The 144179-nt window shown below is 47.7% G+C and overlaps 1 protein-coding gene across 1 annotated transcript; it reads right to left on the bottom strand.

The window, feature by feature from the left end:
* Positions 1-30420: 30420 nt before the first annotated feature.
* On the bottom strand, positions 30421-107250 carry LOC140403404 (hepatic lectin-like). The gene is made up of 6 exons (XM_072491330.1): positions 107154-107250; positions 106386-106505; positions 90739-90813; positions 59468-59619; positions 53025-53137; positions 30421-30621 (listed from the first exon to the last, which is right to left on the bottom strand). Exons 1-6 carry the CDS (start codon positions 107227-107229, stop codon positions 30474-30476), a joined length of 684 nt encoding a protein of 227 aa, XP_072347431.1. The 5' UTR covers positions 107230-107250; the 3' UTR covers positions 30421-30473.
* Between the last annotated feature and the right edge of the window lie 36929 nt (positions 107251-144179).

Genomic DNA, 144179 nt, shown 5'->3' with positions numbered 1-144179 from the left:
AAAAGGTGAAGTCACACGGGATCAGGGGTGAGCTGGCAAGGTGGATACAGAACTGGCTAGGCCATAGAAGGCAGAGAGTAGCAATGGAGGGATGCTTTTCTAATTGGAGGGCTGTGACCAGTGGTGTTCCACAGGGATCAGTGCTGGGACCTTTGCTCTTTGTAGTATATATAAATGATTTGGAGGAAAATGTAACTGGTCTGATTAGTAAGTTTGCAGACGACACAAAGGTTGGTGGAATTGCGGATAGCGATGAGGACTGTCGGAGGATACAGCAGGATTTAGATTGTCTGGAGACTTGGGCGGAGTGATGGCAGATGGAGTTTAATCCGGACAAATGTGAGGTAATGCATTTTGGAAGGTCTAATGCAGGTAGGGACTATACAGTGAATGGTAGAACCCTCAAGAGTATTGAAAGTCAAAGAGATCTAGGAGTACAGGTCCACAGGTCATTGAAAGGGGCAACACAGGTGGAGAAGGTAGTCAAGAAGGCATACGGCATGCTTGCCTTCATTGGCCGGGGCATTGAGTATAAGAATTGGCAAGACATGTTGCAGCTGTATAGAACCTTAGTTAGGCCACACTTGGAGTATAGTGTTCAATTCTGGTCGCCACACTACCAGAAGGATGTGGAGGCTTCAGAGAGGGTGCAGAAGAGATTTACCAGAATGTTGCCTGGTATGGAGGGCATTAGCTATGAGGAGCGATTGAATAAACTCGGTTTGTTCTCACTGGAACGAAGGAGGTTGAGGGGAGACCTGATAGAGGTATACAAAATTATGAGGGGCATAGACAGAGTGGATAGTCAGAGGCTTTTCCCCAGGTTAGAGGGGTCAATTACTAGGGGGCATAGGTTTAAGGTGAGAGGGGCAAGGTTTAGAGTAGATGTACGAGGCAAGTTTTTTACGCGGAGGGTAGTGGGTGCCTGGAACTCGCTACCGGAGGACGTAGTGGAAGCAGGGACGATAGGAACATTTAAGGGGCATCTTGACAAATATATGAATAGGATGGGAATAGAAGGTTACGGACCCAGGAAGTGTAGAAGATTGTAGTTTAGTCGGGCAGCATGGTCGGCACGGGCTTGGAGGGCCGAAGGGCCTGTTCCTGTGCTGTACATTTCTTTGTTCTTTGTTCTTTGTTCAATGTTGTTAAAATCCCTGGCCAAAGGTAGGGTTACTATCGGTCGTGCTGGTGTCCTTTGTATTTCCTACAAACTTCACAGCGGCCACTAACCTGTTCTATCAGTTTAGTATCGTCGTCATCCCTTACCCCTGCATCCTTTAATAAAAATTTTCATCCTCTGAGGAGACGGATGTGCAAATTGCCTATGCAGTTTCAATACCACAAGCTTTTTATCAGCTAAAGTCCCATTTTCAACTGCCATTAACACATCCTTAACCACTCTACTTGAAAAATTATTTGTCAGTAATGGAATACAATCGTGTCCCGACAGTGTAAATTGTAAGTCCACAATCTTTTCAAAAACTGTTGCCGTATCCTGTTCCATATCCAGTTTCATGTGTGCTTTCTTCATCGATGGTCTGCTCAGAAGCAAAGGTATCTCCCTTGATACAACATCCGTGCGAATGAAATGATTCACTCCGGCAATATTGCAAGGGATCACCACTCTTTTCAGCGACTTCAGAGTATTATCATCCCCAAACCTGAAACTTGTGGAAATTTCAAATTCCTGAACCTTGTTACGATTTTCAGCATTCAAAGAGTCCAGGTAACATTTTAACCAGTCAATTCCACACACAGTAGATGTGCAGCCACTGTCCAATACAGCACAGTTGAAGGATTCTGCAACCAACACCCTCATTATCGGTGTAAAACTGCTTGTCAATCGGACAATGCCTTCTTTCTGGTCACTATCTTTTTCCTCTTCTGACTCTTCCGTGTCATGTGTCGCTTCAAACACTCTATCATTACGAGTTGGACATTTGAAAGCATAATGGTATTGATAGTCACATCGAAAACATCGATTTATCATGCCCCGTGCATTTCTGGGGTTCATCTTCCGATTGTAGGTTCCAACTAGGTTTCTGTCGTCATAATTTTTCGGTCTCCATCTATAGTCTTGAGCCTGTTCGTAGCCATACGATTTCGCCATCCTGTTACGAGTGTATCTTCCATATTCTGCCTTATTGCAGGCTGACCTATTTGGGTCATCAGAGCCATCGGAATCGAATGTTTCCCCAGAAACTTTTGTAAAGCTTTTGTCATCTGTTCGAATAAGGTATCCTTATCAGTAAACTGAACTCCTGTCAAAACCAGGAGCCTATCGATGTTGCTCACTCAAGCACAGTCAAGTAATTTAAAGGCCAACACAGACTGTGGAAATTCCAGATTGTGTTTCTGCAGCCTTTTATATCGTCTGCCAAATTCCATTATATAGTCTTCCATGGAGATATCCTCCATTTTCCGGAACTTATCAAAATCCGACCATGCTTCATACGCACTTAACAAGTCATCTTTCTTATAAATCTTATCCATATAATGTAATAAAGTCTCCAGACCTTCTTCTGAGTCTAACTCTTCCAATTCCAGCTCAGAAAGCACTTTGTTTCGGATTTTACTGCCATATGGTAGAGAAAGAGCCAATGCCATACCTTGTTTTCTCTTTCCCAAAGCAGTAACTTTAGTCCACATAACTACTGCACTTCTCCATTGGTCGTACGATTCCCTTTCAGAAATTAAGGGAGGATAGTCATATCCAGCCATCTTTATCCTGGGTTCAGCCATGTATCTTTTTTTTTTCCTTCTCACTCACTCCTTGGTTTGATCAGGAAAAGTTGCATCTTTCAAACCTTCCCATTTGCACAGGAACCATCCTCTGCTCCCATTGTTAGACGTTTTAGTTGCTGTGAAATGAAGAGTCTAAAGTTCTTGTTCCTTTTCACCAAACACCATTTATTTCACTTCCACAGCCTCTGCACAAAACTCTTAACAACACACCACCTGATAGAGTGTTTGAAGTGACACAGAGGCCACCTGAAGCCCCTTTACGTATCAGTGTCAATTAGTGGATACTTAACATAAATGAGACAACTAATTGCAATGTCTCTTAACCCATTACTTAACATTTGGCTTGATCTTTAAGTCACCTTTGTCTACAGGAATAGTGCCAGAAGATTGGAGAATCGCAAATGTTGTCCCCTTGTTCAAGAAGGGGAGTAGAGACAACCCCGGTAACTATAGACCAGTGAGCCGTACTTCTGTTGTGGGCAAAATCTTGGAAAGGTTTATAAGAGATAGGGTTATAATCATCTGGAAAGGAATAATTTTATTAGAGATAGTCAACACGGTTTTGTGAAGGGTAGGTCGTGCCTCACAAACCTTGTAGAGTTCTTTGAGAAGGTGACCAAACAGGTGGATGAGGGTAAAGCAGTTGATGTGGTGTATATGGATTTCAGTAAAGCGTTTGATAAGGTTCCCCACGGTAGACTACTGCAGAAAATACGGAATCATGGGATTCAGGGAGATTTAGCAGTTTGGATCAGAAATTGGCTCGCTGGAAGAAGACAAAGGGTGGTGGTTGATGGAAAGTGTTCAGACTGGAGACCAGTTACTAGTGGTGTACCACAAGGATCTGCTTTGGGGCCACTGCTGTTTGTCATTTTTATAAATGACCTGGAGGAGGGCGTAGAAGGATGGGTGAGTAAATTTGCAGATGACACGAAAGTCGGTGGAGTTGTGGACAGTGCGGAAGGATGTTACAAGTTACAGAGGGACATAGATAAGCTGCAGCGCTGGGCTGAGAGGTGGCAAATGGAGTTTAACGCAGAAAAGTGTGAGGTGATTCATTTTGGAAGGAATAACAGGAAGACAGTACTGGGCTAATGGTAAGATTCTTGGCAGTGTGGATGAGCAGAGAGATCTCGGTGTCCATGTACATAGATCCCTGAAAGTTGCCACCCAGGTTGAGAGGGTTGTTAAGAAGACGTACGGTGTTTTAGCTTTTATTGGTAGAGGGATTGAGTTCCGGAGTCGGGAGGTCATGTTGCAGCTGTACAAAACTCTGGTGCAGCCGCATTTGGAGTATTGCATTCAATTCTGGTCACCGCATTATATGGAGGATGTGGAAGCATTGGAAAGGTTGCAGAGGAGATTTACCAGAATGTTGCCTGGTATGGAGGGACGATCTTATGAGGAAAGGCTGAGGGACGTGAAGCTGTTTTCGTTAGAGGGAAGAAGGTTAAGTGGTGACTTAATTGAGGCATGCAAGATGATCAGAGGATTGGATAGGGTGGACAGTGAAAGCCTTTTTCCTCGGATGGTGATGTCTAGCACGAGGGGACATAGCTTTAAATTGAGGGGAGATAGATATAGGACAGATGTCAGAGGTAGGTTCTTTACTCAGAGAGTAGTAAGGGCGTGGAATGCCCTGTCTGCAACAGTAGTGGACTCGCCAACACTAAGGGCATTCAAATGGTCATTGGATAGACATATGGACGATAAGGGAATAGTGTAGATGGGCTTTAGAGTGGTTTCACAGGTCGGCGCAACATCGAGGGCCGAAGGGCCTGTACTGCGCTGTAATGTTCTATGTTCTATGTTCTATATAGGCGGCCGGGGAATGTTTGTGTGGGTGTTGAGGGTCAGGGGCGCGGCCGATCGGGGGTGGTCACTTTTTTGGGTCTACCTCCGCGGTCCGAGTTCGCCATGGTGCACAGCGCGACCACTGGTGGCCGCCATCGTGCAAATGCGGGGCCTACAACCTGCAAGTACGAGGGCCCGTATCTGCAGCAAAAGCTGCGAGATCTATTCCGGGTCACCGCTAGCCCCCTGCAGGGCTGGGAACTGGTGTCCCTGTAATGCCAGTTTTTCTGGCGTAAAACGCTACCGTTTTGACGCCAGCATGGGGACATTGTCCTAATAATGGAGAATCCAGCCCAATATCCCATTCCCACTTTCTCTCCAAGTCCCTTGAACCTTTTAGCCACAAGGGCCATGCCCAGCTCCCTGTTGAATACATCCAGTGAACTGGTCTAACAGCTTTCTGTGGCAGAGAATTCCATAAGTTCAAAACTCTCTGAGAGAAGAAGTTCTTCCTCATCTCAGTCCTGAATGGACAACCTTATTCTCAGGCTGTGACCCCTAATTCTGAACATCCCCAACATCGGGAACATTCCTCCCGCATCCAGCCTGTCCAATCCCATCAGGATTTTATATGTTTCTATGAGATCCCCTCTCCTTCTTCTAAACTCCAGAGAGTACAAGCCCAATCAATCCAGTCTTTCTTCTTATGTCAGTCCTGCCATCCCGGGAATTAGTCTGGTGAACCTTCGCTGGACACCCTCAACAGCAAGAATGTCCTTCCTCAAACTAGGAGACCAAAACTGCCACAATACTCAAGGTGTGGCCTCACCAAGGCCCTAGATAACTGCAGCAAGACATCCCTACTCCTACATTCAAATCCTCTCACTATGAAACTTTCCTCACTGCCTGCTGTACCTGCATACCAACCTTCAGCGACTGTTCCACCATCACACCCAGGTCTCGTTGCACTTCCCCTTTTCATAAACTGCCACTATTCAGATAATAATCAGCCTTCCTGTTTTTTTGCCACCAGAGTGGACAACCTCACATTTACCCACATCATATTGCATTTGCCAAGTATTTGCCCACTCAGCCAGCCTATCCAAGTCACCCTGCAGCCTAGATTCATAGATTCATAGAATTTACAGTGTAGAAGGAAGCCATACGGCCATCGAGTCTGCACCGGCTCTTAGAAAGAGCACCCTACACAAGTCTCCACCCTATCCCCATAACCCAGTAACCCCACCCAACACTTTGGACACTAAGGGCAATTTATCATGGCCAATCCACCTAACCTGCCCATCTTTAGACTGTGGGAGGAAACCGGAGCACCCGGAGGAAACCCACGCAGACACGGGGAGAACGTGCAAACTCCGCACAGACAGTGACCCAAGCCGGGAATCGAACCTGGGCCCCTGAAGCTGTGAAGCAATTGCACTAACCACTAGGCTACCATGCTGCCCTCTTTGTATCCTCCTCACAGCATTGCCACCCAGCTTAGTGTTATCTGCAAATTTGTAGATATTGAATGCAACTCCTTCTTCCAAATCATTAATGTATATTGTGAACAGCTGGGGTCCCAGCACTGAACACTGTGGTACTCCACTTATCACTGCCTACCACTCTGAAAAGGACCCATTTATTTCAATCTCTGCTTCCTGTCTGCCAACCAGTTCTCTGTCTACGTCAGAAAATTACTCCCAATAGCATGAGCTTTAATTTTGCTCACTAATCTCTTGTGTGGGACCTTGTCAAAAGCCCTTTGAAAGTCCAGATACACAACATCCACTGGTTAACCCTTGTCCACTTTACTGGTCACATCCTCAAAACGTTCCAGCGGATTTGTCAAGCATGATTTCCCGTTAGTGAATCCATGCTGACTTGGACTGATCCTGTCCCCACTTTCCAAATGCTCAGTTATTTTATCTTCAGTAATTGACTGCAGCATTTTCCCCACCACCGACGTCAGGCTAAAGGTCTATAATTCCCCATTTCTCTTTCTCTCCTTTTTTAAAAATTGGGGTTACATTAGCTAATTAATCGCATTAATACCAGTTTGATTAGCCCAAACAATATGTAGGTTGAAGTCACCCATAATAACTGCTGTACCCTTGCTGCACACATCTCTAATTTCCTGTTTGATGCCATCCTCAACCTCACAACTACTGTTAGGTGGTCTGTACACAACTCCCACTAACGTTTTTTGCCCTTTGGTGTTCTGCAACTCCACCCATACAGATTGCACATTGCCCAGGCTAATGTCCTTCCTTACTATTCCGATAATCTCCTCTGTAACCAGCAACGTTACCCCACCTCCCTTTCCTTTCCTTCTAACATTGAATACCCCCGGAGTTTGAGTTCCCATCCTTGGTCATCCTGGAGTCAGATCTCCGTGATCCCAATTACATCACATCCGTTAATGATTGTCAGCACTGTCAATTCATCAACCTTATTACAAATGCTCCTCGCATTAAGACACAGAGCCTTCTGGCTTGTTTTCCACTTTTCCCTTTACTGCCTTTTGTTTCTGCCCCCACCCTGCTTCCCTCTGACTTCCTGCATCATTTACCATCCCCCTGCTATATTAGTTTAAACCCTCCACAACAGTGCGAGCAAACACTCCCTCTCGGACATTGGTTGTGGTCCTGCCCAGGTGCCGATGGTTCGGTTTGTACTGGTCCCACCTCCCCCAGAACTGGTTCCAATATCCTGGAATTTGAATCCCTCCCTCTTGCACTATCCCTCAAGCTAAATATTCACCTTAGCTATCCTGCCATTCCTACTCTGACCAGCACATGGCACCGGTAGCAATCCTGAGATTGAGGTCTTGCTTTTTAGTTTAACTTCTAACTCCGTAAATTCAGCTTGTGTGACCTCACCCCGTTTTTTTTTTACCGATATAGTTGGTGCTGAAATGCTCCACGACAGCTGGCTACTCACCCTCCCCCTCCAAAATTCCCTACAGCCGCTCCAAGACATCCTTGACCCTTGCACCAGGGAGGCAACACACCATCCTGGAGTCTTGTTTGTTGCCGCAGAAACCCCTATCTATTCCCCTTAACAACTGAATCCCCTATCACTATAGCTCTGCCAGCGTTTTTCCCAGCCTCCTGTGCAGCAGAACCAGCCACGGTGCCATAAACCTGGCTGGTGACACCTTCCCCTGGTGAGCCGTCTCCCCCAACAGTGTCCAAAACTGTATATCTGTGTTTAAGGGAGTAATCCAGAGACCCAGACCACTGCTGTGGGGACGCGAGTTTGAATGGTGAATGGTGTTCGGAGACCGGATGTTGGAACTGTGAGAGCAGCAGGGCGGTGGCCCAATTGACTGTGAGTACTGCTTTTGGTTTTGTTTTATTGTTGGGGGGTTGTATGGTTCTTATTTAACTTTTGTTGTGTTTTTTTTTGTGCCCAGTGGCAGGGTGCTCACCGTTTGCAGCCCCACCTGCCTCTGTGCACTGGGGGTTGAGGAGTCCCTCCCGGTGCTAGTGACGGGGAGGGGTGTTATCTGTCTCTCTCCTCAACCGTGCGCTGCCTGTCCTTTTTCGATGGACTGTGCTACTTGCGGGCGCCTCTCCACTGACTTAGGCTGTTGCCGGAGCCGGGGGAGGGAGGGGAGCATCTGCTGGCTTCAGTGCTGGCGGCTTTGCCTTGTACTTAATTGTTTGTTGGGTTTCTTGCGGTTGCTTTGTATTTTGGGTTTTCTTTTTGTGAAGGGCGTTCCCTCTTTCTCTCTCTCTCTCTTTCGCCATTGCCCGTATCGGTGTGTCCTTTTCTGGTGGTCTGTGCTGCTCGTTTGGGCGCCTTTCCATCGATGTGAGGTTCATGTTGCGGGGGGGATTGGGTGGGTGGGTGGTGGGGGGGCAGAGCGGTGGCCGTTAGCTGGCTTTGCAGTTTATGCTTTGTTTGAAGGAACTCTTTTGGGTTTAACTGTGCCTCCTCTTGGGAGGGGAGCGGGTGTTCTCCTCTCTCTCAAACCTGCCCTGCACCGGTGTGTCCTTTTCTGGTGGTCTGTGCTGCTCATTTGGGCGCCTTTCCACTGATGTGGGGCTACAGAGGAACGGGAGGCAGCTGCCCAGGATGGTGAGCTGGCCACCCAACAGGCCAAGGAGGAGGAGGTGCCAGGGAGGGGCCCATACAGCTGGTGTGTACCGGCACTGCCTGCCATTCGAGGAACTGCCGGACTGGGCATGCTTTCAGACCCTCTACCCACACACCCACAAGACAGGCACACAGTGGGGAAGGGAAGGATCAAAATAACGAGGATTAAAATGGGGATGAGAGATGATTATCCTCACTGCTGACATTGTTGTCTTTGTAGTCACCTATCTTCTTGGTACGCTCAGTGTTGAATGTACCGGTTGGATCAGAGCTTCTGATGTGTACCTTCAATCAGAGCCTGCAGGGTTTATAATCTCCTCTGGGGAGTCACTTTCACTTGATTGACTTCCACCAGATTGATCCTCAGTTTCATTGAAGTGATATTAGAATTCTCTCCTCAGAATTTAAAAGAGGGGTGTCCATCCACTCTGCCCCGACCACTGGCCTGCTCTTTCTGCAGATCAGAACCAACTGTAGTGGAGAGAGAGAAAGTAAAAGGATCTTTTCTTCAAGACTTTTAGAAATCTCAGGAGAGATGTCAGACTGGACTTTCCTCAGCCTTTCAATAAGAAACTAAACTTTCACAGGCAGTCTGGAGAGAGTTTTAATAACCAGCCTTAGCTGATAGAGAGAGCCCAAACTTGCGCCCCTGCTCTCTCCTGGTCTCAGCAGAACTAAACTCAAAATGGGATCTGCCCTTCTTCTTCTTCCAGAATCTTCTGGATCTCTCTACCAACCAAAATCAAAAGCCAGGAAGACCTGGGATTTCAAGGGAGTTGATTGGCTGCTAGCCAAGCCTGTCAAAATCACTGATATCATAGCACATCCTGCTGAGTTGATTTTTTTATAAATTAAAGGTGTAGGCCCCAGTATTTGCCCAGTCACAAACATTATAAACCGAAACAAATGAACAAAAATGAAAAGGGAAACAAGGGTCAGACAAGGATTTAAAAGACGTTCCTTACACAAGCCCTTTGCTGCAGGAGTTGTTGCCGTTCCCATGGATCAGATGGGTGGGGGGGTGGGGGGGGCAGCGCAGATCTCTGGAGATTTAGGTAGTTTTCTTTCTTTTCCCACATCCATCGGGTCTACTCCTGGATTAATTTTGTTGTGGTGGGTAGGTCACTGCTCCTTGGGGGGCAATTGTTATATGCCCCACACTATGTGGATCTGTTGTTGGAGCCGGGCCACCCTCAGCGACCCCCATGGAGGTTGGACACGGCATTCCTCACTGTTAAGGGATTTTGCAAGCGGGTATCCCCTGGTATTGGGAAGTATGTGGAGTTTAACAAGAATGAGGCAGTTTTGCCTTCCACAGAAGGCGGTTATTAGGAATGGGATAATTTTGTACAAGACATATAAGGATAAATCTGGGAAGATAGAGAGACAGATTGGTCTATTCCATCCGTGAATTGGACCGCCAGTACTTGAATGCCCCAACATCAGAGCTTCTGGCAGAGAGAAACATTTTGATTTGTTGTCAACGGGGAACGTGGTGTGCCAGCTGCGTCACTCGGGAGGGACATTTTATGAGTATGGGGAGAAGGACAGCTGTCTGTTAGCTCACCAACTGAGGTGGTAGTTGCATGCAGGAGATAGTTCAGGTGAGGGACTCGGGTTGTGGATTGGTTTTGTCCCAGAGAAGGTTATTGAGGGGCTTGAGGCCTTTTACAGTGGGCTGTACAAATCTGGGCCTCGCTAGGAGGCCATTTTGGGAGAGGTTGACCTTCTTGTCGGTGGAATAGGAGAGAAGGCAGGAGCTGGGTGTGCCGGTTGGACAAGAGGAGATCACAAATTGTATTTGTTTAATACAGGTGGGCAAGGCACTGGGTCCAGATGTTGAATTCTATAAACAGTTTGCTGGTGTGTTGGTTCCACTTATGTGGGATATCTTCAATGATTGTCTCTCCTGGGAGGTATTGCCGGCCACGCTAGCACAGGCATCGACTTGTTTGATTCTGAAAAAGGATAAGGAACCCATGGAGTATGAATAGTATCGGCCTATTTCTCTGCTAAATGCTGATGCTAAATTGTTGGTTGAGGTGCTGACAACTTGTTTGGAGCCCTGCCTGCCAGGGTGATCTTGGAGGAGCAGACAGGATTTGTTAAGGGTCAGCAGTTGTCGACTAACATCAGGAGACTATTGAATGTGGTGTTGTTGCCCTAGTGACTTAGCTAGAGAGGTTCATTTTGATGGACGGGGATAAAGTGTTCCATAGGATAAAGTGTTCCATAGGATAAAGTGTTCCATAGGATAAAGTGTTCCATAGGGTTGAGTGGGAGTAACTTGGCGATTTTGCAATGTTTTGACTTTGGGCCAAAATTCATATCTTGGATTAGGCTTTTGTATAGGGCCCCCACTGTGAGTGTCTGAGCTAATGCCCTGAGCTTGGGGTACTTTCAACTGAACAGGGTAAAAGGTAGGGGTGCCCATGATCTCCATTGCTGTTTGCCTTGGGAATTGAGCAGCTACCATTTCATTGAGGTTGTCTACCAGTTGGAGATGGATAGAGTGTGGGGGAAGGGATCATAGGGTTTCCTTACATGCCGATGATTTGCTGTTGTACATCACGGACCTGCTCTCCAATTTGGGGGGGATAATGGAGGTGCTTAGAAAGTTTGACTCTTTTTAAAGGGACAAACTAAATCTGGGCAAGAGTGAGGTTTTTCCGGTAACCTCCCGGGGAGGGGTGCTAATCTGGGGAGGCTACCGTTTTGTCCGGCCAGGACTAGTTTCCAGTATCTGGGTATTCGGGTGGCCCATGATTGGCCTCGCTCCATAAATGTAACTTGGCCAGTCTGTTGGATGGGGTGAAGGCTGATTTAAAGAGATGGGCTGCCCTGCCTCTGACCTTGCCGGGAAGAGTAGGTGGTGAAGATGAATATCCTCCCTGTGTTTTGGTTCCATTGTCTTCCAGTTTTTCTGTCGCAGGATCGATCAGTTAATATCTACTTTTGCGTGGGTGGGGAAGACTCCTCAGGTTCGCAGGGTATTTGTGCAAAGGATTGCGAGTCGGGGAGGGGGGGGTGGTGTTGGCACTACCTTGTCTGTTGTGATATTGCTGGGCAGCAAACATTGAAAAGGTGCAGGTTGGTTTAAGTGGGCTCTTCTCAGAGGTGGGGGACAGGTGTGAGCGGTGCTCTCAGGGGGCAGCGAACCAAACGTCCACGTTTTGGTCCTGCCCCAGACGTATCAATTTTTGACTCTCCTTTTTTGAAAGTTTGTCAGGGACTCTGGGTGTTAAGCTGCAGCTGTGCCTGCTGGATGGCCAATTTTGGAGTATCAGACTCGCCAGTGGTGCAGACAGGGGTGAAGGCAGATGTCTTGATCTTCGCCTCACTAACAACCCGGAAGCGTGACTTTCTTGGGTGGAGGTCTCCAGTGCCGCCTAAGGCTTCTGTTGGGTGCCCGGCACTGGCCACTATTTTCGCCTCACGTGCGATTCTTCGCCCAATCGCCATTCACAATTCCGGGGTCGCTGGATGGAGAATCCCACCCATTATTTTTATATTAATCAGCATTTAGAAAAGATGGTCAGTCTGTGTGTGGGGCTGACTGACAGCACTGAGCACGAGGAGGGTAATGGGGAAGCATAACATCAGTAACACATAATATAGTGTGGCCATTGTGCCAGCTATTTGAAGGAGCAGTTGCCCTCAGCTCCACATCTCCAAGTTTGACTGTAAACCTGTAAGCTGTTAAATCTCAAGTATTTAACTTCCTTTTGAAATTATTCACGGCACAGTTCCAACAACCTTTCAGGTACAGCATTCATTTAACATGGTCACTTGTCACCTCACTTAACAATTGAGTGAAGATAAATCTCCTCATATCCCCTCCGGATATCTGAGAGCTATGAGCTCTAGTTATTTACTCACTTAGCAGGAGGAATGATTTATCTATGTCACAGAATCAAAATTATCAGTTTGAAAACCTCTGATTACATTAACATAGTGTTCAACTTCGGCAAAATTTCCCAATAATAAATCCATGCTGGATTTCCCTAATTCCCTCATGCCATTCTAAATGAGAATTTAGTTGCTCTCAGTGATGAATTACAATAACTTAACATCCCTGGTTATAAGGTTTTTTAGCAGAAACAGCAAGGGTAGAAAAGGAGGAGGTGCTACAGTCTTGGTCAAAGATAGTATCATAGCCTTTGTACGAGATGCAGTTCCTGAATTAGAATCTAGATGGTTAGAGGTGAGAAACAGGAAGTGAGCGGTGACCTTGTCTGGTATTTATTATAGACCTCCAAATAACGGGGAGGTATTGGAAGAGAGCATTTGTAGGCAGTTTACAAGGGAAATTAGAGAAAGTATTAGATTTAAAAAAGAGGCAAACAAATGAACAAGAAAAAGCAATAGATCTGAGGATTGGGAACAGTTTAAAATTCACCAAAGGCAGGTCAAGGGATTGATTAAGAAGGGGAAAGTACAATATGAAAGTAAACTAGTAGGGAACATAAAAGCTGACTGTGAAAGTTTCTACAGGTGTGTAAAGAGAAATTATTGATAAAACCTAATGTTGCCCCTTACAGTCAGAAACAGGGAAATTCATAACGAGGAACAAAGAAATAACTGAGGAACAAAACTTGTGCTTCTGTCTTCACAGAGGAAGACATGAATAAAGTACTGGGAGTTCTGGAAACATAAGTTTCAGTAAGGAGCTGAAGGAAATTAGTACGAATAATGAAATGGGTTAGATTCTCAGCAGCCCAACGCCAAAATCGTGTTCGGCGATTGGGCGGAGAATGGATTTTTGCGCCGAAATCAGGGCCAGCGCGGTATAACGCCGGTCCACCATGCTCTGCCTCTCCAAACTGGGGTCATCATGCTGCGCACCGTGTGCCGTTTCAACGGCACTGCTGCTTCATTTGCCGGCCCACCCATGTGCTCTGCTCCGATGGACCATTGTCTGTTAGCTCACCAACTGAGGTGGTAGTTGCATGCAGGAGATAGTTCAGGTGAGGGACTCAGGTTGTGGATTGGTTTTGTCCCAGAGAAGGTTATTGAGGGGCTTGAGGCCTTTTACAGTGGGCTGTACAAATCTGGGCCTCGCTAGGAGGACGTGATAATGTCAACCATTTTGGGAGAGGTTGACCTTCTTGTCGGTGGAATAGGAGAGAAGGCAGGAGCTGGGTGTGCCAGTTGGACAAGAGGAGATCACAAATTGTATTTGTTTAATACAGGTGGGCAAGGCACTGGGTCCAGATGTTGAATTCTATAAACAGTTTGCTGGTGTGTTGGTTCCACTTATGTGGGATATCTTCAATGATTGTCTCTCCTGGGAGGTATTGCCGGCCACGCTAGCACAGGCATCGACTTGTTTGATTCTGAAAAAGGATAAGGAACCCATGGAGTATGAATAGTATCGGCCTATTTCTCTGCTAAATGCTGATGCTAAATTGTTGGTTGAGGTGCTGACAACTTGTTTGGAGCCCTGCCTGCCAGGGTGATCTTGGAGGAGCAGACAGGATTTGTTAAGGGTCAGCAGTTGTCGACTAACATCAGGAGACTGTTGAATGTGGTGTTGTTGCCCTAGTGACTTAGCTAGAGAGGTTCATTTTGATGGACGGGGATAAAGTGTTCCATAGGATAAAGTGTTCCATAGGATAAAGTGTTCCATAGGGTTGAGTGGGAGTACCTTGGCGATTTTGCAATGTTTTGACTTTGGGCCAAAATTCATATCTTGGATTAGGCTTTTGTATAGGGCCCCCACTGTGAGTGTCTGAGCTAATGCCCTGAGCTTGGGGTACTTTCAACTGAACAGGGTAAAAGGTAGGGGTGCCCATTATCTCCATTGCTGTTTGCCTTGGGAATTGAGCTGCTACCATTTCATTGAGGTTGTCTACCAGTTGGAGATGGATAGAGTGTGGGGGAAGGGATCATAGGGTTTCCTTACATGCCGATGATTTGCTGTTGTACATCACGGACCTGCTCTCCAATTTGGGGGGGGATAATGGAGGTGCTTAGAAAGTTTGACTCTTTTTAAAGGGATAAACTAAATCTGGGCAAGAGTGAGGTTTTTCCGGTAACCTCCCGGGGAGGGGTGCTGATCTGGGGAGGCTACCGTTTTGTCCGGCCAGGACTAGTTTCCAGTATCTGGGTATTCGGGTGGCCCATGATTGGCCTCGCTCCATAAATGTAACTTGGCCAGTCTGTTGGATGGGGTGAAGGCTGATTTAAAGAGATGGGCTGCCCTGCCTCTGACCTTGCCGGGAAGAGTAGGTGGTGAAGATGAATATCCTCCCTATGTTTTGGTTCCATTGTCTTCCAGTGTTTCTTTCGCAGGATCGATCAGTTAATATCTACTTTTGCGTGGGTGGGGAAGACTCCTCAGGTTCGCAGGGTATTTGTGCAAAGGATTGCGAGTCGGGGAGGGGGGGGTGGTGTTGGCACTACCTTGTCTGTTGTGATATTGCTGGGCAGCAAACATTGAAAAGGTGCAGGTTGGTTTAAGTGGGCTCTTCTCAGAGGTGGGGGACAGGTGTGAGCGGTGCTCTCAGGGGGCAGCGAACCAAACGTCCACGTTTTGGTCCTGCCCCAGACGTATCAATTTTTGACTCTCCTTTTCTGAAAGTTTGTCAGGGACTCTGGGTGTTAAGCTGCAGCTGTGCCTGCTGGATGGCCAATTTTGGAGTATCAGACTCGCCAGTGGTGCAGACAGGGGTGAAGGCAGATGTCTTGATCTTCGCCTCACTAACAACCCGGAAGCGTGACTTTCTTGGGTGGAGGTCTCCACTGCCGCCTAAGGCTTCTGTTGGGTGCCCGGCACTGGCCACTATTTTCGCCTCACGTGCGATTCTTCGCCCAATCGCCATTCACAATTCCGGGGTCGCTGGATGGAGAATCCCACCCATTATTTTTATATTAATCAGCATTTAGAAAAGATGGTCAGTCTGTGTGTGGGGCTGACTGACAGCACTGAGCACGAGGAGGGTAATGGGGAAGCATAACATCAGTAACACATAATATAGTGTGGCCATTGTGCCAGCTTTTTGAAGGAGCAGTTGCCCTCAGCTCCACATCTCCAAGTTTGACTGTAAACCTGTAAGCTGTTAAATCTCAAGTATTTAACTTCCTTTTGAAATTATTCACGGCACAGTTCCAACAACCTTTCAGGTACAGCATTCATTTAACATGGTCACTTGTCACCTCACTTAACAATTGAGTGAAGATAAATCTCCTCATATCCCCTCCGGATATCTGAGAGCTATGAGCTCTAGTTATTTACTCATTTAGCAGGAGGAATGATTTATCTATGTCACAGAATCAAAATTATCAGTTTGAAAACCTCTGATTACATTAACATAGTGTTCAACTTCGGCAAAATTTCCCAATAATAAATCCATGCTGGATTTCCCTAATTTCCTCATGCCATTCTAAATGAGAATTTAGTTGCTCTCAGTGATGAATTACAATAACTTAACATCTCTGGTTATAAGGTTTTTTCGCAGAAACAGCAAGGGTAGAAAAGGAGGAGGTGCTACAGTCTTGGTCAAAGATAGTATCATAGCCTTTGTACGAGATGCAGTTCCTGAATTAGAATCTAGATGGTTAGAGGTGAGAAACAGGAAGTGAGCGGTGACCTTGTCTGGTATTTATTATAGACCTCCAAATAACGGGGAGGTATTGGAAGAGAGCATTTGTAGGCAGTTTACAAGGGAAATTAGAGAAAGTATTAGATTTAAAAAAGAGGCAAACAAATGAACAAGAAAAAGCAATAGATCTGAGGATTGGGAACAGTTTAAAATTCACCAAAGGCAGGTCAAGGGATTGATTAAGAAGGGGAAAGTACAATATGAAAGTAAACTAGTAGGGAACATAAAAGCTGACTGTGAAAGTTTCTACAGGTGGGTAAAGAGAAATGATTGATAAAACCTAATGTTGCCCCTTACAGTCAGAAACAGGGAAATTCATAACGAGGAACAAAGAAATAACTGAGGAACTAAATTTGTGCTTCTGTCTTCACAGAGGAAGACATGAATAAAGTACTGGGAGTTCTGGAAACATAAGTTTCAGTAAGGAGCTGAAGGAAATTAGTACGAATAATGAAATGGGTTAGATTCTCAGTAGCCCAACGCCAAAATCGTGTTCGGCGATTGGGCGGAGAATGGATTTTTGCGCCAAAATCAGGGCCAGCGCGGTATAACGCCGGTCCACCATGCTCTGCCTCTCCAAACTGGGCTCATCATGCTGCGCACCGTGTGCCATTTCAACGGCACTGCTGCTTCATTTACCGGCCCACCCATGTGCTCTGCTCCGATGGACCAAGTTCCCGACGGCACGGGACACGTGTGGTCCCAGCGATTGGGAACCCGGCGTGCCGGCTGCGGACTGTGTCCAGCGGCGCCACACTCGGCTGCGTGGGGTGTCAGCGAGGGCTGGGAGGACTGGTGGGAGGGTGGCCAGGGGGTGGACTGAGGGGTCACGGTTTGAGGGTTAGGTTACACACATGTCCACTGTGCGCTGGTGGTAGACAACATGAATGTTTGTGAAAAAGGGTCTGTTATTGAAAATATTGAAAGATGTGTCATTTGAAACATGGAAGTCTGGCAATATCTGGTCTGAGAGAAACATGAGAGGATACAGGGAAAGATCCCACAAAGGGTTAACAGCAGCTGCCAGGGAAGGATTGTAAAATGCAGATAGCATTGGTCAAGCAGGCTTAGCAAACAAGACAAACAGGATTTTGAATGAAGCCAAAAACAATGGCTCACACCTTCATTGAAAGTAACTATCTTAGTGAGCATCTGGAAAAGATGAAAATTTGCTAATACCAGGTAAATTAAAGAAAACTGGAGACTATCAGTCTACGAGAAACATAATTCAAAGCAAAAAACAAAGTCAAAATTATGAGCTGAGGACACAATTGGAAAATAAAACTATAGAAATGACAGGAACCAAACCAAAAGTAACACCTCTTGAAGTCAAAGCATTTTTGAATATCACAAAAGACACAATGTAATCAAATCTATGAGGTGAAGTCATGTCAAAATGAATACTTAGTTGGATTAGAATGTTTAGATCAAAGATACCTTTTACAATCAAAGAAAATAAGAGTTACTTTACAATAAAGTCATAAAAACTTAATAACTGTTAGAAAGAGAATATAAACCTAGAGACCAGAGCAGGAACTGGCAGAACCAGAACTCAGAGGGAGAGAGAGAGAGAGAAGCAGAGAAGGAACAAGCAGCTCAGAGTCAGATTACAGTCAGCTCGGCCATGGGAAAGGTCTAAAATAGCTAATAGATCTAAAGAAGACTAGAATTTAAAGAGTAGGCGGAGTCAGCTCAGAGTCAGTTCAAAGATAGCCAGCAGAGTCAGCTCTCACAGCTCGGTACATGGGAAAGATAGGACACAGCAACCGAGCTAACCAGCGAATACATCTAAAGAAGACCAGACTTTAAAGAAGATTGATTGTCAAGTTGGGCCTGAAGGTCCCTTCAACCAACCAGAAGGATCCAGAAGCAAGATCTTTTTACCTTTCTGTAAAGACAGGAATTGCAGCTTTTATATGAAAAAATATAATAATAAAATAACTTAATTTAACCTGAAATAGTGGTTATTCCAAAGTCGACTTTACTTACTTAGCAAAACAGGACCCAGGATCGATGCTACTAAGTGGTAAGTAGATGACATCTTCGGTGAAGTTATGGGTTATACCGGGGGATAACTTGAAAACATAGTTTGACCTGAATAGCACCCACTGAAATCTGCATCAGAGTCAGGGAGTGAGAATCCCTGTTTCACCATTTAGAATGTCGGCCCTTTTTGGTATAGGGGGACTTCTAAGAATAGTGGCGAGTTTTAAGAAACAGGTCACAATCAAGAAGGTTGCTTTATCCTGGATGGCTTCAAGTTTCTTGAGATGCAGCTGAAGATAGATGTGCCGAGGACATTACCCTGAGGAACTTTGGCAATGGTGTCCTGGGACTGAGCTGATTGATCTCGACCCATCACAACAACCTTCCTTGGTGCCAGGTATTGTCCTAACTAGCGGAGGATTCCCCCCAATTCCTACTGACTTCAGCTTTGCTAGGGTTCCTTGATGTCACACATTGTGCCCTAACGTCAAGAACAGTCACTCTCAAAGAACAAAGAACAAAGAACAAAGAAAAGTACAGCACAGGAACAGGCCCTTCGGCCCTCCAAGCCCGTGCCGACCATGCTGCCCGACTAAACTACAATCTTCTACACTTCCTGGGTCCGTATCCCTCTATTCCCATCCTATTCATGCATTTGTCAAGATGCCCCTTAAATGTCATTATCGTCCCTGCTTCCACCACCTCCTCCGGTAGCGAGTTCCAGGCACCCACTACCCTCTGTGTAAAAAACTTGCCTTGTACATCTACTCTAAACCTTGCCCCTCTCACCTTAAACCTATGCCCCCTAGTAATTGGCCCCTCTACCCTGGGGAAAAGCCTCTAACTATCCACTCTGTCTATGCCCCTCATAATTTTGTAGACCTCTATCATGTCGCCCCTCAACCTCCGTCGTTCCAGTGAGAACAAACCGAGTTTATTCAACCGCTCCTCATAGCTAATGCCCTCCATAACAGGCAACATTCTGGTAAATCTCTTCTGCACCCTCTCTAAAGCCTCCACATCCTTCTGGTAGTGTGGCGACCAGAATTGAACACTATACTCCAAGTGTTGCCTAACTAAGGATCTATACAGCTGCAACATGACTTGCCAATTCTTATACTCAATGCCCCGGCCAATGAACGCAAGCATGCCGTATGCCTTCTTGACTACCTTCTCCACCTGTGTTGCCCCTTTCAGTGACCTGTGGACCTGTACACCTAGATCTCTCTGACTTTCAATACACTTGAGGGTTCTACCATTCACTGTATATTCCCTACCTGCATTAGACCTTCCAAAATGCATTACCTCACATTTGTCCGGATTAAACTCCATCTGCCATCTCTCCGCCCAAGTCTCCAAACAATCTAAATCCTGCTGTATCCTCTGACAGTCCTCATCACTATCCGCAATTCCACTAACCATTGTGTCGTCTGCAAACTTACTAACCAGACCAGTTACATTTTCCTCCAAATCATTTATATATACTACAAACAGCAAAGGTCCCAGCACTGATCCCTGTGGAACATCACTGGTCACAGCCCTCCAATTAGAAAAGCATCCTTCTATTGCTACTCTCTGCCTTCTATGACCTAGCCAGTTCTGTATCCATCTTGCCAGCTCACCCCCGATCCTGTGTGACTTCACCTTTTGTACTAGTCTACCATGAGGGACCTTGTCAAAGGCCTTACTGAAGTCCATATAGACAACATCCACTGCCCTACCTGCATCAATCATCTTTGTGACCTCCTCGAAAAACTCTATCAAGTTAGTGAGACACAACCTCCCCTTCACAAAATCATGCTGCCTCTCACTAATACGTCCATTTGCTTCCAAATGGGAGTAGATCCTGTCTCGAAGAATTCTCTCCAGTAATTTTCCTACCACTGAAGTAAGGCTCACCGGCCTGTAGTTCCCTGGATTATCCTTGCTACCCTTCTTAAAGGGTAAAGAGGCTTAAAGAGGAGCAACATTGGTTTTCTCCAGTCCTCCGGGACATCACCTGAAGACAGTGAGGATCCAAAGATTTCTGTCAAGGCCTCAGCAATTTCCTCTCCAGCCTCCTTCAGTATTCTGGGGTAGATCCCATCAGGCCCTGGGGACTTATCTACCTTAATATATTTTAAGACGCCCAACACCTCGTCTTTTTGGATCTCAATGTGACCCAGGCTATCTACACACCCTTCTCCAGACTTAACATCTACCAATTCCTTCTCTTTGGTGAATACTGATGCAAAGTATTCATTTAGTACCTCGCCCATTTCCTCTGGCTCCACACATAGATTCCCTTGCCTATCCTTCAGTGGGCCAGCCCTTTCCCTGGCTACGCTCTTGCTTTTTATGTACGTGTAAAAAGCCTTGGGATTCACTTCACCTCTGGAATTCAACTGCTTTTTCCATTTTCGGACCAAGGCCGTAATGAGGTAATGAGCTGAATGATCCCAGTGGAACCCAAACAAAACATCAGTGGACAGGATATTGCTAAGCAAATGCTACTTGATCGCACTGTTGGTGACTTCTTCCTTCACTTTACTGATTATTGAGTAGAGTGAAGGGACTATATTTGGCTGGATTGAATTTGTCCTGCTTTTTGTGTCCAGGACACACCTGGGCAATTTTCCGCATTGCCAAGTAAATGCCAGCGCTGGAGCTGTATTGGAACTCTTTGGCTAGGGGTGTAACATTGACACTTGTTCCCGTCCTCCCCTTCCCATAAATTCCCACCACACAAATCTGCTCGACACTCACCCCTAATTGTGACCTTCCCCGTGACACATCTCGATCATATAATCAACCAGAATGACATCAGAACCAAAAAAATAAAATCTATAACAGAATCTCCACCACCCAGGAATATTACAGTACTACTAAGACTCATGAGTTTGGTCAAACAACTCAGGATAAATTCCTATCACAGATAACCCAGGCCAATGAACTTCTCAGAAAACCTTGGCGGCAAAACCGGACATGGAGCAAGACCAAGCATTTTAAAAGTCGGGGGCGTGACCCACAGGTGGGTCACGGGCGGGTGTCGGGAGGGTCGAGGAGCCGTCTGCCGCGCTGCTCCCGATTGTGCAAATTTGCGCGCAACAGCCGCAGCAGCAGCTTTTACTACGCCGGCTACGAGCGGCCTTCACAATGGCGGCTGCGCCCATATAAAATAATGCGGCCGAATTTGTGATATTGCTGAGAATTCAGAAGCCCAGCTTATTTCTCGTTTAAATACAAGTGAATGAAAGTACAGACATTTCAGATTGTGAAACCCTGCTAGTTTACGTTAGGTATGTTTGGCACAATGATTTGCTGTGCTCCCTGACTTTACCAACCCACACGACTGGTGCATACATTTTTGAACCATTGAATAGTTTTGGGGTTGGAAACTGCGGGCTCGACTGGGTTCGTCACAGACAAATCACAAATGATGGAGCAGCCAACGTGCCTGGGAAAAACAGCGGAGTTATAGTCAGGCTTAAGGAGGCAACTGGTCAGGATAATGGTTGGAATCATTTTTTTTTTCTTTTTTTAAAATACATTTCGAGTACCCAATTCATTTTCCCCAATTAAGGGGCAATTTAGCGTGGCCGATCCACCTAGCCAGCACATCTTTGGGTTGTGGGGGCGAAACCCACGCGGACAGGGGGAGAAGGTGCAAACTCCACACGGACAGTGACCCAGAGCTGGGATCGAACCTGGGACCTCGGCGCCGTGAGGCAGCAGGCGGCTGGAACCACTGCGCCACCGTGCTGCTCTTATTGTTTGGAATCATTGTTTTATTGGCCGTGAGGTACTGGCATCGGAAGGAATTCCATCCGATCCTGAAGTATACCAGAGGAGGAGTTTAGCTCAATGGGCTAGACAGCTGGTTTGTGATGCAGAACAAGGTCAGCAGCGCGGGTTCAATTCCCGTGCCAGCTGAGAATTCTGAATTCTCTCTCATAATAGGCGCCGGAATGTGATGAAGGGGCATTTCACAGTCACTCCATTGCAGTGTTAATGTACAGTAAGAAGTCTTACAACACCAGGTTAAAGTCCAACAGTTTTGTTTCAAACACTAGCTTTCGGAGCACTGCTCCTTCCTCAGAAAACTTCCCAGCCTTCAGAACAGCGACCACGACACCACACAACCCTGCCATGGCAATCTCTGCAAGACGTGCCAGATCATCGACATGGATACCACTATTACACGTGAGAACACCACCCACCAGGTACGCGGTACATACTCGTGCGACTCGGCCAATGTTGTCCACCTCATACGCTGCAGGAAAGGATGTCCCGAAGCGTGGTACATTGGCGAGACCATGCAGACGCTGCGACAACGAATGAACGGACATCGTGCAACAATTCCCTTCCAGTCGGGGAACACTTCAGCAGTCAAGGGCATTCAGCCTCTGATCTCCGGGTAAGCGTTCTCCAAGGCGGCCTTCAGGACGCGCGACAACGCAGAATCGCCGAGCAGAAACTTATAGCCAAGTTCCGCACACATGAGTGCGGCCTCAACCGGGACCTGGGATTCATGTCGCATTACATTCATCCCCCACCATCTGGCCTGCGAAATCCTACCAACTGTCCTGGCTTGACACAATTCACACCTCTTTAACCTGGGGTTACCCCATCTCTGGATCTGTAAAGATTTAATCACCTGCTAATGCTCGCATTCCTAGCATTGTTTGGCATCTTTGAATTTGTCTATATATGTGTTTCTGGAACAGACCTCTTCATTCACCTGAGGAAGGAGCTGCGCTCCGAAAGCTAGTGACATCGAAACAAACCTGTTGGACTTTAACCTGGTGTTGTAAGACTTCTTCCTGTGCTCACCCCAGGCCAACGCCGGCACCTCCACACCAATGTTAATGTAAGCCTACTTGTGACAATAAAGATTATTTATTTCATTTTATAGGTGGTGTTGAAAGGAATTGTGAAAATTGTGAATTTCATTAAACGTAGCCCACTCAATACCAGACGTTTTGACACTCCTGTGTTCCGATATGGGGCCTGAGCACACACATTTATTGTTCCACAGAAAAGTACTTTGGCTCGCAAAGGTTCGGGTGCTACTCAGACATTACAAACTGAGGTACGAAATCCACGCTTTCCACCTCAAGAAATTGTCCTCTCTGGCTGATTCGTTTGCTGATGAAACTTGGATGCGAACAATGTCTTACCTTGCGGACATCTTTTCATTTCTATATGAACTGAACCTCAAATTGCGAGGGACGGATGATGATTGCTTTCGGCACTGTGAAGAAATTGAAGCTTTCGAAAAGGCATTGAAAGTCAGGCAATTGCGAGTGCAAAGCCAAAACTATGACATGTTTCCCACACTGCTTCGACACATCGAAGAAAACAGCACGAGTAAGGAATCTCTAAATTAACTGTCACGCCTTATTTAGTTGCATCTGGCTGCGCTGATCAGCAATTTTGGTCGCTACTTTCCAGAGGAGAAGTTTAAGATTTTGAGCGAGACGAGGTGGGTGAAAAATCCCTTTGAGTTTGAGACCCCAGAATCAGTTCTTAACTTGCAGCTGACTCCAAATGAAGAAACTAAGCTTCTGCGCCTCAGCTGTGACAGCACTTGAAAAGCATGGCACAAGTCAATGAGGCACTCAGCATTCTGGAGTAGCGTCTCTGAGGAGCACCCGGAACTGAGTAAAACAAGCATTTTGTTGCTTGTGCCTATCACAACGACCGACATGTGCGAGGTTGGATTTTCCATCCTCAGAAACATGAAGATGCACAAAGGAACTGGCTGAATCCTGCACCCGGTATGTGGATAGTCCTCTCCTCCTGTGAACCTGATTGGAGTGAGATCGTAAGGACCAAGCAGGTTCATCTCTCACACTAAAGGTAAGAGAAAATGGTGCGTCATGAAGGTCGGCCGGGGACATCCGGGTGCGGCGATGACCACCTAAGTCGCACGTTTCAGCACCTCCCGTTTTAACGGACTTTTGGGCTCTTATCGGGAGCCCCAACGGCAATTTTCGAAGGCTAAACCCACTGTGAGGCGACATAGAAGGGAGTCCCCCTGGATGTGAATGGACAGAAGAGATAATAGTGGCCAGATTGCGGAGGATCCTCTGGAGCAGCGGCAAAGAAGGGAAGTGAGAAGCAAGATGGCGGCGGAGGGAGGCCAGTTGGCATGGGGCCTGGAACAGCAGGAGTTCCTCCGGTGATGTGTGGAGGAGCTCAAGAAGGAGGTGCTGGCGCCGATGCTGCAGGCGATTGAGGGGTTAAAGGAGGCGCAGAAGACCCAAGAGATGGAGCTCCGTGGAGTGAAGGCAAAAGCTGCCGAAAATGAGGACGAGATACAGGGTTTGGTGGTGAAGACGGAGACGCACGAGGCACTGCATAGGAGGTGTATGGAGAGACTGGAAGCCCTGGAAAATAGCTTGAGGAGGAAGAACTTAAGAATCTTGGGTCTTCCCGAAGGGGCAGAGGGAGCCGACGTTGGGCCGTATGTGAGCACGATGCTCTATACCTTAATGGGAGTTGAGGCCCCGACGGGCCCCCTGGAAGTGGAGGGAGCGTATCGAGTCCTCGTGAGAAGACCAAAGGCAGGAGAAATACCTCGAGCAATAGTGGTGAGGTTCCACCGCGACAAGGACAGGGAGATGGTCCTGAGATGGGCAAAAAAGACACGGAGCAGCAGGTGGGAGAACGCGGTGATCCGCGTGTATCAGGATTGGAGTGCGGAGGTGGCGAGAAGGAGGGCGAGTTTCAATCAGGCCAAAGCGGTGCTCCACAAGAGGAAAGTGAAGTTCGGAATGTTGCAGCCAGCAAGACTGTGGGTTACATACCAGGGTAAACACCACTACTTCGAGACGGCAGAAGAGGCGTGGACATTTATTGAAGAGGAGAAGTTTGACTAGATTGGAGAAAGTGTGTTTGAAATGAAGTAGCGAGGTGGTGGCAAGGGACTGTGAATCAGATGGGGGAAAATTTTCTTTCCCCTCAAAAGGGGGGGGACATGAAGAAATGTGGGCGCCGGTGGGGAAGGGGAGGGGGAAGGAGAGAGGGAGCTGCGCCATCAGGGGCGGGGCCGAGAGGGAAGCGCGGGCTTTGTTCCCGCGCTATGGAAATTGTGGCGGGAAAAGGGGGCGCAGGAAGGAGGGGGCCTCACATAATGGGAGGCTAAGGATAAACGGGGGAAGCCGAGGTCAGCCAGAGTTTGCTGACTTCCGGAAGCAATATGGGGGGAGCAACTAAGTTAGAGAGGGATCTAGCAGGGATGGGGGGGGGGGGGGGGGGGGGGGGTTAACTGGGTTGCTGCTGCTAAGGGGAAGGGGGAGCTGTTACGGGATGGGATGGTCGGGACGGGAGGGCGCCGTCGGGGGGATAAGCGGGTGCGTGGGAACCGGGTGAGGAGCTGGACTAAAAAAGGGGATGGCTAGTCGACGAGGGGTGGGGGGGTAAAGAGCCCCCCAACCCGGTTGATCACGTGGAACGTGAGAGGGTTGAACGGGCCGATTAAGAGGGCGAGGGTACTTGCGCACCGAAAGAAGCTAAAGGCAGACGTGGTCATGCTTCAGGAGACGCACCTGAAACTGGCGGATCAGGTCAGATTAAGAAAAGGATGGGTGGGACAGGTATTCCACTTGGGCTTGGATGCGAAAAATAGAGGGTTGGCTATACTGGTGGGGAAACGGGTATTGTTTGAGGCGAAGACCGTAGTGGTGGACAGTGGGGTAGGTACGTGATGGTGAGTGGCAGATTGCAAGGTGAGGCGGTGGTGCTGGTGAACGTATATGCCCCGAACTGGGATGACGTGAACTTTATGAAGCGTATGTTGGGGCGCATCCCGGACCTGGAGATGGGAAAGTTGGCAATGGGGAGGGACTTCAGCACGGTGCTGGACCCAGGGCTGGACCGGTCCAGATCTAAGACCGGGAGGAGGCCGGCAGCGGCCAAGGTGCTTAAGGGCTTTATGGAGCAGATGGGAGGAGTGGATCCCTGGAGATTTACTAGGCCAAGGGGTAAATAGTTTTCCTTCTTCTCCCATGTCCACAAAGTGTACTCCCGGATAGACTTCTTTGTCCTGGGAAGGGCGCTGATCCCGAAGGTGGCAGGAACGGAGTATTCGGCTATAGCCATTTCAGATCATGCCCCACATTGGGTAGATCTGGAAGTAGGAGAGGAAAAGGAACAGCACCCACTCTGGAGATTAGATATGGGACTGTTGGCGGACGAGGGGGTATGTGTAAGGGTGAGGGGATGTATTGAAAGGTACCTAGAGATTAATGATGATGGAGAGGTCCAGGTGGGAGTGGTCTGGGAGGCGCTGAAGGCGGTGGTTAGAGGGGAGCTGATCTCTATAAGGGCCCATAAGGGGAAACAAGAGGGTAAAGAAAGGGAGAGATTGTTGAGGGAGATTTTGAGGGTGGATAGGCAATATGCGGAGGCTCCAGATGAAGGGCTATACAGGGAAAGACGGAGATTGCACACGGACTTTGACTTGTTGACCACGGGTAAGGCGGAGGCACAATGGAGGAAGGCACAGGGAGTGCAGTATGAATATGGAGAGAAGGCGAGCCGGCTGCTGGCCCAACAACTTAGGAAGAGGGGGGCGGCGAGAGAGATCGGAGGGGTTAGAGACGAGGAGGGAAAGATGGAACGGGGAGCGGAGAGGGTGAACTGGGTGTTTAAGGTATTTTACGAGAGGCTATATAAGGCTCAACCCCCGGAAGGGAAAGAGGGAATGATGCGTTTCCTAGACCAGCTGGCGTTCCCGAAGGTTGAGGAACAGGAGATGACAGGACTGGGAGCGCAGATTGAGGTGGAGGAGATGGTAAAAGGAATTGGGAACATGCAGGCAGGGAAGGCCCCGGGACCGGATGGGTTCCCGGTGGAGTTCTATAGGAAATACGTGGACCTGCTGGCCCCACTTCTGATGAGAACCTTTAATGAGGCTAGGGAAAGGGGGACACTACCCCCGACGATGTCGGAGGCGACGATATGGCTGATCCTGAAAAGAGACAAAGACCCGCTGCAGTGCGGGTCATACAGGCCTATCTTCCTCTTGAACATAGATGGCAAGCTTTTGGCCAAGGTGATGGCGACGAGGATAGAGGACTGTGTCCCTGGGGTGGTGCATGATGATCAAACAGGGTTTGTTAAAGGGAGGCAATTGAATGCTAATATAAGGAGGCTGCTGGGGGTGATGATGATGCCCCCACCGGAGGGGGAGGCGGGGATAGTGGTGGCGATGGATGCAGAGAAAGCATTTGCTAGAGTGGAGTGGGACTACCTGTGGGAAGTACTGAGGAGATTTGGATTTGGAGAGGGGTTCATTAGATGGGTTCAGCTCCTGTGCAGGGCCCCGGTGGCAAGTGTGATTACAAATAGGCAACGATCTGACCACTTCCGACTATATAGGCGTACAAGACAGGGATGTCCCCTGTCCTCGTTACTGTTTGCGTTGGCAATTGAGCCACTGGCCATAGCGCTGAGGGGCTCTAGGAAGTGTAGGGGGGTACTTAGAGGAGGAGAAGAGCATCGGGTGTCATTATACGCGGATGATTTGTTGTTGTATGTCGCGGACCCAGTGGAGGGGATGCCTGAGATAATGCAGACACTCAGGGAGTTTGGAGAATTTTCAGGATATAAATTGAATATGGGGAAGAGTGAACTGTTTGTGATGCACCCCGGGGAACAGGGCAGGGGAATAGACGATTTACCGTTGAGGAGGGTAACAAGGGATTTCCGGTATTTAGGGATCCAGGTGGCCAGGAACTGGGGAACCTTGCATAAGCTTAACTTGGCACGACTGGTAGAGCAGATGGAAGAGGACTTTAGGAGGTGGGACATGGCGCCCCTGTCATTGGCGGGCAGGGTGCAGGCGGTTAAAATGGTGGTCCTTCCGAGGTTTCTTTTTGTGTTCCAGTGCCTCCCTGTACTGATTACAAAGGCCCTTTTTAAGAAGGTGGACAAGAGTATTGTGAGCTTTGTGTGGGCTGGAAAGACACCAAGAGTAAAGAGGGGGTTCCTGCAGTGCAGTAGGGACAGGGGGGGACTGGCACTGCCGAGTCTAAGTGATTATTATTGGGCCGCCAACGTGTCAATGGTATGTAAGTGGATGAGGGAAGGGGAAGGAGTGGCGTGGAAAAGACTGGAGATGGCGTCCTGTAGGGGAACTAGTCTAAAAGCACTGGCGACGGCGCCGTTACCGTTCTCCCCGAAAAAATACACCACAAACCCAGTGGTGGTGGCAACTCTGAAAATTTGGGGGCAGTGGAGACGACATAAGGGGGTGACTGGTGCCTCAGTGTGGTCCCCGATAAGGAACAACCATAGGTTCGGCCCGGGAAGGATAGATGGGGGATTTAAATCTTGGCAGCGAGCAGGAATTGCGAAATTGAAGGACTTGTTCTTAGACGGGCCGTTCTCGAGTCTGGGAGCACTGACAGAAAAATATGGGTTGCCACCTGGGAATGCATTTCGCTATATGCAAGTGAGGGCATTTGTGAGACAACAGGTGAGGGAATTTCCGCAGCTCCCGGCGCAAGAGATCCAGGACAGAGTGATTTCGGGGGCATGGGTGGGTGATGGTAGGGTGTCAGATATATATAGGGAAATGAGAGACGAGGGGGAGACGATGGTAGAGGAGCTGAAGGGCAAATGGGAGGAGGAGCTGGGGGAAGAGATTGAGGAGGGGCTGTGGGCAGATGCCCTAAGTAGGGTAAACTCTTCATCCTCGTGTGCCAGGCTCAGCCTGATACAATTCAAGGTTCTACACAGGGCGCATATGACTGGAGCAAGGCTGAGTAGATTTTTTGGAGTGGAGGATAGGTACGGGAGATGCGCGGGAAGCCCGGCGAACCACACCCACATGTTCTGGTCATGTCCGGTATTGCATGGGTTCTGGGTAGGTGTGGCAAAAGTGATTTCAAAGGTGGTGGGGGTCCGGGTCGAACCAGGCTGGGGGTTGGCTATATTTGGGGTTGCAGATGAGCCGGGAGTGCAGGAGGCGAGAGAGGCCGATGTTTTGGCCTTTGCGTCCCTAGTAGCCCGGCGAAGGATTCTACTTATGTGGAAAGAAGCTAAGCCCCCGGGCGTGGAGGCCTGGATAAACGACATGGCAGGGTTCATAAAATTGGAGCGGATAAAGTACGCACTAAGAGGTTCGGCTCAAGGGTTCACCAGGCGGTGGCAACCGTTCGTCAACTATCTCGCAGAGCGATAAGGGAAAATAGGAAAGGTGGCAGCAGCAACCCAGGGGGGAGGGTGGGGGGGGGGAGAGGGCTCATTTGGGTCCTCAGGGGTTTTATGTGTGTGTTATTAGATATTAGTTATTTATATTAGATGTTACGAAGTTACTATTTTAGTTACTATTTCTGTTGTTCCTTATTTTGTTGTTGGCAGTTGCCGTTAGTTAGCATATTATTTATTTTTAAAAAACGATCAATGTATATATTATTACAATGTTGTAAAATGGGAAAATTTTGTTTGATCGAAAAACTTGAATAAAATATATTTATTTTTAAAAAATGAAGGTCGGCCGGCATGGGTCGCGAATGTCGGCTGGCGTGGGTTCCGAAAGTTGTCCGGTTCGTAAAAATGGCTCCCCGGAGAAAAAGTTTGAAAAACACGGAGCTGGACTCAGCATCTGAGGTGTGGATAGTCATATTTAGTCTTAAAAATCACTTTTATTCTGTTTTCATTGCAACAAGATCACGGATGCCATTTTTAATTTTTACATCTGGCTTTCTGCAGCCATTTTATTTCTATTATACTTTATTAATTATACATTGATTTTGTTTTTTTAAAAAGTCGTAAAACAAATAATCATCAAGCGATGCGCCTTGATTAAGTTATGATTAGTGAACCAAAGTAATAATATTATTGACAAGGGTGAGTCTATATATTTTTGAAATCAATGCTGCACAAACCTAGATATTTTGAGAAAAATGCAGAGCTAGCAGAAGAGAATTAAAAGTAAGAAATTTCTTTCCAATGGTAATAAGCTACAGGACATCATATTCTGCCAAAGCCCAGCTCATTGTTTAATCTGAGTAAAATCAGAAAATAATCTCACCTCCACCCCATAATTCCTATCCCTTTCCTCTTCCTTTTCTCCCCCCCGCCCCCCCCCCCCCCCCCCCCCAGACCCATCTCCTTATCTCTACCCTTCCACCTCACACAATTCTATTCCCCTCCCCTTTGACTCTGCCATTATTCATTCACCCCCACCCTCCTTTCTCCCTCTGCCCTGCCCAATTCCTGCAATGCCTTCAACAAAGTAACTTTTAGTTAATTAATAAAACATGGGAATGAAAGTCGTTCACATATCCATCTATTGCTTTTTTTGCAAGACACATCGTTCCATTTTCCGTCACTATTTGTTTGAGTGCAGTCTCCAACATTAAATTTATTATTTGGCTCTCCAGGTCCCCAAAACCTGCAAAATTAAGAATAACAAGAAAATCAGCCAGGAATCAGAGAAATCTGACTTGTGATTTAATCGCTTCATGATTATCAAGGGATCTAATGTTAAAATGACAGTATAATGGTGAGTAAAGGTGGTGACGTTCCTCAGGCATGTTCAGATAAAACTAATGGACAAGGAAACAAAATAAAAGGTCAAAAAGAATTCTAAAAATTCAGATTTGAACACATGCATAGGTTTTGCTCAGTATCAGCAGTCTTGCTAAAAAGACAGATGGCTCAAGTTTCACTCCAAAGACTTGAAAACATAATCTTTTTTCAAATAAATTTAGTGTACCCAATTAATTTTTTCCAATTGAGGGGCAATTTAGTGTGGCCAATCCACCTACCCTGCGCATCTTTGGGATGTGGGGGTGAAACCCACGCAAACACGGGGAGAATGTGCAAACTCCACACGGACAGTGATCCAGAGCCGGGATTTGAACCTAGGACCTCAGCGCTGTGAGGCAGCAGGGCTAGCCCTCTGCACCACCGTGCTGCCCTTTGAATACATAATCAAGGATGTCACTCTGCTGCAGTTCTTGAGGGAATGTTGCACTGTCAGAGATTCTTTCTTTTAAATTAAATGTTAAATCAAGATGCCATCAGCCCTCTCAGGTGAGTGTAAAGGTTCCCATGACACATTTGGTAAGAGGTCTCCGTGGCATGCATATCCGTGCCATTGCTTTTCTGTTCCAGAGAGCGCGATTTTCCAGAAAGATTTCTACGTGTGGTAGTGAGCAGGAACTGCCACGAACTTCCCGGCACTTGGCCCGGCGAGGGCAGGAACGCTATTCAATGTTAATTGGTCCAGTTTATGAGGCGATGCGGCCTTCACGCCGCAAATGATGCTTCCCCAGCCGAATCGCCGGGATTGCGCTCACAAGCCCCCTGCTAACAAGGTCGAGCTGCTCTGGCTGAGAAGACAGGCCCGGAGATTTGAAGATGCGAACCTGGGGAGGCTCCTAGGTGCGGTGAGGCCAGGAGGGATGTCCTGTCCCCAGAGGGTCCCGGAGGTGAGCCACAGAGCAGCCAGTGCCACCTGGGGCGAAGTGGCAGTGGCATCAGCTCGGAAAGTGTGACCAGGAGAACTGGCCTCCAGTGCCACAATGACCTGCACCAGGCAGCAGGAATGAGTTGCCACCAACGCCACCGACCCCACCCCTCGAGACATTTCCGCCCCTACACGAGCCTCTAACCCCAGATCTTCCTTGCAGCTCCAATGCTCCCTAACCCCCCCTCCCTTCAACACCCCCCCCCCCAACGCTTCCTCGCCATCCCACCACTGTGAACCACACGTGCGGCTAACGATGTACCCTCTGTGTGTCCTTCGGAGAAGCTCTCCAACAATCACCGGGAGAGGGCTTAGACTGGCAGAAGTGTGCAGAACAAATGAACCTGGAGGTGACATCGGTGGCCGAGAACAAGGCACGCACCAAGGCGGAGTTTGGCACAAGCCGCAGAGGTGAGGGTCCACCGGGCCCCTCCTGGAGGACCTCTCACACATGAGTTCTTATTGCCGCACAGTCTGACCCATCCCTCCTACTGACCACATGTCAATACTCCCGCAGGTCATCCAGCCGACAGCACCAGCCCATCCAGGGTGGGGCCCTCCTCTGCCTCCCATGAGACCCCCTCGGAGGAGACATGTCACAGCTGTCAACCCCACCCCCCCACCAGCACAGAGACACAATCGGTGGGCAACATTAGTGGACAGGCTTCTGGGGCACAATCTGGTGAGCACCACACAGTTGCTGATGTCCACCAGGCAAGGCAGCAGACTGAGGTCTGCTGGATCCCAGGACCCAGCTGGGACCCAGCCAGATGTTGAGCCTATGGGACATGCTATCCCAGAGCTGGTGGAGATGTTAGGGAGTGGCTGGGACATTCAGAAGGAGATGTCAGCGACACTCCAGCAGGTCCATAGCCAATTGGAGAGGTTCCAGAGGTTTGGGGTGCTGGAGATGTCACCAGCAATGAGTGGCACCAAGACTAACACTACTGGGCTGGCAACCGCAGTGGAGAGCCTGGCGCACGATGTCGACACCAGGAATGAAGGTGTCCAAGGCATGGCTGAGTCGGCGGCAGTCGTGGCTGAGGCCTTGGAAGACTGTCTGACTCGCTGGGGGATGTGATCCTGTTGCAGGCTGACCTTTTCGAGGTGCTGCGGGACATGTCCCCGCTCTCAGATGGGAATAGCCGTGGTGCTGCGGAACTTGTCCCAGCCGCAGGTGGGCACCGCCGAGGCACTGCAGAGCATGGCCCAATCACTGAAGAGCATCATCGAGGGCGTTGACACCATGGTGCAGACATTGGGGCCTGCCAGGGCTGGCAGAGCCAGACGATGCAGGGGCAGCTGGGGTTCGATCCAGCTGCCCTTCCATCCTGAGGTGAACTCCAGGGCCCTATGAGCAGAGACTAGGAGGAGGGGGCATTGGGTGCCAACCTGATCCAAACCTTGGAGGGGGTGCGGCCGCCAGTTCACCCGCATTCCACCCCTTCGATGAGGCCGCGTTTTGAAGTCAGCGCATGGGACAGGGCTGTGCATTTGCTGCCGACAAGTGCGTCAGGGCCCTCCAGCCCCAGGGGCCCCAGAGGATACCCGCCAAGGGCATTAAAGGCCACAGGGTGTGGAAAGCAGCTGACTGCCTCCACCTCTGAAGTGCAACCTGTAGTGGTAGAACAAAGAAGGCTATGCACATTGTGGATCACTGAGGGCAATGAGGGGGGAGGGGGCAGGGGTAGGTGAGGGTAGGGGGGTGAGACGGTGGTGGGGAGAGTGGGGCGGCATCATTGGGAGAGTTGGGCATTGTTGGACTCCTGTGACACTTTACAAAACCTTCACCGCAACCAGCATCAGGTCTCTGTCACTTCCTTCCGCAATGCGGGCCGACCTCCGAACCCTTGGCCCATCTCTCCAGGCAGCCCCCCCCCTGAGCATGCCGCCTGAGGTGATGGGTGTGAGTGAGCACCCTGAAGACAGGCAGTGTTCAGATGATTCCATAAATTGAGGAGCGCTGTCAATCAGCTTGCTGCGGGTTATCTTCACCCCCCCCCCCCCCCCCCGCCCCCCCTGCCCTCGACAGTGACCCGCTGATGGTCCCAGCATCCTGGGGCGATGTTACACCTACCCTGGCAGGTGGGAAATGGGGGCGGGATGGGGGGCGGTGGGGAAGGTAGCGATAATAGACTAGGCCACGTCCTAAGTGAAGCGACTGTGGCCCTCCGGTCTTGCCGGATCCTCGCCGCTGCCGCCTGTCCTGTAGCCTCCGGCTGGTCCTCTGGTTCTTCACGGGCTCGCCCTCCAGCCCCTGCTGGTTTGGCGCCACCTCATCATTCCCGTTCTCCTCCTCCTTGGAGTTGGGCACTTGTTCCTCCTCCTCAACCACCAGCACATCGCCCTGCTACTGTGCAAGGTTTTGGAGGACACAGCAGACTACCACAAAATGGGTGAACCTCTCGTATACTACAGGACACCACCAGAGCTGTTGAAGCATTGAACATAGAACATTACAGCACAGAACAGGCCCTTCCGCCCTCAATATTGTGCCGAGCCTTGTCCAAAACTAAGATTAAGCTATCCCACTCCCTGTCATCCTGGTGTGCTCCGTGTGCCTATCCAATAACCGCTTGAAAGTTCCTAAAGTGTCCGATCCACTATCACAGAAGGCAGTCCATTCCACACCCTAACCACTCTCTGAGTAAAGAACCTACCTCGGACATCCCTCCTACATCTCCCACCCTGAACCTTATAGTTATGCCCCCTTGTAACAGCTACATCCACCCGAGGAAATAGTCTCTGAACGTCCACTCTATCTAGCCCCCTCATGATCTTATAAACCTCTATTAAGTCGCCTCTCATCCTCCTCCACTCCAAAGAGAAAAGCCCTAGCTCCCTCAACCTTTCCTCATAAGACCTACCCTCCAATCCAGGCAGCATCCTGGTAAATCTCCTTTGCACCCTTTCCAATGCTTCCACATCCTTCCTATAATGAGGTGACCAGAACTGCACACAATACTCCAAATGTGGTCTCACCAGGGTCATGTACAGTTGCAGCATAATCCCGCGGCTCTAAAACTCAAGCCCCCTGTTAATAAACACTAACACACTATAAGCCTTCTTCACGGCTCTATCCACTTGAGTGGCAACCTTCAGAGATCATTGGACATGAATCCCAAGATCTCGCTGTCCCTCCACATTCCTCAGAACCCTGCCGTTGACCCTGTAATCCGCATTCAAATTTTTTCTACCAAAATGAATCACCTCACACTTATCAGGGTTAAACTCCACCTGCCATTTATCGGCCCAGCTCTGCATCCTATCAATGTCTCTTTGCAGCCTACAACAGCCCTCCACCTCATCCACTACTCCACCAATCTTGGTGTCATCAGCAAATTTACTGACCCACCCTTCAGTGCCCACCTTCAAGTCACTGATAAAAATCACAAATAGCAGAGGACCCAGCACTGATCCCTGTGGTACACCGCTGGCAACTGGGCTCCAGTCTGAAAATTTTCCATCCACCATCACCCTCTGTCTTCTGTGTGATAGCCAGTTACTTATCCAATTGACCAAATTTCCCTCTATCCCACACCTCCTTACTTTCTTCATGAGCCGACCATGGGGAACCTTATCAAACGCCTTACTAAAATCCATGTATACGACATCAACTGCTCTACCTTCATCTACACACTTAGTTACCTCCTCAAAGAATACAATCAAATTTGTGAGGCAAGATCTACCCTTCACGGATCTGTGTTGACTATCCGGATTAAGCTGCATCTTTCCAAATGGTCATAAATCCTATCCTTCAGGACCTTTTCCATTATCTTCCCGACCACCGAAGTAAGACTAACTGGCCTATAATTACCAGGGTCATTCCTATTCCCTTTCTTGAACAGAGGAACAACATTCGCCACTCTCCAGTCCTCTGGCACTATCCCCGTGGACAGCGAGGACCCAAAGATCAAAGCCAAAGGCTCTGCAATCTCATCCCTTGCCTCCCAAAGAATCCTTGGATATATCCCATCTGGCCCAGGGGACTTGTCGACCCTCAGTTTTTCAAAATTGCTAATACATCCTTCCTCAGAACATCTACTTCCTCCAGCTTACCCGCCTGTATCACACTCTCATCCTCAAAAACATGGCCCCTTTGTGAACACTGAAGAAAAGTATTCATTCAACGCCTCTCCTATTTCTTCTGACTCCATGCACAAGTTCCCACTACTGTCCTTCACCGGCCCTACCCTCACCCTGGTCATTCTTTTATTTCTCACATAAGAGTAAAAAGCCTTGGGGTTTTCCTTGATCCAACCCGCCAAGGACTTCTTATCTCCCCCTCCTAGCTCTCCTCAGCCCTTTTTTCAGCTCATTCCTTGCTACCTGTAACCCTCAAGCGACCCTACTGAACCTTGTTTTCTCATCCTTACATACGCTTCCTTTTTCCTCTTGACAAGACATTCAACCTCTTTTGTGAACCATGGTTCCCTCACACGGCCATTTCCTCCCTGCCTGACAGGGACATGCAGTATTTGTTCCTTGAACAAGCTCCACTTTTCATTTGTGCCTTTCCCTGACAGTTTCTGTTCCCATCTTAGGCTCCCTAATTCTTGCCTAATTGCATCATAATTACCCCTCCCCCAATTATAAAGCTTGCCCTGCCATATGGCCCTATCCCTCTCCATTGCAATAGTGAAAGACACCGAATTGTGGTCACTATCTCCAAAGTGCTCTCCCATTAACAAATCTAACACTCGGCCCGGTTCATTACCCAGTACCAAATCCAATGTGGCCCCCCTCCTCTGGTCGGCCTATCCACATATTGTGTCAGGAAACCCTCCTGCACACACTGTACAAAAACTGCCTCATCCGAACTGTTCGACCTATAGAGGTTCCAATCAATATTTGGAAAGTTAAAGTAACCCATGACAACTACTCTGAGACCTCCACACCGATCCATAATCTATTTTGCAATTTCTTCCTCCCCATCTCTATTACTATTTGGAGGCCTATAGAAAACTCCTAACAATGCGACCGCTCCTTTCCTATTTCTAACGTCGGCCCATATTACCTCAGTAGGCAGATCCCCTTCAAACTGCCTTTCTGCAGCTGTTCACTATCCTTGATTAACAATGCAACTCCTCCACCTCTTTTACCACCTTCCCTACTCTTACTGAAACATTTATACCCCGGAACTTCCAACAACCATTCCTGTCCCTGTTCTAACCATGTCTCCGTAATGGCCACAACATTGTAGTCCCAAGTACCAATCCACGCTCCAAGTTCACCTACCTTATTCCGGATGCTCCTTGCATTGAAGTATACACACTTCAACCCACCTTTCTGTCTGCCGGTACACTCCTGCGACCTTGATACCCTCCTCAGTACCTCACTACTCTCAACACTGGCTTCTGGACTACAGGTCGTTTTCCCAGCCCCCTGACAAATTAGTTTAAACCCCCCCCCACCCCCCCCCCCCACCGAAGAGCCGTAGCAAATTTCCCTCCCAGGATATTGGTGCCCCTCTGGTTCAGGTGCAAACCGTCCTGTCTGTACAGGTCCCACCTTCCCCAGAATGTGCTCTAATTATCCACGTACCTGAAACCCTCCCGCCTTCACCATCCCTGCAGCCACGTGTTTATCTGCACTCTCTTCTTGTTCCTCAACTCGCTAGCACGTGGCACCGGCAGATGACAACGTGGCTTGCCTGGCTCTCAGCTTCCACCCTAGCTCCTTAAATTCCTGTTTTGAATCCCCGTCCCTTCTCTTACCTATGTCGTTGGTACCGATGTGTACCATGACTTGTGACTGCTCCCCCTCCCCTTTAAGGATTCTGAAAACACGGTCTGAGACGTCACGGACCCTGGCACCCGGGAGGCAACATACCATCCGTGAGTCTCTTTCGCTGCCACAGAACCGTCTATCTGTCCCTCTAACTAGCGAGTTCCCAATAACTCTCCTGCTCTCCCTCCTTCCCTTCTAAGCCACAGGGACGGACTCAGTGCTGGAGATCCGTTCACCGTGGCTTGCGCCTGGTCGGTCGTCCCCCTCAACAGTATCCAAAACGGTGTACTTGTTACTGAGGGGAACGGCCACAGAGGATCCCTGCACTGACTGCTTCCTCCCAGCCCCTCTCACCGTCACCCATCTACCTTAATTCTTCGTCGTAACTACATCCCTGAAGCTACTATCTATGACCACCTCTGCCTCCCGAATGATCCGAAGTTCATCCAACTCCAGCTCCAGTTCCCTAACGCGGTTTCTGAGGAGCTGGAGATGGGTGCACTTCCTACAGGTGAAATCAGCAGGGACACTGAAGGCGTCCCTCACCTCAAACACTCTGCAGGAGGAACATTGCACTGCCTTCCCTGCCATCCCCTCTAGATATATAAAGAAAATTAAAGAAAGAGCTTACCTGTTATTCACTCTACCCCTTAGGTTAAATGAGGTGGAAGGGTGGGGGACACTACAAATGTAGTGCCTAGGGTTTAGAAACTGCCCAACCTAAATGCAGGAAAAATAAAACACTTAACCAGCAACCACTGCGCCCCACATGAGAACAGCAATCAGCTGTTATGGGCCTGCACAAACAATTTAAATCTTAACTACTTTCCCAGCAGTCACTCTAAGTCTTTTTAAAAATGTACTCCCCTTCTCAGCAAGCACTCATTCAGCACCCACTGCGCCGCGCACAATAACACCTCAGGGAAATGAAAAACTACTTACCAGTCACCAGCCAACCACTTACCTGCAGGCTGTGATGTCACTGTTCAACTTCTTTCTACTTGTACCTGCCCTTGAGTCTCCCTCTTGATCTTTACTCGGCTGGGATCCTTACAGTGATTGTCCTTTTTTTTGGTTAGAGGTGGGGGCAGGGAGGGAAACACTGAAGAAGTGTTTTGGGTATAACTGTCACTTGACAACAGCTCCTCCACAAACCACCTTCAAGATACGGTGACCGCAATGCAGCGATGCAAATTTTCCCGCAACAGCCAATCAGCAGCTCTGCTCTACTGCCCTCTGCTGGATGCTTGCCTTCATTTGAACACCTCAGGTGCCCTGCTCAGGTCCACTTTTTGTATGCAGTGACTGCTATGCAGTGATGCAAATTTTCCCCACAACAGCTAATCAGCAGCTCCGCTCTACTGCCCTCTGCTGGATGCTTGCCTTCACTTGAACACCTAGCGAGTCTTGCTCAGGTACACTTTCTGGATGCAGTGACTGCAATGCAGTGATGCAAATTGTCCCCGCAACAGCCAATCAGCAGCTCCACTCTACTGCCCTCTGCTGCATTTTGAGCAGTCCAATGCACTGCTCAATTGCATTCCGGGTGGCCACATGGGCCACATTGTACCGGGTCTCCACTTTGGTTTCCGGCCTCCGTGCTGGCGTCATTAGGCAGGTCCTCAATGGGTATCTCATATCCCCGAAGAACCAGTCGCCCATCCTGGGATGGTCCTCGAAGGGGGTCAAGGATTACCGACTGCCCCAAGATGTAACCATCCTGCACAATCCCTGGGAAGTGTGCACACATGTGCACGATATTTATGTGGTGCTCACGCACGAGTTGTATGTTCAGGATGTGGAACCCCTTCCTGTTAATGTAGGGCACTCCGAGATGGCCAGTAAACAAGCAGTCTATCAGCCCCGGACCTGGAGCATTTTGGCAATGGCAGAGAATCCTGCTGCCCGGGCATCTTGTTGGGCTTGGTCCATGTCAAAGTTTATATAGTTCTCCACCCGGCCACACAAGTCCCTGATCAAGACCTGGAATGATCCCATGGCATAAAATCTCAGGGCTGCAGTGACCTTGACGGCCACAGAGAGATGGTGTCCTGCTCCTTCATGTGGGGCCAAGTCCGCGACGACATGGCACAGGTGCTACACTGTCTCCTTGTTGAGGCGGAGCCTCGTGCGGCACGCGCTGTCCATCATCTGTTCGAATGCCCAGCGACGGCTGTGCACCCTGGGGTGACGAAGATCTCCCCCCTCACCCCCCGGGTCCCCCCTGGCCTGATGGGTGGCCAGGTCGTCGGGGCATGGGGCGGATCTCTGCACGTGGGCCGCTTTCTCGAGCATCTGCAGATTCTGCTGCTGTTGCCATCTCCTGTGTCTGGCCACCCGGCTACCAGCTACATCATGAGGGCCTGTTCTGTGGGTTCCTTCAATATCAATATTCAAGGAATTGGGAGAGGGTGTCAGACTGACAAACAACAGGAGCTTCCACCCCAGGACCCTCCATTCCCCCAATGACCCCCCCACACCCAGAATGCTCACGCACTCCTGGCTGCAGCGTGCCCTCCTCAATGGACCCCACCCTCTGTACCTCGGACGCCAGCACATAGCTTCACCTGGATGCGGCGCTGGTCCCCTCCCCATTGCACTCACCCACCCTCCGGCTGTAGACATGTCCCCAAAGCTGTGTCCCAACCCCTGCGTGTTCAGATGTTGGTTGCTGCGTGTGTGCTGTTGCCTCCCGCAGTGTTCAGGTACACTGTCCAGGCATCATGGTCTGGTTGGGATGCTAGGCAATGACTCCTACATGCTGCATGTGCCACCCACCCACTGGAATCCACTTGGTTTGTGTGAAGTGCTCACTTAAGTACGATTACTAATTCCCTATTAGCAATAGCCTCCAGGCCCATGGTCAGAGGCCTCGGCAGTGGATGGGGGTTATGGGTGGTCATGGGGCAGACAGACAGGGGCTAGGATTGCCCCCCGGAACAGGTACATGCGATCCAGGGGTTGACATGATGGAGACAGCAGGATTTAGATTGTTTGGAGGCTTGGGCGGAGAGATGGCAGATGGAGTTTAATCCGGACAAATGTGAGGTAATGCATTTTGGAAGGTTTAATGCAGGTAGGGAATATACAGTGAATGGTAGAACCCTCAAGAGTATTGAAAGTCAAAGAGATCTAGGAGTACAGGTCCACAGGTCACTGAAAGGGGCAACACAGGTGGAGAAGGTAGTCAAGAAGGCATACGGCATGCTTGCCTTCATTGGCCGGGGCATTGAGTATAAGAATTGGCAAGTCATGTTGCAGCTGTTTAGAACCTCAGTTAGGCCACACTTGGAGTATAGTGTTCAATTCTGGTCACCACATTACCAGAAGGATGTGGAGGCTTTCGAGAGGGTGCAGAAAAGATTTACCAGAATGTTGCCTGGTATGGAGGGCATTAGCTATGAGGGGCGGTTGAATAAACTCGGTTTGTTCTCACTGGAACGAAGGAGGTTGAGGGGAGACCTGATAGAGGTATACAAAATTATGAGGGGCATAGACAGAGTGGATAGTCAGAGGCTTTTCCCCAGGGTAGAGGGGTCAATTACTAGGGGGCTTAGGTTTAAGGTGAGAGGGGCAAGGTTTAAGAGTAGATGTACGAGGCAAGTTTTTTACGCAGAGGGTAGTGGGTGCCTGGAACCCGCTACTGGAGGAGGTGGTGGAAGCAGGGACGATAGTGACATTTAAGGGGCATCTTGACAAATACATGAATAGGATGGGAATAGAGGGATACGGACCCAGGAAGTGTAGAAGATTGTAGTTTAGTCGGCAGCATGGTCACCACGGGCTTGGAGGGCCAAAGGGCCTGTTCCTGTGCTGTACATTTCTTTGTTCTTTGTTCTTTGAACTGACGCCCTTGGCTCCCCACAGAAGCCGTTCCGCCAGGTTCAGGTTTGTAAAATGGAATACTAATCTCTGCCAGCGTGACCACTTGCTGGGCAGGCCGCTGAATCATCAGAGGCCGTTGGATTTTGGGTCGCTCCTGTTAATTGTATGGAAATAGGGCTTAAGTGGTGATAATTGGTTTACCGCCACGCTAAGGCCGATTTCACCTGCAGGAGTGGGCCAATTGCATCACAAACCATTTGGCACCTGGCGCGGTTATCATTTTCAGCCTCTCCCGCTATTCATCGGCCTTGTTTTGCTCGAGCGAGAGCTCAACGAGGCCAGAGACTCGTGCCCAGAGTGTCATTTAGAGTGCAAAATGTTATCAGCCTTTCTCATATATAAATGTTTCCTGGTGAGGATTCTGAGAATGTGTGAGATTTGGACAGGAGTTTTCACTCTGTAAAGGTGACATTTCAGCAAATCTGTTCTACTTGAGCTCTGGTTTTCATAGTTATTACCGGACGACTGTTCTCTGTACTACTGTTTTTCTGAGTTACTATTCTTGTTAAACGTCATTATTTATTTATTTACATCAGGAAGTTCCTTCTTTTAAAGAATGCATTTGACTATCTTATTTGTGGTCTCAAGTTATCATATATTTTGGCTATGAGGATGGGATAACAACAAGAAAACAACTTTTTTCGATGTTCAACACGATTGCATTCAGTGGGTATCTAGTTTTCATTGTGGGTTTATTTGATGGAATTTCGAGTTAGCATCTATGTTCAGGGCAGTTGGTGAGTTCAATGAGAGAAGTGAGGACTGGGTTGAATATGTGGAGAGGTTGCAGCATTTCCTTTTCGTAAATGGAAAAGAAGACGAGGCAGAACAAGTTCTCCCAGTGAGCCAGAGAAGACACAGCCAGAGTGAGACAGAACCAAGAGTGAGATTGGGAATTTGAATCTAGGTGGCAATTGAATCAAATCAAATCAGTAGGGCAGCTCCTTTTAAATTTCAGGAGTTTGAATTAAGCTAGAATTGTGCAGTGTAGGTTAACAAGGGCTGCCCCACCCACTCACATAACTGGTTGGTAGTTAAGTGTCAGTCACTTATATCTACCTTGATCTAAAAGCAGGTGGGGGAGAGGAGTCAATTCAGGACAGTTTAAAAAGAGCAACTTGAAACTCACTCCCAGTGAGTTCTCCCAGTGAGCCAGAGAAGACACAGCCAGAGTGAGACAGAACCAAGAGTGAGTTTGGGAATTTGAATCGAGGTGGGAATTCGAAGCTTGGGGGGGGGGGGGGGGAGGTGCTTTTTATCCCTGGTAAGTAACTGGTAAGTAGTTTTTCTTTTCATTGTCTAGGTTATTAATTTTTCTTTCGTTTTTTGGAATTGTAGTTGTATAAGTTTACGTAAGGTTTAAGACATGGCAGGAGATCTCAGACCCGTGTCATGCTCCTCGTGTACGATGTGGGAGCTCAGGGACACGTCCAATTTCCCTGGATCGTTCACGTGCAAGAAGTGTGTCCAGTTGCAGCTCCTGTTAGACCGCTTGACAGCTCTGGAGCTGCGGATGGACTCATTTTGGAGCATCCGCGATGCTGGGGACGTCGTGGATTGCACGTTTAGCGAGTTGATCACACCGCAGGTGAAAGGTACTGAGGGAGATAGAAAATGGGTGACCAAAAGGCAGAGCAAGAGTAGGAAGACAGTGCAGGTGTCTCCTGCGGTCATCGCCCTGCAAAACAGATATCCCGCTTTGGATACTGTTGAGGGAGATGGCTCACCAGGGGACGGCAGCAGCAGCCAGGTTCATGGCACCATGGCTGGCTCTGCTGTGCAGCTGGGCAGGAAGAAGAATGGCAGGGCTAGAGTGATAGGGGACTCAATCTTAAGGGGAATAGACAGGCGGTTCTGCGGACACAGTCAAGACGCCAGGATGGTATGTTGCCTCCCTGGTGCAAGAGTCAAGGATGTCTCGGAGCGGCTGCAGGACATTCTGGGGTGGGGGGGGGGGTGAACAGCCAGATGTTTTGGTGCACATAGGCACCGACAATATAGGCAAAAAACGGGACGTTGTCCGACAAGCTGAATTCAGGGAGTTAGGAGTTAAACTAAAAAGTAGGACCGCAAAGGTAGTAATCTCAGGATTGCTACCAGTGCCACCAGCTAGTCAGAGTAGGAATGTCAGGATAGATAGGATGAATGCGTGGCTCGAGAGATGGTGCAAGAGGGAGGGATTCAAATTCCTGGGGCATTGGAACCGGTTCTGGGGGAGGTGAGAACAGGACAAACCGGACGGTCTGCACCTGGGAAGGACTGGAACCGATGTCCTAGGTGAGGTGTATGCTAGAGCTGTTGGGGGGAGTTTAAACTAATGTGCCAGGGGGATGGGAACCAATGCAGGAAGTTGGAAGGTAGTAAAACAGGGACAGAAACAAAAGGCAGTAAGGGGGAAAGCGTAAGGCAGAGAAGCCACAGTCAAAAATCAAAAAGGGCGACAGTACAAGGTACAGTGACTGAGGGGAGCTCAGTGAATAGGACCAGGAATACTAAAAGGAATAAAACGGGAAGTGAAAACAAAGAACAAAGAACAAAGAACAAAGAAATGTACAGCACAGGAACAGGCCCTTCGGCCCTCCAAGCCCGTGCTGACCATGCTGCCCGACTAAACTACAATCTTCTACACTTCCTGGGTCCGTATCCCTCTATTCCCATCCTATTCATGTATTTGTCAAGATGCCCCTTAAATGTCACTATCGTCCCTGCTTCCACCACCTCCTCCGGTAGCGAGTTCCAGGCACCCACTACCCTCTGCGTAAAAAACTTGCCTCGTACATCTACTCTAAACCTTGCCCCTCTCACCTTAAACCTATGCCCCCTAGTAATTGACCCCTCTACCCTGGGGAAAAGCCTCTGACTATCCACTCTGTCTATGCCCCTCATAATTTTGTGTACCTCTATCAGGTCTCCCCTCAACCTCCTTCGTTCCAGTGAGAACAAACCGAGTTTATTCAACCGCTCCTCATAGCTAATGCCCTCCATACCAGGCAACATTCTGGTAAATCTCTTCTGCACCCTCTCTAAAGCCTCCACATCCTTCTGGTAATGTGGTGACCAGAATTGAACACTATACTCCAAGTGTGGCCTAACTAAGGTTCTATACAGCTGCAACATGACTTGCCAATTCTTATACTCAATGCCCCGGCCAATGAAGGCAAGCATGCCGTATGCCTTCTTGACTACCTTCTCCACCTGTGTTGCCCCTTTCAGTGACCTGTGGACCTGTACTCCTAGATCTCTTTGAGTTTCAATGCTCTTGAGGGTTCTACCATTCACTGTATATTCCTTACCTGCATTAGACCTTCCAAAATACATTACCTCACATTTGTCCGGATTAAACTCCATCTGCCATCTCTCCGCCCAAGTCTCCAAACAATCTAAATCCTGCTGTATCCACCGACAGTCCTCATCGCTATCCGCAATTCCACCAACCTTTGTGTCGTCTGCAAACTTACTAATCAGACCAGTTACATTTTCCTCCAAATCTTTTATATACTAAAAAGAGCAAGGGTCCCAGCACTGATCCGTGTGGAACACCACTGGTCACAGCCCTCCAATGAGAAAAGCATCCTTCCATTGCTACTCTCTGCCTTCTATGGCCTAGCCAGTTCTGTATCCACCTTGCCAGCTCACCCCTGATCCCGTGTGACTTCACCTTTTTTACTTGTCTACCATGAGGGACCTTGTCAAAGGCCTTACTGAAGTCCATATAGACAACATCCACTGCCCTACCTGCATCAATCATCTTAGTGACGTCCTCGAAAAACTCTATCAAGTTAGTGAGACACGGCCTCCCCTTCACAAAACCGTGCTGCCTCTCACTAATACGTCCATTTGCTTCCAAATGGGAGTAGATCCTGTCTCGAAGAATTCTCTCCAGTAATTTCCCTACCACTGAAGTAAGGCTCACCGGCCTGTAGTTCCCGGGATTATCCTTGCTACCCTTCTTAAACAGAGGAACAACATTGGCTATTCTCCAGTCCTCCGGGACATCCCCTGGAGACAGCGAGGATCCAAAGATTTCTGTCAAGGCCTCAGCAATTTCCTCTCCAGCCTCCTTCCGTATTCTGGGGTAGATCCCATCAGGCCCCGGGGACTTATCTACCTTAATATTTTTTAAGACACCCAACACCTCGTCTTTTTGGATCTCAATGTGACCCACGCTATCTACACACCCTTCTCCAGACTCAACATCTACCAATTCCTTCTCTTTGGTGAATACTGATGCAAAGTATCCATTTAGTACCTCGCCCATTTCCTCAGGCTCCACACATAGATTCCCTTGCCTATCCTTCAGTGGGCCAACCCTTTCCCTGGCTACCCTCTTGCTTTTTATGTACGTGTAAAAAGCCTTGGGATTTTCCTTAACCCTATTTGCCAATGACTTTTCGTGACCCCTTCTAGCCCTCCTGACTCCTTGCTTAAGTTCCTCCCTACTTTCCTTATATTCCACGCAGGCTTTGTCTGTTCTCAGCCTTTTAGCCCTGACAAATGCCTCCTTTTTCTTTTTGACGAGGCCTACAATATCTCTCGACATCCAAGGTTCCCGAAAATTGCCGTATTTATCCTTCTTCCTCACAGGAACATGCCGGTCCTGAATTCCTTTCAACTGCCACTTGAAAGCCTCCCACATGTCAGATCTTGATTTGCCCTCAAACATCCGCCCCAATCTATGTTCTTCAGTTCCCGCCTAATATTGTTATAATTAGCCTTCCCCCAATTTAGCACATTCATCCTAGGACCACTCTTATCCTTGTCCACCAGTACTTTAAAACTTACTGAATTGTGGTCACTGTTACCGAAATGCTCCCCTACTGAAACATCTACCACCTGGCCTGGCTCATTCCCCAATACCAGGTCCAGTACCGCCCCTTCCCTAAAACATTAATGGTAAGCGACGGGAAGTGAAAACATTAATGGTAAGTTACATGAAGGTATGGGTTCAACGACAAGGAAAATTAGGAGAAAAGTTAAGAGGAAATATAACTTAGGAGAGGTTGCTGATCGAGGTGTTAAGATTCAGAACAGAGGTAAAAAAAGCCAACATAACTTTACCTGAATGCTCGTAGTATTTGGAATAAGGTAAATAAGTTGATGGCGCAAATCATCATGTTGACAAATGTGAGGTTATCCATTTTGGTAGGAATAACAGCAAACGGGATTATTATTTAAATGATAAAATATTAAAACATGCTGCTGTGCAGAGATACCTGGGTGTGCTAGTGCATGAGTCGCAAAAAGTTGGTTTACAGGTGCAACAGGTGATTAAGAATGCGAATGGAATTTTGTCCTTCATTGCTAGAGGGATGGAGTTTAAGACTAACGAGGTTATGCTGCAATTGTATAAGGTGTTAGTGAGGCCACACTTGGAGTATTGTGTTCAGTTTTGGTCTCCTTACTTGAGAAAGGACGTACTGGCACTGGAGGGTGTTCAGAGGAGATTCACTAGGTTAATCCCAGAGCTGAAGGGGTTGGATTACGAGGAGAGGTTGAGTAGACTGGGACTGTACTCATTGGAATTTAGAAGGATGAGGGGGGATCTTATAGAAACATATAAGATTATGAAGGGAATAGATAGGATAGATGCGGGCAGGTTGTTTCCACTGGCGGGTGAAAGCAAAACTAGGGGGCATAGCCTCAAAATCAGGGGAAGTAGATTTAGGACTGAGTTTAGGAGGAACTTCTTCACCCAAAGGGTTGTGAATCTATGGAATTCCTTGCCCGGTGAAGCAGTTGAGGCTCCTTCATTAAATGGTTTTAAGTTCAAATTGATAGATAGTTTTTTGAAGAATAAAGGGATTAAGGGCTATGGTGTTCGGGCCGGAACATGGAGCTGAGTCCACAAAAGATCAGCCATGATCTCATTGAATGGCGGAGCAGGCTCGAGGGGCCAGATGGCCTATTCCTGCTACTAATTCTTATGTTCTTATGTTCTTCACAGCATTCGATTCACCTGTGTGTGTGAGGAGCGAAGGCTGACAAGTTGATGAGGAATCTAGCCATGCCACCAAAACCATAAGAATTAATTTGCAATTTCAGTTGCTCTGGTCCCGAATCAACATAACCCGAGCCGTCAGTGATATTTCAAAGATTCAAATTTCAGAGACAGTTTTTGAAAAGGGGCTCAATTGCTTGCTATTTTTGTGGTAGAGTTACGCCAGCTTTCAGAATACTGTAATTTCAGAGCAGTTTTGTAAGATATGCTCAGAGATCGGCTGGTCTGCGGAATTAATGAAGACTGCATTCAGCGTCTGTTGTTGGGTGAAGACACACTGATTTTTAAGAAGGCTTTGGAAATTTGTCAGGGCTTGCAAATGGCTACCAGCACGCCAGAACTATTCAGCAGACTAATGATGGTAGACAGGCAGGAGCGCTGCACCAAGTACAGAAAGAAGCTGAAAGCAGAAAGGTGAAAACAATGGAACATTTTAGGTGTGTAGGGCCACACAATGCGAATCAGTGTCAGCTTCTGGATGCTGTTTGTCACCGACACAAGAGGCATTTAACTCAGAAATGCAGGTGTGCGAAAGGCAGGGCGAAGGCTGAACACGAAAATTTAAATTCAAGGCAGCCTCAAGCAGCTACGCACAACGCGGAAAGCTCGGAGCAGACAGATGAGTGTACTTACAACATTTTTAATGTGAATGAGGCATGAGTATTTTTCCAACAATGGGTGTCGATGGCAAATAAATCAAGGTGGAGGTGGACACAGCAGCCTCCATGTCCATAATTAGTGAAGATACCTACAAGCCGACGTGGGACTCGAGCCGAGCGCCAGCCCTCATGCGGCAGAAATCAAACTTTGGAGGTACATTGGTTAGTCCATAACTTTGCTCAGGGCATTGGAAGTCCATATTGCATATAATAGTCAAGAAGCAAGGGCACGCCTCCCTGGAGTCAATGGGAAGAAGCGGGTTTGCTCGAGCATGGCTGACTGAGTAAAGTTCCATTGCAGTGGGATGAGGTGAAGCACATGGGTGTGACTGGGGATGTGCTCAAAGGTATCCGGTGTTATGCCACCCTGGGCAAGTGCCCGGTCAGTTCCAGCCCCACATGCCCCAGAGTCACAGAAGTGAATTAACCAAATTCTGAGAAAAAAAGGAGACACCCAAAATGGCGATTCTCCGGCACCCCCGCTATTCTCAGGCCCGGGTGGGCCGAGCGGCCAGGCCAAAACGGCGGGTTCCCCCCCGCGCCGTCCGCACCTGGTCGCTGCCATCGTGAACGGTGCGTGAAAGCTGGGGGGGGCGGCCTGCGGGGGGGGGCGACGGGGGTTCCTGCAGTGGGGGGTACCTGAAATGTGGGGAGGCCCGCGATCGGTGCCCACCGATCGTCGGGCCGTCCTCTCTGAAGGAGGACCTCCTTCCTTCCGCGGCCCCGCAAGATCCGTCCGCCATCTTCTTGCGGGGCGGACTGAGAGAGAACGGCAACCACGCATGCGCGGGTGACGCCAGTAATGCGGCGGCGGCGGCGTCATTTATGCGGTGCCGCCTTTACGCGGGCGACAAGGCCTGGCGCGTGTAGATGACGCGGCCCCGATCCTAGCCCATTGTCAGGGCCTGAATCGGTCGGGATCGGGGCCGTTTCACGCCGTCGTCAACCTCAACGGTGTTCACGACGTCGCGGCCACTTCGGCGCGGGAGTGGAGAATCCCGCCCAGGGTCTTTGGTCCTTAGCTGCCCAATAATTACAGTAACCAGGATTGTACATTGAAACTCATTTACTGTTTATTTATAACAAGAATAATGATAAAATATGTACAGTAAGAAGTCTTACAACACCAGGTTAAAGTCCAACCGGTTTAGAACATAGAACAGTACAGCCCAGAACAGGTTCTTCGGCCCTCGATGTTGTTCCGAGCATTGTCCGAAAACCAAGATCACGCTATCCCACTCCCTGTCATTCTGGTGTGCTCCATGTGCCTATCCAATAACCGCTTGAAAGTTCCTAAAGTGTCCGATCCACTATCACAGCAGGCAGTCCAATCCACACCATAACCACTCTCTGAGCAAAGAACCTACCTCGGACATCACGCCTATATATCCCACCCTGAATATTATAGTTATGCCCCCTTGTAACAGCTACATCCACCCGAAGAAATAGTCTCTGAACGTCCACTCTATCTATCCCCCTCATTATCTTATAAACATCAATTAAGTTGCCTCTCATCCTCCTCCGCTCCAAAGAGAAAAGCCCTAGCTCCCTCAATCTTTCCTCATAAGACCTATCCTGCAAACCAGGCAGCATCCTGGTAAATCTCCTTTGCACCCTTTCCAATGCTTCCACATCCTTCCTATAATGAGGTGACCAGAACTGCACACAATACTCCAAATGTGGTCTCACCAGGGTCATGTATAGTTGCAGCATAACCCCGTGGCTCTTAAACTCAAGCCCCCTGTTAATAAACGCTAACACACTATAAGCCTTCTTCACAGCTCTATCCACTTGCGTGGCAACCTTCAGCTGAAGAAGGAGCAGCGCTCCGAAAGCTAGTGTTTGAAACAAACCTGTTGGACTTTAACCTGGTGTTGTAAGACTTCTTACTGTGCTCACCCCAGTCCAACGCTGGCATCGCCACATCATAGATAAAATATGTGGTAATACAGCTGGATAAGGACAAGCTAATTGACTACCCCCTTTTACTGTCCCATTCTCTGGCCACAAACACAAGACAGACAAACACAGAGGGGGAAATGGGTGAAAATAATAAGGGTGAAGCTTAAAAGATAAGTCTTTGCTTCCAATGGTGGTTTTCTAGCATGCTTTCCTCACAGCATGCTGGTTGATCAAAGTATCTGATTGACAGCTGGTAATGGCCTTACAGAGTCACTCATTCAATACAGCACCTACAGGCAGTCTGGAGAGATGCCTTGTCTCTTATAAATCCGTGCCTTCAGCTCGTGATTTGACCTCAAGTCTTTGCAGTCTCAAGAGAATGGCACCCAAACTTTCTGGACAGTCAGCCCTCAGTGGCCCCACAGTGGAGAGAGCTTGGCTGGATCTTTTGGGAGAGAGTTAGCAACAGCTTTCTGGAGAGAATTTGGCTGGAGCTCTTACCTTCCTGCTGCCAAAATGAAATTGAAAACTCCTTTGGTCCCTGATAATATCCAATCACCACCTGTTACCAGGCAGAGCACTGCCCTTTGAGCCAATTCAATGGCCACCAGCCAAATCGATCAAGTGAATTAACCAAATTACTTGATCATCACTGATGTCAGCCAGTCTCAAACGGTAGTGTTCTGGATACTTGTGTTTGAATTAAAGGCACAAGCTGCCTTAAAGTCACTTATCCACAAATCATCCATGGCTCAAAAATAGAACAGCAAAATAAAAGAGGAAGTAAGGTAATAAACAGAGAATAAGCAGGAATAAACAGGAAGGACTCTTACACCGGACCTGTTCAAGGAGAAGCTGGGAACATTGTGTAGTACCACTATGAAGTTATAAATAGATCCTCAGTCTACTCCTTGCTTTTTCAAGCCCAGGACAGTGCCCTATGCCATGAAAAGGAAGGTGGAGGGGGCATTGGAATGGCTACAAAGTTTTTGAATTATTGAGCCTATTCAGTTTTCTCCAATCGTTCCTGCCCTCACAATTGATGGGACAGTGCAGATATGTCGTGAGTACATGCTCACCAAGAACCCGTTTTTCAAGTCAGTTGATTGTCCATTTCCTCGGGTGGGAGATTTGTTTTCAACTCTTGCGGGAGGCAGGATGTTTTCAAAGTTGGACGTGAACCAGGCCCAGCAACATCTCTTGCTAGAGGAAGATTCAAAGCAAGCACGTGGCCAGCAATACGCATAGGATGTTGTTCAAATACAACAGTTTGGTTTTTGGCATCTCCTCCAGTCTGGCAAATTTCAGAGGACAGTGGAAAACTAATTTCAAGATATTCTTCAGGTGCTAGTCTACTGGGATGACATCTTAATTGTGGCAAAGAATGAGGAGAGGCACCTTCACAACATGGATCAAGTTTTACAATGTTTTTCAGAGGCTTGACTGCATCTGAAGTGGAACAACTGCATTTTCCAGGAGCAAAGCATGGAGCATCTAGCACACAGAATCACTGCGCAAGGAAAGTTCCTGTGGAAGGGAAAGTTTAAGCGATTAAGGAGGCATTGGAGTCCAGGAACGTGTCAGAGCTCAGGGCACTTTTGGCTTCGTAAACTATTGTGGAAAGTTCTTGCAAAAGCTGTCAACAGTGTTGGCTCCACTGTATCTACTTCTGCACATTGAAACCGAATGGAAATGAGAGTCTGCACAGGAGAAGGCTTTTCTAAGATGTGAAAGCGCTGCTGCAATTGGCTAATCTGCTAGTCCATTTGGATCTGGACAGGGAAACTATCCTGTCATGCGATGCCTCACCCTGTGGTGTGGGTGTGGTTCTTCCTCATCGGTTTTGCATCTCGGAGGCTGACAAAGGCTGAAAAGGGATATTCGCTGTTGGACAAAGAGGGTCTCGCTGTCGTTTTTGTGGTGAAACGACGCCATCAGTATGGCTGTTCATTCAGCATATGTGCCACTCACAAGCCGTCATTCCGGTCAGACAGAATTTATTTTCCCATGGCCTCAGGAAGAATACAGTGCTGGGCGCTTAGATTGTCAGTTTATCAGTACAATATTGTGTACAGATCAGGGAAACTTATCACAAATGCGTTGAGTCATCTTCCGTTACCGGATTTGCTATCTGAGCTATTGTGCCTACCCGAGACAATCTTCTTACTCACGGCACATTTTCCAGGAGGTGTGAAGCAGATTGATCAGAGGATGGACAGAGATCCTGTTCTGTCACAATTTAAAAAATTTCTGATGCAAGGTTGGCCAACTATCATCGAAGGTTATGAGTTGGAACCTTACTTGAAGCATAGGGATGCGTTAAGTGTGCAGGATGGATGCATACTGTGGGAGTCAAGTGTAGGAGTTTCGTCCCCCCCCCAATCATTTGCAAGTCTTGGATAAATTCATGAAGTTCATCCAGGTACTTCTAGAATAAAAAGTCGGGCTAAGTTTTTGAACAATTTCAGATGCAAAGGCTTGTGGCCAAGGTTCATATGTAAGCTGTGTGTTTTATGCTTTACCTGAAGGAATGTATCTGACAATTACCTGCTCATCCATTTTGTATGAAATAATGGAAACATTCCCAGATCCCCAGGGAGAAAGAAGAGAATTTGCATGAGAGTGGGATTAATTCAATACCTTTTTTGGAGCCAACACTGCACAATGGACCATCTCCCCTCTTGGTGAGCTGTGGCTCCAGGCCTGTCTTAGTTCCTTTATTCCCTTCCAGCTCAGATCTTCCGCTGCAGGAACTGACTCATGCTTGGGTAAAGTTGTGTGCGCACCCCTGCTGCTCCTTTACACACATAGAATCACGATGGTTCGGAAGGAGGTCATTCGGCCAATCAAGTCTGCACCGACCCTCTGAAAGACCACCCTGCCTAGGCTCCGAAAGCTAGTGACTCCAAAGAAACCAGGTGTTGTAAGGCTTCATACTGTGCCAACCCCAATCCAACGCCGGCATCTCCACATCAGGTTCAGGACCGTCGCGGTGAATCATGTGTATACCTCACCTCAAATGAGTATTTTGCCACACCAGCCTTGTCATGGAGAGTGTTTATTCTGCTTATAGGTAAATCTATCTTTGCTGTGAGCACCAAAGCCAAAGTTTGGAGAAAGTGTGACCATATAGCAATTTTAAAACTTACTTATTTGTTGCTTTAATGTCAGTCCCATCGACCCATTTCCATCGGCCTTCCACAGTGAGGTCACTGAGTCCTATCCAGTGTGGCTGCCTCATTATGTTGTCGGCCATAAATTTCTGGAATAAAAAGAACAAAAATTAAAGTAACAAGCCAGCACCATCTTAAATATCAACTAATTACGTCATATTACACACAGACTTCAGGTGAAGTAAGGATAATAATAACCTTTATAAGTGTCACAAGTAGACTTACATTAACACTGCAATGAAGTTACTGTCATGTGAGAGTACCTTTAAGAAATGGATGTTTAAGAAATGTACCTTTAAGAAATGGGTGTTTAATACTGCAGTGATGTCAGAGAGTGGGTGGAGCTGGGCTGTCTGTCAGATTTTTACTTTTGTTTTAGGTTGTTTGCTGCAGAGTGTGTTTTAGTTTCATTTTCAGAGCTGGGTACCTGCAGTCACAGCCAGAAGGGGTATTAGTCTCTCTCTCTGTAATCTAAACACTGTAAATCGATCCTTTGGTGATTTAGAACTGATAACTGCTCTCAGTAGTGACTTTAACCTGATGTGCTTCTGCTTAAAGGTTCTTTTAAAGTCTTATGGATGTTAAAAGAACAGCTTAAGGATTACTTAGTGTTGTATTCTTTGGGGGTTGTATTTGAATTAATGGTTGCTAAGATGTTCACTGTTTGTTTTAAAAAGGTGAACTTGAGTTCATAGAATAAACCTTGTTTTGCTTTAACAAATACTTTTCCATTTCTGCTGCACCACACCTGTCGAGTGGGCCGTGTGCTCCCCACACCGCAATCTATTAAAAGTTGTGGGTCAGGTCAAGAACACTTTGGGGTTCTCTAAACCCTGGCCCATAACATTACTGTGAAAATCCCCGAGTCGCCACATTCCAGAGCCTGTTTGGGTACGCTGAGGGAGAATTCAGAACGTCAAATTCACCTAAAAGCACGTCTTTCGGGGCTTGTGGGAGGAAACCGGAGCACCCGGGGGAAACCCACGCAGACACGGGTAGAACGTGCAGACTCCACACAGATAGTGACCCAAGCCGGGAATCGAACCTGGGACCCTGGTGTTGTGAAGCAACAGTGCTAACCACTGTGCTACCGTGCCGCCCATGCAGGGAGATATAATCAGAACTTAGTTCCCATTCTATCTGCATTTATAATACACAATGGCTGTAAGGTGTTGCACAGTATTTACACAATGCTGTTAGGAAGAGAATTTGACCCAACGGCTGTTAAGCAACAGCAATATATTTCCATGTCAGATTGATGTGCGATTTGGAGGAGGACGTGTTGGATGATGGTGTTCCCATCCACCTGCTGCTCTTGTCTTTCTAGGTAGCAGAGGTCACAAGTTTAGACGGTGCCGTTAAAGGAACCTTGGTGAGTTGTTTTATTGCATCTTGTATATGATAAACTCGTGTCACTATGTTTAAATTGGTGGATGGAGCACTGATCGAACAAGCCTTTGTCCTGAATACTGTCGAGCTTCTTCAGTGTCACTGGAGCTGTGTTAAAGGGCAGTACAGTGGCACATTGGTCAGCACTGCTGCCTCACAGCACCAGGAAACCTGGTTCGATTCAGGCCTCGGATGACAGTCTGTGTGGAGTCTGCACGTACTCCCCGTGTCTGCGTAGGTTTCCTCTGGGTGCTCCAATTTCCTCCCACAGTCCAAATATGGTAGATTGGTCATGATGGTAGATTGGTCATGTTAAATTTCCTGCAGCATCCAAAGATTAGGTGGGGTTATGGGGTTACAGGGATAGGGTGAGGGAGTGGGCCGCGTCAGAGGGTCAGTATTGATTTGCTGGCACGAATGGCCTCCTTCTGCACTTATGTGCAGATTATGGGTGCGATGCTCTGGAAAGATTACTCAGTGTGGTAGCGAGTGGGAATTGCCGCAAGCTTCCCGGGGCTCAATCCTGCTAGGCCGGTAACCCTATTCAAAGTTAATTGCTCCACTTAACAAGGCTCCATGGACTTCTTGATGCAAATAAAGGCTCGCCAGCCCCCCAGCTCACAAGGTCGAGCATCACTTGCTCTGCCAATCCCAGCCAGCTCGCAACAATGGTGTCCAGGAGACCGGCCCCAAGATTCGGAGATGCAGACCTGAGAAGGCTCCTTGACACAGTGGAGGCCATGAGGAATGTCCTGTTCCCCAGAGGGTCCCAGAGGATGAGCCAATGCTGCCTCCAGTGAGGTGGTGGCGGCTGTAAGCCCCAGGGGTGTGACCAGGGCGACTGGCCTCCAGTCCGTAAAACTTTCAACGACCTACACCAGGCAGCACGAGTGAGTAGACACCAACTACCCTGCCTCACAGCGCTGAGCACCCCGGGTTCAATCCCAGCCCCGGGTTCGATCCTGGCCCCGGGTCACTGTCCGTGTGGAGTTTACACATTCTCCCCATATTTACAACCCAAAGATGTGTAGGGTAGGCGAATTGGCCACGCTAAATTGACCCTTAATTGGAAAAAAAGAATTGGGTACTCTAAATTTAGAAAAAAGACACCAACGAACCCCCCTCCCGAGACCTTTCAGCCCCCACGCAAGCATTTGCCCCCCCCCCAATTCTCCATGTGACCACCAACTCTCCCTTCACCCCCTTTCAACAACCCGTGCCCTTCCTTCACACCCCCTCCCACCACTGTGAACCACTAATGTGGGTGATGATGCTCTCTGTGTGACTCCTCAGGAAAAGCTCTCGCACAATCACCACGAAAGGGCCCAGACTGGTAGAGGGGTGCTGGACTTAAGAATCCTCACCTCCTTCGAGGAGTGGGCCTGGAGGTGACTGGAGTGGCTGGAGACAGAGCGGTCACCCACTAGGAGGTCGGCGGATGCCACAGAAAGTGAGGAATCACCAGGCCTCTTCCGGAGGACTTGTCAAACGTGAGTTGTTATTGCCTTACTGACTGACCCATCCCTCCCACTGACCACGTGCCCATTCTCCTGCAGTTCCTCCAGCCGACGGCGCTGGCCCATCCCGTGTGGCCTCCTGTCCAGCTTTCCAGGAGACCACGTCAGAGGGGAGCTCCGAGGAAGACACGTCGAGGCATCACAGCTGTCATCCCCACCCTACACCAGTGCAGGTACACATACCTCAGTGGGAAACGTTAATGGTCAGGCTTCTTGTGGGGTCAGGCACAATCTGGTGAGCATCACTCTGCTGATGATGTACATCAGGTGGAGGTAGAACCCCCAGGTGAGACAGCAGTCAGTCTGCTGGATCCCAGGACCCAGCTGGGTCCCAGCCTGATGCTGAGCCTGTGGAAGAGGTATTCCCAGAGCTAATGGAGACATTAGAGTGCAGTCAGGACATTCGGAGGCAGATGTCAGTAAAGGTCCAGCAGATCCATAGCCGATTGGAGGGGTCCCAGAGGCTACAAGTGCCGGCAATGCGTGGTACTGAGGACAACAGTGCTGGGGTGGCAACTGCAGTGGAGAGCCTGGTGCACAATGCTGGCACCATAAGTGAAGGTGTCCAAGGTGCCGCGCAGTCGGTGACAGCCATGGCTGAGGGTCTCGGCAGAATGTCCAACATGTTGGGGGATGTTTTCCAGTACCGGGCTGACCTTGATGAGGTTCTGCGGGACATGTCCCACTCTCAGATGGGAATGGCCAAGGCGCAGCGGAGCTTGTCCCAGTCACTGAGGGCGTCGGCGCCATGGTGCAGATATCGGGGAGCCACCAGGGCTGGCAGAGCCAGGTGGTGCAGGGGCAGCCGGGGCTCAAACCAGCTGCCCCTCTGTCCCAAGATGAACCACGGGGCCCGATGAGCACCGACCAGGAGGCTGGGTGCCAACCCGGATACACCCCATGGAGGGGGCCGCCATCGGGAGAGTGGGGAATTGTAAAACATATTAAACAACGTTGACCACAACCAACATGATTCTCTGTCAATTTCTTCCCAACGCAGATCGACCTGCGAACCCTTGGCCCATCTCTCCAGGCATCTCCCACCACGCACCCCCACCTCATCATCTGGTCATAAGGTGTACAGAAAGATAGTCGCACATTGGGTAGTTCCAGAACCTAGCCTGCATAACATTCTGCATGTTTTTCTTCCATGTGTAAAGTATCATTCGAAGTAACTCATCAACAGTTCTGTGAGTATCATTGCTACAGTCAGGCCATAAAACACAACACCCCCCAGCTGATGGTCCCCCACACCCCGCCAAGCACTGGGGCGGCAAGCCCAGCACCCGCGGCTCTTTGCCTGTCAGCAAAGACGGCTACTTAGCTCCTCGGCTCCCCACAGAAACCCTTCCACCAGGTTCATGTTTTCAAGAGGAGTACTAATAGGTGCCAGTGTGAGCACTTGCTGGGGAGGCCGTTGGATATGGGGTCACTCCCATTTATTATATGGAAATAGGGCTTAAGTGATAATAATTGGTTTCTCACCACGCTACGGCAAGATCACGATTTTGTCCATGGGAGTGAGGCCGAAGAATCGTGCCCTGAAATTCTAATCTCAGCAGGTGTAGTGTATTCCATCGCACTTCTGATTTGTACCTTGTAGATGGTGTACAGGCTTTAGCGGCTCAGGAGATGTGTTAATCGCTGCCAGAATTCTCAGCCTCTTACCTGCTGTTGCAGCCACAGTATTTTTATGGCTAATCCCATGAAGACTCTGATCAATGTTACTACCAGGATGTTGATGGAGGAGGATTCAACGATGGAAATGCTGTTGACCATCGAGGGAGATGGTTACATTTTCTCTTGTTGGAGATCGTCATTGCTTGGCACTTGTCTGGTGCAAATCTTATTTTGTTTCTTATCAGACAAAGTTTGAACATTGTCCAGGTCTTGCTGCATGTGGGTATGGACGGCTTTAGTATCTGAAGAGTCACGAATGGAGTGGAACATGTGCAATCATTGGTAAACATTCCCACTTCTGAGCATATGATGGAGGGAATGTCATTGTTGAAGCAACTGAAGATGATTTGGCCCAGGACAATACCCTGAGGAACACCGGGCCCCACCCGGAGAATACCAGATCCCTCTGTTAGGTATTACTCCACCCAGCGGAGAGATTTACCTCGACTCCCATTGGCTTAAAAATTGTTAGAGCCCCTTGATGCCACAGTCCAATAAAATGCTGCTCTCCAGTGGGTCCCGCCCACCTCACCTCTGGAGTTCAGCTCTTTTCTCCACGTTTACACCAAGTCTGTACTGAGGTCAGGAGCTGTGTGGCCTTGGCGGAACTCACAATGAGCTTCTTTCAGAAGCCTGTTGCTGAGCAAGTGCCGCTTGATGGCACTGTACACAACAGGTTCCACCCCTTTGCTAATTATTGGACTGACAGATTGATAAATTGCTGGATTGCATTTTTTGGTTTTGTGGCCAGGACAAAGATGGGTGCCTTTCGGCAGAATAAGTGTCGTTTTGGGTGAGAAAACCAGACAGAATTACACCAGCCCAGATTGAGCCATAGTTTTTGGCACTTAAAAATCACACCACGCCCATGTTGAATTGTGTCTGAATCATCCGACTGGGGATCAGTTGAATATTTCAATTGGGGCGGAGGGGTGGGGCGGGGGGGTGGGGGGGGTGGGTGGGGGGGCGGGGGGAAGCTGCTTCATGTAAATGCCTCCCCTGCACTTGTTTAAACTCTAACTAAGGGGATGGCTGCTAAAAAGCCTGCGGCAAGAATCTCAGAGGGAACGCCGACCAGGTTGCTGGATGCAAGTGAAGGAGAGTCACGCTGTGCTGTACCCTCAATTGGGCAAAGACCCTCGAGCAAGGTCACCAGCTCCATGGGGGGTGGTGGCAGTACTGGTCAGGACAGGAGAATGGAAGTGCAATGCAGGAAGAAGGTAAATGACTTTCTCTAATCAGTCGTGGTAAGTGTTATATTACCTTACGTAATATATATATTCCTCTTTGAACCAGCCGAGTTGATGAAATGAACAATAGTCTTCTTGTAAAAGATGAACTATTTTAATGAGTAATATAAATAATATTTGTGAGTCCTTTCTACTCAATACTAAACTAGTAAAATAAATGAAATACAGTAAAGATAACTAACTATACAATGTAATAATGAAATAACTTATAACTTCTCTCTCAAGCTATTCTATGACGTGTCTGTTCACTCTCCTGAAGCACACTCTCTGCGAAAGAGGGGGAAAGTCATTCTTATACCATCTGATAGTGAGATATCTAGTGTTGAAATGGCTGTACTACATTTACATACATTGATCATGTATATTGAGAGACAGCGATCACTACAGTAAGTAACTCCATTGATGACTCACCCACTCGCACATCCATCCAAATTGACTGGCTGTCACCTCATGGGTCCCACCATCCACCCTCCCAATGCGTCCTCATCTCTCCTGAAAATCCTCTCCTCACCACATCCCAGCTCCCACTCACCAGCAGAGGTTGGTGCTAGTTGTGCCCCAGCGTGAAACCACAAATCCTTACCTGCTCCAAAGCGGTGTTAATGACTATCAGGTAGGCCCGTTTGGAGAAACAATTCAAGTTCGCTTCATACCAGTTCAACAAAGATTGTGAAAAGTGGTAACATTTCCCATGAAAGTGTATCCAGCCAGCGGCACAATGTCTACACTCTGAACCTGTAAAAAAATTACACATTGTTAGTCTGTAAAACATGATTTCCATGATGCGTTCATTGAATTATCAATTATTACATTGGGAATAGCAGTGAAAACATTGATTGTGATGTCCGAAACTCACTTGGGTTTCTCAACCCAAAACTATCCTCTCTAACTAGGCACTTAATGTTTTATGTCGGCCTGTTTGTTTTTTGGCTGGAGTTACAGATAATTGTGTTTGTGTTCTGTTTTCAGTAATTTATTGCTGAAGTTGCAATATTCTGAAAATGTCCTGTGAATCTTTATTTCCCCTGTAGGTGGAGAGGCTATTAAACAATGCTACATTGAATGAGTGATGGAACAAATCTAAATAAGAATTATTCCAGGTGATTAAAAGCAATGAATTGATTAGTATTGGCAGCCTAATTGCTGGATGGATTTGAGATAATAATCTTTTTAGTGTCACAAGTAGGTTTACATAAACACTGCATTGAAGTTACTGTGAAAATCCTCTTGTCGCCACATTCCGGCGCCTGTTCGGGTACACAGAGGGGGAATTCAGAATGTCCAATTCACCTTACAAGCATGTCTTTCGGGACTTATGGGAGGAAACCAGGAAACCCATTTGATCTCCCTCTCCCAAACTTTTCTTCCTTTTAAGTTGCAGTCCCTGTTAAACTTCATTCACTCCCTCAACAATTCTTATAGTTTCAAACAATTATGCCGTTCCCTCTATAACATCACCAAGTAGCAAAGGCTTAAAGACAAAATATAAAACTACAGGCCAGCAAGGAAGCTCTTGGTACAGGTCCTCGAATCGGGAAACATTCTGTTAGGAAAAGCACCTGACTGTCAAAAGAGTTTGGATGGAGAGTTTCAGGTGATGTTTGGTGGCAGGTGGGAGAGTCAGCGCATTTCCAGCTGATTGGCAGGGAGGGTTCTCCCAATCTTCCCCTTGAAAGCTGATTAATTATTCTTTGGCAAGCTCCTCACCAAATCACAAGGTGGGCAAGCACTGATTCCTCTGCCCACTGTTAGCTCATGGGTCGAAGTTTCTGGCACCATATTTAAGCTGTGCACAAACACACGTTCAATCTGCAGTCCAGTTGTGTGGTGTGGGCATGTGACACGTCCTCCAGGGGAAGCAAGCAATTAACACCTCAATTCAGCCATGACTCCCTCTGACTCTCCTCCAGGCCTGCTGTCCTCTTCCTGAGGGATGGACGCAGGATGGGGGCCAGTTTATCCTCAGCAGTCTGGGAGGAGGTCACTGGGGAGGTCTGTGCTCATAGAACATGAAAAAGAAATGCCCTGCAGCGCAGGGAGAGGGTGAATGATCTCACTGCCCTGCCAGAGTAAGTCAATCTTCTATTCACTCCAAACTCACACTCTCATAAGGGCATCAGGCACTTGAAGATTTCCAGTTCATGGAGATGTCAAACACCACGGCTGGGATTTTCCAGTACTGCCAGCGACAGGGTCAGAAATTCCTGCCGGAGGTCAATGGATCTTTGGCTGGTCCTTCATATGTTCCGTCCCGCCCGTGACAATTACTGGCACAAGTGGAGCCCGAAAGTCCCATCTATTAACCAAAGGCACATCTGCACGGAGTGCCTCACACACACTTTAGCTCCACCACCATGTCTCATCTTGCAGTCAATTTCTTTCTGCCCTTCCTGGAGAGGGCACAGTACACACTGCAGCTGTGCATGCTTCCCAACTTCGCCTCCACAGGCTCTCATTCCATTCAATCTGTCTTCATGCAGACAAAGCTTGCTCACAATAAAAGGGAGAAATGCCAGACTAGTGGGGCACGAGCTGACTGCTTTCAAGTTGTAGGCAGCTGTGTTGGCAGGTGAGGACAGCGAGTGTTCCTGTGACGAAGGTGAAATCGACCTTCCCCATCATCCCAGTATGAATTAACCCTCCATTAATCGGACCCAACATTCACAATGAATTTAATGTGATGTTTTATTCTGTCTACTCAGGAACTGATTCTATATTCTCTCTATTGCAGATAACAGCAAGAGCAGTCCAACACAAACATCTGGCCAGCCCCTCTGCCCCAGCCACCTCGGATGATGATGCTGAAATCCACTGTAGTAGAATTGTCAGTGCGTTCACCTGCACACTCCACCAGTACAGAGTCACAAACCTTGCTGGGTCATGAATCTAGATTAAGTTTGGGTTCACTATCTGGAGAACACACGCAGACATGTATCAACAGCAGTCGGAGACAGTGATAGCCCAGGTCTCTGGCACACAGGTGTTGCTGGAGAAATGGCCCCTGCTGAGCCCAAGTCAGATGTTGAACATCTGCAATTGGCCATTACACATTGTTGGAGATGCAGAGATGGGCAGGGGAACAGAAGGCAGTGTTGTACAAGGCAGTCACCAGACTAGAATGAAGGATGGAGGAGTCAGTCCCCGTTGTCTCTGATGTCATGACTCATGTATGTAAGCGCATCCAGATCTCCTGGGAAGGGTGTCGGTTGCCTTGGAACCGATGGTTCAACAGTTTCACCGGACTTGTCTACCAGACACCACAGAGCCATTTATGAAAGAGGCTACAACAGTGTCCAGATGTTCCCAGTCCCCTCTTCCTGCAATCCCATTAGCAGCTCCAGCTGCTCAGGCCAAGGTGTGTGCACCTATCCCACAGCAGGCGACTCAAAGAAGGTGTGGGGCCTGGAGGACACCCGCTGAAGTAATCTCAGACACCAGGACAGGGAAGTTGGCACGCTGCTTCCAGCTCTGCTGCTGGTGTTGGGGTGGCACACAGCAAAAGCACCAGACTGTGTAAAGTTCAGAAATTCTGATTGAACACTGACAGCAGGGGTGCTCAGTCATTGTATATGTAAATCACCTTTGCAAATACAAAGTGATTTTACAACCCAACATCTCAGAACGTGGATACCTCTTGCAACTGATTCCACATGCTGTCTTATTTCAAGGGTGACTTAAGCTCACACCCCTCAATGGTCTACCTTCATGACCCTCAGACCCATGTTATGTTTAGCAAAGTCAGGTTAGTCACTTGCCCCTTGTATCAGTTAAAGGAACATGCATCGATCAATAGCCTGAAAGTGTATATGAATACAGAAACACTCTTTAAAGTCTTGTACCACACAACTGAATCTTGTATACTCCGGTGTCTTAGAGTGTGACAATCGAATGTGGTGACATCAGCACTGAGCTGTATTTCCTATGGGTGTGAAAACTTCACTGCAACCAAGATAAAATGTAAATGGCGACTGAAAGCTATGTGCTGATGGCAAAACTGCACAATACACATTTGATTCAATGGGCATGTTGGTGTGCTACTTTTCACATTGCATAGGTGGCACATGCAGCATTGGTGCTGACCTTTCTAACACTGATACCTTCATAATAGTTAAGTGTCCGACCTGTCTTCATTACTGTATTCAGCAGAGCATGGGTCTCAATGTTCTCAAATGCAACAAATTATGCTGCCCTTTGAATGGGCCCATAAATCCAGCCATTGACTCCCACAAAGCCTCTGACCCCTCCCATGGCAATTTCTGTCTCAGGGTTCTTTTTAATTGGGTCATTCCATCTGGCGGTCAACATGTTGGTACTGCACTTTTACTTTGAGATCAGTTACCAGTCTTCCCTGTTGCCATGGAATTCCCTCTGAATGTCCTGGAACGCCACAGTGTAGAGGTAAATGTAAAGGTGACCACAGTTCGAGAGGGCCACAAGATGCTCTCCGTTTAGAAAGCAGCTGACTGGTGGTGATTTCACCTGAGGGTCACCACATTTCAGGCAATGGGCAAGGTTGAGAAGGTGAGGCCTTTCTGAATAACCGCAGCTAGTACAAGAATTGAACCCCCGTTGTTGGTAACGCTCCGCATCATGAACCAGCTGTCCAGTCGACTGAACTAACCTTCCTCTTTGAGGAGAGGTAGACCTCCTGTGGGCCTCTCCATTCATCCGCCCACGTAACCCTGGAGCCCGTTGCAATCGTTGTGTGCATTCCGGTCCCCCCCAATCCATACCCATCACTATAGATTAGTAACATTAGCAATGATGCTAATTCCTATGCCCCATGTGCTCCTCACCCGTCCTCAATTTGAGGCCATCTGTACCAACACAGAGGAAGACCACCCCTGGCAGAGGTTCTAGTACCCATTTCTTGAATTATGTGCTCCCCATCTAGAGGCTGCAGATGCCTCCTCTGACCATGACAATACCATCTGCTGCCCATTACCAAGCTACGCACCCCCAGGATCACTGTGGATGAGGCATTGATCATACCCTGTTCACCATTCTGTGCACCACCCCCACAGCATGTACAGCCTTGCTTCTCCCTCGACCCTGACCGAGATCTGTGCGCCATTCACAGGCCTGTAGCACAGCCTGCAGAGCCCCAGGACTTGCGTTGATTTGTCACACCGGCAATGTGCCACACAGGGCTTTGATTTCCCACTCTGACAATGTGTTACGAAGAACCACGACTATACGAGTGACGCCCACATTTCCTTCCAGTTTCATCAGACCAACTTTCCTCAGTCATGGATCTGTGTAAACCGCACCCCCCACTTCCATTCAAAAACTAAACCCCCTGATGTGTCCACATCCATCGTTCCATGTCGGACTCCAGATCCCCCAGTCCCAGTCCTCCCCTCCCATGTTCATCATAACCCCACCCTCTCCACAGTCATTTCTCTTCCTTCTATTGTATCGCTCGCTCCTTTGCTCAATTGAACTCTGCATAGTATCCCATCACCCCTTTTCGCTCAGCCTGGTCTCTCTGGAGTGCAGCTCTGTCTATTCCCCACAAGAGTCCATCAAGTTACAGTGCAGCCTTACCTGCACATCCAAAACAGTACCTCTGGGTCCAGTGTAGCCCTCCCCGTGCCCCATAACAGCCTCACCGCCTCCTCTAGGCCATTAAGGAATGGGTAATAAACACTGGCCTAGCCAGCGACATCCATATGATGTGAAAGAATACATTTGAAAACATTTGAAGAAGGGTGAGGATAGGACCAATTGTGTTGAGTGCTGCAATGAAGTCAAAAATACATGACTAGCTATTGTCGTCCCAATCACAGGGAATGACATTTGCGATTTTGCCTCAGGTCACTGTGCTGCTGCGAGCGACTGAGACTGGAGTGGTGTAAGGACAGAGGTTTGAGAAAGATGTCCCTAAGGTTGGCACTCTCCCTGTCATTGGCGGGAGCTAAACATTCCACCTATTAGTTCAAATTTCTGTCTGTAAATAACTTAGTCACTGTTTTCAAATTTGAATGTATTTTCTTGTTGCAATTTCTTTTTATTTAAATACTAGTGACTAATAATGAACTGGTTAAAGTTTTTTCCATTTGAGAAGTCATTGCTCTGCGAAGCTCTAGTCAAAGTTGACTATTTTTCTGACATGGAGTATGTAATATCCAGGCAAGCAATCACGAAGAAGCGATGACGGATAGGCACAAAAAGGTTCTATTTAGACCTACTCACTACACACTCTACTCCCGAAGGGTCTCCCGCGTCCTCACCCACACTAAAGCCGGGGTATATTTATGTCCCAGGGCACCCGGGTTTCAGGGTTTAGTCCCGCCCCCTCATCTGGGGAGATCATACTCAGGGGAGGTCATGGGCACATAATGAACCAGACCCTGCGTTCTCCAGTAGGGTTAGAACACCCCTCCCCTCCCTATGTCCGACAGGTCATCCTTCTCGAGGAGTCTGGTCCTTAGACCGCTTGCCTGAGGCTGTCTTTGGGGTTTCTGCCGCATCGGGTCCGGTGGCGTGCAGCAGACCGGGGAGCAATGTTTTTGTGCTGACCGTCGGTTCAGAACCACCTCGCTGGGCCCAACAAGCGTCACTGGATCCATGATTACCTCAGTTGGTTGAGTCTTCATGTCGGTGTCTGGGTCTGAAGTATCGTCATCCCTCTTTTCCAAATCGTGGGGCAAGCCGCCCTCAGCTGATGGCAAGGCAGCTGTGCTAGACGGAGATTCATCACCATTCTCGTATCTCCGGTCCGTCCATGAGAGCCTCGTGGGTGCAACTCCAGAGGTGGTCCACATGCCTGATCGACACTTTCCCTGGCGCTCGCTCTGAGTAAGAGATCAGTCATGGCAGCTTCAACAAGACCCCTGGAATCCACAAGGTGCCATCCGCGGAATTCTGCATACAGACTGTGTCGCCCGCGGAAAATTCCCGGACTGGTCTGGATTGCTGGAGTCGGGGTGTCCCTGCCTCTCACGGACCTTTGCCCGAATTTTGGGCAGGATGAAGCTCAGCCATGTGCGTAACCGATGACCCATCAACAGCTCAGAAAGAGCTACTCCTGTGGTGGTATGCCGAGTATTGGATTGGATTGGATTGGATTTGTTTATTGTCACGTGTACCGAGGTACAGTGAAAAGTATTTTTCTGCGAGCAGCTCAACAGATCATTAAGTACATGGGAAGAAAAGGGAATAAAAGAAAATACATAATAGGGCAACACAACATATACAATGTAACGACACAAGCACTGGCATCGGATGAAGAATACAGGGTGTAGTGTTAATGAGGTCAGTCCATAAGAGGGTCGTTTAGGAGTCTGGTAACAGCGGGGACGAAGCTGTTTTTGAGTCTGTTCGTGCGTGTTCTCGGACTTCTGTATCCCCTGCCCGATGAAAGAAGTTGGAAGAGTGAGTAAGCCGGGTGGGAGGGGTCTTTGATTATGCTGCCCGCTTTCCCCAGGCAGCGGGAGGTGTAGATGGAGTCAATGGATGGGAGGCAGGTTTGTGTGATGGACTGGGCGGTGTTCACGACTCTCTGAAGTTTCTTGCGGTCCTGGGCCGAGCAGTTGCCATACCAGGCTGGGATGCAGCCCGGTAGGATGGTACGCTAATAACACAGAAACTGGTTCCCCGGAAGTCTGCTTCCACCTGCCCATCTTAAAATTCTGCACTGCCAGTTCGCGCAACCTATTGGATGACGGGTGTAAGGTGCGGTCCTCACGTGGTGGAAATTGTCGAACTCCAAATTTGTAAATGTCGTGCTGTTATCTGACACCAAAATCTTCGGAGTCCATGGGCACTGACGTTCTGGCAGAGCTTCTCGATCGCGGTTCGTGATATTCATCGTTGTCATGCAGTGGATGTCGAACCACTTTGAGTGGGCATCCACTATTCGCAGAAACATGGAGCATTGGAATGGCCACACAAAATCAACGTGTGGTTGAGACCAGGCCGCCCTCGCCATCCCATGGGTGGAGGGGCGCTGCAGGTGGAAGCTTCTGGTGTTCTTGGCACCGCGTGCATTGTCTTGCCAGAGCCTCGGTGCCCGTGTCGATCCTCGGCCACCAGACATAATTACGGGCCAACATGTTAATTTTTGAGTGGTCATTGTGAAGGTCTTGTAGAATGGACCTATGGCCTCTTTCCAGCACGATCATGCATGATCCCTATCGCAAAATACCGTCCATTACGACCTTCAGGTCGCTCGGGAGTGCCCGATGTTGAGCTCCCTGGAGCACAATGTGATGGGTTTGGGCCAACACCGGGTCAGTCTATATCCACTCTTTAATCTGGGTTGCCGTGACTGGCGATGAGTCCATGAAGTGCAAATCCATTATTCAGTGGGTGTCAGCGGCCTGGTCGGCTGAGGGCATCTGCGTGTGGAATCTTGATCCAGGACATATTCGAACGCTGCCAAAAGAAATGCCCAGCACTGGATCCTGGCAGACGCTGCGGGTGAAACTGCCATATTCTCCTTGAACAATCCCAAGAGGGGTTTGTGGTCCATGAAGACTGTGAAAGGGCAACTGTACACTTACTGGTGGAAACGCTTCACTGTGAAAACCACCGCCAAACCTTCATTTTCTGTCTGGGAATAGTTCCGTTCTACCACTGCCAGGGTGCGGGAAGCAAACGATCCATGCCATCATCTATCTGGTATGCCCAAACTGCCCAACGGGGTAAGGTGAGGTGTTGCAGGTTAGCAGGAGGTGCTTTGATGGGTCAAAGCACTTCAAAAGTCTTGAGGAGGATAGTTGCCACTTCACCTCGGTGAAAGCCGTCTGTTGCAGTGAGTCTCAAACCTGTCATTGGCCCTTTTTCAACAAGAGATGCAACTCGGCCAACATTGTCGCCAGATTCAAGATAAACGTCCCATAATAATTGATCAAACCTAAAAAGGAATGTAGGTGAACCCCTGCTGCCACGAAACGCCGAAGTATGTCGGCGAGGTTCTTCATGATGTTGACAATCTGACGACCTGTGGTGACCCCAAAGTATGTTCTCCATAACTCATTGGAATATTGCACAGATGGATGACACTCCGAAAGGCAACTTGACATATTTATACAGGCCACGGTGAATATTCACTGTCACGTATTTCCAGGGTCCAGAACTAACTGAAATTAGGCATGGCTCACATTGAGCTTAGTAAAAGTGTGTCCCCCACTGAGTCATGTGTCCTGGTCTTCGATCCTGGGCACCGGATAACGGTCGAGACATTCCGTACGGTTCACTATCATTTTGTAGTCCCCGCACAACCTGACGGTACCATCAGGTTTCATCACAGGCACTAGCGGCACTGCCCACATCGCGAACTACACTGGCTGGATGATCCCTAAATTGGCTCTAACTGGTGCAGCTCCTCATCTACTTTTGGCTTCAAGGCATAGGGAATGGTGTAGGTGTGAAAATAACGTGGCTGGCCCTTGGGATCCACGAAAATCTTGGCAACAGTCCCGGATGGTCTCCAAACCTTCTTTAAAGACAGCTGGAAATCTCACAGGCACCGCACCTGAGCCATCAGAGTTCATCTGGCAGACTTGCTGGCAGTCTAATCAGAGGCTCTTTAGCCAATCGCGTCCCAACAGGCATGGGGCTGTCCCCCGGACCACCACCAGTGGCAGATTTATGGATTGCCCTCCGTATTCCATGGGGACCTCGGAGTTGCCGGAACTTCCAACGGCTCACCCGTATATGTTGCCAAACCTGCCCCCGTGTCCTGTAGCTCCATACGTCGGATACCCGAAAGGACCTGGTCGAATGTGCGGCTGCTTACCACAGACATGGTGGCCCCGGTATCCAGCTCCATGAGGATTGGGAAATCATTGACTTTGATCGTGACCCGAATTGATGCCCCGCTTGGTGCAGCGATGCAATGCAAGTGCTTGTGGTCATCAAAATCGTCGTCCGGGAAATAGGTCTGCCCACCCGGGGTGGTTTACATAGGTGTCGCGGCGGGTGGGCGGGTGGGCTTCTTCTCCAGTGTGGCTCCCTAGGGCCTTTCCAGGCACTGGCATATCATCCCTGTGGGCTGGTGCCCCCCTGAGCTGGAGAACTCTGGCGCCGCTCCTCAGGAGCCCAGTGACAATGGTCTGGGTCCTGGGGAAAACGTTCCCAGCAGTGGGAGTCCGGAAGCAGCTGCCCGGGATGGTGGGGGGAGGGGGCACTCTGTTCTTTGCTTGGCGCCCCAGCTTCAGGACGGCCATCCCACGCAGCTCCTGCTCTTCTTGTTCTGCCCCTTCCCTGGTGGTCGCTTTTTGAAAATCTAGCTGGCCTCGCCCAACAGCACCTAATAACATAAGAACTAGGAACAGGAGTAGGCCATCTGACCCCTCGAGCGTGCTCCGCCATTCAATGAGATCATGGCTGATCTTTGTGGACTCAGCTCCACTCTCCGGCCCGTACACCATATCCCCGAATCCCTTTATTCTTTAGAAAGGTATCTATCTTTTTCTTAAAAACGTTTAAAGAAGGAGCCTCAACTGCTTCACTGGGCAAGGAATTCCAGAGATTCACAACCCTTTGGGTGAAGAAGTTCCTCCTAAACTCGGTCCTAAATCTACTTCCCCTTATTTTGAGGCTATGCCCCCTAGTTCTGCTTTCCCCGACCAGTGGAAACAACCTGCCCGCATCTATCCTATTCCCTTCATAATTTTATATGTTTCAATAAGATCCCCCCCGCATCCTTCTAAACTCCAATGAGTACAGTCCCAGTCCCAGATTCCGCAAACCAAACAGTCCCTGAGTGACTCCGATAGAGTTGGGCCAAACTTACAATTTTTGCCAAGTTTTTTAAAATGGGCCAAGATTCCTCCTGGTGCTGGGTTGCAGTGTGTAAATGAAAACGTCTCACTATGATGGGCGCCAATGGGTTAAAGTGGTTATGGGCACAAACTCTGCGACTGAATGTGTGTCGAGTGAGTTCAGGTAAGTCAAACTTTTGATGATGCTGCACAAACTCTGACTGAGTGTCTTTCATCGCCAACAATGAATGCTGTTGAGACGAAAAAATATTGCACCCTCTCAATATATTGGTTCCAATCGCCCGTCTCGGCATCAAACGCCTTTAATTTCCCAAAAAGTGTCATACCTGTTGCCTGGTTGGAGGCCGCTTGAGGCCTGTTTGAAGTGGGCCAGGTCCTGAGGAAAGAGCATCTCCACTTTACCCTCATCGCCAGTGTAAGATCCAGGCAAGGGACCGCAAGGAAGTGATGGCGGATAGAAACAAAATGGTTTTATTTTGCCTCACTCCCTGAAGGGTCTCCCGCACCCCGACCAACACTCGGGCCGGAGTATTTATGGACCAGGAACCCCTGGGTTAAGGGGCCATCCGGGGAGATCGTACTCAGGTGAAGCCACAGGGGACCTAATGGTCCAGACCCTATGGCCTCCAGTAGGGTTATTACAGAACAATACTCAGAATCTGCTCAGATGCTTCAATGTGTCCCGTCCTCAAGTACTAGACACTGTTTTGATTGGTACTTCGAAGAAATATCGGTAGTTTGCTGTCATTCCAGAGGGTGATGAAAGACACACGGACTTTTTTTTCATGCAGCTGCTCAGAATGACACTGTTAGAGGATGGCTGAACATTTCACTGTTATTAATCGGGAAACGGTGGAAGGTTAAAGAAGTCTATTGAAGAAAGGGGCTTGTCATTTGACAGGTGAGTGTATTGAGAAAGTGACAGAGAGGATTTCACTTGCTCTGTGGCCTCTGACTGCCTCCCCCACCTACTGAATTCATACACCACCCACCTGTTGCTCACCTTTGTTAAGACTGCTACTTTTCCTCTTCTTTGAAACAGAATACATTAGAAATGCAGGGAACCCATGACATGTTTTATTCATTCACATGTGCTCTGCCTGAAGGTAAATCCTTGACTCATTGTCCTGATGTTTCATCAGAAGCTATGGGATGGCAACCAGATTAGGAAGTTGGAGGTCAGTAAAGAGGCAGCAATTAAAGCCAGTAAGGTACTAGATAATAAACTCATTGTGACTAAGGGGAAGAGTAGACAGGGAAGAGATAAAACATAGAACATAGAACATTACAGCACAGAACAGGCCCTTCCGCCCTCGATGTTGTGCCGAGCATTGTCCGAAACCAAGATCAAGCTATCCCACTCCCTGTCATCCTGGTGTGCTCCATGTGCCTATCCAATAACCGCTTGAAAGTTCCTAAAGTATCCGACTCCACTATCACAGCAGGCAGTCCATTCCACACCCTAACCACTCTCTGAGTAAAGAACCTACCTCGGACATCCCTCCTATATCTCCCACCCTGAATCTTATAGTTATGCCCCTTTGTAACAGCTACATCCACCCGAGGAAATAGCCTCTGAATATCCACTCTATCTATCCCGCTCATTATCTTATAAAGCTCTATTAAGTCACCTCTCACCCTCCTCCGCTACAAAGAGAAAAGCCCTTGCTCCCTCAACCTTTCCTCATAAGACCTAGCCTGCAAACCAGGCAGCATCCTGGTAAATCTCCTTTGCACCCTTTCCAATGCTTCCACATCCTTCCTATAATGAGGTGACCAGAACTGCACACAATACTCAAAATGTGGTCTCACCAGGGTCCTGTACAGTTGCAGCATAACCCCACGGCTCTTAAACTCAAGCCCCCTGTTAATAAACGCTTACACACTATAAGCCTTCTTCACGGCTCTATTCACTTGAGTGGCAACCTTCAGAGATCTGTCGACATGAACCCCAAGATCACTCTGTTCCTCCACATTCCTCATAACCCTGCCATTGACCCTGTAATCCGCATTCAAATTTTTTCTACCAAAATGAATCACCTCGCACTTATCAGGGTTAAACTCCATCTGCCATTTTTCGGCCCAGCTCTGCATCCCATCAATGTCTCTTTGCAGCCTACAACAGCCCTCCACCTCATCCACTACTCCACCAATCTTGGTGTCATCAGCAAATTTACTGACCCACCCTTCAGCCCCTCCTCCAAGTCATTGATAAAAATGACAAATAGCAGAGGACCCAGCACTGATCCCTGTGGTACCACGCTGGCAACTGGTCTCCAGTCTGAAAATTTTCCATCCACCATCATCATCTGTCTTCTATGTGATAGCCAGTTACTTATCCAATTGGCCAAATTTCCCTCTATCCCACACCTCCTTACTTTCTTCATGAGCCGACCATGGGGAACCTTATCAAACGCCTTACTAAAATCCATGTATACGACATCAACTGCTCTACCTTCATCCACACACTTAGTTACCTCCTCAAAGAATTCAATCAAATTTGTGAGGCAAGACCTACCTTCACAAATCCGTGTTGACTATCCCGGATGAAGCTGCATCTCTCCAAATGGTCATAAATCCTATCCTTCAGGACCTTTTCCATTATCTTCCCGACCACTGAAGTAAGACTAACTGGCCTATAATTACCAGGGTCATTCCTATTCCCTTTCTTGAACAGGGAACAACATTCGTCACTCTCCAGTCCTCTGACACTATCCCCGTGGACAGCGAGGACCCAAAGATCAAAGCCAAAGGCTCTGTAATCTCATCCCTTACCTCCCAAAGAATCCTTGGGTATATCCCATCTGGCCCAGGGGACTTGTCGACCCGCAGGTTTTTCAAAATTGCAAATACATCCTTCCTCAGAACATGTACTTCCTCCAGCCTATCCGCCTGAATCACACTCTGATCCTCAAAAACACGGTCCACTCCTTTGTGAACACTGAAGAAAAGTATTCATTCAACCCCTCTCCTATTTCTTCTGACTCCATGCACAAGTTCCCACTACTGTCCTTGACCGGCCCTACCCTCACCCTGGTCATTCTTTTATTTCTCACATAAGAGTAAAAAGCCTTGGGGTTTTCCTTGATCCGACCCGCCAAGGACTTCTCATGCCCCCTCCTAGCTCTCCCAAGCCCTTTTTTCAGCTCATTCCTTGCTACCTTGTAACCCTCAAGCGACCCTACTGAACCTTGTTTTCTCATCCTTACATACTCTTCCTTTTTCCTCTTGACAAGACATTCAACCTCTTTTGTGAACCATGGTTCCCTCACACGGCCATTTCCTCCCTGCCTGACAGGGACATGCCGATCAAGGACACACAGTATTTGTTCCTTGAACAAGCTCCATTTTCCATTTGTGCCTTTCCCTGACAGTTTCTGTTCCCATCTTATGCTCCCTAATTCTTGCCTAACAGCATCAGAATTACCCCTCCCCCAATTATAAACCTTGCCCTGCCATATGGACCTATCCCTCTCCATTGCAATAGTGAAAGACACCGAATTGTGGTCACTATCTCCAAAGTGCTCTCCCACAAACAAATCTAACACTTGGCCCGGTTCATTACCCAGTACCAAATCCAATGTGGCCCCCTCTCTTGTCGACCTATCCACATATTGTCAGGAAACCCTCCTGCACACACTGTACAAAAACTGCCCCATCCGAACTGTTCAACCTGTAGAGGTTCCAATCAATATTTGGAAAGTTAAAGTCACCCATGACAACTACCCTGAGACCTCCACACCTATCCATAATCTGTTTTGCAATTTCTTCCTCCACATCTCTATTACTATTTGGGAGCCTATAGAAAACTCCTAACAATGTGACCGCTCCTTTCCTATTTCTAACTTCGGCCCATATTACCTCAGTAGGCAGATCCCCTTCAAACTGCCTTTCTGCAGCCGTTAAAACTATCCTTGATTAACAATGCTACTCCTCCACCTCTTTTACCACCTTCCCTGCTCTTACTGAAACATCTATACCCCGGAACTTCCAACAACCATTCCTGTCCCTGTTCTAACCATGTCTCCGTAATGGCCACAACATCGGAATCCCAAGAACCAAACCACGCTCCAAGTTCACCTACCTTATTCCGGATGCCCCTTGCATTGAAGTAGACGCGCTTCAACCCACCTTTCTGTCTGCCGGTACACTCCTGTGACATTGATACCCTCCTCAGTACCTCTCTATTCTAGACAGTGGCTTCTGGACTACAGCTCGTTTTCCCAGCCCCCTGACAAATTAGTTTAAACCCCCCCCCCCGAAGAGCTGTAGCAAATTTCCCTCCCAGGATATTGGTGCCCCTCTGGTTCAGATGCAAACCGTCCTGTCTGTACAGGTCCCACATTACCCAGAATGTGCTCCAATTATCCACGTACCTGAAACCCTCCCTCCTTCACCATCCCTGCAGCCACCTGTTTATCTGCACTCTCTCTCTGTTCCTCAACTCGCTAGCATGTGGCAGCGGCACAAACCAGAGATGACAACATGGTTTGTCCTGGCACTCAGCTTCCACCCTAGCTCCCTAAATTCCTGTTTTAGATCCCCGTCCCTTCTCTTACCTATGTCGTTGGTACCGATGTGTACCACGACTTGTGACTGCTCCCCCTCCCCTTTAAGGATTCTGAAAACACGGTCCGAGGCATCATGGACCCTGGCACCCGGGAGGCAACATACCATCCGTGAGTCTCTTTCGCTGCCACAGAACCGTCTATCTGTCCCTCTAATTATCGAGTCCCCAATAACTATTTCACGATTATGTGTACGGCCTTCCCCAATTCACCGTCGAGACCGACCATCGCCCGCTGGTCAATATCATACAGAAAGACTTGAACGACATGACGCCTCGCCTCCAGCGCATTCTGCTCAAGCTCCGGCGATACGACTTCCAGCTGGTATACGCCCCAGGCAAAGACCTGATCATAGCCGACGCTCAGTCCAGGGCAGTCAACGCCCCGTGTGACCCAGCGGAATTCGTATGCCAGGTTGACGCCCATGTGGCCTTCGTGGCCTCCAATCTGCTGGCCACGGATGAACGCCTCGTCCAAATTCGCCGCGAGACAGCGGCTGACCCTTTGCTACAGCATGTCATGCGCCACCTAACAGACGGGTGGCTCAAGGGCCAATGCCCGCAGTTCTACAACATCAGAGATGATCTGGCGGTAGTCGATGGTGTCCTCCTGAAGCTGGACCGCATTGTTATCCCGCACAGCATGTGCCAACTCGTCTTGGAACAGCTACACGAGGGCCATCTTGGCGTGGAAAAGTGCCGCCGACGGGCCCGAGAGGCAGTGTACTGGCCCGGCATCAATGACGACATCGCCAACACAGTGCTCAACTGCCCCACTTGTCAGCGCTTCCAGCCGGCCCAACCACGTGAGACCCTACAGCCCCATGAGTTGGTCACGTCCACTTGGTCCAAGGTCGGCATCGACCTGTTCCACGCGCTGGGCAGGGACCACGCGCTGGGCAGGGACTATGTTCTGATTGTAGACTATTTTTCAAACTACCCGGAGGTGGCACGTTTACAGACATCACATTGTCTGCAGTCATCCGTGCCTGTAAGGACACCTTTGCTCGACACGGCAACGCACTCACTGTGATGTCGGACAATGGCCCCTGCTTCGCAAGCCAGGAATGGTCCAACTTTGTAGGAGGTACAACTTTGTGCATGTGCCATCCAGTCCCCTGTACCCCCAATCCAATGGCAAAGCGGAGAAGGGCGTCCACATAGTCAAACAGCTCCTCTGCAAGGCTGCCGATGCGGGATCCGACTTCTACCTCGCCCTGCTGGCCTATCGCTCGGCCCCACTGTCCACTGTCCACATAACATACACCAGCATATCAGCATGCAGACACACACTGATGGACACACAGTGGGACCAATCAACATACACAACACCGCAGCCAATCACCAGTGAGAGCACACGCACTATAAAGACGGGGCATCAGAGTTCCCGCTCATTCGAGTAGCAGCTAGCTAGGAGCGCAGAGCTCACAGCCTGCGACACAGACATTCACCATGTGCTGAGTGCATCAACTGGTTAGGACAAGGCAAAGGTCTTTAGTTAAAGCTAGTCTCGTATTTACCCACAGTTCAAGTATGTTTAAATAGTTAACCTTTTAATAAAATAGTGTTGCACTACTTCAAGTGTTGGTGACCTGTATGTGATCCAGAACACCCAACACATCAGGCACTATGGAGGATTCGAGCACTGAGGCAATTTGGGTAGAGCTAAGAAATAGGAAGGGTGCAGTAATATTGTTGGGACTTTACTACAGGCCTCCCAAAAGTGAGCGTGAAGTAGAGGTACAAATATGTAGACAGATTACAGAAAAATGGAGGAGCAATAGGGTGGTCGTGATGGGAGATTTTAACTTCCCCAACATTGAATGGGACTCATGTAGTGTTGGAGGTGTAGATGGAGCAGAATTTGTAAGGAGCATCCAGGAGAGTTTTTTTAGAGCAGTATGTAAATAGTCCAACTCAGGAAGGGGCCGTACTGGACCTGGTATTGGGGAATGATCCCGGCCAGGTGGTTGAAGTTTCAGTCGGTGATTACTTTGGGAATAGCGATCACAATTCCGTAAGTTTTAGAATACTCATGGACAAAGACGACAGTGGTCCTAAAGGAAGAGTGCTAAATTGGGGAAAGGCCAACTATAACAAAATTCGGCAGGAGCTAGGGAATGTGGATTGGGAGCAGCTCTTTATGGGTAAATTCACATTTGAAATGTGGGAGTCTTTTAAGGAAAGGTTGATTAGAGTGCAGGACAGACATGTCCCTGTGAAAATGAGGGCTAGAAATGGCAAGATTAGGGAACCATGGATGACGGGTGGGATTGTGAGACTAGCTAAGATGAAAAAGGAAGCATACATAAGATCTAGGCGACTTAAAACTGATGCAGCTTTGGAGGAATATTGGGAAAGTAGGACAAATCTCAAACGCGCAATGAAGAGGGCTAAAAGGGGTCATGAAATATCTTTGGATAACAGGGTTAAGGAAAATCCCAAAGCCTTTTGTTTGTATATAAGGGTAACTAGAGAAAGGATTGGCCCACTCAAAGGCAAAAGAGGGAATTTATGCGTGGAGTCAGAAGAAATGGGTGAGATTCTTAATGAGTACTTTGCATTGGTATTCACCAAGGAGAGGGACATGACGGATGTTGAGGTTAGGGATGGATGTTTAAATACTCTCGGTCAAGTCGGCATAAGGAACAGGGAAGTTTTGGGTATTCTAAAAGGCATTAAGGTGGACAAGTCCCCAGGTCCGGATAGGATCTATCCCAGGTTACTGAGGGAAGTGAGGGACGAAATAGCTGGGGCCTTAACAGATATCTTTGCAGCATCCTTGAGCACAGGTGAGGTCCCGGAGTACTGGAGAATTGCTAATGTTGTCCCTTTCTTTAAGAAGGGTAGCAGGGATAATCCAGGGAATTATAGACCTGTGAGCTTGACGTCAGTGGTAGGCAAACTGTTGAGAAGATACTGAGAGATAGGATCTATTCACATTTGGAAGAAAATAGACTTATCAGTGATAGGCAGCATGGTTTTGTGCAGGGAAGGTCATGTCTTACAAACCTCATAGAATTCTTTGAGGAAGTGACAAAGTTAATTGATGAGGGAAGGGCTGTAGATGTCATTTACATGGATTTCAGTGAGGCGTTTGATAAAGTTTCCCATGGCAGGTTGATGGAAAAAGTGAAGTTGCATGGGATTCAGGGTGTACTAGCTAGATGGATAAAGAACTGGTTGGGCAACAGGAGACGAGAGTAATGGTGGAAGGGAGAGTCTCAAAATGGAGAAAGGTGACTAGTGGTGTTCCACAGGAATCCGTGCTCGGACCACTGTTGTTTGTGATATACATAAATGATCTGGACGAAGGTATAGGTGGTCTGATTAGCAAGTTTGCAGATGATACTAAGATTGGTGGAGTTGCAGATAGCGAGGGGGACTGTCAGAGAATACAGCAAAATATAGATAGATTGGAGAGTTGGGCAGAGAAATGGCAGATGGAGTTCAATCCAGGCAAATGCGAGGTGATGCATTTTTGAAGATCTAATTCAAGAGAGGACTATACGGTCAATGGAAGAGTCCTGGGGAAAATTGATGTACAGAGAGATCTGGGAGTTCAGGTCCATTGTATCCTGAAGGTGGCAACGCAGATCGATAGAGTGGTCAAGAAGGCATGCAGCAGGCTTGCCTTCATCGGACGGGATATTGAGTACAAGAGTCGGCAGGTCATGTTACAGTTCTATAGGACTTTGGTTAGGCCACATTTGGAATACTGCGTGCAGTTCTGGTCGCCACATTACCAGAAGGTTGTAGATGCTTTAGAGAGGGTGCAGAGGAGGTTCACCAGGATGTTGCCTGGTATGACGAAAGGTTGAGTAGATTAGGATTGTTTTCATTGGAAAGACGGAGGTTGAGGGGGGACCTGATTGAGGTCTACAAAATTATGAGAGGTATGGACAGAGTGGATAGCAATAAGCTTTTTCCAAGAGCGGGGGTGTCAATTGCAAGGGGTCATGATTTCATAGAATCATAGAATTTACAGTGCAGAAGGAGGCCATTCGGCCCATCGAGTCTGCACCGGCTCTTGGAAAGAGCACCCTACCCAAGGTCAACACCTCCACCCTATCCCCATAACCCAGTAACCCCACCCAACACTAAGGGCAATTTGGACACTAAGGGCAATTTATCACGGCCAATCCACCTAACCTGCACATCTTTGGACTGTGGGAGGAAACCGGAGCACCCGGAGGAATCTCACGCACACACGGGGAGGATGTGCAGACTCCGCACAGACAGTGACCCAAGCCGGAATCGAAACTGGGACCCTGGAGCTGTGAAGCAATTGTACTATCCACAATGCTACCGTGCTGCCCATTTCAAGGTGAGAGGGGGAACGTTGAAGGGAGATGTGCGTGGAAAGTTTTTTACGCAGAGGGTGGTGGGTGCCTGGAACGCTTTGCCAGCGGAGGTGGTAGAGGCGGGCACGATAGCATCATTTAAGATGCATCTAGACAGATATATGAACGGGTGGGGAAGAGAGGGATGTAGATCCTTGGAAAATAGGCCTGACGGGATATATCCAAGGATTCTATGAGAAGCAAGAGATGAAATTGCAGAGCCGTTGGCAATAATCTTTTCGTCCTCACTGTCAACAGGGGTGGTACCAGGGGATTGGAGAGTGGCGAATGTCGTGCCCCTGTTCAAAAAAGGGACTAGGGATAACCCTGGGAATTACAGACCAGTTAGTCTTACTTCGGTGGTAGGCAAAGTAATGGAAAGGCTTCAGAAGGATAGGATTTCTGAGCATCTGGTAAGACACTGCTTGATGAGGGATAGTCAGCACGGATTTGTGAGGGGTAGGTCTTGCCTTACAAGTCTTATTGAATTCTTTGAGGAGGTGACCAAGCATGTGGATGAAGGTAAAACAGTGGATGTAGTGTACATGGATTTTAGTAAGGCATTTGATAAGGTTCCCCATGGTAGGCTTATGCAGAAAGTAAGGAGGCATGGGATAGTGGGAAATATGGCCAGTTGGATAACGAACTGGCTAACCGATAGAAGTCAGAGAGTGGTGGTGGATGGCAAATATTCAGCTTGGATCCCAGTTACCAGTGGCGTACCACAGGGATCAGTTCTGCGTCCTCTGCTGTTTGTGATTTTCATTAATGACTTGGATGAGGGAGTTGAAGGGTGGGTGAGTAAATTTGCAGATGATACGAAGATTGGTGGAGTTGTGGATAGTGAGGAGGGCTGTTGTCGGCTGCAAAGAGACATAGATAGGATACAGAGCTGGGCTGAGAAGTGGCAGATGGAGTTTAACCCTGAAAAGTGTGATGTTATCCATTTTGGAAGGACAAATATGAATGCGGAATACAGGGTTAACGGTAGAGTTCTTGGCAATGTGGAGGAGCAGAGAGATCTTGGGGTCTATGTTCATACATCTTTGAAAGTTGCCACTCAAGTGGATAGAGCTGTGAAGAAGGCCTATGGTGTGCTAGCGTTCATTAACAGAGGGATTGAATTTAAGAGCCATGAGGTGATGATGCAGCTGTACAAACCTTTGGTAAGGCCACATTTGGAGTACTGTGTACAGTTCTGGTTGCCTCATGTTAGGAAGGATGTGGAAGCTTTGGAAAAGGTGCAAAGGAGATTTACCAGGATGTTGCCTGGAATGGAGAGTAGGTCTTACGAGGAAAGGTTGAGGGTGCTAGGCCTTTTCTCATTAGAACGGAGAAGGATGAGGGGCGACTTGATAGAGGTTTATAAGATGACCAGGGGAATAGATAGAGTAGACAGTCAGAGACTTTTTCCCCGGGTGGAACAAACCATTACAAGGAGACATAAATTTAAGGTGAATGGTGGAAGATATAGGGGGGATGTCAGAGGTAGGTTCTTTACCCAGAGAGTAGTGGGGGCATGGAATGCACTGCCTGTGGAAGTAGTTGAGTCGGAAACATTAGGGACCTTCAAGCAGCTATTGGATAGGTACATGGATTACGGTAGAATGCTATAGTGTAGATTAATTCGTTCTTCAGGGCAGCACGGTAGCATTGTGGATAGCACAATTGCTTCACAGCTCCAGGGTCCCAGCTTCGTTTCCGGCTTGGGTCACTGTCTGTGCGGAGTCTGCCCATCCTCCCCGTGTGTGCGTGGGTTTTCTCCGGGTGCTCCGGTTTCCTCCCACAGTCCAGGGATGTGCAGGTTAGGTGGATTGGCCATGATAAATTGCCCTTAGTGTCCAAAATTGCCCTTAGTGTTGGGTGGGGTTGCTGGGATAGGGTGGAGGTGTTGACCTTGGGTGGGGTGCTCTTTCCAAGAGCCGGTGCAGACTCGATGGGCCAGGTGGCCCCCTTCTGCACTGTAAATTCTATGATAATCTATGATTAATCTAGGACGAAGGTTCGGCACAACATCGTGGGCCGAAGGGCCTGTTCTGTGCTGTATTTTCTATGTTCTATGTTTAGATACAGGATCTGGATTGGTGCAGGCTGGGAGGGCTGAAGGGCCTGTTCCTGTGCTGTAATTTTCTTTGTTCTTTGTTCTTGTTCCATTGCCTTGGCAGTTTTTGTTCGTGTGGTTTACCATTGCCTTCCACTCTCGCATTGTGGGATGAGGAGGCAAATCCCAACCTCTACCTCAGTTGGAATGTGGTTTGAATCCACACTGTCGGTGTTACTCTAAACAACCTGACAGCAATTTAGCCAACTGAGCTAACTGCCTCCCCTCCCTCTCCCACCACCCCCATCAACTCACAAGTGGCGACAGCAAGTCAAAAAGTGAGGATAAAACAACGTGGAAGTTTACCAATGGCACTGGATTCTAATAAGTCTCAGAACATGTACACGGCTGCGGCTGAGTGAGAAACACTGTTGCCTCTCTGCGGGAGGTTGTGGGTTCATGTTGCTCACCACAGTCATCAGCGTAAAATCACGACGGACTCCTGGGCTGGATGAGATGTTAAACAGAAGTGCTGTCTGACCTCTCAGATAGAGAACACTATTGAGAGAGCAAGCTAGTTCTCAGTGCCCAGGCCAATATTTATCCCACCACCAACATCCCTTAAATGGAGATCGCCTGACTCGAATCAGATTTACAGAGTGAGATTTTCTAAAGTGCAATGTATTGCTGCGTTATAAGTGTTTACATGATAAGTGACTACACTTCAAAAATGCTCCAATTGTCTGTTGGTGCTTTGGGATATCCTGGAAGAAACTACAGAAACAAAAGTCATTCTTGTTCCCCGCTAACTTTCTGCCTTCAGATAAGTTCAACTTGAAATTCTTGTCAGATCCTGAAGCCACAAGGTTTCACTGAACGGATTGGTTGTTGGGCGGGACACCTTGTCAAACAAAGCACATTTAAAACACTAATGATAGCTCGGGCTCCCGACCCATTGCCGTGGGTGCCTTCTTCACACATTCCCGTACCCCAGTTAAAATGCTGGTCAATGACCAGCAATGTGATTATTGCAGGTTCACCATTCAGTTACTGGTCCCATCAGACCGTTATGGTTAAAATCGGTATGATTGAGTCCAACGAACAGCGTCAAAAGCAGAGAAACTGCTCCGCCGTTTGGAATTAGTTACAGGTTGTTTTACGGCATCCAACTACTGTGTTCATCCCCGGAATGTACAAATCAAAGTAGTTAATTGGCTGAGAGACACTTTGTTGTGTTCCAAGTACACAGGAACTCACTCCAATCTTATTGGCTGGGGGTTGGATTGAGGGGGTGTTTTAATGGACATGTGTTGTTGGGGTTGTGTGTTTGAGATGTGTTTGGGGAAGAGTTTGGATTCTGGGAGGGGTATGTTCTGGTGGTTTGTCGTTAATGGCGGGTATGTTTGAATGGGGGAGGGGGGGGGGGTGTTGTGCAGTGTGGCAAGTTTGGGGAGGGCATTTATACAGTGACGCTATTGCATGCGAGTGTTTGGCTGAAGGGGATTAAAGGCAGAACAGAAAAATCCATCAGAAGATATGGAAATATTTCAATTGTGATAAAGCTCAAGATTCACCATTTCGCTGGAGGGAAGAAATTTGCTGTTGGAATTGATTCTCAATTGCTGCCAGTTTAATTGACCACTCAGTGTCTGAAATAGGAAAAGTGATTACAATGATAAGTAAAAGACTCAACAGGTAGTAAGTTTTTAACAACAGATTACATGTACAGGAACACTTCTGCTTTTGAATGCACATGGCCTTGCCTATTGCACCCAAGGGAGTCAAGGAAAGTATGAGACCTCCTGCCAGTCCTTATGCCAATTGATGCCCTTAACTGACAATGGCCAGTGAAGGGCCTCATCTTGCCCCAGCCAATATTTTACCATCGGTCGGAGGAGGCCGATACCATAAGGGAAGCCTAGCAGCTTATGGCCTCAGTCACTTGTGCTCATCAGAAGCAGCAGCTTCCCACCCCAAGATCGCACTTCCTCCATTACCCTACCACCCAGACTCTCAAAGCCGCATCCCCATCTCCTCATTTCCATGACCAGAACCTACCAGCCTCCTCCGCCTCTCACCTTGGTGTCCAGCTCCACTATCAATTTCCTATGGGTACTGTCTGTAATCTCAGCAGTGGCTACTGCTCCCACGTGACGCTTCTTGCAAGACAAAGCTGCCATCTATTTGATTATCCAACAGCTCTCTGAACCACAACTTTCTGTCCCTGAGAAGCAGACATCCAGTGTGCAACCTATTAAAGACCAATTGGTGTGGTAGCATGGCAGAAGTGGTGGGACGGCGGTTGACTAATGTAGTGGGGGAGCGTGAGTCCAAATGTCTGGGGAGTCAAGGAGTAGGGTGGCATTCTTTTTTCTCCTTTGTATATAGTTAAACTTCAATAATCAGATTTGTTAACTTTCACCTGCCAAGCAGTTGTTGAGCCTCACAGCTATTACATTTGGTGACGTGGTAAATTGAGACTAAAGGGGGGGGGGGGGGGGGGGGTGCGTCTGTGGTCTGTCTTCAAAGTTTCAAAATGAAACTTTGTGGCAATAGTACATTAAAAAAAGCACCTTTTGGGGTAACTCGATCCTTTTGACACAGACTGAAAACTGGGTCTAGTACATTGAAAGATTCCTTCACCACTAATAAAGTTATAGAAGAGGATAAGTAAAAATCAATCTGCTTAGTATATGTATACCCCAAACATACAATCTCATGAAAAAGTTTACATCCCAGAAAATCTGGATTCTAAGGCTTGGATCCTTAGTTCTGGAGACTAAGTGCTCCCACCAGGAGAGAATCGGGACTAATCTCCGCTGGCATTAGGAGTGGAGTCCAGGTGTAAGTCTAACTCCTGAACCATACAAATTCATGCATGCGGAAAGAGCTCACTTGTTTCCATTGGGATACCGCTATCCAGCGGTAGCCCCGTCACCCCCCACAAATCCTGACACCCACCCGCTGACAAGGAGGGACATCCTCCCCCCACTACGGGAATCATGGGCTTGCCTTCCGAGACCCGCATGAGTGTGACCTGAATCCCACCCCAGCAAACCACCCCCCCCCCCCCCCCACTTTTAGCGATCCCCTTCAGTTCCCGTCCCCTGGCATTGCCGACGGTTCACTACCCCCTGACATCATGGCACCTACCCCCTGACATCATGGCACCTCCACCCTGACATCATGGCACCTCCACCCTGGCAGTGAAATCTGCGTCCAGCGTGGTGGACCCCAAATGTGTTCAGGAGATCAGACCAGAGATCATGTGCACCTCTGCTGCTGCCATTCAAATGCCTTCAAGGCAGAGTTCAACCCCTGAATTTAAGTAATGCAACATCTAAATTGGCTACATACACAGGAAACTTTTTAATATTTTGGGAACTATGTCCGTGTCAATGACCTATGTGCAACAGTCTGCTCAACTATCATCTGAAAAGGCCAGGGACCTGGTCTCATGGGGTGAAATTGGTTGCGTCAAATACAATTGAATTGGCAAGAGATGTTCAGTACAGCCAATCACAGTTTACAAGAAGTTTAAAAAAAAACACTCTTAGGTCTTTCAAAATGAATTAGGCAGAATTCGGGGTGTCAAGGCTAAAATCGACATAATTTGGGGTATCCGATTCCAAAGGTTGAGGATCTTTAGGCAAAGCGCCCATCGCCTCCGAGCCCTGAGCATCAACCAGGTACCCAAATCGCGAATGCAAATATGTTAAGCCAACTGCCGTTGCCGACACACCCTCTGTCTCCTCTTCGGTCCAATGGAAATGGTAACCATGTTAAACGTTATGGACACATTGCCGGTTATGGCGTCCCAGATACAGGAATGGACGCAGGCGGATCCCATACAATCCAAAGTCTGCCACATTGTCCTGTACAGGGGGCAGCATCGCAGATGACCTGAGGAACTAAGGGCGTTTCAGCCAAGATTTCCGAGTTCAGTGTTGATGACAGGATCCTGCTGTCGGGAACGCGCATGGTGGTTTCGAGCAAGGACCAAGACTCCACCTTGAAGGACTTCCATCGCGCACACTCAGAAATGAAGATGCTCGCTCGCAGCTATGTGTGGTGGCCAGGTCTGGGTGCAGAGGTAGAATGAATGGTCCAACAATGCATAGCAGCAGAAGCTTCTGCCCTGGGCACCACTGCAGGGCAGCCTTGGGTTCAGCTACATGCCCATTTTGCTGGTCCTTTCCTAGGATCGATATTCTTGATTATAGTGGACACTCACTCGAAATGGCTTGAAGTCCATAAGGTGGCATCAACTACCTCAAGGTTACCATTGAAAAATTATGGTGCTCATTCAGTGCACACGGAATCCCAGAGATGCTGGTTGTCGACAATGGGACGCCTTTTACCAGCAAGGAATTAACGGAATTTATGAAGTGAAATGGGGTGCGGCTTCGAATGGGCTAGTGGAAAGGGTGAGCAAACATTTAAGCCTGGGCTGAGAAAGCAAACTTCCGGATAGAAGGGACACTCAGCTGGTCACATTCCGTTTCTGTTACCGAGCTACACTACATGGCAGGAACGGTGTAGCATTGGCGGAGTTATTGATGGACCGGTCATGAGGAAACAAGTTGATTATATCATAAACAGGAGACCAGGAGCGCAGAGAGCCCCTCGAGAGCAGCCAATTCCTGACCAACCTGCTCCGACTCTTCGAGACTCGCCAGCGCTACCCCAAGCATATAGTGATGCAAGAGGTCCTTAATAATGGTTCCTACATGGAGACCCAAGCATCGGAAATCTCCAATGGGGGTCAAATCATTCAGCAGCCGCTAAAAGTAACTCCACCACACCGTTCAGTGCGGAAACGACATTCACCGTCCAGATATTTTTTAAAAACGTATTTAAGAGATGTGGGTGTCGCTGGTTAGGCCAGCATTTATTGCCCATCCCTAGTTGCCCTTCAGGAAGTGGTGATGCGTTGCCTTCTTGAACTGCTGCCATCCTTGAGGTGTAGGTACATCCACTGTGCTGTTAGGCAGGGGGTTCCATGAATTTGACCCAGCAACAGTGAAGGAACAGCGATATATTTTGAGGTCAGGATTGTGAGTGACTTGGAGGTGAGACTCCAAGTGGTGGGGTTCCCAGGTATCTGCTACTCTTGGTCTTCTCGACGGCAGAGGTTGTGGGTTTGGACGGCTGTGGAGCCTTGGTGAGTTACTGCAATTCATCATGTAGATGGTATGCACGGCTGCCACTGCTCGTTGGTGGTGGATGGTTTGAATGTTTGAAGAAAGGGGACCAATCAAGCGAGTTGCTTTGTCCTGGATGGCGTTGAGTTTCTTGAGTGTTGTTGGAGCTGCACTCGTCCAGGCAAGTGGAGAGTATTCCATTACACTCCTGACTTGTGCCTTGTAGATGGTGGACAGGCTTTGAGGGAGTTAGGAGGTAAGTTACTCGCTGTCGGATCCCTAGCCAGTATTTATATGGCTAGTCCAGTTCAGTTTCTAATCAATGGTAACCCCCAGGATGTTGATTGTGGGGGATTCAGTGATGGTACATAGAACATAGAACATAGATAATACAGCACAGAACAGGCCCTTCGGCCCACGATGTTGTGCCAAAACTTTGTCCTAGATTAATCATAGATTATCATTGAATTTACAGTGCAGAAGGAGGCCATTCGGCCCTTTGAGTCTGCACCGGCTCTTGGAAAGAGCACCCTACCCAAACCCAACACCTCCACCCAACACCAAGGGCAATTTGGACATTAAGGGCAATTTATCATTGGCCAATCCACCTAACCCGCACATCTTTGGACTGTGGGAGGAAACCGGAGCACCCGGAGGAAACCCACGCTGACACGGGGAGGACGTGCAGACTCCGCACAGACAGTGACCCAAGCCGGAATCGAACCTGGGACCCTGGAGCTGTGAAGCAATTGTGCTATCCACAATGCTACCGTGCTGCCCTTAAGAACAAATAAATCTACACTATATCATTTTACCGTAATCCATGTACCTATCCAATAGCTGCTTGAAGGTCCCTAATGTTTCCGACTCAACTACTTCCACAGGCAGTGCATTCCATGCCCCCACTACTCTCTGGGTAAAGAACCTACCTCTGATATCCCTCCTATATCTTCCACCTTTCACCTTAAATTTATGTCCCCTTGTAATGGTTTGTTCCACCCGGGGAAAAAGTCTCTGACTGTCTACTCTATCTATTCCCCTGATCATCTTATAAACCTCTATCAAATCGCCCCTCATCCTTCTCCGTTCTAATGAGAAAAGGCCTAGCACCCTCAACCTTTCCTCGTAAGACCTACTCTCCATTCCAGGCAACATCCTGGTAAATCTTCTTTGCACCTTTTCCAAAGCTTCCACATCCTTCCTAAAATGAGGCGACCAGAACTGTACACAGTACTCCAAATGTGGCCTTACCAAAGTTTTGTACAGCTGCATCATCACCTCACGGCTCTTAAATTCAATCCCTCTGTTAATGAACGCGAGCACACCATAGGCCTTCTTCACAACTCTATCCACTTGAGTGGCAACTTTCAAAGATGTATGAACATAGACCCCAAGATCTCTCTGCTCCTCCACATTGCCAAGAACTCTACCGTTAACCCTGTATTCCGTATTCACATATTTGTCCTTCCAAAATGGACAACCTCACACTTTTCAGGGTTAAACTCCATCTGCCACTTCTCAGCCCAGCTCTGCATCCTATCTATGTCTCTTTGCAGCCGACAACAGCCCTCCTTACTATCCACAACTCTACCAATCTTCGTATCGTCTGCAAATTTACTGACCCACCCTTCAACTCCCTCATCCAAGTCATTAATGAAAATCACAAACAGCAGAGGACCCAGAACTGATCCCTGTGGCACGCCACTGGTAACTGGGATCCAGGCTGAATATTTGCCACCACCACTCTCTGACTTCTATCGGTTAGCCAGTTCGTTATCCAACTGGCCAAATTTCCCACTATCCCATGCCTCCTTACTTTCTGAATAAGCCTACCATGGGGAACTTTATCAAATGCCTTACTAAAATCCATGTACACTACATCCACTGCTTTACCTTCATCCACATGCTTGGTCACCTCCTCAAAGAATTCAATAAGACTTGTAAGGCAAGACCTACCCCTCACAAATCCGTGCTGACTATCCCTAATCAAGCAGTGTCTTTCCAGATGCTCAGAAATCCTATCCTTCAGTACCCTTTCCATTACTTTGCCTACCACCGAAGTAAGACTAACTGGCCTATAATTCCCAGGGTTATCCCTAGTTCCTTTTTTGAACAGGGGCACGACATTCGCCACTCTCCAATCCCCTGGTACCACCCCTGTTGACAGTGAGGACGAAAAGATCATTGCCAACGGCTCTGCAATTTCATCTCTTGCTTCCCATAGAATCCTTGGATATATCCCGTCAGGCCCGGGGGACTTGTCTACCCTCAAGTTTTTCAGAATGCCCAACACATCTTCCTTCCTAACAAGTATTTCCTCGAGCTTACCAATCTGTTTCACATTGTCCTCTCCAACAATATCGCCCCTCTCATTTGTAAATACAGAAGAAAAGTACTCGTTCAAGACCTCTCCTACCTCTTCAGACTCAATACACAATCTCCCGCTACTGTCCTTGATCGGACCTACCCTCGCTCTAGTCATTCTCATATTTCTCACATATGTGTAAAAGTCCTTGGGGTTTTCCTTGATCTTACCCGCCAAAGATTGTTCATGCCCTCTCTTAGCTCTCCTAATCCCTTTCTTCAGTTCCCTCCTGGCTATCTTGTATCCCTCCAATGCCCTGTCTGAACCTTGTTTCCTCAGCCTTACATAAGTCACCTTTTTCCTCTTAACAAGACATTCAACCTCTCTTGTCAACCATGGTTCCCTCACTCGACCATCTCTTCCCTGCCTGACAGGGACATACATATCAAGGACACGTAGCACCTGTTCCTTGAACAAGTTCCACATTTCACTTGTGTCCTTCCCTGCCAGCCTATGTTCCCAACTTATGCACTTCAATTCTTGTCTGACAACATCGTATTTACCCTTCACCCAATTGTAAACCTTGCCCTGTTGCACGTACCTATCCCTCTCCATTACTAAAGTGAAAGTCACAGAATTGTGGTCACTATCTCCAAAAGGCTCCCCCACTAACAAATCTATCACTTGCGCTGGTTCATTACCCAGTACTAAATCCAATATTGCCCCTCCTCTGGTCGGACAATCTACATACTGTGTTAGAAAAGCTTCCTGGACACACTGCACAAACACCACCCCATCCAAACTATTTGATCTAAAGAGTTTCCACTCAATATTTGGGAAGTTAAAGTCGCCCATGACTACTACCCTATGACTTCTGCACCTTTCCAAAATCTGTTTCCCAATCTGTTCCTCCACATCTCTGCTACTATTGGGGGGCCTATAGAAAACTCCTAACAAGGTGACTGCTCCTTTCCTATTTCTGACTTCAACCCAGACTACCTCAATAGGGTGATACTCCTCGAACTGCCTTTCTGCAGCTGTTATACTATCTCTAATTAATAATGCCACCCCCCCCCACCTCTTTTACCACCCTCCCTCATCTTATTGAAACATCTATAACCAGGGACCTCCAACAACCATTTCTGCCCCTCTTCTATCCAAGTTTCCATGATGGCCACCACATCGTAGTCCCAAGTACCGATCCATGCCTTAAGTTCACCCACCTTATTCCTGATGCTTCTTGCGTTGAAGTATACACACTTCAACCCATCTCCGTGCCTGCAAGTACTCTCCTTTGTCAGTGTTCCCTTCCCCACTGCCTCATTACACGCTTTGGCGTCCTGAATATCGGCTACCTTTGTTGCTGGACTACAAATCCGGTTCCCATTCCCCTGCCAAATTAGTTTAAACCCTCCCGAAGAGTACTAGAAAACCTCCCTCCCAGGATATTGGTGCCCCTCTGGTTCAGATGCAACCCGTCCTGCTTGTACAGGTCCCACCTTCCCCAGAATGCGCTCCAATTATCCAAATACCTGAAGCCCTCCCTCCTACACCATTCCTGCAGCCACGTATTCAACTGCACTCTCTCCCTATTCCTAGCCTCGCTATCACTTGGCACTGGCAACAAACCAGAGATGACAACTCTGTCTGTCCTGGCTTTTAACTTCCAGCCTAACTCCCTAAACTTGTTTATTACCTCCACACCCCTTTTCCTACCTATGTCGTTGGTACCAATGTGCACCACGACTTCTGGCTGCTCCCCCTTCCCCTTAAGGATCCTGAAGACACGATGCGAGACATCCCTGGCCCTGGCACCCGGGAGGCAACATACCTTCCGGGAGTCTCGCTCGCGACCACAGAATCTCCTATCTATTCCCCTAACCATTGAATCTCCTACAACTATTGCTTTTCTATTCTCCCCCCTTCCCTTCTGAGCCCCAGAGCCAGACTCAGTGCCAGAGACCAGGCCGCTAGGGCCTTCCCCCGGATGGTAATGCCATTGAATGTCAAGGGGTGATGGTAATGCCATTGAATGTCTGGGGGCATCATGGTAGCATTGTGGATAGCACAATTGCTTCACAGCTCCAGGGTCCCAAGTTCGATTCCGGCTTGGGTCACTGTCTGTGCGGAGTCTGCACATCCTCCCCGTGTGTGCGTGAGTTTCCTGCGGGTGCTCCGGTTTCCTCCCACAGTCCAAAGATGTGCAGGTTAGGTGGATTAGCCATGATAAATTGCCCTTAGTGTCCAAAATTGCCCTTAGTGTTGGGTGGGGTTACTGGATTATGGGGATAGGGTGGAGGTGTTGACCTTGGGTTGGGTGCTCTTTCCAAGAGCTGGTGCAGTCTCGATGGGCCGAATGGCCTCCTTCTGCATTGTAAATTCTATGTTATTAGATCCTCTCTTGAACGAGATGGTCATTGCCAGGCACTTGTGTGGCAGGGATGTAACTTGCCACTTTTTTGATATTTTGTGATGGGGGTGTTTGGGTAGGAGCGCATTTGAGGAGGGGCGTGTGTTTTAAATGGGTTTGGGGAAGTGTTTGGATGCAGGCATGTTTGGGTGGAGTATATCGGGGTGGTTGTTTGAGTGGTAGTGACTGTTTGGATGGCGGGGGATATTGAACAGGGGTGTTCAGAGGTGAGGGGACAGCTGAAAGGGAGATTAGAAAAGTCTAATAAAAAAATAGGAGGCCATTTTAATTGTGATAAATCTCAGACTCACCATTTCTCTTGATGCTTGAAATTTCTTGTTGGAATTTATTCTCAATTGCTGTGAGTTGCGTTGACCACAAGATGACTGAAATAGGAAAATGATTGGAAAGATAAATGAAAGATTTAATAGATGGTGTTGTCAATAACACCATACATGTACAGGAACACTTTGGATCGTGGCATCATGGAGATTACCTAGACCTTTAAAAATGGCGGTGAGAACATGGTTCTGGGATTCCTGCTATCATTCCCAACTCCCCCAATGTTTTCTGACATGGCAGACGAATGCAGGCAGTGTTCTGGCTCCATTACGAGGGCCTGCATCTTCTAGCTTCCCTCTATTTTCCTAGAGTCAGGCCAGCTGCCTAAGGACTCATGGTTCACGGACGCTCAGAAGAGTCATGAATCACAGTCTGCACAGAAACCTTCCAAAAGATACTTACCCACAACCACACACCAACTCATGGCCCCCCACCCATTCCCAATGCTGTATCATACCCTCAATACCAGCTCAAAGCACTTTTATGCCCATTCACCCATAGGGTGGCAGGGTGGCACAGAGCTCAATTCTGCCCTTGGGTGACTGTCTGTGTGGAGTGTGTTCTCCCCGTGTCTGTTTGGGTTTCTTCCGCGTGCTCTGGTTTCCTCCCTCAATCCAAAGATAAGCAGGATAGGTGGATTGGCCACGCTAAATTGCCCCAGGTATGCAGGGGTGTGCAGGTTAGGTTGCGGGGTTAGGGGGATAGGACGGGATGGTCAGAGGAGTGGACCTAGATAGAGTGCTCTTTTCGACACTGCAGACCCGATGGGCCAAATGGTCTCCTTGCGCACCGTAAGGATTCAATGATGCTTCTACACTGTGCAAAGAACCAATGAACCATTTAGTAACAATGGAATGTGTGGAAATGCTTAAAAACAGGTATTCATAATTTTGTTCAAAATAAGCTGCTGCTGCAAGAACCCTGTCAAAGTGTCAATCAACCAGATATTTACATTATCCATAACAGAAACGATAGGTACTTTACACCTATTTATCTTCTGCAAATAAACAGTAAGCCAGTGATGAAATAGATCACAGAAAGTAATAGCTAATAAAATTACCAATTGTTATAACCTGCCTGTTTACCACTGGCTGGGGACTAATGGCAATCCCACTATCCTTTGGGAGTATGAGCTTCCCCAACGAGGGGGGCGGAGAAATCATTAGCAGTTTCGCTGCGTAAAGAAAGCTGGCCAGCTTGGAACCGGCTAGAGGAGAGTGAGCAGCAAGGGAGTTGCTGCTGCTGTTGTATATATATATGTTATTGTAAATAAATGTTATTTCTTTCTATCCTTCAACTCGTGCTGGATTCTTCTTGGCCCTCACAAAACCAATCAATGTTTTTCCTTCTGGCAGTTGTTTCAACAAAGGGTCCAAAGCTGTACAAAGTACTCCAGGTGCGATCTCCCCCATATCTTGCACAGTTGCAGCAACTTTTCCATACCTTTATAATCTATTCCTTGAGCTATAAAGGGCAAAAATTCCATTGTGTTCCTTTTTACCTGCTGTCCTATTTTCTGTGATTCATGCACGAGGATACCCAGACCCCTCTGCAGTGAAGCACTCTGAAGCTTCTCTCCATTTAGATAATAAATTGCCTTTCCATTGTTCTGACCAAAATGGATAACTTCACATTTGTCCATGTTAAACTCCACCTGCCAAAGTTTGGTCCACTCACCTAACTTACCTGTATCCATTTGTAAATTTCTTATTTTTTCATTTCACTGCATATCCCACATATTTTAGCGTTATTTGCAAATTTGGCTATAGTATTTTTCATCCCCCACATCAAGTCATTAATATATATTGTAAGTATTTGGGGTCCAAGGACCGAAGCCTGTGGCACCCCACTAGTAATATCTTGCCAATCAGAAAAAGACCCTTTATCCCCACTCTCTGCCTTCTTTTGATTAACTAGTCTTCTATCCAAGCTAATAAATTACCCCAAATTGCATGTGATCTTTCCTTGTGTATTAACCTTTTGTGTCGCACCTTACCAAATGCCTTCTGTAAATCCAAATATACTACATCTACAAGATACAGAACAAAGAACAAAGAAAAATTACAGCACAGGAACAGGCCCTTCGGCCCTCCCAGCCTGCGTCGATCCAGATCCTTTATCTAAACCTGTCGCCTAGATAGCTTTTTGAAGAATAAAGGGATTAAGGGTTATGGTGTTCGGGTCGGAAAGTGGAGCTGAGTCCACAAAAGATCAGCCATGATCTCATTGAATGGCGGAGCAGGCTCGAGGGGCCAGATTATCACAGAATTTACAGTGCAGAAGGAGGCCATTCGGCTCATCAAGCCTGCACCGGCTCTTGGAAAGAGCACCTTACCCAAGGTCAACACCGCCACCCTATCCCCATAACCCAGTAACCCTCCCCAGCACTAAGGGCAATTTTGGACACTAAGGGCAATTTATCACGGCCAATCCACCTAACCTGCACATCTTTGGACTGTGGGAGGAAACCGGAGCACCCGGAGGAAACCCACGCACACACGGGGAGGATGTGCAGACTCCGCACAGACAGTGACCCAAGCCGGAATCGAACCTGGGACCCTGGAGCTGTGAAGCAATTGTGCTATCCACAAGGCTACCGTGCTGCCCAACTCCTGCTCCTAGTTCTTGTGTTCTTATCTACAGGATGACCAATATCCACTTGCTTGTTACATCTTTGAAGAACTTCAGAAAATTAATAAAACAATATTTACCATTCACAAAAATTCTGATGGATTGCATTTTGACTTTCTAAATGTCAATATTTTGCACTGGTTTTCTTTCACCTTTGCTCTTGCCCTTTGTATTACTTTTTTCGTAACCCTTTTTTGATCTTTTAAACATTTCCCAACCTTCCAGCCTGCCACTAGCCTTTGCAGTATGGTATGCTACCAAGACGGATGAGCTCTGCAGAACCGAAGTTACTTCTCCAGACCCAGCCACTCCAGATCCAAACAAAGGCCTTGTTCCTCTGCCAAAGCCGAGTGCCTGAAAGTTAAGTACAGTTTGTTGTAGTGTTAGGTGTAGTTTAGCTTTTAGTGTTTTTATGTTGCATGTGTGAGTTAATCTTGTGTGTAAAGAAACCATTATTGAACTTGAACTAACTGACTGGTTGTTGGGTCTTTGATCAATATCCAGTTGAACCTTGTGGTGGTATCATCTGATACCTGGCAACTCTGAAAAGCAATATTACTCCATATTAAGAAGGGCAACAGCTATTAGTGACGCTAGTGGGTTAGTATTCCACTCAGCAAAATTGGCAACAGTAATTGGCGACCTCTGACGGGATTCGACGAAGAAGTGATTTTGTCACTCCGAGAGAACCCACAAAACTTTGAATTAGAAACCCAATTGGAAAAATGAAAGAAACCACAAGTGTGAGACCCGTATTGATCAAACCTCCAAGATTCGGAGGTGTGTAGTAATTTGCATGCGTACTAACAGGGATATAAGGTAAACTCATTAGATTTTGTTGCGTAAAACTATCGGTAGTTTTGTGAACTGGAAAATAACTGAGGCCATACCCGCTGTTCGCAATGCCACCCTATTCCCCCAAGTCCAAAATTTAGGATCCAGAAAAGAGATAATTAGTAGAAATGGTAGCAAAGGCAATGGAACGCCTTATGAACCCACAGGAACCCGAGGTCGCAGCGACCAATAGAGCAGAGCAGTGTCCCATTTGGGAAGAGGAATTGAGTAAATACTTAAAGGGGAAAGGATGGCCCCTTTGGTCTGAGTTTTGTGTGAATGAAGAGTCGGGTCCTGGTAGTATTGGACAAACTTGGTGGGACAACCTAACCGAGATACACAAGAAGAATTTAGGAAAAGTTGGTAGGCCGATGGTAATCGTGTCCTGTCTGACACAATACAGAGGGACATAGATAAGCTGCAGCGCTGGGCTGAGAGGTGGCAAATGGAGTTTAATGCAGAAAAGTGTGAGGTGATTCATTTTGGAAGGAATAACAGGAAGACTGAGTACTGGGCTAATGGTAAGATTCTTGGCAGTTTGGATGAGCAGAGAGATCTTGGGGTCCATGTACATAGATCCCTGAAAGTTGCCACCAAGGTTGAGCGGGTTGTTAAGAAGGCGTACGGTGTGTTAGCTTTTATTGGTAGAGGGATTGAGTTTAGGAGCCATGAGGTCATGTTGCAGCTATACAACACTCTGGTGCGGCCGCATTTGGAGTATTGCGTGCAATTCTGGTCGCCGCATTACAGGAAGGATGTGGAAGCATTGGAAAGGGTGCAGAGGAGATTTACCAGAATGTTGCCTGGTATGGAGGGAAGATCTTATGAGGAAAGACTGAGGGACTTGAGACTGTTTTCATTAGAGAGAAGAAGGTTAAGAGGTGACTTAATTGAGGCATACAAGATGATCAGAGGATTGGATAGGGTGGACAGTGAGAGCCTTTTTCCTCGGATGGTGATGTCTAGCACGAGGGGACATAGCTTTAAATTGAGGGGAGATAGATATAGGACAGATGTCAGAGGTAGGTTCTTTACTCAGAGAGTAGTAAGGGCATGGAATGCCTTGCCTGCAACAGTAGTGGACTCGCCAACATTAAGGGCATTCAAATGGTTGTTGGACAGACATATGGACAATAAGGGAATAGTGTAGATGGGCTTTAGAGTGGTTTCAGAAGTCGGCGCAACATCAAGGGCCGAAGGGCCTGTACTGCGCTGTAATGTTCTATGTTCTATGTTCTATGTTATAATTGCGAGGCACAGAGGAGGTCATGAGGACGCTCCGCAGACAACTTGTAGCGAAAGAGGAGAAGAGTGAGGGAAACATTAGCAAGTGTGAAAACGTTAATGAGTAACTCCGAGAGCAGCTAGCAGCTAAAGACAAGGAGATGGCTGATGTCAAACGTGCACACCAATCTTGTCTAGTTCAACTAAGCAGTTTTCAGACACAATATCATAAGGCCTACCAAGATACACAACGCGCAGTCTTGGGAAGAGAAGAGACGGAACAACAAGTAGAACAGTTAAAGAAGCAATGCGCAGAGGGCAGCTTTACGAGCACTCCACAGTTGACAACGGAACAAGTGCAGAGTTTGGTAGACCACGCCAAATGCAGGCAGCAAATTTCACGGTTACAGTCACTGCTTTCAGTGCAAAATGGTTTCAGAGACACCTTTGGACCGAATTTAGACCAGGGAGATGGCCCCGATTGGCAGGAACTCAATGAGTATGTAGAAGATACCGAAAATCACAATAGAGTCCCCAGGGCCCGAAAAGGAAAGCACCCGCACCACCGACTGCATAGGCAGCACACACCCCATGCATCCAGTCACCACACAGCGCACGTCACAGGATCGCGAGGAGCCCGATTTCGTGTACACCACCCCACTATCCATCACACAATTGAGAGATGCCTGCGCCAAAATTGAACCATTCCAGCCTACAGCAGACCCACACCATTTCTTTGAGCGAGGAAGGCAACAGGCAGTCATGTACGGTCTGGACGAACCGGAGGAGTGAAACTTATAGTGATGGGCCTTGACCATCCGTTAGTTCAGCACAGAATGTAGGAGGATGAAGCCTCCAGGAGATGAAGACAGCTACTTAGATGTGATTAGTTACAACAGAGGAGACTCCGGAGAAGGTCTAAATCGCTGCAGACAAAAGAAGGGAGAGCATCCGACTGCATATGCAGGTCACCTTTGGATCCATTTCAAAGCAGTATTTCGACATTTAGTCCGCACACACTTAAATGTCGAAAACACAACCAAATGGACCCGTATTTTAGTCTCCCACGCCACAGAAGCTGGTCAAAAAGCCTGTGCGAATTATGACCCCCTCAGACGCCACACACAATGAAGTGTGGGTTATGAAGAGACTCACGAGAGCTTGGGAACAATCCCGACATAAAAAGGCAGAGCAGGAGAGAGTAGAAGCAAACATGAATCCAGTAAGGACCCATCAGGACCCCGCATGGGTAAACCAAGGTAGACAGGACGGGCAGCACCACAGAGCACGGGGATGCTATAATTGTGGACATGTGGGACATTACGCCCGCGAATGCAATGCCCGTCTGAACCAGCAACGGAATCAGCAAGCGAGTGCCCCACATAGGAACATTGCCAGGCCTACGCACAGTATTAGCGCCCGTCCAGACAATTCGGCCATAAATAGCACAGATTGATGGTGTTCGGACTCCCCAACTTGGGTCTGCGACACACACTGGTACAAGTCAGGTAGACCAGTAGTCACAGGCACAGTCCGGGGGCACCCTGTAGAGTTCCTTTGGGACACAGGAGGGTCCCGCATCACTTTAAACTCCTCCACAATGTTTCACCGAGATAAACGGCCCACTACAGACACTATCACTCTTTGCGGTTTTACAGGACATACCCAGCAGGAATATATTACGGCCCCCGTAGATTTCCAAATCAAAAACGTTAATGCCAGGCACCCCGTTGTTTTAGTAGATTTGCCCCGAACAGCAGAACACATTTTAGGGATCGACTTCATGAGCTCACACAACCTTTCCTTTGACTCCGTGAATAAGTGTGTTTGGAAAATGGCTAGAACAGCGAGAGCCCCCGCACGCTCACGGTAGGAGACTACGAACATAGAATCTGCTCAGTGGGAGATTATTGGTTTGATCCAGAAGCCATTAGTACAGATAGGACAATTAGAGAGGTCCGAAGGAAACACAAAGCATCCTTCGCCCAGCACAAGCACGACTGCGGAAAACTTCCTGGAACAGTCGCCATTACAGGTCCCGATCCCAATCCCCAGAAACAATACGGCTTCCCACAGCAAGCTGAGGGAGAAATTGCAAAGGTAATTCAAAGTTTGCTACACCAAGGTGTAATTCAGCCTGTAGCCTCAACAAACAATGCCCCAATTTGGCTCGTAAGGAAACCAGACGGTTCATGGAGACTGACCATCGATTACAGAGAACTCAATAAAGTAACTCCATTCGCAGGCCCCACCGTTGCCACGAGTCCAGAGACAATGCTAACGCAGGGACTACAGTCAAGGTATGTTACGGTACTGGACATTAGAAATGGCTTCTGGTCCATTCCATTAGAAAAGAATTGCCAATACAAATCCGCCTTCACGTTCCAAGGACGGCAATATACGTTGACATGCCTTCTGCAAGGTTTCCACAACTCCCCTCCATTTTCCACCGACAATTGGCAAATGGATTATCCAAATTTTCCCGACCTGAATGCCTCATTCAGTATGTGGATGACTTGCTCCTGCAAACTGATACCAAGGAAGAGCACATTTCGCATCTTTCTGAACTCTTAGGTCTCTTACACTCAATTGGATGTAAAGTAAACCTGGAAAAGGCCCAAATCCGAAAAGAAAAGGTCTTTTATTTAGGCACAGTCATCACGCATGGAAAGAGAGAGATAGAGCAAAAACGAATTGATTCGATTGTTAAATTGCCCTTGCCCCATAATGTCACTGCACTCTGGTCATTTTTAGGACTGGTTGGTTACTGCAGGAACCATATAGACAGTTTTGCCACCAAGGCAGCCCCACTTTCCGAGCTCCTAAAAATGAACGCCCCTTGGGAATGGCTTCCACAGCATACGGATGCCATTGATACATTAAAACACGCCCGAGGTGCAGCCCCCGCTTTGCAGGTACCAGACCCCCACTCCCCATAGGCCATAGAAGTAGCGACCACCGACCGAACCCTATCGGCTGTACTACTCCAAGAAAGGCACGGTTGTTTAGGGCCCGTAGCCTATGCCTCACGAGTTTTGGACCCAGTGGAGCAAGGATTTTCAGCCTGCGAAAGGCACTTGCTTGCAGTTTTTTGGGCTGTTCAGTACTTTGCCTACAACACAGGCCTCAACCTCATAACAACTTTAACCGAGCACACCCCAACACAACTACCGTTAGACGGTAGGTTAAAGGACGGTTCAGTTAGCCAGATTAGAGCAGCGCGCTGGACCCGACTCTTACAATGAAGGGACATCACAATAAAGAGGACAAAGACACACACATTTTTAGCAGATAACTTGCAGTATGAAGGAACCCCACACGAGTGTGAAATCATCGCAGCCAGGCACACCACAGTACTCTTTATTCCTAAATCGCTACCCACAAAAGCAGGCATCGGACCGCAGAGAACCCAGTCCAGGATAAATCTATAAAAATTTACGTAGGTGGCTCCTCCGCCGTTCATAATGGAAAAAGGATTCCAGGATGTGGTATATATGTAGAAGACGCACAGGGACGCGCATTAGAGGAGATATCACTAAAATGATTTAGGATCGCAGGCAGCCGAGTTAGCAGCCATCGCATACATAGTGCAGCACCCAGATTCTTTCCCGACCCCCGCAGATATATATTCAGACAGTTTATCTGTCTGCAACAGTTTGACGGAATTCCTGCCCCTGTGGGAATCTAGAGGATTCATATCCACCAACGGTAAACCCCTACCCTCAACGCCATTGCTGAAGCCATTTTGGAAACAGCTAAACACCGCAAATATGGCATAATAAAGTATAGAAGCCATCATCGTTGGTCCCCACCTGGTAACGTAAAAGCAGACCCCCCAGCAAAGGCACGATCACGACACGGTCACTTTTGACAACCCCCCCGAGAGTGCCCCAGTACACGCATTCCAGGTCTCACAGATGTATATCCATGATTTAGCACAGGCCCAAAAGGCAGACAACACTCTCCAACAAATTTTAAACAGTAACATCCCAGCCCCCTACGACAAATTCAAGGACACATTGATGGTACAGGACGGAATTGTGTTAAAGAATGGAATTTATGTGATGTCCACCCAGGACAGGAACCAGATTATTTGTCAATTTCATGACGGACACGGACATCAGGGGATAGAAACCACCATTGCCCACTTAAGACCTTTGTGCTGGTGGCCCGACTGAAAAGCAGATGTTTCTCATTACATTGAAAACTGTTTAATTTGCGCTCAGAATAACCCAGACAGATACTACAGGAAAGGTCAGTTAAGACACACCCGCCCTGTTAAAGGCCCATGGACGAATTTACAGCTTGATTATATTGGTCCCGTCCCCCCCCCCCCCCCCCTGCAGAAATGGTTTTAAATATGTGTTGGTAGTGATCGACACCCTCACAAAGTTGGTGGAAGCATTTCCTCCAGGACAAACACAGCTAAGGCAACAGCCAAGATTTTAACACAGCAAATATTTATACGCTGGGAACTCCCAGCAGCATTGAATCCGACCAAGGTACACATTTTACAGGCAGAGTGATGCAGAACGTCTCGACAATTTTTGGGATAAAACAAAAATTCCATATTGCCCATCACCCACAATCCAGCGGCATTGTGGAACGTATGAACAGAACCCTACAAACGACTATCAGGAAAATGGTGCAACAGGACAACACCACATGGGACACGGTTCTCCCATTTGTACTTATGTTTATTAGGAACACGGTATCAAGTTCCACAGGTTTCACCCCCCACACCCTTATTACCGGACGACCCATGAAAGGAACTGAATATTTATTAGGACTTGATTGGCCAGCCCCACAGTCACCGCCCTCACCCACGGAAAAGCAGTCCAATAGGTAATGGAAAATGTTAAGGCAGCCCAGCTCGCTGCAGTTCTCCGACTAGGCGCTAGAAAAAAGCAGAGTTCTTTTCCCAAAGGTAGGGGAGTCTAAAACTAGAGGGCATAGGTTTAAGGTGAGAGGGGAGAGATTCAGAAGGGCCCACAGGGGCAGTTTCTTCACTCAGAGGGTAGTGAGTGTCTGGAATGGGCTGCCAGAGGTAGTAGTAGAGGCGGGTACAATTGTGTCTTTTAAAAAACATTTAGATAGTTACATGGGTAAGATGGGTATAGAGGGTTATGGGCCAAGTGCGGGCAACTGGGACTAGCTTAATGGTAAAGACTGGGCGGCATGGACTGGTTGGGCCGAAGGGCCTGTTTCCATGCTGTAAACTTCTATGATTCTATGATTCTATGATTCTAGTAAGGCCTGCTTTGATAAAACAGTACACCCCGTAGAGTATACAGTCGGTCAGTGGGTGATGGTTTCCCTATACAACCCCAGTTCATTCCTCTCCCCTAAATTTGCAGGACCCTACTCGTTTTCAGATGAAGTAAGCCCCTCGTATATAAAATTACATATCCAAATGGAAAGTCAGGATGGTTTCATATAAAACAGTTGAAAGTTTATGGAGCCCAGTGCAGCCACTCACACCACGTCTCCCTGGCAATAGCAGACGATTACGCCCCGCCCACTGACAACCTAGCCCGACCCTCCCCCAGCCAGGACAGCACGTCCACAGACTCGACCTTGTCCCCGCCCCCAGGAACGACCTTCCACCTTAAACTTGATCCGGACGATAGCGACAGCGCTCCAGACCTGTTTGAAATTAATGACCAATGGCACAACCGCCCAGGCCCCAGTCGCTCCAGCCCCAGGAACCCCGACCAATGTATGTTTAGCCCCTCATACCCCCTTTCATTGCCACAACCAGAGCCACCGCCACCGCCCGACAACAGAAATTTGCCCCTTGCAACTATCGCCCCACATGACAAGAAACAATGGCACCGCAATAACTCTTGTCGGTTGACAAGGAATGATGATTTGGAACCCACGACGGCCCACCCGGCCATGGCACGAAAACGCCATACATGAGTTTGGCAACCGGGAGTTGGTGATGACTCAGATTCTGACTCCCGTTATGGTAACCCCTTTTCGACCCTTTTTGAAATGGAACCCTGAGGTGTTCAGATGATGAGAAAAAGGAACCGATTGAGATTTACGGTGTCCTATTTCGTGATGGAGCCTGCCCGCTTTTCTTTCTTGAATTTCTCGATACAGTTTCTTCTTTCGGTCTCAGATGTTTTACTTAATGTCACCCTCCTGCAAAATTTCTTTATGCAGTCATGATTATTCGTCTGCACATTCTCGGAGTCCATATGTTACAAACGCTTTCCGCTCGTGTAAGGTCACCCAGGTAGTGGAGCCACGGCACTGGTCACCGCCCTACCCAGGGTTCCCACCCATTCTTGCCCTCCCGCGGCTCATATTTACCCCAAGTTCCCATCACCGATTTGGAAAAGTTTCTTAAACACTCTTTTCCGTCTCTGGCAGGTCTTTGTTTCCCCTGATCTGTTTTTTTGCATGTGGTTTAAAGAATGTTCTTTGCCACAGTCTCTGCACTCAACTTTGGTTTCCGGTGACCTTTCGGCCGCTGACCCCAACTGCTATTTACGTGTTCAACACACTTGGTGGAAACAAAATTTGCTGCTATTACACAATGCATCAACCACACGCTGCACTTTAAGAGAATGTTCTTTTCAGATGTCTTGTCTCCAAAACGGTTGGTTTAATAAAAAAAAATGAGGGAGTCACACATGGTGACAATTCGAATGGGAAATTGATATTAAGGAGAAACGGACAGACAAACAAGATATTAAACAAAGGTAATAATAGATATTACGCTTGCACCCCCAGGAATATACAAGGATACAAAGAACAAAATGCAAGATGAAGACAGAACTGATGACCTCCATCATGATCATCGTTGGATCACTACAGTTGCGCGCGTCGACGGCCCCTGTGACCCACACCACACTGGATCCAAACACAACCATACCACATGATACCCCAGCCCGGACACCACACCTCACATTGAAATAAACATTGATTTCTTTACGCAAAGAGTAGTGAGGCCGTTCTTTACGCAAAGAGTAGTGAGGCCGTGGAATGCCCTACCTGCTACAGTAGTGAACTCGCCAACATTGAGGGCATTTAAAAGTTTATTGGATAAACATATGGATGATAATGGCATAGTGTAGGTTAGATGGCTTTTGTTTCGGTGCAACATCGTGGGCCGAAGGGCCTGTACTGCGCTGTATCGTTCTATGTTCTATGTTCTATGATATCCCCACATGGTGCGATAATATCGTAAAATGGTATTCCCTCTCATACACGGTACACGTCCTATTAGTTATTGCAACACTCTGCAGTGTCGTTCAGACACTCAGACTTCGGAGATGACAAAGGAGAGCCTCCCGCTCCCCGATATATACATTCCGAGCCCCCTTTGTTGGACTTCAACAGACCCCACACTCTTTTTGAACTCTTTCTGATGAATAAAGTTTGCGTTTTCGGTAAATGTAATAAGTTAAGTAGGAATGTGATGCTGCTATCGTTAAAAAAAATTGTGCTGTAATATATGTTCCTTTTGGATTATTAGCTAGCAGCATAAGTGTAGTTTAGATAAGGACAGTTAGAGGTTCCCTTTTTGTGTAAATAAGTCAAATGTGTAATGATTAGATGTTTGATAGTGCCCCTTTAGAATTTATGAATGTGTGATGTATTAAAAACTTAGGTAAATGCTCCAATACATAGGACAGAGTAGTATAGAACCTGTCCTTGACCAAGGGTACCCGGCACCCCAAAGAACAGATGAAGGATCAGTATTGTGATCCACCACGCTTCGCAATTAGGATCAAGATGGACTGTAGCCATCTGTGATGGCCACTTTCAAAGTAAACATGGAAATATGGTCAATACAGGATTCAGGCAGACTCAGAGCCTAAATGTATATTTGCTGACAGAGAACCAGACACTATCGAAACCCCTAGCCGATTTGCATTCTAATGACCCATTTGCCCAGGACAAAGGACTGGTACTCAGGTATCAGATCCAGTTCCAGACACATCAGCGCCACTCCCTTCACCCAGGAAGCCCAAACAGCCAAGGTCAATGACCGCTCAGGACACGCCCAGCCATCAAGGCACCCGCCCCTTTATTGGCTCAAATCGAAGGCAGCAATCGAAGCCTGCCGAGTTTTTGAGTCCAAAGCTAAGGACCGCCCAAAAGAACGTGAAACCCCAAAGGATAAAGAGAGACACTGCCATGTGTTCGATCTCTTTTGGCCCTGGCACACCGGCACTCTTCGGCCTGGCCTACACCTGAAGCCACCTGCAGCACCACCACCAGAAGCACGTTCAAGATCGACGATCGCTACCAAGATGGATGAACCCAGCAGAACCGAAGTTACTTCTCCAGACCCAGCCACTCCAGATCCAAACAAAGGCCTTGTTCCTCTGCCAAAGCCGGGTGTCTGAAAGTTAAGTACAGGTTGTTGTAGTGTTAGGTGTAATTTAGCTTGTAGTGTTTTTATGTTGCATGTGTGAGTTAATCTTGTGTGTAAAGAAACCATTATTGAACTTGAACTAACTGACTGGTTGTTGGGTCTTTGATCAATATCCGGTTTAACCTTCTGGTGGTAGCATCTGATGCCTGGCGACTCTGAAAAGCAATATTACTCGCTATTAAGAAGGGCAACAGTTATTGGTGACGCTAGTGGGATAGTATTCCACTCAGCAAAATCGGCAACAGCACCACCTCCTTTACCTTTCTATCTATCATTCTGAAATATCCTTGAAAATTCAATTCCCAGACCCTGGTCTCTTTGTAACCATCTCAATAATTGCCACCAAATCATACCTGTTTGTCTTTGTTTGTGCTGTAAACTCATCAATTCTGTTCCGAATTAGTTGTGCATTCAGGCTTTAAGTTTCTTCTATTAACAAATTTCCCTACTCTTGGTGCAATATTACTTTCACACGTTCTGTCCTTCCTGTTATTTTCTGGTAACAATCCATCTCATCATTAACCTGCAATCCTACCTTCTCCTTTATTGTTGATTTTCTAATTGTCCATACAACTGTACCCTCCACCCACCATTTAGTTTAATGCCCTATTTACAGCCCTGTTATGTGATTCCCCAGGACTCTAGTCCCAGCATGATTCAGGTGAAGACCATCCCATTGGAAGAGCTCTCTCCTTTCGCAGTACTAGTGATAAAATCCCATGATACCAACACGGAACTCCAAGAGGTGGTTGGTGAGTTTGTTCTTGATAGTGGAACCAGTTCCTTGCATCCTGGGCTGGCCCTCGGGTTTTCCGCTTCAGAGGAAGGTGTTAACAGCCACCATCTTCCCTCAGCTGTCTTTCGCCTGCTCTTCGGGTCTCTAACAGAGCAACAACATCAGTGTTGAAGTGCCTGAGTTCACAGGCAAGTTCTGCGTTCTGGTTGATTAATTTTTAAAATATTTTTATTAAGGCATTTATATACATATATATATGTATGAAGACATCAAACACAACCATATAAAAAGCCAGCAAACAGGAATGCAAATAACCAAAGAAAATAAATATACAACACCCCATCTTCCCACCTCCCGCTTTCCAGCTTCCCTACCTCCTTTCTGGTCGATTATTTTGCTCATTATCCATGAGGCTTCGTACATTCCAGGTTCAGAAATTTTGTTTACTGACCACAGGTAGATGAGCCTGTTGGATCCGGTTTCCCAGCCAGGTTGAGGACGGCATCTTTTCTAGTCTTTTCCCCATGCGGGGTGAGCAGAATGGATCCTGAAGAGAGCAGCCCTCCAATATTTCCTGGCTTATACTGTGCCCCACTCATGGAACTATTATTAGAGGACCTATAGATTACTCCTACAAGGGACTTCTTTCCTTTGCTGTTTCTTATTTCTACCCAGACTGATTCCATGTCTTGATCTCCAGCGCCAATATCATTTCTCACTACAGCACTGATCCCTTTCTTTACCAGCAAAGCTGCACCACCTCCTATTCCTTTCTTGAGGCTCAGTCATGAAGAATGCTGCCAAAACACTCTCCAGTTCCTATTCCAAGAGCAAGACAACTGCATCAAACCACCACATATGTGCAGGTCTGAAGCTAGGAACTTCCAGATCTCATGGCCCTGTCTCCGTCACCTCTCGCTGATCGCCGCAGGGCTTGTCTGTCTGTGTGTGTGTGGGGGTTGGGGGGGGGGGGGGGGGGGGAGGTGCTGGTTTTCTCTCGGTAGACACCTGGTGCATGACATCTGGGTATGCCATTGCACATCGCTGGATACATGGTTCTTGACAGAGGGAGGTCCAGTTCCAGTGGCAAAGGAACCTCGACGACTGAGGATCTGCCGACTGCTGCAGCTGTCATCCCAGCTGTTGACATCATATGAATATCTTCCGCCTGATCCACCATTGAGGATTACTTCAAAATCCTCCTCACACATTTCACTCAATACCATCATCAAATTGTTTGTTTTCTAACCCCTGTGCTTTATCTCACTGTTTATTATTAATTTCACCATTCGTGTTTACATTGAGTGCAAGTAGTGGTCTTTGGGAATAGTTGAATGTCCTTTCAATGTGAAGGTAATTTCCAACAGACGTGGAAATGATTAACTACCCCGTTGCTCTTGCAGAATATGAGCCCTCTCAATAAATAGGGTGCGGGACCTCTGACAGTGTCTGGCTATGTATAAATAAAGTCAGCCAGTAAGGCGCCAACGAAGGAGGGTGACCCAGTAGGGAACTGAACATAATAATAATTTGGGAGTGCAACTCAGTAGCAATTCACGGCCAGTGGGAGAAGAGTATCCCAGACGGAGAATCCCACCCAGTAGTTATTTATTTATAATGGTGGAAGTGCCTTGAGAAGAGGCCAACTTTCATATCTCCTTTTGTGATCATCATATGCATGTCCCAGTCTCATTTCATTCCTGCATTATTAATACATGCACATTTATGCATATCTTTAAATTAACTTTGTGAACTGTCATTGTAGGATTCCACAGTTTAAAAGACCACCAACTTACACAGTATAATTGCAGTTCCTAGAATCACCACCGACAGCAGGATGGAGAGACCCAGGAGAATGGAGATGACCAGAGGTGGACATTTTCCTCGGACAGGATCTGCTGATTGGACATCTTGTTCTGTAACGAGTACGAGAATGTTATAACTGAAAGGGAGAGAGGGACTCGTCTTGTTCAAAAGACTCCAAATCTTTCCTCATTTGCTCCTGGAGAGAAGGTAAGTGTTGCTGTCAACACTGGACATTTTTAAACTTTGCATAGTTGAACAACATTTTTTCGATTAAAGAACTTTCCATAAGAGCGGCTTCAAGATCGAAAATGGACAGGAAACTGAAGTGAGGCAAGTTATGGAGAGTTACAAAAAGAACATACTAAATATAATTTACTCATGAATCTGCATCAGACAAGGAACAGAGACTATTGTCCATCATACACCTCCTCCTAATCAATTCCTCAACATTTCACCGTCCCTCATCAGCATCTTTACTTCAAAATCCTCCTCACACATTTCAGTCATCATCAAATTGTTTGTTTTCTAACCCCTCTGCTTTATCTCACTGTTTATTATTAATTTCACCATTAGTTAAAGGGATGGTCACAGGGGGCTTTCACTCGCTGTTTCGTCTAAAATCACTAATTTTAAAGTGGAATTTACCAGCAAAACCTTTTCTCAATCAACGAGAAATTAATTCAGCTGAATTTGAATGAATTCCAGTGAATTACGAAGGACTGAATAACTGTACAATAATGACTGGGTCACTGATGTACCTGACATCACGTTTTCCTGTTTTTCCCTGTCTCCTCTTGTTCGGTCGATATTTTCATATGTATCATCCAGCTCCATGTTCTCAGCTGGGTGAACTTCTTGTCTCGAGAGGCAACTAGAGAAAAGAAACTGTCTTCTCACAGTTCAACTTCCTGCACATTTAACTTTTCATCTGAAAAGCCACAGCTATGGGATGATCAAGATAATTTCGCACTTCTGCTTTTTGATGATGGCACGGACTTGTACCTATTCCCACTGAATGTATCTCTGCTGTTGATGACTTTAATTTCCTTTCTATAATTGGTTGCTGCAAATGTTTCTGGCCCATTTTGTACCTTAGTTCACCTGGACTTAAGTCTTCACAGAACTCTCTATTTGAGTCTCCAGGTTTTTCTGTTCATCCACAACCTTTCAACATTATGTCATTGCCTGCTCCCATTCCATTGAGTACATAATCCCATTCCACTGGAATTCCAGGAAATGAAGGGATATGTGGATTGGGTGGGAAATGGGCTCCATGTAGAAGTCCAGCCTTGGCTTAATGAATGGTAAGAACATAGAACATAGAACATAGAACAATACAGCGCAGTTGCACCGAAACAAAAGCCATCTAACCTACACTATGCCATTATCATCCATATGTTTATCCAATAAACTTTTAAATGCCCTCAATGTTGGCGAGTTCACTACTGTAGCAGGTAGGGCATTCCACGGCCTCACTACTCTTTGCGTAAAGAACCTACCTCTGACCCTTGTCCTATATCTATTTCCCCTCAGTTTAAAGCTATGTCCCCTCGTGCCAGCCATTTCCATCCGCGGGAGAAGGCTCTCACTGTCCACCCTATCTAACCCCCTGATCATTTTGTATGCCTCTATTAAGTCTCCTCTTAACCTTCTTCTCTCCAACGAAAACAACCTCAAGTCCATCAGCCTTTCCTCATAAGATTTTCCCTCCATACCAGGCAACATCCTGGTAAATCTCCTCTGCACCCGCTCCAAAGCCTCCACGTCCTTCCTATAATGCGGTGACCAGAACTGTACGCAATACACCAAATGCGGCCGTACCAGAGTTCTGTACAGCTGCAACATGACCTCCTGACTCCGGAACTCAATCCCTCTACCAATAAAGGCCAACACTCCATAGGCCTTCTTCACAACCCTATCAACCTGGGTGGCAACTTTCAGGGATCTATGTACATGGACACCTAGATCCCTCTGCTCATCCACACTTCCAAGAACTTTACCATTAGCCAAATATTCCGCATTCCTGTTATTCCTTCCAAAGTGAATCACCTCAAGATTCTCTACATTAAACTCCATTTGCCACCTCTCAGCCCAGCTCTGCAGCTTATCTATATCCCTCTGTAACCTGCAACATCCTTCCACACTATCGACAACACCACCGACTTTAGTATCGTCTGCAAATTTACTCACCCACCCTTCTGCGCCTTCCTCTAGGTCATTGATAAAAATGACAAACAGCAACGGCCCCAGAACAGATCCTTGTGGTATGCCACTTGTAACTGAACTCCATTCTGAACATTTCCCATCAACCACCACCCTCTGTCTTCTTTCAGCTAGCCAATTTCTGATCCATATCTCTAAATCGCCCTCAATCCCCAGCCTCCGTATTTTCTGCAATAGCCTACCGTGGGGAACCTTATGAAACGCTTTACTGAAATCCATATACACCACATCAACTGCTCTACCCTCGTCTACCTGTTCAGTCACCTTCTCAAAGAACTCGATAAGGTTTGTGAGGCATGACCTACCCTTCACAAAGCCATGCTGACTATCCCTGATCATATTTTTCCTATCTAGATGATTATGAATCTTGACTCTTATAATCCCCTCCAAGGCTTTACCCACTACAGACGTGAGGCTCACCGGTCTATAGTTGCTGGGGTTGTCTCTGCTCCCCTTTTTGAACAAAGGGACCACATTTGCTATCCTCCAGTCCTCTGGCACTATTCCTGTAGCCAATGATGACATAAAAATCAAAGCCAAAGGTCCAGCAATCTCTTCCCTGGCCTCCCAGAGAATCCTAGGATAAATCCCATCAGGACCCGGGGACTTATCTATTTCAGCCTGTCCAGAATTGCCAACACCTCTTCCCTACGTACCTCAATGCCATCTATTCTATTAGCCTGGGTCTCAGCATTCTCCTCCACAACATTATCTTTTTCCTGGGTGAATACTGACGACAAATATTCATTTCGTATCTCGCCTATCTCTTCAGACTCCACACACAACTTCCCATCCCTGTCCTTGACTGGTCCTACTCTTTCCCTAGTCATTCGCTTATTCCTGACATACCTATAGAAAGCTTTTGGGTTTTCCTTGATCCTACCTGCCAAATACTTCTCATGTCCCCTTCTTGCTCGTCTTAGCTCTCTCTTTAGATCCTTCCTCGCTACCTTGTAACTATCCATCGCCCCAACTGAAACTTCACACCTCATCTTCACATAGGCCTCCTTCTTCCTCTTCACAAGAGATTCCACTTCTTTAGTAAACCACGGTTCCCTCGCTCGACGCCTTCCTCCCTGCCTGACCGGTACATACTTAACAAGAACACGCAGTATCTGATCCTTGAACAAGCTCCACTTATCCAGTGTGCCCAACACTTGCAGCCTACTTCTCCACCTTATCCCCCCCAAGTCACGTCTAATGGCATCATAATTGCCCTTCCCCCAGCTATAACTCTTGCCCTGCGGTGTATACTTATCCCTTTCCATCATTAACGTAAACGTCACCGAATTGTGGTCACTGTCCCCAAAGTGCTCTCCTACCTCCAAATCCAACACCTGGCCTGGTTCATTACCCAAAACCAAATCCAACGTGGCCTCGCCTCTTGTTGGCCTGTCAACATATTGTGTCAGGAAACCCTCCTGCACACACTGTACAAAAAAACGACCCATTTAATGTACTCGAACAATATATTTTCCAGTCAATATTTGGAAAGTTAAAGTCTCCCATAATAACTACCCTGTTACTTTCGCTCTTATCCAGGATCATCCTCGCCATCCTTTCCTCTACATCCCTAGAACTATTTGGAGGCCTATAGAAGACTCCCAACAGGGTGACCTCTCCTTTCATGTTTCTAACCTCAGCCCATACTACCTCGGAAGATGAGTCCCCATCTGGCATCCTCTCCGCCACCGTAATACTGTTCTTGACTAGCAGCGCCACACCTCCCCCTCTTTTGCCTCCTTCTCTGAGCTTACTAAAACACCTAAACCCCGGAACCTGCAACATCCATTCCTGTCCCTGCTCTATCCATGTCTCCGAAATGGCCACAACATCGAAGTCCCAGGTACCAACCCATGCTGCCAGTTCCCCTACCGTATTTCGTATACTCCTGGCATTGAAATAGACACACTTCAAACCACCTACCTGAACACTGGCCCCCTCCTGCGACGTCAAATCTGTGCTCCTGACCTCTATACTCTCATTCTCCCTTACCTTAAAACTACAATCCAGGTTCCCATGCCCCTGCTGCATTAGTTTAAACCCCCCCCAAAGAGCACTAACAAATCTCCCCCCCAGGATATTTGTGCCCCTCAGGTTCAGATGTAGACCATCCTGTCTGTAGAGGTCCCACCTTCCCCAGAAAGAGCCCCAGTTATCCAGAAATCTGAATCCCTCCCGCCTGCACCATCCCTGTAGCCACGTGTTTAATTGCTCTCTCTCCCTTTTCCTCATCTCATGATCACGTGGCACGGGCAACAACCCAGAGATAACAACTCTGTTTGTTCTAGTTCTGAGCTTCCATCCTAGCTCCCTGAAAGCCTGCCTGACATCCTTGTCCCCTTTCCTACCTATGTCGTTAGTGCCAATGTGGACCACGACTTGGGGCTGCTCCCCCTCCCTCCTAAGGACCCGGAAAACACGATCCGAGACATCACGTACCCTTGCACCTGGGAGGCAACATACCAAACGTGAGTCTCTCACTCTCCCACAAAATTTCCTATCTGTGCCCCTGACTATCGAGTCCCCAATTACTAATGCTCTGCTCCTCTCCCCCCTTCCCTTCTGAGCAACAGGGACAGACTCCGTGCCAGAGGCCCGTACCCCATGGCTTACCCCTGGTAAGTCGTCGTCCCCACAAGTATCCAAGGCGGTATACTTGTTTCTCAGGGGAACGACTGCAGGGGATCCCTGCACTGACTGCTTCTTCCCAGTCCATCTTACAGTTACCCATCTATCTCCAATCTTTGGTGTAACTAATTCCCTGAAGCTGCTATCTATGACCCCCTCTGCCTCCCGAAGTTCTTCCAACTCCAGCTCCAGTTCCCTAACTTGGTCTTGGAGGAGCTGGAGATGGCAGCACTTCCTGCAGGTAAAATCAGCAGGGACACTAACGGCATCCCTCACCTCAAACATCCTCCAGGAGGAACATTGCACTCCCTTCCCTGCCATCCCTCTTCCTACCAAGATCTGGCTAACAACTAAATTAAATTTTAAAAAAAATAATAATAATAAAATATGGTACTTACCTCACACCAATGGGTTTTATTATTAGGTTAGAGGAGGAGGGCGGGTGGGAGACACTACACGTGTAGTGTCTCGGGTTTCCTCTCCACCAGAATTTATTGGTGAGGGTCTTCCCAGAAGTCCACGGGTCGAACTCCTTGTTCCCGCCTTAAACACTAACATTTTTTTAAAAACAGCAAAGAGGGACCGAAAACGGGACAAGGTAAGTGTTTACCGCTGAAATTGACTAGCCTGCTCCTGTGAAGGTCTCCCAGAAATCACTAACGCACCGCTCCCGCTGAAATCGACTGGCCTGCTCCTGCAAAGACAAATGTTTTTAAAGGAGAAACTTACCTCCCAGAAATCACTTGCGCACTGCTCCCGCTGAAATTGACTAGCCTGCTCCGCTCCCGCTGAAATCGACTGGCCTGCTCCTGCAAAGACAAGTGTTTTTAACACTAAAGGAGGCTTCAGGGCTCTCTGCCTTCTGCCTGTCAGTCAATCCTTTATCGATACCAGTACCTAGCCCCTAACACCATGGGAATACAAGACCAGACATGCACTTCTGAGGCTGTATAAGGCTCTGGTCAGACCACATTTTGAGTATTGTGAGCAGTTTTGGACCCGTATCTAAGGAAGGATGTGCTGGCCTTGGAAAGTGTCCAGAGGAGGTTCACAAGAATGATCCCTGGAATGAAGGACTTGTCTTATGAGGAGAGGTTGAGGACTCTGGGTCTGTTCTCGATGGAGTTTAGAAGGATGAGGGGGGGATCTAATTTAAACTGACACAATACAGAGAGGCCAGGATAGAGTGAACGTGGAAATGATGTTTCCACTAGCAGGAGAAACTAGAACCTGAGGGCACAGCCTCAGACTGAAGGGACGATCCTTTAAAATAGAGATGAGGAGGAATTTCTTCAGCCAGAGGGTGGTGAATCTGTGGAACTCTTTGCCGCAGAAGGCTGTGGAGGCCAAATCACTGAGTGTCTTTAAGACAGAGATAGATAGATTCTTGATTAATAAGGGGATCAGGGGTTATGTGGAGAAGGAAGGAGAATGGGGATGAGGAACATATCAGCCATGATTGAATGGCGGAGTAGACTCGATGGGCCGAAAAGCATAATTCTGTTCCTATGTCTTCTGGTTTTATGGAATGTGAATGCGGGGTGGAAGGCAAATTAAACTGGATAGTGTAAAAATTTTGGAGCAATTTTCAGCCATTGGGGAAGAGGGGAGGGAGTGGGAATAATTGGATACGGATACATCTTTCAGGGCGGAATCCTGAGCTTTTCATTACTGCTGAACCAATTCCCGGTCCTGACCCCAATGTTTCTAAAGTCTACCTGCCTGTGAGATCTTCCCGGAGATGCAGTTAAGCAGCTGTCTGCCGCATTCAATTTAAGACAGGGGGCAGGTTACATAAGTCGCTGGGCGGATGGAAGTGTCCGAGACCCTGGGTGACTGGCAGAGCCATGACGGAGGTGGGCACTGGCACTGTGATGGATCATGATGGTACATCAAAATTGCTCATCCAAAAGAACGCACCTCTTTCATTGACGCCTTTCCTCAGTACAGCACAGGATGCATTAGCCTGGGGATGTGTTCAAGTTCTCGAGGTCTCATGATGCTCTCACCCTGATTTTAACCTGGGTGGGTGGGTAATGAGAAGGGAACACATTCTCAGTGGCTCAGAAGGTGACTGTGACAATGAACATTAATGCTGATTTTTTTAGGCTGATGGTGTTGGAGATAGTAGCAATATCATTGGCAGAATTCTCTGCAACAGAAACTAAGTGCTGACGCTGGGACTGAATCGGGGGTGCTTGCCGACAAAAAAATTGGCGCTTTCCCCAGATCAATCCAGCAACTGTAAATGGGCAAACACCGGCGCCACGTGGAACACGTCCGATTCCAATGAACAACGGCGTCTGATCGCCGGAGTCGGGGTTGACACTCGAGAAGCTGAGAAGCCTCAGATACGTATAAGTGCTCCGCACCCCACACACACTATCCCAGCCAACAAAGTGGCAGCAAGGAGAGCGGCACCCCGTTTCATGGACGCTGAGCTGGAGATCCTGCATGACATGGTGGAAGAGAGGCCGGCTAGCTTGTACTGCGGGGTGGGGAGGCAGTTGCCACTCACCGCCGTGCAACGGGCGTGGGAGCAGGTGGGAGAGGCCGTGAGCACCGTGGGCACAGCGCCAGGACCAGCCTGCAGTATCGCATGTGTCATGTGAGAGTACCTTTAAGAAATGGGTGTTTGTAAATGGGTGTGTATATAAATAACTGTAGTGAGAGTACCTTTTAGAAATGGGTGTTTATTACTGCAGTGATGTCAGAGAGTGGGTGGAGCTGGGCTGTCTGTCAGCTTTTTACTTTTGTTTTAGGCTGTTTGCTGCAGGGTGCGTTTTAGTTTTGTTTTCAGAGCTGGATAGACCGGCGGGAAAGGTCTTTGGCGCCACGCCAGCTGGGGCCGAAGGGACTCCACCAGCCGGCGGAAGGCCGCGCATGTGCGGGAGTGTCACTTCCGCATCGGCTATCACGGAGGCTATAGCCGAGGCGGAAGGAAAAGAGTGCCCCCACGACACTGGCCCGCCCCTGGATCAGTGGGCCTCGCTCGCGGGCCAGGCCACCCTGAGGGCCAGATCGTCCCGCGCCGCCCCCCCCCCCAGGCCCCCGGAGCCCGCCCGCGTCGCCAGTCCCGTCAGTCCCGCCGGAAAAGTAGGTGTTTTGATTCACGGCGGCGGGACTGACATGACAACAGTGGGACTTCGGCCCATCGCGGGGGGGTGCCCGCCAACCAGCGCAACGTGATTCCCGCCCCCGCTGAATTTTCGGTGCCGGAGGATTCGACGGCCGGCGGGGACGGGATACACGCCGCCCCCCAGAGATTCTCCTACCCGGCGGGAGGTCGGAGAATCCCGCCCCTCATGTGGAAGAGCAGAGGGTTAAAACTGCGAGATTAGCATCAGAAATGGCAGGTGATAATGAATTACTTCATAAATCAAAGCTTGGTTTCCAACATCAATTCCAGCCTGTGGGGGATAGAAACTGGGAGCATGAGAAATACTCAAGTGGTAAAGGTAAAGGTGATCTGATGGGAGATAATAAGGGGAGTGTACCTCAGATTAAAAAAGAAATCCAGGAGAGTGGAAAAGAAATGAAAAGTTTCAAATGTTTTCACTGTAATAAACTAGGCCATGTAAAGTCACGGTGTTGGTGGTTGAAGAAAAGTACTGGGAAGGCTGATGTGGTAAAACAGGATAAGACAGTGGGGTTTGTGAAAATGGTAAAGGAAAGCCCAAGTGAAGCGAAGGAGGTGCAAAAGATTGTACAGCCTGATCAAGAGGTGATTGGTAAGAAGGTGCCAGATCTCTTTAAAGAATTTACTTGTGTGGGTAAAGTTTATTTATGTTTATGAAGAGGAGCAGGTAAAGAAGTCACAATTTTAAGAGAGATGGGAGCTAGTCAATCTTTAATGGTAAGAGATGAGGAGTTATGTAGTTTGGGAAGACTATTGCCAGAAAAGGTGGTAATATGTAGAATTCAGGGTGAGAGTAGTAGTGTTCAATTATATAAGGTAAGGTTGGAAAGTCCAGTGAAGAGTGGTGAAGTGGTAGTAGGTGTAATAGAGAAACTATCTTGTCCAGGAATACAGTTTATCTTGGGTAATGATATAGCTGGATCGCAGGTGGGAGTGATGCCTTCTGTGGTTGATAAGCCAGTGGAAAACTAGACAACTGAAGTGTTGAAGGACGAATATCCTGGGAATTTCCGGATTGTGTAGTAACAAGGTCGCAAAGTCACAGGTTAAGACAAGAGGAGAATCAGAGAGTGAAGATGAAGTTGAAGTGCAATTATCAGAAACAATTTTTGATCAGATGGTTGAAAAAGAACAAGAACAGGTGGCGGATGAGGCGGATATTTTTAGTTCAGGAAATTGGCGGAGTTACAACAGAAAGATGTCGAAATAAAACGAAGGTATCAGAAAGCACACACAGAAGAGGAATCTGAGTGTATACCAGAGTGTTATTACCGTAAAAGTGATGTCTTGATGAGAAAATGGAGACCTTTACATATGCAGGTGGATGAAAAGTGGGCAGAAGTTCATCAAGTAGTATTGTCGTTAGGGTATAGAAAGGAGGTGTTGCGAGTTGTACACGAGGTATCAGCGGGAGGTCATTTGGAAATAAGGAAAACTCAAGCTAAAATACAAAAACATTTTTATTAGCCTGGACTACATAAAGATGTAGTTAGGTTTTGTCAATCATGTCACACATGTCAAATGATAGGGAAACCTCAAGCAGTGATAAAACCAGTGCCCTTAATATCCATTCCAGCATTTGAGGAACTTTTTACAAGGGTCCTAATTGATTGCAGAGGACCGCTTCCTAAAACAAAAAAGTGAGAATCAATATCTTTTAACTATAATGGATGTGTCTACTAGGTTTCCAGAGGCCATTCCAGTACGTAATATTACAGCTAAAAAGATTGTGGAGGAGTTACTTAAATTCTTTACTAGATATGGACTACCCACAGAAATACAATCGGTTCAAGGATCAAATTTTACCTAAAGGTTTTCCAAAGAAGTTATGGATAGCTTAGGAATAAAACAATTTAAATCAACTGTGTACCACTCAGAATCGCAAGGAACGTTAGAAAGGTGGCAAAGACAATGTTGAGGGCTTATTTTCATGTTTATCCAGGATTGGGATGAAGGAATTCCATTCGTACTGGTTGCAATTAGGGATGCACAAAGTGAGTCAACCAAATTCAGTCCTTTTGAACTAATTTTTGGTCATGAGGTAAGAGGACCACTTAAGTTGATTAAGGAAAAATTGGTGAGTGAGAAATTGGAAATTACATTATTGGATTACGTATCAAATTTTAGGGAATGATTAAATAGAACAGGTGAATTGGCTAGACAGCATTTAAAAGTTGCACAAAATGTGATGAAACGGGTAGCGGACAAGAAATCCAAAGTTGGTAGTTTTGCCAGTGGAGGTAAAGTTTTAGTGTTGTTACCAGCGGTAGTTGAACCTTTAAAAGCAAGGTTTTGTGGACCTTCTCAGATTGAAAGGAAATTAAATGAGGTGAATTATGTCATAAAAACGCTGGATAGAAGGAAAACTCACCGAGTGTGTCATGTGAATATGCTTGAAAGGTACTTTGAAAGGAAAGGAGAGAAAAAGGAGCCGGTTTTAATGATTCTAACTCAAAATGACGAACCAAATCCAGATGACTGTGAATTTGGCATACCTCAAATTAAATTGGAAAACGAGGATGTTCTTAAAAATTGGGATAAATTGTTGAGTTACCTTCCAGAGGAAAAACGGACTAACCTGAAAGAGTTATTGATATCACATGGGCACGTTTGTGGAGATAAATTGGGAAGTACTAAAATGGCTATACATGATGTAGATGTAGGAAAGGCTGTTCCTATCAAACACCATCCATACAGACTGAACCCTTTAAAATTGGCACAGGTGAACAAAGACATTGAGCGTATGCTTAAAAATGGCAAAATTGAATTGGGTTGCAGCCAATGGAGCTCGCCCATAGTGATGGTACCTAAACCAAACAGTACCCAACGGTTGTGTGTGGACTATAGAAAGGTTAATGCAGTTACAAGAACCGGCTCTTCTCCTATCCCACATTTGGTGGATTGCATTGAGAAAGTGGGACAATCAACTTTCATTTCAAAACTGGATTTACTTAAAGGTTACTGGCAGGTACCTTTATCCGAAAGGGCGAAGGAGATTTCAGCTTTTGTGACTCCAGATGGTATATACCAATTCAAAGTTATGCCCTTTGGCATGAAAAACACCCCAGCCACATTTCAACGGTTAACTAACAAAGTTCTTTCAGGATTACCCAATTGTGCGCTATACATCGACGATCTGGTAATTTTCAGCCCGACATGGAAAGAACGTTTAAAACATCTGATGGAGTTATTCGATCGACTTTAGGAGGCGGGTTTGGTGACAAACCTAGCCAAAAGTGAATTTGGAAAAGCCCAAGTCACTTTCCTTAGCCAATTAACAATTGGACAGGGTCAAATGGTCACACAGGATGTGAAACCAACAGTTATTGAGGAGTTTCAATACCCTCAAGATAAAGGGAAATAATGCGATTTCTTGGCATGAGTGGATTTGATCGAACATTTGTGCAAAAGTTTTGTAGCGTGGTTGCTCCACAGCTGGACATGCTGAAGAAACGTCAAAAATTTCAGTGGACAGCAGACTTTCAACAGGCATTTGACTGCCTGAAAGCTGTGATAACCAATGCTCCTGTGTTGGAGAATTACAAGGGACTCTGTGATCAGATTGAACTAACGTATCTGACTTTAAAGAGAAATGCCGAGGCGTAGAGAAATGGACGGATCGTGCAGAGACTTTCTTGTTCAAAGAAACTGTCAATGGAGAAGGATTTTAATTGGAGGAAGAAGAAACAAAAATGGACTATATCATTATGCCTGCTTGTGTGTGTTGTTTTTTTGAATGAAAAATTGTATTTACTGTGTGCATTTCTTAAAGGATGGTGAAAACGTGAAAAATTAAACCATCTTAAAGTTATTTTTTTTTCTTGTGGGGAGGTGGCATATGAGAGTACCTTTTAGAAATGGGTGTTTATTACTGCAGTGATGTCAGAGAGTGGATGGAGCTGGGTCTGTCAGCTTTTTACTTTCGTTTTAGTCTGTTTGCTGCAGGGTGTGTTTTTTTTCGTTTTCAGAGCTGGATAGTTGCAATCACAGCCAGCAGGTCTATTGGAGTATCTCTGTAATCTAAAGACTGCAAATCGATCCTGGTGATTTCAAACTAATAACAGTAACGACTTTAACCTGATGTGCTTCTGGTAAAAGGTGTTTTAAGTCTTATGGATGTTAAAAGGAAAGCTTAAAGGATTATTTAGTGTTGTATTCTTTGGGGGTTGTATTTGAATCAATGGTTGCTAAGATGTTCACTGTATGTTTTAAAAAGGTTAACTTGAGTTCATAGAATAATCATTGTTTTGCTTTGAAAAAATGCTTTTCCAATTCTGCTGTACCACACCTGTAGAGTGGGCCGTGTGCTCCCCACACCACAATCTATTAAAAGTTGTGGGTTAAGTGAACTCCATGATACACTTTGTGGTTCTCGAAACCCTGGCCCATAACACATGAAACTGCAGAACCGCCTCAGAGGGGCCAGGATGCCATGCAGCACCGTGTCCCTACCATTAATCCCCATCCCACACACCTGAAACCCCACCCCTCTCCCCTTACCTGACCTGGGGGGTGGGAACTGAACCCCCATCCAGCACCACCTGCCAGCACCCTTACCGGCTGCCATGGCCAGGTGCCCTGGCCACGAAGACCACCAGCTACCCACCCCCTGTGCCGCATGCGTCCGACTAACATTGTGTCTTTTCTGTCTCCCCAGCACAACTGCCGGGTGAGAAGGAGAAAACCGGAGGGAGACTGCCGGCCCTGCTGCTCCACACCACAGCAGGACAGCGGGTACGCTCGGGGAGAGGGCGGTCACCGAACCAGACGTCGGTATCAGACGAGCAAGTGAGAGCCCGTTGAGCCGCGGTGCCCCATGACATGTGTCACCACCTCCACCTGCACCTCCACCTGCACCTCCACCTGCACCCCCCATCCCAGGGTCCAACCATGCATCTCGTATTGCAGGATCTCCTGTAATAAACCGGCCCCTCTGGTACGCCCCGCTCCCGACCCCAACCACAACCGCAGGAGGAGAGCAGTGAGACGGAGGAGGACATGGATGGGAACCCTCAACACGCAGCCCAAGACACTCTGGAGTACAGTGCGGACAATACTGACCTCCCGTCACAGTTGTCTCCCAACATCCTCCATCATGCCAGAAACAATCACCTTGATTGGGCAATGTAGTGAAGAGGCTCCTGGAGCACTATCTGGTGCGCACCACACACATGCTGCGGTACAGCAGGTGGAGATAGGAACCACTGAGGGGTCGGATGTCGGAGGACGGCCCAACCCTCGGGACTAGCTGTGGTCCTATCGAGATGCAGTCACAGAGCCAGGGACTGCATGAACATAGAACATAGAACATTACAGCGCAGTACACGCCCTTCAGCCCTCGATGTTGCTGTTATGGGCTGTTTAGCACAGGGCTAAATCGCTGGCTTTGAAAGCAGACCAAGGCAGGCCAGCAGCATGGTTCAATTCCCGTAACAGCCTCCCCGAACAGGAGCAGGAATGTGGCGACTAGGGGCTTTTCACAGCAACTTCATTGAAGCCTACTTGTGACAATAAGCGATTTTCATTTCATTTCATGTTGCGCCAACCTTTGAAACCACTCTAAAGCCCATCTGCACTATTCCCGTAACATCCATATGTTTAGCCAATGACCATTTAAATGCCCTTAGTGTTGGCGAGACCACTACTGTTGCAGGCAGGGCATTCCATGTCCTTACTACTCTCTGAGTAAAGAACCTACCGCTGACATCTGTTCTATATCTATCTTCCCTCAATTTAAAGCTATGTCCCGTCGTGCTAGGCATCACCATCCGAGGAAAAAGGCTCTCACTGTCCACCCGATCTAATCCTCTGATCATCTTGTATGCCTCATTAAGTCACCTCTTAACCTCTTCTTTCTGAAGAAAATAACCTCAAGTCCCTCAGCCTTCCCTCATAAGATCTTCCCTCCATACCAGGCAACATTCTGGTAAATCTCCTCTGCACCCTTTCCAATGCTTCCACGTCCTTCCTGTAATGTGGCGACCAGAATTGCACGCAATACTCCAAATGCGGCCGCACCAGAGTGTTGTACAGCTGCAACATGACCTCATGGCTCCGAAACTCAATCCCTCCACCAATAAAAGCTAACACACCGTACGCCTTCTTAACAACCCTCTCAACCTGGGTGGCACATGAGAGGGTGTCGGCAACCATACAGCATCTGCAAGTACAGCTGGAGGAGCTGCAGGAGTGGGAGGTGATCCCGATCATGCGTACCCCACGGTCCGTCACTGCACGATGGCGTCTGCGGTGTAGGCCTTGCAGGCGAAGGTTGCGGCCATGGATCAGGATGTCCAAGGCCTGGGGCACTCTGTGCGGGCACTGGCCGAGGCCCAGCCATGTGCTCAGGCTACCTGGACATTGCAGCGACGCACCTGAGCATGAGCCAGTCACAGCGGGTCGTGACTGAGGGTGTCAGCGGTATTGTCCAGGTGCTGGCTGATGTGGCACAGACCCAGAGGGGGGTAGCGCAATCACAGAGGGAGATTCTTCACTCCCTGTGCTCCATGGCCGCGAGCAACAAGATCCTGGCCGAGGCGGACGTGGACCTCCAGGACTCCAGGTGAAAGTGATGAAGGGGTGGAAACTGGAAGCGAAGTTGATGAATTTTTCCAGGACCGGACCTTCCCGGGTCCCCTCCCACAAGTCCTTTACCGATACATTGATGACGATTTCGGTGCTGCTTCATGTTCTCGTCCGGATATAGAAAAATTCATCAACTTCGCTTCCAGTTTCCACCCCTCCACTTTCACCTGGTCCATCTCAGACACTTCTCTTTCTTAATCTTTCTGTCTCCATTTCCGGCAACAGACTATCTACTAACATCCATTACAAGCCCACTGACTCCCACAGCTATCTGGACTACAGCTCTTCGCACCCTACACCCTGTAAGGACTCCATCCCTTTCTCTCAGCTCCTTCGCCTCCGTCTCATTTGTTCCGATGATGCCACTTTCCAAAATGGTGCTTCGAAAATGTGTTCCTTCTTCCTCAACCTGTACCTTGCAGTCCTCACAATTTCGGCGGGAGCAGAGTGCAGGGGCCTGTCGGGAGGTGAGTATTTGATTTAAAAACACTTACCTGGTCCCGTTTCTGTTCTTCTTTTCTGTTTTATTGTTTTTTATTTTTTATATAAGGCGGGAACCGGAAGTTCGACCCGCGGACTTCTAGGAAGGTCCCCCCCCACCCATTCTCTCCCCCCCACCCCCCAACCAATAAATTCTGGTGGAGAGGAAACCCGAGACACTACACATGTTGGGAGTTTTCTATCGGCCTCCAAATAGTTCTAGGGATGTAGAGGAAAGGATGGCGAAGATGATTCTGGATAAGAGCGAAAGTAACAGGGTAGTTATTATGGGAGACTTTAACTTTCCAAATATTGACTGGAAAAGATATAGTTTGAGTACATTAGATGGGTCGTTTTTTGTACAATGTGTGCAGGAGGGTTTCCTGACACAATATGTTGACAGGCCAACAAGAGGCGAGGCCACGTTGGATTTGGTTTTGGGTAATGAACCAGGCCAGGTGTTGGATTTGGAGGTAGGAGAGCACTTTGGGGACAGAGACCACAATTCGGTGACATTTACGTTAGTGATGGAAAGGGATAAGCATACCCCGCAGGGCAAGAGTTATAGCTGGGGGAATGGCAATTATGATGCCATTAGACATGACTTGGGAGGGGTAGGTTGGAGAAGTAGGCTGCAAGTGTTGGGCACACTGGATATGTGGAGCTTGTTCAAGGAACAGCTACTGCGTGTTCTTGATAAGTACGTACCGGTCAGGCAGGGAGGAAGGCGTCAAGCGAGGGAACCGTGGTTTACCAAAGAAGTGGAATCTCTTGTTAAGAGGAAGAAGGAGGCCTATGTGAAGATGAGGTGTGAAGTTTCAGTTGGGGCGATTGATAATTACAAGGTAGCGAGGAAGGATCTAAAGAGAGAGCTAAGACGAGCAAGGAGGGGACATGAGAGGTATTTGGCAGGTAGGATCAAGGAAAACCCAAAAGCTTTCTATAGGTATGTCAGGAATAAAAGAATGACTAGGGTAAGAGTAGGGCCAGTCAAGGACAGGGATGGGAAGTTGTGCGTGGAGTCTAAAGAGATAGGCGAGATACTAAATGAATATTTTTTGTCAGTATTCACTCAGGAAAAAGAGAATGTTGCGGAGGAGAATGCTGAGCCCCAGGCTATTAGAATAGATGGCATTGAGGTATGTAGGGAAGAGGTGTTGGCAATTCTGGACAGGCTGAAAATAGATAGGTCCCCGGGGCCTGATGGGATTTATCCTAGGATTCTCTGGGAAGCCAGGGAAGAGATTGCTGAGCCTTTGGCTTTGATTTTTATGTCATCATTGGCTACAGGAATAGTGCCAGAGGACTGGAGGATAGCAAATGTGGTCCCTTTGTTCAAGAAGGGGAGTAGAGACAACCCCGGCAACTACAGACCGGTGGGCCTCACGTCTGTTGTGGGTAAAGTCTTGGAGGGGATTATAAGAGACAAGATTTATAATCATCTAGATAGGAATAATATGATTAGAGATAGTCAGCATGGCTTTGTGAAGGGTAGGTCATGCCTCACAAACCTTATTGAGTTCTTTGAGAAGGTGACTGAACAGGTAGACGAGGGTAGAGCAGTTGATGTGGTGTATATGGATTTCAGTAAAGCGTTTGATAAGGTTCCCCACGGTAGGCTATTGCAGAATATACAGAGGCTGGGGATTGAGGGTGATTTAGAGATGTGGATCAGAAATTGGCTAGCTGAAAGAAGACAGAGGGTGGTGGTTGATGGGAAATGTTCAGAATGGAGTTCAGTTACAAGTGGCGTACCACAAGGATCTGTTCTGGGGCCGTTGCTGTTTGTCATTTTTATCAATGACCTAGAGGAGGGCGCAGAAGGGTGGGTGAGTAAATTTGCAGATGACACTAAAGTCGGTGGTGTTGTCGACAGTGCGGAAGGATGTAGCAGGTTACAGAGGGACATAGATAAGCTGCAGAGCTGGGCTGAGAGGTGGCAAATGGAGTTTAATGTAGAGAAGTGTGAGGTGATTCACTTTGGAAGGAATAACAGGAATGCGGAATATTTGGCTAATGGTAAAATTCTTGGAAGTGTGGATGAGCAGAGGGATCTCGGTGTCCATGTACATAGATCCCTGAAAGTTGCCACCCAGGTTGATAGGGTTGTGAAGAAGGCCGATGGTGTGTTGGCCTTTATTGGTAGAGGGATTGAGTTCCGGAGTCATGAGGTCATGTTGCAGCTGTACAAAACTCTGGTACGGCCGCATTTGGAGTATTGTGTACAGTTCTGGTCATCTCATTATAGGTAGGACGTGGAAGCTTTGGAACGGGTGCAGAGAAGATTTACCAGGATGTGGCCTGGTATGGAGGGAAAATCTTATGAGGAAAGGCTGATGGACTTGAGGTTGTTTTCGTTAGAGAGAAGGTTAAGAGGAGACTTAATAGAGGCATACAAAATGATCAGAGGGTTAGATAGGGTGGACAGTGAGAGCCTTCTCCCGTGGATGTAAATGGCTAGCACGAGGGGACATAGCCTTAAACTGAGGGGTAATCGATATAGGACAGAGGTCAGAGGTAGGTTCTTTACGCAAAGAGTGGTGAGGCCGTGGAATGCCCTACCTGCAACAGTAGTGAACTCGCCAACATTGAGGGCATTTAAAAGTTTATTGGATAAGCATAAGGATGATAATGGCATAGTGTAGGTTAGATGGCTTTTGTTTTTGACTTCCCATGTCGGTGCAACATCGTGGGCCGAAGGGCCTGTACTGAGCTGTATCGTTCTATGTTCTATGTTCTAAGTAGCTTAGACGTAGAATTTGTGCATGAGTAGCGATTACTGTGTATAATAAATGTGCTTTGATTTGAATCTTACTAACTGGTGTGTTGAGTTATTGATCATTATTTGTACTTCAACCTCGTGGCGGTATCATAAAGATACCTGGCGACCAGAGAGCAAAGGTAATAAAACAGAGCAATTGAACCAACCGAAAAGTTAGCAACACTGGAGAGACACACACTGTACACAGGGAGCCTTGTTACGGAGTCCATGTACTCACTGGGGACACACACACTGTATGCAGAGAGCCTTGTTACAGAGACCATGTACTCACTGGGGACACACATACTGTACACAGAGACCCTTGTTACAGAGCCCATGTACTTACTGGGGATACACACACTGTACACAGAGACCCTTGTTACACAGTCCATGTACTCACTGGGAAGACACACACTGTACACAGAGACCCTTGTTACACAGTCCATGTACTCACTGGGAAGACACACACTGTACACAGAGACCCTTGTTACACAGTCCATGTACTCACTGGGGACACACACACTGTACACAGAGACCCTTGTTACAAAGTCCATGTACTCACTGGGAAGACACACACTGTACACAGAGACCCTTGTTACAGAGTCCATGTACTCACTGGGGACACACACACTGTATGCAGAGAGCCTTGTTACAGAGACCATGTACTCACTGGGGACACACATACTGTACACAGAGACCCTTGTTACAGAGCCCATGTACTTACTGGGGATACACACACTGTACACAGAGACCCTTGTTACACAGTCCATGTACTCACTGGGGACACACACACTGTACACAGAGACCATAAGACCATAAGACATAGGAGCGGAAGTAAGGCCATTCGGCCCATCGAGTCCACTCCACCATTCAATCATAGCTGATTTCAACTCCATTTACCCGCTCTCTCTCCATAGCCCTTAATTCCTCGAGAAATCAAGAATTTATCAACTTCTGTCTTAAAGACATTCAACGTCCCGGCCTCCACCGCCCTCTGTGGCAATGAATTCCACAGACCCACCACTCTCTGGCTGAAGTAATTTCTCCTCATCTCTGTTCTAAAGTGACTCCCTTTTATTCTAAGGCTGTGCCCCCGGGTCCTAGTCTCCCCTGCTAATGGAAACAACTTCCCTACATCCACCCTATCTAAGCCATTCATTATCTTGTAAGTTTCTATTAGATCTCCCCTCAACCTCCTAAACTCCAATGAATATAATCCCAGGATCCTCAGACGTTCATCGTATGTTAGGCCTACCATTCCTGGGATCATCCGTGTGAATCTCCGCTGGACCCGCTCCAGTGCCAGTATGTCCTTCCTGAGGTGTGGGGCCCAAAATTGCTCACAGTATTCTAAATGGGGCCTAACTAATGCTTTATAAAGCTTCAGAAGTACATCCCTGCTTTTATATTCCAAGCCTCTTGAGATGAATGACAACATTGCATTTGCTTTCTTAATTACGGACTCAACCTGCAAGTTTACCTTTAGAGAATCCTGGACTAGGACTCCCAAGTCCCTTTGCACTTCAGCATTATGAATTTTGTCACCGTTTAGAAAATAGTCCATGCCTCTATTCTTTTTTCCAAAGTGCAAGACCTCGCACTTGTCCACGTTGAATTTCATCAGCCATTTCTTGGACCACTCTCCTAAACTGTCTAAATCTTTCTGCAGCCTCCCCACCTCCTCCATATGACCTGCCCCTCCACCTATCTTTGTATCATCGGCAAACCGAGCCAGAATGCCCCCAGTGCCGTCATCTAGATCGTTAAAAATAAAGAGAACAGCTGTGGCCCCAACACTGAACCCTGCAGGACACCACTCGTCACCGGTTGCCATTCCGAAAAAGAACCTTTTATCCCAACTCTCTGCCTTCTGCCTGACAGCCAATCGTCAATCCATGTTAGTACCTTGCTTCTGCTTGTTACAGAGTCCATGTACTCACTGGGGACACACACACTGTACACAGAGACCCTTGTTACAGAGTCCATGTACTCACTGGGGACACACACACTGTACACAGAGACCCTTGTTACACAGTCCATGTACTCACTGGGAAGACACACACTGTACACAGAGACCCTTGTTACAGAGTCCATGTACTCACTGGGGACACACACACTGTATGCAGAGAGCCTTGTTACAGAGACCATGTACTCACTGGGGACACACATACTGTACACAGAGACCCTTGTTACAGAGCCCATGTACTTACTGGGGATACACACACTGTACACAGAGACCCTTGTTACACAGTCCATGTACTCACTGGGGACACACACACTGTACACAGAGACCATAAGACCATAAGACATAGGAGCGGAAGTAAGGACATTCGGCCCATCGAGTCCACTCCACCATTCAATCATGGCTGATTTCAACTCAATTTACCCGCTCTCTCTCCATAGCCCTTAATTCCTCGAGAAATCAAGAATTTATCAACTTCTGTCTTAAAGACATTCAACGTCCCGGCCTCCACCGCCCTCTGTGGCAATGAATTCCACAGACCCACCACTCTCTGGCTGAAGAAATTTCTCCTCATCTCTGTTCTAAAGTGACTCCCTTTTATTCTAAGGCTGTGCCCCCGGGTCCTAGTCTCCCCTACTAATGGAAACAACTTCCCTACATCCACCCTATCTAAGCCATTCATTATCTTGTAAGTTTCTATTAGATCTCCCCTCAACCTCCTAAACTCCAATGAATATAATCCCAGGATCCTCAGACGTTCATCGTATGTTAGGCCTACCATTCCTGGGATCATCCGTGTGAATCTCCGCTGGACCCGCTCCAGTGCCAGTATGTCCTTCCTGAGGTGTGGGGCCCAAAATTGCTCACAGTATTCTAAATGAGGCCTAATTAATGCTTTATAAAGCTTCAGAAGTACATCCCTGCTTTTATATTCCAAGCCTCTTGAGATGAATGACAACATTGCATTTGCTTTCTTAATTACGGACTCAACCTGCAAGTTTACCTTTAGAGAATCCTGGACTAGGACTCCCAAGTCCCTTTGCACTTCAGCATTATGAATTTTGTCACCGTTTAGAAAATAGCCCATGCCTCTATTCTTTTTTCCAAAGTGCAAGACCTCGCACTTGTCCACGTTGAATTTCATCAGCCATTTCTTGGACCACTCTCCTAAACTGTCTAAATCTTTCTGCAGCCTCCCCACCTCCTCCATACTACCTGCCCCTCCACCTATCTTTGTATCATCGGCAAACCTAGCCAGAATGCCCCCAGTCCCGTCATCTAGATCGTTAATATATAAAGAGAACAGCTGTGGCCCCAACACTGAACCCTGCGGGACACCACTCGTCACCGGTTGCCATTCCGAAAAAGAACCTTTTATCCCAACTCTCTGCCTTCTGCCTGACAGCCAATCGTCAATCCATGTTAGTACCTTGCCTCTGCTTGTTACAGAGTCCATGTACACACTGGGGAGACACACACTGTACACAGAGACCCTTGTGACAGACTCCATGTACTCACTGGGGACACACACACTGTACACAGAGACGCTTGTGACAGACTCCATGTACTCACTGGGGACACACACACTGTACACAGAGACCCTTGTTACAGAGTCCATGTACTCACTGGGGACACACACACTGTACACAGAGACTCTTGTTACAAAGTCCATGTACTCACTGGGGATACACACACTGTACACAGAGACTCTTGTTACAAAGTCCATGTACTCACTGGGGATACACACACTGTACACAGAGACGCTTGTGACAGACTCCATGTACTCACTGGGGAGACACACACTGTACACAGAGACCCTTGTTACACAGTCCATGTACTCACTGGTGACACACACACTGTACACAGAGACTCTTGTTACAAAGTCCATGTACTCACTGGGGATACACACACTGTACACAGAGACGCTTGTGACAGACTCCATGTACTCACTGGGGAGACACACACTGTACACAGAGACGCTTGTGACAGACTCCATGTACTCACTGGGGAGACACACACTGTACACAGAGACCCTTGTTACACAGTCCATGTACTCACTGTTGACACACACACTGTACACAGAGACTCTTGTTACACAGTCCATGTACTCACTGGTGACATACACACTGTACACAGAGACGCTTGTGACAGACTCCATGTACTCACTTGTGACACACACACTGTACACAGAGACTCTTGTTACAAAGTCCATGTACTCACTGGGAAAGATTCATAATGTACTCGGGGAAATCTGGTGCACACTGGGCAGGATCTGTATTACTGGCCCAATTGGGGAGAGCTGCTTCCACTCAAAGATGAGGCTTGACTGATGCTCTTTTTCTGTTAGTTCTTTCCATCATTTAATTAATTTGACGATGACCATAAAAGGATATTTTACCATGTTCATCAACTGCTCTCGGATCTTAGCCTGGGTCAAGGAATAAATACAAGTGTTTGTGCAGCAACTCATCATTTGGGACATCAAAGCCATTTCTTGTACAAAAGCAGGTAGAGAGACAACTCTATAACCCAAATACCACATTCGGTTGTATATAGAAAATACCATCAGCACTGCCCACAACACTATGAAATTCCCCGAGATAACAAACAGTAAAATGATGGATTTCCGTCGCCGCTCCATCTCTGGGTCTCTGGGACCCTCCCCAGTTCTGTGAGCCCGGAGTCTCCTGCGTCCCCTGCTGGCCACCAAAATGTGTCTGACTGTGAAAGCATTGATCAGCAGAATAAGCACAAATGGGATGCCTGGGGTTAGAACATGATGGAAGAACTCAATCGACGTCCAGATCCGTGAATTCCGAATGTTATTTGTCACATCACAAAACCAGGGAATGTTCATAAGTAAATACAGGCCTGTCAACATAAAATACCAAAAAATGTTCTTTAAGCAGCTCAGCACACTCACTGTTCCCAGAACCACAGCTGCCGTTTTCTCAGTGCAGTATTTACTTTTCAGCTGCTTGCAACAGATAGCCACAAATCGATCCAAAGTGAAAGCGACAGTGAACCAGACAGAACAGTCTGTGGCAGCATAAAGCAGGACAGCGTGGCTATTACACACAGGGATGGACCGCAGGAAATTGAAGTGTTCTCGATAAACAATTGGAATGTGCCTCAATATTAAGTCAAAGGTCACGACCAGGATGTCAGCCACTGCCATGGCCACAAGGTAGTAAGTGATACATTTGGAGAGACCACACTTTCCCCGTAACAGGATTGCAACCGTCATTAGGTTAACTGTGAGGAAGAGAAATAATGAGACCTATTATACATCACACTGGAAACAATAATATTGGTTTGGCTGAATATCTACTGAGATTAACAAATGTCTGTGGCGCACAATGACTTACGAGAGAGACGAGTCGAGATGAAGTCGATGAGGCTTTATTAAGCGAGTCTTGTCCTCAGCAGTTCAGCAACAGAATGGAGCGGCGGGGAGAAGCTCGGGTTCTTATACTCCGCCTTCAGGGCGGAGCCAGGAGTCAACAGCCAACCAGGACCCGGGATCTGTCAGCCAATAGCATCACGGCTTCACAGTCCCACATGACCCCTAATACATACTACCACAGTGTCTTACTGCATGCTGAGGTCTATTGAAATGGTGGCACCTGTGAGAAGGTCTTCTCCTGGCAACAGGTATTACCATTCAATGAGATACTTTCTCCAGGAAATTAATATTTTAATAGAGATGGAACATAAGGAACATCAGTTTATAAGAAATCAAATAAAGGCCACAGCTGAACTGACAATTTATTTTCATTGTCCAATGAAAAACAGCTCAGTGTTTCTGTAAATAATGAAGCCCACAGGAGAAGAGCTGCAGTTGGGGAAATAGAATGGAGATCTTTCTCTCCAGGTCAATGTGTTCAACCGGACCAGTTTCCTGCTCCATATGATTACCCAGTGTGATTATTAGTGTGGGGGAATCAACCAACTTCCTCCCCCTGACTCATTTCCCCACTGACCTTGGTTTGCGAGGAAGGAAATGGTCTTATTTCTTATTTCTGATAATTCTGTGCAACGAGAGGCGTCAATCCTGGATTAAGCTGAGGTTCACTATTTCCTGGCAAACAACAGGTGGGAATCAATTGAGCCCTCCCAAAGTGGGAATGCTGACAAGCAGACCAGGCGAATTGTGTGGGATGTCCATTAGGTTGATTAATGGGCCACCTGACTCTAATTGTGCCAGAGAACACTGGAATTCAGTTGATCACTTTATGTCAGGCAGTGGCCGATCAAGGCATCTGGCATTGGGAAAAAGGAGGCACTGAAAGCCAATTCTTACAATTGCCTCCAACTCACCTGCCCCATTATCCATCCACCTCCTCCCCAGGACCCCGACACTTCCCCACTCACTTGTGTCCTGGGGTCCAGCAGGGATCCTCTCAGGCTGCCTGTTGCCCATCCTGGTGGTGCTGCCTGTGATGTACAACTGGTGGCCTCTTATTTACTGACATCTCTTTTGCACAGGGCGGGGCGAGGGCCGGATTTCTGCCCTGGAGTCTTAGAACCAATTGCTTCACAGCTCCAGGGTCCCAAGTTCGATTCCCGCTTGGGTCACTGTCTGTGCGGAGTCTGCACATCCTCCCCGTGTCTGCGTGGGTTTCCTCCAGGTGCTCCGGTTTCCTCCCACAGTCCAAAGATGTGCAGGTTAGGTGGATTGGCCATGATAAATTGCCCTAAGTGTCCAAAATTTCCCTTAGTGTTGGGTGGGGTTACTGGGTTATGGGGACAGGGTGGAGGTGTGGACCTTGGGTCGGATGCTCTTTCCAAGAGCCGGTGCCGACTCGACGGGCCGAATGGCCTCCTTCTGCACTGTAAATTCTATGATAATCTATGACCTCTTTCCTATTCTCTGATTCTATGATAGTGGCAGCACATATCTCTCTCACTGACCCCCCCCCCCCCCGAAATTTCTCAACCTTTCAATGTACTTTTGATAAGGTTCAGTCCAATCCCCTCAGTCACGACCCCATCTAACGCAAATTTGGATGTAGCCGTACAGGGAATTGTGGGTCGCGGCTCCGAAACTCCATTCACCTGCGACTCGGAAGGTGAAACTTTCCCCATGTTGCTCCCACGTAGACAGCAAGCGATGCTCACCTGCCAACTCTGCGATCGTGCAAGGTCGCCGTTTGCAATTTCACACTTGGCGAGATTTCACAGGAGTGAAAGTGTCCCCCTCCCGTCCCCGAATGGCGGGAGGAGTTGACTGCATCCATCAGAGACTTAAGGCCAGTAATCAGCAAGGCTCGGAATCTGGTTATGATGCAGGAAGCAGAGATTAGTGGTGAGTGGGTCTTTTTGAGATTGGATGTAAAGATTACAGTGGTGTTCTGGAAGGTCAGTGTTGGGACAGTTGTTCTTTTGATGTGTGTTGGTGTCACAAGATTGGGTAAAGGGGTCAAATTTCACATGAAGATCAGAAATACTAAAAAATGGTGAATATGTCGGAACCAACTTCAGCCGGACAGAGACTGACTGGTGAAATGTGCGGGGTGATCGTAAATTCCACAGATTCACCGCTCTCTGGGTGAAGACATTTCTCCTCACCTCAGTCCTAAAAGGTTTACCCTTAAATTCAAACTGTGACCTCTCGTTTTGGACTCCCCCCACCATCGGGAACATTCTTTCTGAATCTACCTTGTCTAATCCTGTTAGAATTTTGGAAGTGTTACGACACCCTGGGCGAGTGCGCGGTCAGTTTCAGCCCCACAGACCACAGAACCTCAAACTAAGTGAATTAACCAATAATTAGTGTCTTTTCCTGAGATCTTTAACCCTTGAAGGCTCCAATGAATTACAGACACCAAATTTATAAGAAAAACATTGCCAAACTGTTTGTTAACAGCATCCTTGAGCACGGGTGAGGTCCCGGAGGACTGGAGAATTGCTAATGTTGTCCCTTTGTTTAAGAAGGGTAGCAGGGATAATCCAGGGAATTCTAGACCTGTGAGCTTGATGTCAGTGGTAGGCAAACTTTTGGAGAAGATACTGAGGGACAGGATCTATTCACATTTGGAAGAAAATAGCCTTATGAGTGATAGGCAGCATGGTTTTGTACAGGGAAGGTCATGTCTTACAAACCAAAGAGAATTCTTTGAGGAAGTGACAAAGTTAATTGATGAGGGAACGGCTGTAGATGTCATATACATGGACTTCAGTAAGGCATTTTGATAAAGTTTCCCATGGCAGACTATACGGTCAATGGAAGAGTCCTGGGGAAAATTGATGTACAGAGAGATCTGGGAGTTCAGGTCCATTGTACCCTGAAGGTGGCAACGCAGGTCGATAAGAGTAGTCAAGAAGGCATACAGCATGCTTGCCTTCATCGGACGGGGTATTGAGTACAAGAGTCGGCAGGTCATGTTACAGTTGTATAGGACTTTGGTTAGGCCCCATTTGGAATACTGCGTGCAGTTCTGGTCGCATTACCAGAAGGATGTGGATGCTTTAGAGAGGGTGCAGAGGAGGTTCACCAGGATGTTGCCTGGTATGGAGGGTGCTAGCTATGAAGAAAGGTTGAGTAGATTAGGATTGTTTTCGTTGGAAAGGCGGAGGTTGAGGGGGGACCTGATTGAGGTCTACAAAATTATGAGAGGTATGGACAGGGTGGATAGCAACAAGCTTTTTCCAAGAGTGGAGGTGTCAATTACAAGGGGTCACTATTTCAAGGTGAGAGGGGGAAAGTTTAAGGGATATTATCATAGAATTTACAGTGCAGAAGGAGGCCATTCGGCCCATCGAGTCTGCACCGCCTCTTGGAAAGAGCACCCTACCCAAGGTCAACACCGCCACCCTATCCCCATAACCCAGTAACCCCATCCAACACTAAGGGCAATTTTGGACACTAAGGGCAATTTATCATGGCCAATCCACCTAACCTGCACATCTTTGGACTGTGGGAGGAAACCGGAGCACCCGGAGGAAACCCACGCACACACGGGGAGGATGTGCAGACTCCGCACAGACAGTGACCCAAGCTGGAATCGAACCTGGGACCCTGGAGCTGTGAAGCAATTGTGCTATCCACAAGGCTACCGTGCTGCCCCGTGCGTGGAAAGTTTTTTAAGCAGAGGGTGGTGGGTGCCTGGAATGCTTTGCCAGCGGAGGTGGTAGAGGCGGGCACGACAGCATAATTTAAGATGCATCTAGACAGATATATGAATGGGCGGGGAACAGAGGGAAGTAGATCATTGGAAAATAGAAGACAGGTTTAGATAAAGGATCTGGATCGGCGCAGGCTGGGAGGGCCGAAGGGCCTGTTCCTATGCTGTAATTTTTGTTGTTCTTTGTTCTTTGTTTATTTATAGCAAGAGTTAAAGATGGGCAGCACAGTAGCACAAGTGGCTAGTACTGTGGCTTCACAGCGCCAGGGTCCCAGGTTCGATTACTCGCTGGGTCACTGTCTGTGTGGAGTCTGCATATTCTCCCCGTGTCTGTGTGGGTTTCCTCCGAGTGCTCCGGTTTGCTCCCACATTCCAAAGACGTGCAGGTTAGATGGATTGGCCGTGGTAAATTGCCCTCTTGGATTACGGGGATAGGGTGGAAGTGAGGGCTTAAGTGGATCAGTGCAGACTCGATGGGCCGACTTGTCTCCTTCTGCACTGTATGTTCTATGTTCTATGACCAGAGAAGAGAAATAATGGAACCATGGTCTCCAAGTCTACCTCTTCTCAAAAGTCCATCCCACCCTCCAATGCAGACAGCATTGTCAGAGACCCCTCCCACCCAGGCTTTGCCTTCTTCCAGACCCTTCCATCAGGCAGAAGATACAGAAGTCTGAAGACCCACACATCCAGACATAGGAACTGTTTTCTCCCCACAGCTACAAGACTCCTCAACGACTCCCCCTCGGACTGATCTGTCCCCTGTAAGAACACTATTCACGATGTCCTCTGCTGCTCTTGCTCATGTATTTGCTTTGTTTGACCCTTGTTCTGCACTGTAACCAATCACTATTTGTTGATGCACTACTTGGTCAACTATTCTTTTGTCTACCAAATACGCACTGTGTACGTTCCCTCGACCGCAGAAAAATACTTTTCACTGTATTTCCGTACATGTGACAATAAATCAACCAATTAATAAATCAATCAATCACCCCGTCACACACATGAGAAACATGTGGTAGGGGGTGGGGAAAGGATTAAAAATAACAGGGATTAAAAGGATATGAGAGATTTGAGGATCTTTGTCGCTGAGGTTGAGGTCCTTGTCGGCGGTGATCTCTTCAGAATGTGAGGTGTTGCAAACCATCTGGGAGTTTGGATCATATCAGAGCCGCCATCCATTAGATTTCCCAGATTGTAGGACTTCCTCTGGGGGAAATCGCAGATTCAGATCTGTGCAATTCTATCATGTGACCACCAGGTGGACTCTCAGTCTCCCTGAGATATTATTGGGGTTTTCTACCTGAGAGTTTCCGGCAAATTCTACATCGACCCTGCCTTTCAACTGCTTGTCTGATCTCTGTGCAGAGATTCTGGCTGTATCGTGAAGAGGGTTCTCAGACTGGGCTTCTCCCAGATCTTCAGACAGAGGATTAAACTGTTACAGACCTGGTGGAAGAACTGGTCGGAGTCTTTAAATGCAGTCGTTCCCTTCACAGGTCTGGCTGCTGCCTGCAGTCTTAAGACCAGAAGACCAGAAGACATGGAAGCAGAATTAGGCCACTCGGCCCATCGAGTCTGCTCCGCCATTCAATCATGGCTGACGTTTTTCTCATCCCCATTCTCCTGCCTACACCCCATAATCCCTGATCCCCTTATTAATCAAACCAGAAGGATGTGAAGGCTTTAGAGAGGGTGCAGAAGAGATTTACCAGGATGTTGCCTGGTATGGAGGGCATTAGCTATGAGGAGCGGTTGAATAAACTCGGTTTGTTTTCACTGGAGGTTGAGGGGCGACCTGATAGAAGTCTACAAAATTATGAGGGGCATAGACAGAGTGGATAGTCAGAGGCTTTTCCCCAGGGTAGAGGGGTCAATTACTAGGGGGCATAGGTTTAAGGTGAGAGGGGCAAGGTTTAGAGTAGATGTACGAGGCAAGTGTTTTTTACACAGAGGGTAGTGGGTGCCTGGAACTCGCTGCCGGAGGAGGTGGTGGAAGCAGGGACGATAGTGACATTGAAGGGGCATCTTGACAAATACATGAATAGGATGGGAATAAGCGGATGCGGACGCCGGAAGTGTAGAAGATTTTAGTTTAGACGGGCAGTGGTCGGCACAGGCTTTGAGGGTCGAAGGGCCTGTTCCTGGGCTGTACTTTTATTTGTTCTTTGTTATCAGAACCTATCTATCTCTGTCTTAGAGGCACTCAGTGATTTGGTCTCCACAGCCTTCTGCAGCATGGAGTTCACAGATTCACCACTCTAGGCTGATGAAATTCCTCCTCAGCTCTGTTTTAAAGGATTGTCCCTTTAGTTTGAGACTGTGCCCTCTACTTCTAGTTTTTCCTACAAGTGGAAACATCCTCTCCACGTCCACTCTATCCAAGCCTCGCAGAATCCTGTAAGTTTCAATAAGACCCCCCCTCATCCTTCTGAACTCCAATGAGTACAGACCCAAAGTCCTCAACCGTTCCTCAAAAGACAAGCTCTTCATTCCAGGGATCATTCTTGTGAACCTCCTCTGGACCCTTTCCAAAGCCAGCACATCCTTCCTTAGATACGGGACCCAAAACTGCTCACAATACTCCAAATGGGGTCTGACCAGAGCCATATACAGCCTCAGAAGTACACCATGGTCTTGAATTCCAGCCTTCTTGACATGAATGCTAACATTGCATTTTCCTTCCTAAATGCCGACTGAACCTGCATGTTAACCTTAAGAGAATCATGAACAAGGACTCCCAAGTCTCTTTGTGTTTCGGATTTCCGAAGCATTTCCCCATTTAGAAAATAGTCTATGCCAAAATTCCTCTTTTCAAAGTGCATAACCTCACTTTTCCACATTGTATTTCATCTGCCATTTCATTGCCCACTCTGTCAGCCTGTCCAAATCCTTCTGCAGCCCCCCTCCCCCCCCCCCCCCCGCTTCCTCAATACTACCTGTCCCTCTACAGATCTTTGTATCATCTGCAAACTTAGCAACAGTGCCTTCAGTTCGTTCTTCCAGATCGTTTATGTATATTGTGAAAAGTTGTGGTCCCAGCACCGACCCCTGAGGCACACCACTATTCACCGGCTGCCATCCTGAAAAAGACCCCTTTATCCCCACTCTCTGCCTTCTGCCAGTCAGCCAATCCTCTATCCATGCCAGGATCTTACCCTTAACATAATGGACTCTTAATTAACTCAACTTAATTAACAATCTCCTATGTGGCACCTTGTCAAAGGCCTTTTGGAAATCGAAATAGATTTTGTCAAGAGGAGTGTCTTCCACAGGTCTGGCAGAGGGTGAGCCTTCAAGCTGCCAGGAATGATCAAATGGGCCTTGCTTCTCTGTTGCAGAAGTTTCTGAAAAACTCCATCAATCCCAAACAAGAGTCGGTCCAAGGCCCAAATATCAAACGATTTGATTGGCTACTTGCCAAATCCATCAACATGACATCACAGATGTGAATGGTGCTAAGGAGGCTCGGCCAACCACGCCCACATGTTCTGGTCTTTCCCCAGACTTGCGTGGTACTGGACAGTCATCTTCGAGGCAATGCCCAAATTGTTGGGTTGAGGGTGGAGCCATGCCCGGAAATGGTGGTCTTTGGGTTATCAGAAAAAGGGGAGCCACAAGGGAGAAGAGATAAGAGAACAATAACAGGAGGAAGAGCACAGGGGAAGACAACAGTGGCAGCAATCACAGCACGGCGAGAACGCGAAGAAAAGCAGGAAGGAGAAACGAGCAATGGCCGATGCAGAGGCAACTGCAGAAAAGAATGTAAAAAGTATTAAGCACCACCGCCGAGGTGCACCCTCCACCTGAGTTAGATGTAAAAAGTAGTAGAAAATAAAAGAGAGGGGAGGCAAGACCTCCCCCGTCCGGGAAGGGGGGGGGGATTTCTACGGGACAGCCATTAAACAATAAACATGAAACAGACCGGGAGTTAGCAAGTTCCTTATAAGTTTCTGGGAGATCCCCTTTCACTCTTCTGAACTCCAATGAATATAATCCTAACTGACTTAGTCTCTCCTCATCTGACAGTCCCACCATCCCACGAAATAGCCTGGTAAACCTTCGCTGAACTCCCTCCATAGCAAGAACAGCCTTCCTCAGATGCTGACAGAAAGACAATATATCTCGAATAACATGGCTTGAAAGCTCGTGCAGCAACAGGGAGCCCCGGGGTAGGAGGAGCGTCTACAAATACTCAAAAGGTGTCAGTATACATTGAGAAAGCTGTGGGGTAGAAAGGAAGTGGGTACAAAGAACAAAGAAAACTACAGCACAGGCACAGGCCCTTCGGCCCTCCCAGCCTGCGCCGATCCAGATCCTTTATCTAAACTTGTCGCCTATTTTCCAAGGATCTACTTCCCTCTGTTCCCCGCCCGTTCATATATCTGTCTAGATGCATCTTAAATGATGCTGTCGTGCCCGCTTCTACCACCTCCGCTGGCAAAGCGTTCCAGGCACCCACCACCCTCTGCGTAAAAAACGTTCCACGCACATCTCCCTTAAACTTTCCCCCTCTCACCTTGAAATCGTGACCCCCTTGTAATTGACACCCCCACTCTTGGAAAATGCTTGTTGCTATCCATCCTGTCCATATCTCTCAGAATTTTGTAGACATCAATCAGGTCCCCCCTCAACCTCCGTCTTTCCAACGAAAACAATCCTAATCTACTCAACCTTTCTTCATAGCTAGCACCCTCCATACCAGTCAACATCCTGGGGAACCTCCTCTGCACCCTCTCTAAAACATCCACATCCTTCTGGTAATGTGGCGACCAGAACTGCACGCAGTATTCCAAATATGGCCTAACCAAAATCCTATACAAGTGTAACATGACCTGCCGACTCTTGTACTCATTATCCCGTCCGATGAAGGCAAGCATGCTGTATACATTCTTGACCACTCTATCGACCTGCGTTGCCACCTTCAGGGTACAATGGACCTGAACACCCAGATCTCTCTGTACATCAATTTTCCCCAGGACCTTTCCATTGACTGTATAGTCCACTCTTGAATTGGATCTTCCAAAATGCATCACCTTGCATTTGCCTGGATTCAACTCCATCTGCCATTTCTCTGCCCAACTCTCCAATCTATCAATATTTTGTTGTATTCTCTGGCAGTCCCACTCGCTATCTGCAATTCCACCAATCTTAGTATCATCTGTAAACTTGCTAATCAGACCACCTGTACCTTCGTCCAGATCATTTATGTATATCACAAACAACAGTGGTCCGAGCACGGATTACTGTGGAACACCACTAGTCACCTTTCTCCATTTTGAGACACTCCCTTCCACCACTACTCTCTGTCTCCTGTTGCCCAGCCAGTTCTTTATCCATCTAGCTAGTATACACTGAACCCCATGCAACTTCACTTTTTCCATCAACCTGTCATGGGAAATTTTATCAAACGACTTACTGAAGTCCATGTAGATGACATCTACAGCCCTTCCCTCATCAATTAACTTTGTCACTTCCTAAAAGAATTCTATTAGGTTTGTAAGACATGACCTTCCCTGCACAAAACCATGCTGCCTATCACTGATAAGTCTATTTTCTTCCAAATGTGAATAGATCCTATCTCTCAGTATCTTCTCAACAGTTTGCCTACCACTGACGTCAAGCTCACAGGTCTATAATTCCCTGGATTATCCCTGCTACCCTTTTTAAACAAAGGGACAACATTAGCAATTCTCCAGTCCTCCGGGACCTCACCTGTGCTCAAGGATGCTGCAAAGATATCTGTTAAGATGGGGCAGGTGAGTAAGTGGGTGATGTGGACAAGTGGGGAAGCGGGGAGGGGTGGGTGAGCTGGGTAATGTGGATACGTGGGTGAGGTGGGACAGTGTGTGGGGTAGTGGGTATATGTGTCTGGCTGAAGGGTTAGTGGGTCGTGTTGATCGGGTGGTCAGGTGGGGGTAATTAGATGGTCAGGAGGGTGGATGAGTGGTCAGGGTGATGTGGGGGTGGGGGGGGGGTGGGGGGTCACTTAGTGAGGTAATCCAGGGGAACAGTCGGGAGGAAGTCAGTTGCGTAGTTACCCAGATTTTAGAGCAGGTTTTAATCTGTCCAACATTGGCTGGGAAACTATCCAGGTAGGTCCCACCGAACTGTCCCATGTTTCAATTCCAACTCCGAATTGGAGACATTTACAGACGGGTAGCCGGGGAATTTCGCATCACAGAAAATTCCTGGGGAATTGACACGGATGTCTATGAGTCAGGATGTCCACAGGATCCCGACGAGATACATCAAATCTCAAAGGTCCTCAGCTTCCCAAACAGACAACAAGGTGAGGGAGAAACATTGAACTTTGAGAAATCAGTGGCGAGTCCCCGGCTCCAATATCCAATTCTCACCCTCACACTTTTGGCAAAGACTCCGTTGCAGAGGTGATTGACGAGAATGGTGTGGGGGCACTGCGGGACCTGGCACCATCCCAATTACAGCAGCAAAGTTCAACGGGAGGTTTGATGGGGATTTTCAAACCGTGAATAGCTCTGATGCAATGCAAAAATGACGCAGTTTCTCTGCCACAAGAGTCTGTGTGAAGAGGACCCAAACTTACCACCAATTGTCAAAGAAGCTGAGATACGCGGACGAGAATTCTCGAACGCAATGATTCGCTCGGTCTGAACTTCCCCTGCCTGAATTGTACTGGCAGCCCATCTCAATCAGAAACTCAAAAACATGAAATACACAAAGTGACCACTATGCGGAAAGTGCAGGGAGCAGTTCAATGGGATAGAATGGGCCTGATGGACCAAATGGCCCTCCAATGTGCCACCAAAGAAGTTTGGATAAATATTGAAATACAAATATTTTCTGGAGTGTGGGGTTGAGATGGGCTAATGGAACCAGTTAGACAGATGGAGGGAATTGAAGACAGAATTGGGAATATTCCTGGACCAGGAGCCAATGAGCACGAGAGCGATAGGGGAATGAGCCCTGATCCCAATACGAGGAGAGTTTTGGATGGGCTTTAGTTTATGGGGGATTGTATCTGAGAGTCTCGTGGAGACAACATTGGAAAAGATGGCGTGTGTTTAACAAGAGCACAGATTGGAGATGGTGGGGGGGGGGGGGGGATTGAGAGTAGAGAGGATTGTGGAGAAAATGGGGTGGGTGGGGAGCTGTGCCCAGGGTCCAAGGCACCTGGAGAATAGCCTGGTTCACTGGCAGACATTGGCCAGGGAGGGAATGGGTCTGGTGAGCAGAGAACGGTGTGAAGACAGACACTTCGGTATTCCCTAAATAGAAAATAACAGCAGCACAGTGAGAAATGGTCTATAGATTTATCAGCTGGATATAGAGAACATTCAGCCGCCAACAGCAACAAAGACAAGAGAGGACATTTCAAGAAGAGGAATGTGATTAGTAACGGTTTTTGAATTAACATCTGGAAACAGGCGGAACAGGAGGACAGGTAAATAATAACAATGAATCGCCGGATAGCAATTCTTACCAGATACACCAACAATAGCGAGGAGGGGATAGTAAATGTGTTGAATAAATAGAAGTGCGCAAAGGATCCGTGTTCTCACCGATAGTCTGTCAAAATTCCCCAAAAGGTAGTGAAGCTCCCAGAAGATAGTCCTGCTCATTGACATCATCCGCAAATCGACTGGTCTTAGATTCCAACCCAGGGATGTAATATTCGGATCCATTGTTCCCAGATTGGGATCTATTCCCTCTTCCTCTCACTGGAGCTGTTGGTCCCTGTTCCAATTGTCAGTACCGCTCTACTGTCAGTACCGCTCCCACTGACACCACAGTGGAACTTGGAACTCTTACTAATAGACGAGGAGAACTCTCTCGTGTGACAATCAGCAGCCTGGGGACTGGCGTTAATCACAGTCACTGAGCAGCGTCACTAATCCCTTTCATGCAAATACTTTTGGGACCACAATCAACAGAACATTTCTGCAGCCCAGTGTGATGTTTACTGAGGAGAGTGTGGCTGGGGTAGGCACGAGCAGCTTGTGTATGGGAGTGGCTCCAAAGAGGACTGAAGGCTTGTAAATATTTCACTGTAAATGGAACTGGGATGGACCCTGTAGCTACAGTCCAGCCACCTGAATGGTGGCGACATTTCTGTAGGCCATAATCGTGGACAAAATTATTTGTTGCTTTAAAGACATTGGCCAATGTATGAAAAGAAATGTAAAGATGTCAATGGAATATCGTGCCTTTGGTGAGCTATCTGATTGGGTAAAGGAGGGGGTTGATGAGGGCAGTTCCATTGACTCCACACATGAACTTCCAAAAGGAGTGTGCTCAAATGTCATTGATTAGATTTTTAGGAAAGGTGAAATTCAGGAACAGACCAGATGGATGGATATACAATCGCACTTTGTTAAAACACGAACAAACAGGATATTTGTGCTTGCAAACGATACACGGAAACACCACCACCTGGAGGTTGCCCTCCAAGCCACTCAGCACCCTGACTTGGAAATATATCGGCCGTTCCTGCACTGTCACTGGGGCAAAATCCTGGAACTCCCTCCCGAACAGCACAGTGGGTGCACCTGCACCACATGGACTGCAGCAGCTCAAGGCAGCTCACCATTACCTTTTCAGGGGCAGTGAGGAATGGACACGAAATGCTGGTAAAGCCAGCGACACCCGTCTCCTGTGAAAGAATAAATAGAGGAGATTTTTAAAAAGCAGGAATGTTCTGTAAAAGTTCAAACAAGTTACTGTTTCTTCCTTACCTCAAATATACTGTCCAATTTCGGGTCCTATGATTCAGAAAAGATATCAAAGCCTTGAAAAGAGATTCACTTCGATGATTCCAACATTTCCCTGTGTTGGAAAAGTCCTTCATGTTTATTTAATTGTACCGTTTAATTTATTTGATTACATTTGGTCCGTGAACTGCTAATCGGAATCTGCCTTTCAGCTGAAGAGCGCTCATCAGGACAATGTGCTCCCAGGTTTTGTATTATGGAAAGGAGGAACCAGACTCGTCGGCACCGAGTGAATCTTAGGATCTTGGTTTTGCAGGAAGTCGGTCCACTTGGGTTGGCCAGGGATTGTGTTCTGCCTGACAACTGTTAGCAATTATTTCCTGCCAGGTGTTTTTTTTAATGGACAGAACCTGCCAGAAGCCTAAGGAAGAGGAGCTGTTCTCTCCCACTCTTTGCTGCCAATTGCCTGCTCTCTCCGAGAGTGCAGAGAAGATCATTCAGAGCTGAAAAGAAATTAACTGGACGCCATCCGTCTGAGTCAAAGATCCTCATCCTGCTATTTTATGATTGTTTCTGTTTCTCTTCCCTTTCTGCCCACTGTGTGTGTGTGGAGTGCATGCGGTGCGGGGGGGCTGGGGGGGGGGGGGGTCGGCGGGGGGACTGAAACAGCCAGAAAGCTAACAGCCCCCATAAAATCTACCCGCTCAAGTAGAAGAACCATTCAGGAGATGTGGATCTTGGGGCTTTGAGAGCACAAACCCCAACCATTATTTCCATGGACTCAGACTAACGAAATGCAGAGACCAATCAGCTCCCAGACACAAGGAATCAGTGCGTTATTGATGATTTGATCACTGGGGTGAACTGAGTTTGTCTGTGTTTCCTGTACAGGAACAAGGTAATCAATGAAGCAAAGATCAGAGAGACAGCTGTCACAGTCAGGGTCACGATCAGGACCACCTCAGACTCCACACCTACAAACCAATGAGAAACCAATGGTTAGTGACGGAAACACTGAGGGGGAAATGGAAACCAGCAGTCGGCCAACTCCCCACCTGGAGACCAGTGCTTTGCAAATAAAAAAAATAGAAGTGCACAAGTCGATAAATTTTGTTGATGAGATAAATCTGGAAGACACGTTTTATAAACCAAAGCAAACTGAAAAGTCTTCGAAGCAAATCTGCAGTAATAGTAATATAATGAAGTTGTGAATGTTGATAACGATAACTGGAGTTTCTCTAATGATTTATCCAACATGGCTGGACCTGTCTCTGAAAACCTTTTTTTCGACTTGATCCAGATTGCTGAGATGCTCCTCCTCAGTCTTCCCCATAAGTAAGGTGTCAACCGCGTAGACTGCAACATGAGGAATGCCTTGGAACAGGTCGTCCATCATCCTCTGAAAGATTGCCGGACTGGAGGAAACGCCAAAAACCTAACAATTGTACTTCAACAACCATTTATGTGTATTGCTGGTCACGTCGTGCTTTGAATCTCCCTCTCGCAAGAGTTGTTCAAAGGCCTGGGTCATGTCCAATTTTGTAAACGTCCGGCCTCCCACAAGAGTTGGAAACAAATCCTCCACCCTCGGGAATGGATGGGCCAGTTGGAAAACTGGTTCAGGTTGAGCGTGCAGTCACCACATATGTGCACTGTACCATCATTTGGAAGGGCAGGAATGATTGGAGCTGCCCAATGAAAATACTGAATAGGCTCAAAGATTCAAAGCCTTTGTAGCCATCCCAACCCCTCCCCCGCTTTACTTTTCATGGCATGGGGCACTGTCCCGCTTGAAAAAGAGAGGAGTAGCCTGGGAATCTAGATACAACTTCACAGGAGTACCTAGCTCCTCCATGAACATGTCGGGATACTTCTTGACAATATCCTCGGTCACATCCGTGTGCTTGATCGCGACCCAGTTCAATGGAAATTTGCTGAGTCAGGCACATCTGAGCAAACTCAGCCCCTTCCCTTTGACCACAAGGAGGCGTGTCCTTGCCATTTGACTGCAGTATGCGATATAGACTTCCAACAACCCAAGTAACAGAATGGATTCACCGGTGGTATGTCCTCAGATTTATTTCTGCCAAACTAAGGGCTGGTGCTTGGTTAGAGTCCCAAGTCGGCTTGTAGGTCTCTTCACAAACTACGGATGTGCAGGCTCCTGTGTCCATCTCCA

Source organism: Scyliorhinus torazame, chromosome 27 (genome assembly GCF_047496885.1).
Source record: "Scyliorhinus torazame isolate Kashiwa2021f chromosome 27, sScyTor2.1, whole genome shotgun sequence".
Lineage (NCBI taxonomy): Eukaryota > Metazoa > Chordata > Chondrichthyes > Carcharhiniformes > Scyliorhinidae > Scyliorhinus > Scyliorhinus torazame.
Note: the sequence above shows the minus strand (reverse complement) of the source record. Positions and strands in the feature narration are given on the sequence as shown.

Bases quoted from the DNA above. Each gene is read 5' to 3' on its own strand.
- LOC140403404 (XM_072491330.1), bottom strand. From the start codon at position 107,229: ATGGAGCTGGATGATACATATGAAAATATCGACCGAACAAGAGGAGAC. The intron at 59,620-90,738 runs GTGAGTCTGAGA...ATTTTTTTACAG, and splicing joins TTCAAGCATCAAGAGAAATG to GTTCAGAGTGTAGACATTGT. The intron at 30,622-53,024 runs GTAAGTTTTAAA...TTAATTTTGCAG, and splicing joins GACATTAAAGCAACAAATAA to GTTTTGGGGACCTGGAGAGC.